The sequence below is a fragment of the Melozone crissalis genome, unplaced genomic scaffold, assembly GCF_028551555.1.
Source record: "Melozone crissalis strain CALT ecotype California unplaced genomic scaffold, PUWL_Pcris_2 ptg000016l_1, whole genome shotgun sequence".
NCBI classification, from domain to species: Eukaryota; Metazoa; Chordata; class Aves; order Passeriformes; family Passerellidae; genus Melozone; species Melozone crissalis.
This window is the reverse complement of record NW_026535794.1, coordinates 58277379-58415810: the sequence shown is the minus strand read 5'-3', so window position 1 is coordinate 58415810 and position 138432 is coordinate 58277379.

Sequence of the window (138432 nt, the reverse complement as noted above, 5' to 3'; positions counted from 1 at the left end):
ACCGTACCTTCGTCTTTAGCCTCTCTTCTCGTCTACATCTTAGCAAAAAGCTTTTCCACTCTGTCTGGCAAGGAGAAACTGTGCCAGCACAGAAAACATCTCCCATCGTGTTCTAGAGGCTGCACGGAGGTCTGCCGAGTGTTTTGCAAGAAGAGAAAGAAAGTTGTCCAAAACAGCTTGCAATCGATTGTTCATGTGATTAGAAAAGGCAGGAGAGTGGTCAGGTACTGTTTTCTCTCACTTGGCAAGCTGCGCACACAATCGCAGTGTTGTACAGCTTGTTTCATCACCTTTGCGAACTTGCCGCTCTCTGCGGCTCCCGGAGACGAAGAAGCTGCTTCTTCGCGCAAAGACGATTCTGCCGCTCACAGTACTCTGCAGTGTGTGTCTTCTGCCGAAAGTGGCCCGGGAGCTGTGCTTAGCTCTGCAGAGCACCGTACCTTCGTCTTTAGCGTCTCTTCTCGTCTACATCTTAGCAAAAAGCTTTTCCACTGTGTCTGGCAAGGAGAAACTGTGCCAGCACAAAAATCATCTCCCATCGTGTTCTAGAGGCTGCACGGAGGTCTGCCGAGTGTTTTGCAAGAAGAGAAAGAAAGTTGTCCAAAACAGCTTGCAATCGAATGTTCATGTGAATAGAAAAGGCAGGAGAGTGGTCAGGTACTGTTTTCTCTCAGTTGGCAAGCTGCGCACACAATCGCAGTGTTGTACAGCTTGTTTCATCACCTTTGCGAACTTGCCGCTCTCTGCGGCTCCCGGAGACGAAGAAGCTGCTTCTTCGCGCAAAGACCATTCTGCCGCTCACAGTGCTTTGCAGTGTGTGTCTTCTGCCGAAAGTGGCCCGGGAGCTGTGCTTAGCTCTGCAGAGCACCGTACCTTCGTTTTTAGCGTCTCTTCTCGTCTACATCTTAGCAAAAAGCTTTTCCACTCTGTCTGGCAAGGAGAAACTGTGCCAGCACAGAAAACATCTCCCATCGTGTTCTAGAGGCTGCACGGAGGTCTGCCGAGTGTTTTGCAAGAAGAGAAAGAAAGTTGTCCAAAACAGCCTGCAATCGAATGTTCATGTGAATAGAAAAGGCAGGAGAGTGGTCAGGTACTGTTTTCTCTCAGTTGGCAAGCTGCGCACACAATCGCAGTGTTGTACAGCTTGTTTCATCACCTTTGCGAACTTGCCGCTCTCTCCGGCTCCCGGAGACGAAGAAGCTGCTTCTTCGCGCAAAGACGATTCTGCCGTTCACAGTGCTCTGCAGTGTGTGTCTTCTGCCGAAAGTGGCCCGGGAGCGGTGCTTAGCTCTGCAGAGCACCGTACCTTCGTCTTTAGCCTCTCTTCTCGTCTACATCTTAGCAAAAAGCTTTTCCACTCTGTCTGGCAAGGAGAAACTGTGCCAGCACAGAAAACATCTCCCATCGTGTTCTAGAGGCTGCACGGAGGTCTGCCGAGTGTTTTGCAAGAAGAGAAAGAAAGTTGTCCAAAACAGCTTGCAATCGAATGTTCATGTGAATAGAAAAGGCAGGAGAGTGGTCAGGTACTGTTTTCTCTCAGTTGGCAAGCTGCGCACACAATCACAGTGTTGTACAGCTTGTTTCATCACCTTTGCGAACTTGCCGCTCTCTGCGGCTCCCGGAGACGAAGAAGCTGCTTCTTCGCGCAAAGACGATTCTGCCGCTCACAGTGCTCTGCGGTGTGCGCCTTCTGCCGAAAGAGGCCGGGGAGCTGTGCTTAGCTCTGCAGAGCACCGTACCTTCGTCTTTAGCGTCTCTTCTCGTCTACATCTTAGCAAAAAGCTTTTCCACTCTGTCTGGCAAGGAGAAACTGTGCCAGCACAGAAAACATCTCCCATCGTGTTCTAGAGGCTGCACGGAGGTCTGCCGAGTGTTTTGCAAGAAGAGAAAGAAAGTTGTCCAAAACAGCTTGCAATCGAATGTTCATGTGATTAGAAAAGGCAGGAGAGTGGTCAGGTACTGTTTTCTCTCACTTGGCAAGCTGCGCACACAATCGCAGTGTTGTACAGCTTGTTTCATCACCTTTGCGAACTTGCCGCTCTCTGCGGCTCCCGGAGACGAAGAAGCTGCTTCTTCGCGCAAAGACGATTCTGCGGCTCACAGTGCTCTGCAGTGTGTGTCTTCTGCCGAAAGTGGCCCGGGAGCTGTGCTTAGCTCTGCCGAGCACCGTACCTTCGTCTTTAGCGTCTCTTCTCGTCTACATCTTAGCAAAAAGCTTTTCCACTCTGTCTGGCAAGGAGAAACTCTGCCAGCACAAAAATCATCTCCCATCGTGTTCTAGAGGCTGCACGGAGGTCTGCCGAGTGTTTTGCAAGAAGAGAAAGAAAGTTGTCCAAAACAGCTTGCAATCGAATTTTCATGTGAATAGAAAAGGCAGGAGAGTGGTCAGGTACTGTTTTCTCTCACTTGGCAAGCTGCGCACACAATCGCAGTGTTGTACAGCTTGTTTCATCACCTTTGCGAACTTGCCGCTCTCTGCGGCTCCCGGAGACGAAGAAGCTGCTTCTTCGCGCAAAGACCATTCTGCCGCTCACAGTGCTCTGCGGTGTGCGCCTTCTGCCGAAAGAGGCCCGGGAGCTGTGCTTAGCTCTGCAGAGCACCGTACCTTCGTCTTTAGCCTCTCTTCTCGTCTACATCTTAGCAAAAAGCTTTTCCACTCTGTCTGGCAAGGAGAAACTGTGCCAGCACAGAAAACATCTCCCATCGTGTTCTAGAGGCTGCACGGAGGTCTGCCGAGTGTTTTGCAAGAAGAGAAAGAAAGTTGTCCAAAACAGCTTGCAATCGAATGTTCATGTGATTAGAAAAGGCAGGAGAGTGGTCAGGTACTGTTTTCTCTCACTTGGCAAGCTGCGCACACAATCGCAGTGTTGTACAGCTTGTTTCATCACCTTTGCGAACTTGCCGCTCTCTGCGGCTCCCGGAGACGAAGAAGCTGCTTCTTCGCGCAAAGACGATTCTGCCGCTCACAGTGCTCTGCGGTGTGCGCCTTCTGCCGAAAGAGGCCGGGGAGCTGTGCTTAGCTCTGCAGAGCACCGTACCTTCGTCTTTAGCGTCTCTTCTCGTCTACATCTTAGCAAAAAGCTTTTCCACTCTGTCTGGCAAGGAGAAACTGTGCCAGCACAAGAATGATCTCCCATCGTGTTCTAGAGGCTGCACGGAGGTCTGCCGAGTGTTTTGCAAGAAGAGAAAGAAAGTTGTCCAAAACAGCTTGCAATCGAATGTTCATGTGAATAGAAAAGGCAGGAGAGTGGTCAGGTACTGTTTTCTCTCACTTGGCAAGCTGCGCACACAATCGCAGTGTTGTACAGCTTGTTTCATCACCTTTGCGAACTTGCCGCTCTCTCCGGCTCCCGGAGACGAAGAAGCTGCTTCTTCGCGCAAAGACGATTCTGCCGCTCACAGTGCTCTGCAGTGTGTGTCTTCTGCCGAAAGTGGCCCGGGAGCGGTGCTTAGCTCTGCAGAGCACCGTACCTTCGTCTTTAGCCTCTCTTCTCGTCTACATCTTAGCAAAAAGCTTTTCCACTCTGTCTGGCAAGGAGAAACTGTGCCAGCACAGAAAACATCTCCCATCGTGTTCTAGAGGCTGCACGGAGGTCTGCCGAGTGTTTTGCAAGAAGAGAAAGAAAGTTGTCCAAAACAGCTTGCAATCGAATGTTCATGTGAATAGAAAAGGCAGGAGAGTGGTCAGGTACTGTTTTCTCTCACTTGGCAAGCTGCGCACACAATCGCAGTGTTGTACAGCTTGTTTCATCACCTTTGCGAACTTGCCGCTCTCTGCGGCTCCCGGAGACGAAGAAGCTGCTTCTTCGCGCAAAGACGATTCTGCCGCTCACAGTGCTCTGCGGTGTGCGCCTTCTGCCGAAAGAGGCCGGGGAGCTGTGCTTAGCTCTGCAGAGCACCGTACCTTCATCTTTAGCGTCTCTTCTCGTCTACATCTTAGCAAAAAGCTTTTCCACTCTGTCTGGCAAGGAGAAACTGTGCCAGCACAGAAAACATCTCCCATCGTGTTCTAGAGGCTGCACGGAGGTCTGCCGAGTGTTTTGCAAGAAGAGAAAGAAAGTTGTCCAAAACAGCTTGCAATCGAATGTTCATGTGATTAGAAAAGGCAGGAGAGTGGTCAGGTACTGTTTTCTCTCAGTTGGCAAGCTGCGCACACAATCGCAGTGTTGTACAGCTTGTTTCATCACCTTTGCGAACTTGCCGCTCTCTCCGGCTCCCGGAGACGAAGAAGCTGCTTCTTCGCGCAAAGACCATTCTGCCGCTCACAGTGCTTTGCAGTGTGTGTCTTCTGCCGAAAGTGGCCCGGGAGCTGTGCTTAGCTCTGCAGAGCACCGTACCTTCGTTTTTAGCGTCTCTTCTCGTCTACATCTTAGCAAAAAGCTTTTCCACTCTGTCTGGCAAGGAGAAACTGTGCCAGCACAGAAAACATCTCCCATCGTGTTCTAGAGGCTGCACGGAGGTCTGCCGAGTGTTTTGCAAGAAGAGAAAGAAAGTTGTCCAAAACAGCTTGCAATCGAATGTTCATGTGAATAGAAAAGGCAGGAGAGTGGTCAGGTACTGTTTTCTCTCAGTTGGCAAGCTGCGCACACAATCGCAGTGTTGTACAGCTTGTTTCATCACCTTTGCGAACTTGCCGCTCTCTCCGGCTCCCGGAGACGAAGAAGCTGCTTCTTCGCGCAAAGACCATTCTGCCGCTCACAGTGCTCTGCAGTGTGTGTCTTCTGCCGCAAGTGGCCCGGGAGCTGTGCTTAGCTCTGCAGAGCACCGTACCTTCGTCTTTAGCCTCTCTTCTCGTCTACATCTTAGCAAAAAGCTTTTCCACTCTGTCTGGCAAGGAGAAACTGTGCCAGCACAGAAAACATCTCCCATCGTGTTCTAGAGGCTGCACGGAGGTCTGCCGAGTGTTTTGCAAGAAGAGAAAGAAAGTTGTCCAAAACAGCTTGCAATCGAATGTTCATGTGAATAGAAAAGGCAGGAGAGTGGTCAGGTACTGTTTTCTCTCACTTGGCAAGCTGCGCACACAATCGCAGTGTTGTACAGCTTGTTTCATCACCTTTGCGATGCTGCCGCTCTCTCCGGCTCCCGGAGACGAAGTAGCTGCTTCTTCGCGCAAAGACGATTCTGCCGCTCACAGTGCTCTGCAGTGTGTGTCTTCTGCCGAAAGTGGCCCGGGAGCTGGGCTTAGCTCTGCAGAGCACCGTACCTTCGTCTTTAGCGTCTCTTCTCGTCTACATTTTAGCAAAAAGCTTTTCCACTCTGTCTGGCAAGGAGAAACTGTGCCAGCACAAGAATGCTCTCCCATCGTGTTCTAGAGGCTGCACGGAGGTCTGCCGAGTGTTTTGCAAGAAGAGAAAGAAAGTTGTCCAAACCAGCTTGCAATCGAATGTTCATGTGAATAGAAAAGGCAGGAGAGTGGTCAGGTACTGTTTTCTCTCACTTGGCAAGGTGCGCACACAATCGCAGTGTTGTACAGCTTGTGTCATCACCTTTGCGAACTTGCCGCTCTCTGCGGCTCCCGGAGACGAAGAAGCTGCTTCTTCGCGCAAAGACGATTCTGCCGCTCACAGTGCTCTGCGGTGTGCGCCTTCTGCCGAAAGAGGCCGGGGAGCTGTGCTTAGCTCTGCAGAGCACCGTACCTTCGTCTTTAGCGTCTCTTCTCGTCTACATCTTAGCAAAAAGCTTTTCCACTCTGTCTGGCAAGGAGAAACTGTGCCAGCACAGAAAACATCTCCCATCGTGTTCTAGAGTCTGCACGGAGGTCTGCCGAGTGTTTTGCAAGAAGAGAAAGAAAGTTGTCCAAAACAGCTTGCAATCGAATGTTCATGTGAATAGAAAAGGCAGGAGAGTGGTCAGGTACTGTTTTCTCTCACTTGGCAAGCTGCGCACACAATCGCAGTGTTGTACAGCTTGTTTCATCACCTTTGCGAACTTGCCGCTCTCTCCGGCTCCCGGAGACGAAGTAGCTGCTTCTTCGCGCAAAGACGATTCTGCCGTTCACAGTGCTCTGCAGTGTGTGTCTTCTGCCGAAAGTGGCCCGGGAGCGGTGCTTAGCTCTGCAGAGCACCGTACCTTCGTCTTTAGCCTCTCTTCTCGTCTACATCTTAGCAAAAAGCTTTTCCACTCTGTCTGGCAAGGAGAAACTGTGCCAGCACAAGAATGCTCTCCCATCGTGTTCTAGAGGCTGCACGGAGGTCTGCCGAGTGTTTTGCAAGAAGAGAAAGAAAGTTGTCCAAAACAGCTTGCAATCGAATGTTCATGTGAATAGAAAAGGCAGGAGAGTGGTCAGGTACTGTTTTCTCTCAGTTGGCAAGCTGCGCACACAATCGCAGTGTTGTACAGCTTGTTTCATCACCTTTGCGAACTTGCCGCTCTCTGCGGCTCCCGGAGACGAAGAAGCTGCTTCTTCGCGCAAAGACCATTCTGCCGCTCACAGTGCTCTGCGGTGTGCGCCTTCTGCCGAAAGAGGCCCGGGAGCTGTGCTTAGCTCTGCAGAGCACCGTACCTTCGTCTTTAGCCTCTCTTCTCGTCTACATCTTAGCAAAAAGCTTTTCCACTCTGTCTGGCAAGGAGAAACTGTGCCAGCACAAAAATCATCTCCCATCGTGTTCTAGAGGCTGCACGGAGGTCTGCCGAGTGTTTTGCAAGAAGAGAAAGAAAGTTGTCCAAAACAGCTTGCAATCGAATGTTCATGTGATTAGAAAAGGCAGGAGAGTGGTCAGGTACTGTTTTCTCTCACTTGGCAACCTGCGCACACAATCGCATTGTTGTACAGCTTGTTTCATCACCTTTGCGAACTTGCCGCTCTCTCCGGCTCCCGGAGACGAAGTAGCTGCTTCTTCGCGCAAAGACGATTCTGCCGCTCACAGTGCTCTGCAGTGTGTGTCTTCTGCCGAAAGTGGCCCGGGAGCTGTGCTTAGCTCTGCAGAGCACCGTACCTTCGTCTTTAGCCTCTCTTCTCGTCTACATCTTAGCAAAAAGCTTTTCCACTCTGTCTGGCAAGGAGAAACTGTGCCAGCACAAGAATGATCTCCCATCGTGTTCTAGAGGCTGCACGGAGGTCTGCCGAGTGTTTTGCAAGAAGAGAAAGAAAGTTGTCCAAAACAGCTTCCAATCGAATGTTCATGTGAATAGAAAAGGCAGGAGAGTGGTCAGGTACTGTTTTCTCTCAGTTGGCAAGCTGCGCACACAATCGCAGTGTTGTACAGCTTGTTTCATCACCTTTGCGAACTTGCCGCTCTCTCCGGCTCCCGGAGACGAAGAAGCTGCTTCTTCGCGCAAAGACCATTCTGCCGCTCACAGTGCTTTGCAGTGTGTTTCTTCTGCCGAAAGTGGCCCGGGAGCTGTGCTTAGCTCTGCAGAGCACCGTACCTTCGTCTTTAGCGTCTCTTCTCGTCTACATCTTAGCAAAAAGCTTTTCCACTCTGTCTGGCAAGGAGAAACTGTGCCAGCACAGAAAACATCTCCCATCGTGTTCTAGAGTCTGCACGGAGGTCTGCCGAGTGTTTTGCAAGAAGAGAAAGAAAGTTGTCCAAAACAGCTTGCAATCGAATGTTCATGTGAATAGAAAAGGCAGGAGAGTGGTCAGGTACTGTTTTCTCTCACTTGGCAAGCTGCGCACACAATCGCAGTGTTGTACAGCTTGTTTCATCACCTTTGCGAAGTTGCCGCTCTCTCCGGCTCCCGGAGACGAAGAAGCTGCTTCTTCGCGCAAAGACCATTCTGCCGTTCACAGTGCTCTGCAGTGTGTGTCTTCTGCCGAAAGTGGCCCGGGAGCGGTGCTTAGCTCTGCAGAGCACCGTACCTTCGTCTTTAGCCTCTCTTCTCGTCTACATCTTAGCAAAAAGCTTTTCCACTCTGTCTGGCAAGGAGAAACTGTGCCAGCACAAAAATCATCTCCCATCGTGTTCTAGAGGCTGCACGGAGGTCTGCCGAGTGTTTTGCAAGAAGAGAAAGAAAGTTGTCCAAAACAGCTTGCAATCGAATGTTCATGTGATTAGAAAAGGCAGGAGAGTGGTCAGGTACTGTTTTCTCTCAGTTGGCAAGCTGCGCACACAATCGCAGTGTTGTACAGCTTGTTTCATCACCTTTGCGAACTTGCCGCTCTCTCCGGCTCCCGGAGACGAAGAAGCTGCTTCTTCGCGCAAAGACCATTCTGCCGCTCACAGTGCTCTACAGTGTGTGTCTTCTGCCGAAAGTGGCCCGGGAGCGGTGCTTAGCTCTGCAGAGCACCGTACCTTCGTCTTTAGCGTCTCTTCTCGTCTACATCTTAGCAAAAAGCTTTTCCACTCTGTCTGGCAAGGAGAAACTGTGCCAGCACAAGAATGCTCTCCCATCGTGTTCTAGAGGCTGCACGGAGGTCTGCCGAGTGTTTTGCAAGAAGAGAAAGAAAGTTGTCCAAAACAGCTTGCAATCGATTGTTCATGTGAATAGAAAAGGCAGGAGAGTGGTCAGGTACTGTTTTCTCTCACTTGGCAAGCTGCGCACACAATCGCAGTGTTGTACAGCTTGTTTCATCACCTTTGCGAACTTGCCGCTCTCTCCGGCTCCCGGAGACGAAGAAGCTGCTTCTTCGCGCAAAGACCATTCTGCCGCTCACAGTGCTCTGCGGTGTGCGCCTTCTGCCGAAAGAGGCCCGGGAGCTGTGCTTAGCTCTGCAGAGCACCGTACCTTCGTCTTTAGCGTCTCTTCTCGTCTACATCTTAGCAAAAAGCTTTTCCACTCTGTCTGGCAAGGAGAAACTGTGCCAGCACAGAAAACATCTCCCATCGTGTTCTAGAGGCTGCACGGAGGTCTGCCGAGTGTTTTGCAAGAAGAGAAAGAAAGTTGTCCAAAACAGCTTGCAATCGAATGTTCATGTGAATAGAAAAGGCAGGAGAGTGGTCAGGTACTGTTTTCTCTCACTTGGCAAGCTGCGCACACAATCGCAGTGTTGTACAGCTTGTTTCATCACCTTTGCGAACTTGCCGCTCTCTCCGGCTCCCGGAGACGAAGAAGCTGCTTCTTCGCGCAAAGACCATTCTGCCGTTCACAGTGCTCTGCAGTGTGTGTCTTCTGCCGAAAGTGGCCCGGGAGCGGTTCTTAGCTCTGCAGAGCACCTTACCTTCGTCTTTAGCCTCTCTTCTCGTCTACATCTTAGCAAAAAGCTTTTCCACTCTGTCTGGCAAGGAGAAACTGTGCCAGCACAAGAATGCTCTCCCATCGTGTTCTAGAGGCTGCACGGAGGTCTGCCGAGTGTTTTGCAAGAAGAGAAAGAAAGTTGTCCAAAACAGCTTGCAATCGAATGTTCATGTGAATAGAAAAGGCAGGAGAGTGGTCAGGTACTGTTTTCTCTCACTTGGCAAGGTGCGCACACAATCGCAGTGTTGTACAGCTTGTTTCATCACCTTTGCGAACTTGCCGCTCTCTCCGGCTCCCGGAGACGAAGAAGCTGCTTCTTCGCGCAAAGACCATTCTGCCGCTCACAGTGCTCTGCAGTGTGTGTCTTCTGCCGCAAGTGGCCCGGGAGCTGTGCTTAGCTCTGCAGAGCACCGTACCTTCGTCTTTAGCGTCTCTTCTCGTCTACATCTTAGCAAAAAGCTTTTCCACTCTGTCTGGCAAGGAGAAACTGTGCCAGCACAGAAAACATCTCCCATCGTGTTCTAGAGGCTGCACGGAGGTCTGCCGAGTGTTTTGCAAGAAGAGAAAGAAAGTTGTCCAAAACAGCTTGCAATCGAATGTTCATGTGAATAGAAAAGGCAGGAGAGTGGTCAGGTACTGTTTTCTCTCAGTTGGCAAGCTGCGCACACAATCGCAGTGTTGTACAGCTTGTTTCATCACCTTTGCGATGCTGCCGCTCTCTCCGGCTCCCGGAGACGAAGTAGCTGCTTCTTCGCGCAAAGACGATTCTGCCGCTCACAGTGCTCTGCAGTGTGTGTCTTCTGCCGAAAGTGGCCCGGGAGCTGTGCTTAGCTCTGCAGAGCACCGTACCTTCGTCTTTAGCGTCTCTTCTCGTCTACATTTTAGCAAAAAGCTTTTCCACTCTGTCTGGCAAGGAGAAACTGTGCCAGCACAAGAATGCTCTCCCATCGTGTTCTAGAGGCTGCACGGAGGTCTGCCGAGTGTTTTGCAAGAAGAGAAAGAAAGTTGTCCAAACCAGCTTGCAATCGAATGTTCATGTGAATAGAAAAGGCAGGAGAGTGGTCAGGTACTGTTTTCTCTCACTTGGCAAGGTGCGCACACAATCGCAGTGTTGTACAGCTTGTGTCATCACCTTTGCGAACTTGCCGCTCTCTGCGGCTCCCGGAGACGAAGAAGCTGCTTCTTCGCGCAAAGACCATTCTGCCGCTCACAGTGCTCTGCAGTGTGTGTCTTCTGCCGAAAGTGGCCCGGGAGCGGTGCTTAGCTCTGCAGAGCACCGTACCTTCGTCTTTAGCCTCTCTTCTCGTCTACATCTTAGCAAAAAGCTTTTCCACTCTGTCTGGCAAGGAGAAACTGTGCCAGCACAGAAAACATCTCCCATCGTGTTCTAGAGGCTGCACGGAGGTCTGCCGAGTGTTTTGCAAGAAGAGAAAGAAAGTTGTCCAAAACAGCTTGCAATCGAATGTTCATGTGAATAGAAAAGGCAGGAGAGTGGTCAGGTACTGTTTTCTCTCAGTTGGCAAGCTGCGCACACAATCGCAGTGTTGTACAGCTTGTTTCATCACCTTTGCGAACTTGCCGCTCTCTGCGGCTCCCGGAGACGAAGAAGCTGCTTCTTCGCGCAAAGACGATTCTGCCGCTCACAGTGCTCTGCGGTGTGCGCCTTCTGCCGAAAGAGGCCGGGGAGCTGTGCTTAGCTCTGCAGAGCACCGTACCTTCGTCTTTAGCCTCTCTTCTCGTCTACATCTTAGCAAAAAGCTTTTCCACTCTGTCTGGCAAGGAGAAACTGTGCCAGCACAGAAAACATCTCCCATCGTGTTCTAGAGTCTGCACGGAGGTCTGCCGAGTGTTTTGCAAGAAGAGAAAGAAAGTTGTCCAAAACAGCTTGCAATCGAATGTTCATGTGAATAGAAAAGGCAGGAGAGTGGTCAGGTACTGTTTTCTCTCAGTTGGCAAGCTGCGCACACAATCGCAGTGTTGTACAGCTTGTTTCATCACCTTTGCGAACTTGCCGCTCTCTCCGGCTCCCGGAGACGAAGAAGCTGCTTCTTCGCGCAAAGACCATTCTGCCGCTCACAGTGCTCTGCAGTGTGTGTCTTCTGCCGAAAGTGGCCCGGGAGCGGTGCTTAGCTCTGCAGAGCACCGTACCTTCGTCTTTAGCGTCTCTTCTCGTCTACATCTTAGCAAAAAGCTTTTCCACTCTGTCTGGCAAGGAGAAACTGTGCCAGCACAAGAATGATCTCCCATCGTGTTCTAGAGGCTGCACGGAGGTCTGCCGAGTGTTTTGCAAGAAGAGAAAGAAAGTTGTCCAAAACAGCTTGCAATCGAATGTTCATGTGAATAGAAAAGGCAGGAGAGTGGTCAGGTACTGTTTTCTCTCAGTTGGCAAGCTGCGCACACAATCGCAGTGTTGTACAGCTTGTTTCATCACCTTTGCGAACTTGCCGCTCTCTGCGGCTGCCGGAGACGAAGAAGCTGCTTCTTCGCGCAAAGACGATTCTGCGGCTCACAGTGCTCTGCGGTGTGTGTCTTCTGCCGAAAGTGGCCCGGGAGCTGTGCTTAGCTCTGCAGAGCACCGTACCTTCGTCTTTAGCCTCTCTTCTCGTCTACATCTTAGCAAAAAGCTTTTCCACTCTGTCTGGCAAGGAGAAACTGTGCCAGCACAAAAATCATCTCCCATCGTGTTCTAGAGGCTGCACGGAGGTCTGCCGAGTGTTTTGCAAGAAGAGAAAGAAAGTTGTCCAAAACAGCTTGCAATCGAATGTTCATGTGATTAGAAAAGGCAGGAGAGTGGTCAGGTACTGTTTTCTCTCAGTTGGCAAGCTGCGCACACAATCGCAGTGTTGTACAGCTTGTTTCATCACCTTTGCGAACTTGCCGCTCTCTCCGGCTCCCGGAGACGAAGAAGCTGCTTCTTCGCGCAAAGACCATTCTGCCGCTCACAGTGCTCTGCGGTGTGCGCCTTCTGCCGAAAGAGGCCCGGGAGCTGTGCTTAGCTCTGCAGAGCACCGTACCTTCGTCTTTAGCCTCTCTTCTCGTCTACATCTTAGCAAAAAGCTTTTCCACTCTGTCTGGCAAGGAGAAACTGTGCCAGCACAAAAATCATCTCCCATCGTGTTCTAGAGGCTGCACGGAGGTCTGCCGAGTGTTTTGCAAGAAGAGAAAGAAAGTTGTCCAAAACAGCTTGCAATCGAATGTTCATGTGATTAGAAAAGGCAGGAGAGTGGTCAGGTACTGTTTTCTCTCAGTTGGCAAGCTGCGCACACAATCGCAGTGTTGTACAGCTTGTTTCATCACCTTTGCGAACTTGCCGCTCTCTCCGGCTCCCGGAGACGAAGAAGCTGCTTCTTCGCGCAAAGACCATTCTGCCGCTCACAGTGCTCTGCGGTGTGCGCCTTCTGCCGAAAGAGGCCCGGGAGCTGTGCTTAGCTCTGCAGAGCACCGTACCTTCGTCTTTAGCGTCTCTTCTCGTCTACATCTTAGCAAAAAGCTTTTCCACTCTGTCTGGCAAGGAGAAACTGTGCCAGCACAAAAATCATCTCCCATCGTGTTCTAGAGGCTGCACGGAGGTCTGCCGAGTGTTTTGCAAGAAGAGAAAGAAAGTTGTCCAAAACAGCTTGCAATCGAATGTTCATGTGATTAGAAAAGGCAGGAGAGTGGTCAGGTACTGTTTTCTCTCACTTGGCAAGCTGCGCACACAATCGCAGTGTTGTACAGCTTGTTTCATCACCTTTGCGAACTTGCCGCTCTCTCCGGCTCCCGGAGACGAAGTAGCTGCTTCTTCGCGCAAAGACGATTCTGCCGCTCACAGTGCTCTGCAGTGTGTGTCTTCTGCCGAAAGTGGCCCGGGAGCTGTGCTTAGCTCTGCAGAGCACCGTACCTTCGTCTTTAGCCTCTCTTCTCGTCTACATCTTAGCAAAAAGCTTTTCCACTCTGTCTGGCAAGGAGAAACTGTGCCAGCACAAGAATGCTCTCCCATCGTGTTCTAGAGGCTGCACGGAGGTCTGCCGAGTGTTTTGCAAGAAGAGAAAGAAAGTTGTCCAAAACAGCTTGCAATCGAATGTTCATGTGAATAGAAAAGGCAGGAGAGTGGTCAGGTACTGTTTTCTCTCACTTGGCAAGCTGCGCACACAATCGCAGTGTTGTACAGCTTGTTTCATCACCTTTGCGAACTTGCCGCTCTCTGCGGCTCCCGGAGACGAAGAAGCTGCTTCTTCGCGCAAAGACGATTCTGCCGCTCACAGTGCTCTGCGGTGTGCGCCTTCTGCCGAAAGAGGCCGGGGAGCTGTGCTTAGCTCTGCAGAGCACCGTACCTTCGTCTTTAGCGTCTCTTCTCGTCTACATCTTAGCAAAAAGCTTTTCCACTCTGTCTGGCAAGGAGAAACTGTGCCAGCACAGAAAACATCTCCCATCGTGTTCTAGAGTCTGCACGGAGGTCTGCCGAGTGTTTTGCAAGAAGAGAAAGAAAGTTGTCCAAAACAGCTTGCAATCGAATGTTCATGTGAATAGAAAAGGCAGGAGAGTGGTCAGGTACTGTTTTCTCTCACTTGGCAAGCTGCGCACACAATCGCAGTGTTGTACAGCTTGTTTCATCACCTTTGCGAACTTGCCGCTCTCTCCGGCTCCCGGAGACGAAGAAGCTGCTTCTTCGCGCAAAGACGATTCTGCCGCTCACAGTGCTCTGCAGTGTGTGTCTTCTGCCGAAAGTGGCCCGGGAGCGGTGCTTAGCTCTGCAGAGCACCGTACCTTCGTCTTTAGCGTCTCTTCTCGTCTACATCTTAGCAAAAAGCTTTTCCACTCTGTCTGGCAAGGAGAAACTGTGCCAGCACAAGAATGATCTCCCATCGTGTTCTAGAGGCTGCACGGAGGTCTGCCGAGTGTTTTGCAAGAAGAGAAAGAAAGTTGTCCAAAACAGCTTGCAATCGAATGTTCATGTGAATAGAAAAGGCAGGAGAGTGGTCAGGTACTGTTTTCTCTCAGTTGGCAAGCTGCGCACACAATCGCAGTGTTGTACAGCTTGTTTCATCACCTTTGCGAACTTGCCGCTCTCTGCGGCTGCCGGAGACGAAGAAGCTGCTTCTTCGCGCAAAGACCATTCTGCCGCTCACAGTGCTCTGCGGTGTGCGCCTTCTGCCGAAAGAGGCCCGGGAGCTGTGCTTAGCTCTGCAGAGCACCGTACCTTCGTCTTTAGCCTCTCTTCTCGTCTACATCTTAGCAAAAAGCTTTTCCACTGTGTCTGGCAAGAAGAAACTGTGCCAGCACAAAAATCATCTCCCATCGTGTTCTAGAGGCTGCACGGAGGTCTGCCGAGTGTTTTGCAAGAAGAGAAAGAAAGTTGTCCAAAACAGCTTGCAATCGAATGTTCATGTGATTAGAAAAGGCAGGAGAGTGGTCAGGTACTGTTTTCTCTCACTTGGCAAGCTGCGCACACAATCGCAGTGTTGTACAGCTTGTTTCATCACCTTTGCGAACTTGCCGCTCTCTCCGGCTCCCGGAGACGAAGAAGCTGCTTCTTCGCGCAAAGACCATTCTGCCGCTCACAGTGCTCTGCGGTGTGCGCCTTCTGCCGAAAGAGGCCCGGGAGCTGTGCTTAGCTCTGCAGAGCACCGTACCTTCGTCTTTAGCCTCTCTTCTCGTCTACATCTTAGCAAAAAGCTTTTCCACTCTGTCTGGCAAGGAGAAACTGTGCCAGCACAAAAATCATCTCCCATCGTGTTCTAGAGGCTGCACGGAGGTCTGCCGAGTGTTTTGCAAGAAGAGAAAGAAAGTTGTCCAAAACAGCTTGCAATCGAATGTTCATGTGATTAGAAAAGGCAGGAGAGTGGTCAGGTACTGTTTTCTCTCACTTGGCAAGCTGCGCACACAATCGCATTGTTGTACAGCTTGTTTCATCACCTTTGCGAACTTGCCGCTCTCTCCGGCTCCCGGAGACGAAGTAGCTGCTTCTTCGCGCAAAGACGATTCTGCCGCTCACAGTGCTCTGCAGTGTGTGTCTTCTGCCGAAAGTGGCCCGGGAGCTGTGCTTAGCTCTGCAGAGCACCGTACCTTCGTCTTTAGCCTCTCTTCTCGTCTACATCTTAGCAAAAAGCTTTTCCACTCTGTCTGGCAAGGAGAAACTGTGCCAGCACAAGAATGATCTCCCATCGTGTTCTAGAGGCTGCACGGAGGTCTGCCGAGTGTTTTGCAAGAAGAGAAAGAAAGTTGTCCAAAACAGCTTGCAATCGAATGTTCATGTGAATAGAAAAGGCAGGAGAGTGGTCAGGTACTGTTTTCTCTCAGTTGGCAAGCTGCGCACACAATCGCAGTGTTGTACAGCTTGTTTCATCACCTTTGCGAACTTGCCGCTCTCTGCGGCTCCCGGAGACGAAGAAGCTGCTTCTTCGCGCAAAGACCATTCTGCCGCTCACAGTGCTCTGCGGTGTGCGCCTTCTGCCGAAAGAGGCCGGGGAGCTGTGCTTAGCTCTGCAGAGCACCGTACCTTCGTCTTTAGCGTCTCTTCTCGTCTACATCTTAGCAAAAAGCTTTTCCACTGTGTCTGGCAAGGAGAAACTGTGCCAGCACAGAAAACATCTCCCATCGTGTTCTAGAGTCTGCACGGAGGTCTGCCGAGTGTTTTGCAAGAAGAGAAAGAAAGTTGTCCAAAACAGCTTCCAATCGAATGTTCATGTGAATAGAAAAGGCAGGAGAGTGGTCAGGTACTGTTTTCTATCACTTGGCAAGCTGCGCACACAATCGCAGTGTTGTACAGCTTGTTTCATCACCTTTGCGAACTTGCCGCTCTCTGCGGCTCCCGGAGACGAAGAAGCTGCTTCTTCGCGCAAAGACCATTCTGCCGCTCACAGTGCTCTGCAGTGTGTGTCTTCTGCCGAAAGTGGCCCGGGAGCTGTGCTTAGCTCTGCAGAGCACCGTACCTTCGTCTTTAGCGTCTCTTCTCGTCTACATCTTAGCAAAAAGCTTTTCCACTGTGTCTGGCAAGGAGAAACTGTGCCAGCACAAAAATCATCTCCCATCGTGTTCTAGAGGCTGCACGGAGGTCTGCCGAGTGTTTTGCAAGAAGAGAAAGAAAGTTGTCCAAAACAGCTTGCAATCGAATGTTCATGTGAATAGAAAAGGCAGGAGAGTGGTCAGGTACTGTTTTCTCTCAGTTGGCAAGCTGCGCACACAATCGCAGTGTTGTACAGCTTGTTTCATCACCTTTGCGAACTTGCCGCTCTCTGCGGCTCCCGGAGACGAAGAAGCTGCTTCTTCGCGCAAAGACCATTCTGCCGCTCACAGTGCTCTGCGGTGTGCGCCTTCTGCCGAAAGAGGCCCGGGAGCTGTGCTTAGCTCTGCAGAGCACCGTACCTTCGTCTTTAGCCTCTCTTCTCGTCTACATCTTAGCAAAAAGCTTTTCCACTCTGTCTGGCAAGGAGAAACTGTGCCAGCACAGAAAACATCTCCCATCGTGTTCTAGAGTCTGCACGGAGGTCTGCCGAGTGTTTTGCAAGAAGAGAAAGAAAGTTGTCCAAAACAGCTTGCAATCGAATGTTCATGTGATTAGAAAAGGCAGGAGAGTGGTCAGGTACTGTTTTCTCTCACTTGGCAAGCTGCGCACACAATCGCAGTGTTGTACAGCTTGTTTCATCACCTTTGCGAACTTGCCGCTCTCTGCGGCTCCCGGAGACGAAGAAGCTGCTTCTTCGCGCAAAGACGATTCTGCCGCTCACAGTACTCTGCAGTGTGTGTCTTCTGCCGAAAGTGGCCCGGGAGCTGTGCTTAGCTCTGCAGAGCACCGTACCTTCGTCTTTAGCGTCTCTTCTCGTCTACATCTTAGCAAAAAGCTTTTCCACTGTGTCTGGCAAGGAGAAACTGTGCCAGCACAAAAATCATCTCCCATCGTGTTCTAGAGGCTGCACGGAGGTCTGCCGAGTGTTTTGCAAGAAGAGAAAGAAAGTTGTCCAAAACAGCTTGCAATCGAATGTTCATGTGAATAGAAAAGGCAGGAGAGTGGTCAGGTACTGTTTTCTCTCAGTTGGCAAGCTGCGCACACAATCGCAGTGTTGTACAGCTTGTTTCATCACCTTTGCGAACTTGCCGCTCTCTGCGGCTCCCGGAGACGAAGAAGCTGCTTCTTCGCGCAAAGACCATTCTGCCGCTCACAGTGCTTTGCAGTGTGTGTCTTCTGCCGAAAGTGGCCCGGGAGCTGTGCTTAGCTCTGCAGAGCACCGTACCTTCGTTTTTAGCGTCTCTTCTCGTCTACATCTTAGCAAAAAGCTTTTCCACTCTGTCTGGCAAGGAGAAACTGTGCCAGCACAGAAAACATCTCCCATCGTGTTCTAGAGGCTGCACGGAGGTCTGCCGAGTGTTTTGCAAGAAGAGAAAGAAAGTTGTCCAAAACAGCCTGCAATCGAATGTTCATGTGAATAGAAAAGGCAGGAGAGTGGTCAGGTACTGTTTTCTCTCAGTTGGCAAGCTGCGCACACAATCGCAGTGTTGTACAGCTTGTTTCATCACCTTTGCGAACTTGCCGCTCTCTCCGGCTCCCGGAGACGAAGAAGCTGCTTCTTCGCGCAAAGACGATTCTGCCGTTCACAGTGCTCTGCAGTGTGTGTCTTCTGCCGAAAGTGGCCCGGGAGCGGTGCTTAGCTCTGCAGAGCACCGTACCTTCGTCTTTAGCCTCTCTTCTCGTCTACATCTTAGCAAAAAGCTTTTCCACTCTGTCTGGCAAGGAGAAACTGTGCCAGCACAGAAAACATCTCCCATCGTGTTCTAGAGGCTGCACGGAGGTCTGCCGAGTGTTTTGCAAGAAGAGAAAGAAAGTTGTCCAAAACAGCTTGCAATCGAATGTTCATGTGAATAGAAAAGGCAGGAGAGTGGTCAGGTACTGTTTTCTCTCAGTTGGCAAGCTGCGCACACAATCACAGTGTTGTACAGCTTGTTTCATCACCTTTGCGAACTTGCCGCTCTCTGCGGCTCCCGGAGACGAAGAAGCTGCTTCTTCGCGCAAAGACGATTCTGCCGCTCACAGTGCTCTGCGGGTGTGCGCCTTCTGCCGAAAGAGGCCGGGGAGCTGTGCTTAGCTCTGCAGAGCACCGTACCTTCGTCTTTAGCGTCTCTTCTCGTCTACATCTTAGCAAAAAGCTTTTCCACTCTGTCTGGCAAGGAGAAACTGTGCCAGCACAGAAAACATCTCCCATCGTGTTCTAGAGGCTGCACGGAGGTCTGCCGAGTGTTTTGCAAGAAGAGAAAGAAAGTTGTCCAAAACAGCTTGCAATCGAATGTTCATGTGATTAGAAAAGGCAGGAGAGTGTCAGGTACTGTTTTCTCTCACTTGGCAAGCTGCGCACACAATCGCAGTGTTGTACAGCTTGTTTCATCACCTTTGCGAACTTGCCGCTCTCTGCGGCTCCCGGAGACGAAGAAGCTGCTTCTTCGCGCAAAGACGATTCTGCGGCTCACAGTGCTCTGCAGTGTGTGTCTTCTGCCGAAAGTGGCCCGGGAGCTGTGCTTAGCTCTGCCGAGCACCGTACCTTCGTCTTTAGCGTCTCTTCTCGTCTACATCTTAGCAAAAAGCTTTTCCACTCTGTCTGGCAAGGAGAAACTCTGCCAGCACAAAAATCATCTCCCATCGTGTTCTAGAGGCTGCACGGAGGTCTGCCGAGTGTTTTGCAAGAAGAGAAAGAAAGTTGTCCAAAACAGCTTGCAATCGAATTTTCATGTGAATAGAAAAGGCAGGAGAGTGGTCAGGTACTGTTTTCTCTCAGTTGGCAAGCTGCGCACACAATCGCAGTGTTGTACAGCTTGTTTCATCACCTTTGCGAACTTGCCGCTCTCTGCGGCTCCCGGAGACGAAGAAGCTGCTTCTTCGCGCAAAGACCATTCTGCCGCTCACAGTGCTCTGCGGTGTGCGCCTTCTGCCGAAAGAGGCCCGGGAGCTGTGCTTAGCTCTGCAGAGCACCGTACCTTCGTCTTTAGCCTCTCTTCTCGTCTACATCTTAGCAAAAAGCTTTTCCACTCTGTCTGGCAAGGAGAAACTGTGCCAGCACAGAAAACATCTCCCATCGTGTTCTAGAGGCTGCACGGAGGTCTGCCGAGTGTTTTGCAAGAAGAGAAAGAAAGTTGTCCAAAACAGCTTGCAATCGAATGTTCATGTGATTAGAAAAGGCAGGAGAGTGGTCAGGTACTGTTTTCTCTCACTTGGCAAGCTGCGCACACAATCGCAGTGTTGTACAGCTTGTTTCATCACCTTTGCGAAGTTGCCGCTCTCTGCGGCTCCCGGAGACGAAGAAGCTGCTTCTTCGCGCAAAGACGATTCTGCCGCTCACAGTGCTCTGCGGTGTGCGCCTTCTGCCGAAAGAGGCCGGGGAGCTGTGCTTAGCTCTGCAGAGCACCGTACCTTCGTCTTTAGCGTCTCTTCTCGTCTACATCTTAGCAAAAAGCTTTTCCACTCTGTCTGGCAAGGAGAAACTGTGCCAGCACAAGAATGATCTCCCATCGTGTTCTAGAGGCTGCACGGAGGTCTGCCGAGTGTTTTGCAAGAAGAGAAAGAAAGTTGTCCAAAACAGCTTGCAATCGAATGTTCATGTGAATAGAAAAGGCAGGAGAGTGGTCAGGTACTGTTTTCTCTCACTTGGCAAGCTGCGCACACAATCGCAGTGTTGTACAGCTTGTTTCATCACCTTTGCGAACTTGCCGCTCTCTCCGGCTCCCGGAGACGAAGAAGCTGCTTCTTCGCGCAAAGACGATTCTGCCGCTCACAGTGCTCTGCAGTGTGTGTCTTCTGCCGAAAGTGGCCCGGGAGCGGTGCTTAGCTCTGCAGAGCACCGTACCTTCGTCTTTAGCCTCTCTTCTCGTCTACATCTTAGCAAAAAGCTTTTCCACTCTGTCTGGCAAGGAGAAACTGTGCCAGCACAGAAAACATCTCCCATCGTGTTCTAGAGGCTGCACGGAGGTCTGCCGAGTGTTTTGCAAGAAGAGAAAGAAAGTTGTCCAAAACAGCTTGCAATCGAATGTTCATGTGAATAGAAAAGGCAGGAGAGTGGTCAGGTACTGTTTTCTCTCACTTGGCAAGCTGCGCACACAATCGCAGTGTTGTACAGCTTGTTTCATCACCTTTGCGAACTTGCCGCTCTCTGCGGCTCCCGGAGACGAAGAAGCTGCTTCTTCGCGCAAAGACGATTCTGCCGCTCACAGTGCTCTGCGGTGTGCGCCTTCTGCCGAAAGAGGCCGGGGAGCTGTGCTTAGCTCTGCAGAGCACCGTACCTTCATCTTTAGCGTCTCTTCTCGTCTACATCTTAGCAAAAAGCTTTTCCACTCTGTCTGGCAAGGAGAAACTGTGCCAGCACAGAAAACATCTCCCATCGTGTTCTAGAGGCTGCACGGAGGTCTGCCGAGTGTTTTGCAAGAAGAGAAAGAAAGTTGTCCAAAACAGCTTGCAATCGAATGTTCATGTGATTAGAAAAGGCAGGAGAGTGGTCAGGTACTGTTTTCTCTCAGTTGGCAAGCTGCGCACACAATCGCAGTGTTGTACAGCTTGTTTCATCACCTTTGCGAACTTGCCGCTCTCTCCGGCTCCCGGAGACGAAGAAGCTGCTTCTTCGCGCAAAGACCATTCTGCCGCTCACAGTGCTTTGCAGTGTGTGTCTTCTGCCGAAAGTGGCCCGGGAGCTGTGCTTAGCTCTGCAGAGCACCGTACCTTCGTTTTTAGCGTCTCTTCTCGTCTACATCTTAGCAAAAAGCTTTTCCACTCTGTCTGGCAAGGAGAAACTGTGCCAGCACAGAAAACATCTCCCATCGTGTTCTAGAGGCTGCACGGAGGTCTGCCGAGTGTTTTGCAAGAAGAGAAAGAAAGTTGTCCAAAACAGCTTGCAATCGAATGTTCATGTGAATAGAAAAGGCAGGAGAGTGGTCAGGTACTGTTTTCTCTCAGTTGGCAAGCTGCGCACACAATCGCAGTGTTGTACAGCTTGTTTCATCACCTTTGCGAACTTGCCGCTCTCTCCGGCTCCCGGAGACGAAGAAGCTGCTTCTTCGCGCAAAGACCATTCTGCCGCTCACAGTGCTCTGCAGTGTGTGTCTTCTGCCGCAAGTGGCCCGGGAGCTGTGCTTAGCTCTGCAGAGCACCGTACCTTCGTCTTTAGCCTCTCTTCTCGTCTACATCTTAGCAAAAAGCTTTTCCACTCTGTCTGGCAAGGAGAAACTGTGCCAGCACAGAAAACATCTCCCATCGTGTTCTAGAGGCTGCACGGAGGTCTGCCGAGTGTTTTGCAAGAAGAGAAAGAAAGTTGTCCAAAACAGCTTGCAATCGAATGTTCATGTGAATAGAAAAGGCAGGAGAGTGGTCAGGTACTGTTTTCTCTCACTTGGCAAGCTGCGCACACAATCGCAGTGTTGTACAGCTTGTTTCATCACCTTTGCGATGCTGCCGCTCTCTCCGGCTCCCGGAGACGAAGTAGCTGCTTCTTCGCGCAAAGACGATTCTGCCGCTCACAGTGCTCTGCAGTGTGTGTCTTCTGCCGAAAGTGGCCCGGGAGCTGGGCTTAGCTCTGCAGAGCACCGTACCTTCGTCTTTAGCGTCTCTTCTCGTCTACATTTTAGCAAAAAGCTTTTCCACTCTGTCTGGCAAGGAGAAACTGTGCCAGCACAAGAATGCTCTCCCATCGTGTTCTAGAGGCTGCACGGAGGTCTGCCGAGTGTTTTGCAAGAAGAGAAAGAAAGTTGTCCAAACCAGCTTGCAATCGAATGTTCATGTGAATAGAAAAGGCAGGAGAGTGGTCAGGTACTGTTTTCTCTCACTTGGCAAGGTGCGCACACAATCGCAGTGTTGTACAGCTTGTGTCATCACCTTTGCGAACTTGCCGCTCTCTGCGGCTCCCGGAGACGAAGAAGCTGCTTCTTCGCGCAAAGACGATTCTGCCGCTCACAGTGCTCTGCGGTGTGCGCCTTCTGCCGAAAGAGGCCGGGGAGCTGTGCTTAGCTCTGCAGAGCACCGTACCTTCGTCTTTAGCGTCTCTTCTCGTCTACATCTTAGCAAAAAGCTTTTCCACTCTGTCTGGCAAGGAGAAACTGTGCCAGCACAGAAAACATCTCCCATCGTGTTCTAGAGTCTGCACGGAGGTCTGCCGAGTGTTTTGCAAGAAGAGAAAGAAAGTTGTCCAAAACAGCTTGCAATCGAATGTTCATGTGAATAGAAAAGGCAGGAGAGTGGTCAGGTACTGTTTTCTCTCACTTGGCAAGCTGCGCACACAATCGCAGTGTTGTACAGCTTGTTTCATCACCTTTGCGAACTTGCCGCTCTCTCCGGCTCCCGGAGACGAAGTAGCTGCTTCTTCGCGCAAAGACGATTCTGCCGTTCACAGTGCTCTGCAGTGTGTGTCTTCTGCCGAAAGTGGCCCGGGAGCGGTGCTTAGCTCTGCAGAGCACCGTACCTTCGTCTTTAGCCTCTCTTCTCGTCTACATCTTAGCAAAAAGCTTTTCCACTCTGTCTGGCAAGGAGAAACTGTGCCAGCACAAGAATGCTCTCCCATCGTGTTCTAGAGGCTGCACGGAGGTCTGCCGAGTGTTTTGCAAGAAGAGAAAGAAAGTTGTCCAAAACAGCTTGCAATCGAATGTTCATGTGAATAGAAAAGGCAGGAGAGTGGTCAGGTACTGTTTTCTCTCAGTTGGCAAGCTGCGCACACAATCGCAGTGTTGTACAGCTTGTTTCATCACCTTTGCGAACTTGCCGCTCTCTGCGGCTCCCGGAGACGAAGAAGCTGCTTCTTCGCGCAAAGACCATTCTGCCGCTCACAGTGCTCTGCGGTGTGCGCCTTCTGCCGAAAGAGGCCCGGGAGCTGTGCTTAGCTCTGCAGAGCACCGTACCTTCGTCTTTAGCCTCTCTTCTCGTCTACATCTTAGCAAAAAGCTTTTCCACTCTGTCTGGCAAGGAGAAACTGTGCCAGCACAAAAATCATCTCCCATCGTGTTCTAGAGGCTGCACGGAGGTCTGCCGAGTGTTTTGCAAGAAGAGAAAGAAAGTTGTCCAAAACAGCTTGCAATCGAATGTTCATGTGATTAGAAAAGGCAGGAGAGTGGTCAGGTACTGTTTTCTCTCACTTGGCAACCTGCGCACACAATCGCATTGTTGTACAGCTTGTTTCATCACCTTTGCGAACTTGCCGCTCTCTCCGGCTCCCGGAGACGAAGTAGCTGCTTCTTCGCGCAAAGACGATTCTGCCGCTCACAGTGCTCTGCAGTGTGTGTCTTCTGCCGAAAGTGGCCCGGGAGCTGTGCTTAGCTCTGCAGAGCACCGTACCTTCGTCTTTAGCCTCTCTTCTCGTCTACATCTTAGCAAAAAGCTTTTCCACTCTGTCTGGCAAGGAGAAACTGTGCCAGCACAAGAATGATCTCCCATCGTGTTCTAGAGGCTGCACGGAGGTCTGCCGAGTGTTTTGCAAGAAGAGAAAGAAAGTTGTCCAAAACAGCTTCCAATCGAATGTTCATGTGAATAGAAAAGGCAGGAGAGTGGTCAGGTACTGTTTTCTCTCAGTTGGCAAGCTGCGCACACAATCGCAGTGTTGTACAGCTTGTTTCATCACCTTTGCGAACTTGCCGCTCTCTCCGGCTCCCGGAGACGAAGAAGCTGCTTCTTCGCGCAAAGACCATTCTGCCGCTCACAGTGCTTTGCAGTGTGTTTCTTCTGCCGAAAGTGGCCCGGGAGCTGTGCTTAGCTCTGCAGAGCACCGTACCTTCGTCTTTAGCGTCTCTTCTCGTCTACATCTTAGCAAAAAGCTTTTCCACTCTGTCTGGCAAGGAGAAACTGTGCCAGCACAGAAAACATCTCCCATCGTGTTCTAGAGTCTGCACGGAGGTCTGCCGAGTGTTTTGCAAGAAGAGAAAGAAAGTTGTCCAAAACAGCTTGCAATCGAATGTTCATGTGAATAGAAAAGGCAGGAGAGTGGTCAGGTACTGTTTTCTCTCACTTGGCAAGCTGCGCACACAATCGCAGTGTTGTACAGCTTGTTTCATCACCTTTGCGAAGTTGCCGCTCTCTCCGGCTCCCGGAGACGAAGAAGCTGCTTCTTCGCGCAAAGACCATTCTGCCGTTCACAGTGCTCTGCAGTGTGTGTCTTCTGCCGAAAGTGGCCCGGGAGCGGTGCTTAGCTCTGCAGAGCACCGTACCTTCGTCTTTAGCCTCTCTTCTCGTCTACATCTTAGCAAAAAGCTTTTCCACTCTGTCTGGCAAGGAGAAACTGTGCCAGCACAAAAATCATCTCCCATCGTGTTCTAGAGGCTGCACGGAGGTCTGCCGAGTGTTTTGCAAGAAGAGAAAGAAAGTTGTCCAAAACAGCTTGCAATCGAATGTTCATGTGAATAGAAAAGGCAGGAGAGTGGTCAGGTACTGTTTTCTCTCAGTTGGCAAGCTGCGCACACAATCGCAGTGTTGTACAGCTTGTTTCATCACCTTTGCGAACTTGCCGCTCTCTCCGGCTCCCGGAGACGAAGAAGCTGCCTCTTCGCGCAAAGACCATTCTGCCGCTCACAATGCTCTACAGTGTGTGTCTTCTGCCGAAAGTGGCCCGGGAGCGGTGCTTAGCTCTGCAGAGCACCGTACCTTCGTCTTTAGCGTCTCTTCTCGTCTACATCTTAGCAAAAAGCTTTTCCACTCTGTCTGGCAAGGAGAAACTGTGCCAGCACAGAAAACATCTCCCATCGTGTTCTAGAGGCTGCACGGAGGTCTGCCGAGTGTTTTGCAAGAAGAGAAAGAAAGTTGTCCAAAACAGCTTGCAATCGAATGTTCATGTGATTAGAAAAGGCAGGAGAGTGGTCAGGTACTGTTTTCTCTCAGTTGGCAAGCTGCGCACACAATCGCAGTGTTGTACAGCTTGTTTCATCACCTTTGCGAACTTGCCGCTCTCTCCGGCTCCCGGAGACGAAGAAGCTGCTTCTTCGCGCAAAGACCATTCTGCCGCTCACAGTGCTTTGCAGTGTGTGTCTTCTGCCGAAAGTGGCCCGGGAGCTGTGCTTAGCTCTGCAGAGCACCGTACCTTCGTTTTTAGCGTCTCTTCTCGTCTACATCTTAGCAAAAAGCTTTTCCACTCTGTCTGGCAAGGAGAAACTGTGCCAGCACAGAAAACATCTCCCATCGTGTTCTAGAGGCTGCACGGAGGTCTGCCGAGTGTTTTGCAAGAAGAGAAAGAAAGTTGTCCAAAACAGCTTGCAATCGAATGTTCATGTGAATAGAAAAGGCAGGAGAGTGGTCAGGTACTGTTTTCTCTCAGTTGGCAAGCTGCGCACACAATCGCAGTGTTGTACAGCTTGTTTCATCACCTTTGCGAACTTGCCGCTCTCTCCGGCTCCCGGAGACGAAGAAGCTGCTTCTTCGCGCAAAGACCATTCTGCCGCTCACAGTGCTCTGCAGTGTGTGTCTTCTGCCGCAAGTGGCCCGGGAGCTGTGCTTAGCTCTGCAGAGCACCGTACCTTCGTCTTTAGCCTCTCTTCTCGTCTACATCTTAGCAAAAAGCTTTTCCACTCTGTCTGGCAAGGAGAAACTGTGCCAGCACAGAAAACATCTCCCATCGTGTTCTAGAGGCTGCACGGAGGTCTGCCGAGTGTTTTGCAAGAAGAGAAAGAAAGTTGTCCAAAACAGCTTGCAATCGAATGTTCATGTGAATAGAAAAGGCAGGAGAGTGGTCAGGTACTGTTTTCTCTCACTTGGCAAGCTGCGCACACAATCGCAGTGTTGTACAGCTTGTTTCATCACCTTTGCGATGCTGCCGCTCTCTCCGGCTCCCGGAGACGAAGTAGCTGCTTCTTCGCGCAAAGACGATTCTGCCGCTCACAGTGCTCTGCAGTGTGTGTCTTCTGCCGAAAGTGGCCCGGGAGCTGGGCTTAGCTCTGCAGAGCACCGTACCTTCGTCTTTAGCGTCTCTTCTCGTCTACATCTTAGCAAAAAGCTTTTCCACTCTGTCTGGCAAGGAGAAACTGTGCCAGCACAAGAATGCTCTCCCATCGTGTTCTAGAGGCTGCACGGAGGTCTGCCGAGTGTTTTGCAAGAAGAGAAAGAAAGTTGTCCAAACCAGCTTGCAATCGAATGTTCATGTGAATAGAAAAGGCAGGAGAGTGGTCAGGTACTGTTTTCTCTCACTTGGCAAGGTGCGCACACAATCGCAGTGTTGTACAGCTTGTGTCATCACCTTTGCGAACTTGCCGCTCTCTGCGGCTCCCGGAGACGAAGAAGCTGCTTCTTCGCGCAAAGACGATTCTGCCGCTCACAGTGCTCTGCGGTGTGCGCCTTCTGCCGAAAGAGGCCGGGGAGCTGTGCTTAGCTCTGCAGAGCACCGTACCTTCGTCTTTAGCGTCTCTTCTCGTCTACATCTTAGCAAAAAGCTTTTCCACTCTGTCTGGCAAGGAGAAACTGTGCCAGCACAGAAAACATCTCCCATCGTGTTCTAGAGTCTGCACGGAGGTCTGCCGAGTGTTTTGCAAGAAGAGAAAGAAAGTTGTCCAAAACAGCTTGCAATCGAATGTTCATGTGAATAGAAAAGGCAGGAGAGTGGTCAGGTACTGTTTTCTCTCACTTGGCAAGCTGCGCACACAATCGCAGTGTTGTACAGCTTGTTTCATCACCTTTGCGAACTTGCCGCTCTCTCCGGCTCCCGGAGACGAAGTAGCTGCTTCTTCGCGCAAAGACGATTCTGCCGTTCACAGTGCTCTGCAGTGTGTGTCTTCTGCCGAAAGTGGCCCGGGAGCGGTGCTTAGCTCTGCAGAGCACCGTACCTTCGTCTTTAGCCTCTCTTCTCGTCTACATCTTAGCAAAAAGCTTTTCCACTCTGTCTGGCAAGGAGAAACTGTGCCAGCACAAGAATGCTCTCCCATCGTGTTCTAGAGGCTGCACGGAGGTCTGCCGAGTGTTTTGCAAGAAGAGAAAGAAAGTTGTCCAAAACAGCTTGCAATCGAATGTTCATGTGAATAGAAAAGGCAGGAGAGTGGTCAGGTACTGTTTTCTCTCAGTTGGCAAGCTGCGCACACAATCGCAGTGTTGTACAGCTTGTTTCATCACCTTTGCGAACTTGCCGCTCTCTGCGGCTCCCGGAGACGAAGAAGCTGCTTCTTCGCGCAAAGACCATTCTGCCGCTCACAGTGCTCTGCGGTGTGCGCCTTCTGCCGAAAGAGGCCCGGGAGCTGTGCTTAGCTCTGCAGAGCACCGTACCTTCGTCTTTAGCCTCTCTTCTCGTCTACATCTTAGCAAAAAGCTTTTCCACTCTGTCTGGCAAGGAGAAACTGTGCCAGCACAAAAATCATCTCCCATCGTGTTCTAGAGGCTGCACGGAGGTCTGCCGAGTGTTTTGCAAGAAGAGAAAGAAAGTTGTCCAAAACAGCTTGCAATCGAATGTTCATGTGATTAGAAAAGGCAGGAGAGTGGTCAGGTACTGTTTTCTCTCACTTGGCAACCTGCGCACACAATCGCATTGTTGTACAGCTTGTTTCATCACCTTTGCGAACTTGCCGCTCTCTCCGGCTCCCGGAGACGAAGTAGCTGCTTCTTCGCGCAAAGACGATTCTGCCGCTCACAGTGCTCTGCAGTGTGTGTCTTCTGCCGAAAGTGGCCCGGGAGCTGTGCTTAGCTCTGCAGAGCACCGTACCTTCGTCTTTAGCCTCTCTTCTCGTCTACATCTTAGCAAAAAGCTTTTCCACTCTGTCTGGCAAGGAGAAACTGTGCCAGCACAAGAATGATCTCCCATCGTGTTCTAGAGGCTGCACGGAGGTCTGCCGAGTGTTTTGCAAGAAGAGAAAGAAAGTTGTCCAAAACAGCTTCCAATCGAATGTTCATGTGAATAGAAAAGGCAGGAGAGTGGTCAGGTACTGTTTTCTCTCAGTTGGCAAGCTGCGCACACAATCGCAGTGTTGTACAGCTTGTTTCATCACCTTTGCGAACTTGCCGCTCTCTCCGGCTCCCGGAGACGAAGAAGCTGCTTCTTCGCGCAAAGACCATTCTGCCGCTCACAGTGCTTTGCAGTGTGTTTCTTCTGCCGAAAGTGGCCCGGGAGCTGTGCTTAGCTCTGCAGAGCACCGTACCTTCGTCTTTAGCGTCTCTTCTCGTCTACATCTTAGCAAAAAGCTTTTCCACTCTGTCTGGCAAGGAGAAACTGTGCCAGCACAGAAAACATCTCCCATCGTGTTCTAGAGGCTGCACGGAGGTCTGCCGAGTGTTTTGCAAGAAGAGAAAGAAAGTTGTCCAAAACAGCTTGCAATCGAATGTTCATGTGAATAGAAAAGGCAGGAGAGTGGTCAGGTACTGTTTTCTCTCACTTGGCAAGCTGCGCACACAATCGCAGTGTTGTACAGCTTGTTTCATCACCTTTGCGAAGTTGCCGCTCTCTCCGGCTCCCGGAGACGAAGAAGCTGCTTCTTCGCGCAAAGACCATTCTGCCGTTCACAGTGCTCTGCAGTGTGTGTCTTCTGCCGAAAGTGGCCCGGGAGCGGTGCTTAGCTCTGCAGAGCACCGTACCTTCGTCTTTAGCCTCTCTTCTCGTCTACATCTTAGCAAAAAGCTTTTCCACTCTGTCTGGCAAGGAGAAACTGTGCCAGCACAAAAATCATCTCCCATCGTGTTCTAGAGGCTGCACGGAGGTCTGCCGAGTGTTTTGCAAGAAGAGAAAGAAAGTTGTCCAAAACAGCTTGCAATCGAATGTTCATGTGAATAGAAAAGGCAGGAGAGTGGTCAGGTACTGTTTTCTCTCAGTTGGCAAGCTGCGCACACAATCGCAGTGTTGTACAGCTTGTTTCATCACCTTTGCGAACTTGCCGCTCTCTCCGGCTCCCGGAGACGAAGAAGCTGCTTCTTCGCGCAAAGACCATTCTGCCGCTCACAGTGCTCTACAGTGTGTGTCTTCTGCCGAAAGTGGCCCGGGAGCGGTGCTTAGCTCTGCAGAGCACCGTACCTTCGTCTTTAGCGTCTCTTCTCGTCTACATCTTAGCAAAAAGCTTTTCCACTCTGTCTGGCAAGGAGAAACTGTGCCAGCACAAGAATGCTCTCCCATCGTGTTCTAGAGGCTGCACGGAGGTCTGCCGAGTGTTTTGCAAGAAGAGAAAGAAAGTTGTCCAAAACAGCTTGCAATCGATTGTTCATGTGAATAGAAAAGGCAGGAGAGTGGTCAGGTACTGTTTTCTCTCACTTGGCAAGCTGCGCACACAATCGCAGTGTTGTACAGCTTGTTTCATCACCTTTGCGAACTTGCCGCTCTCTCCGGCTCCCGGAGACGAAGAAGCTGCTTCTTCGCGCAAAGACCATTCTGCCGCTCACAGTGCTCTGCGGTGTGCGCCTTCTGCCGAAAGAGGCCCGGGAGCTGTGCTTAGCTCTGCAGAGCACCGTACCTTCGTCTTTAGCGTCTCTTCTCGTCTACATCTTAGCAAAAAGCTTTTCCACTCTGTCTGGCAAGGAGAAACTGTGCCAGCACAGAAAACATCTCCCATCGTGTTCTAGAGGCTGCACGGAGGTCTGCCGAGTGTTTTGCAAGAAGAGAAAGAAAGTTGTCCAAAACAGCTTGCAATCGAATGTTCATGTGAATAGAAAAGGCAGGAGAGTGGTCAGGTACTGTTTTCTCTCACTTGGCAAGCTGCGCACACAATCGCAGTGTTGTACAGCTTGTTTCATCACCTTTGCGAACTTGCCGCTCTCTCCGGCTCCCGGAGACGAAGAAGCTGCTTCTTCGCGCAAAGACCATTCTGCCGTTCACAGTGCTCTGCAGTGTGTGTCTTCTGCCGAAAGTGGCCCGGGAGCGGTTCTTAGCTCTGCAGAGCACCTTACCTTCGTCTTTAGCCTCTCTTCTCGTCTACATCTTAGCAAAAAGCTTTTCCACTCTGTCTGGCAAGGAGAAACTGTGCCAGCACAAGAATGCTCTCCCATCGTGTTCTAGAGGCTGCACGGAGGTCTGCCGAGTGTTTTGCAAGAAGAGAAAGAAAGTTGTCCAAAACAGCTTGCAATCGAATGTTCATGTGAATAGAAAAGGCAGGAGAGTGGTCAGGTACTGTTTTCTCTCAGTTGGCAAGCTGCGCACACAATCGCAGTGTTGTACAGCTTGTTTCATCACCTTTGCGAACTTGCCGCTCTCTCCGGCTCCCGGAGACGAAGAAGCTGCTTCTTCGCGCAAAGACCATTCTGCCGCTCACAGTGCTCTGCAGTGTGTGTCTTCTGCCGAAAGTGGCCCGGGAGCGGTGCTTAGCTCTGCAGAGCACCGTACCTTCGTCTTTAGCGTCTCTTCTCGTCTACATCTTAGCAAAAAGCTTTTCCACTCTGTCTGGCAAGGAGAAACTGTGCCAGCACAGAAAACATCTCCCATCGTGTTCTAGAGGCTGCACGGAGGTCTGCCGAGTGTTTTGCAAGAAGAGAAAGAAAGTTGTCCAAAACAGCTTGCAATCGAATGTTCATGTGAATAGAAAAGGCAGGAGAGTGGTCAGGTACTGTTTTCTCTCACTTGGCAAGCTGCGCACACAATCGCAGTGTTGTAAAGCTTGTTTCATCACCTTTGCGAACTTGCCGCTCTCTGCGGCTCCCGGAGACGAAGAAGCTGCTTCTTCGCGCAAAGACGATTCTGCCGCTCACAGTGCTCTGCAGTGTGTGTCTTCTGCCGAAAGTGGCCCGGGAGCGGTGCTTAGCTCTGCAGAGCACCGTACCTTCGTCTTTAGCGTCTCTTCTCGTCTACATCTTAGCAAAAAGCTTTTCCACTCTGTCTGGCAAGGAGAAACTGTGCCAGCACAAAAATCATCTCCCATCGTGTTCTAGAGGCTGCACGGAGGTCTGCCGAGTGTTTTGCAAGAAGAGAAAGAAAGTTGTCCAAAACAGCTTGCAATCGAATGTTCATGTGAATAGAAAAGGCAGGAGAGTGGTCAGGTACTGTTTTCTCTCAGTTGGCAAGCTGCGCACACAATCGCAGTGTTGTACAGCTTGTTTCATCACCTTTGCGAACTTGCCGCTCTCTGCGGCTCCCGGAGACGAAGAAGCTGCTTCTTCGCGCAAAGACCATTCTGCCGCTCACAGTGCTCTACAGTGTGTGTCTTCTGCCGAAAGTGGCCCGGGAGCTGTGCTTAGCTCTGCAGAGCACCGTACCTTCGTCTTTAGCCTCTCTTCTCGTCTACATCTTAGCAAAAAGCTTTTCCACTCTGTCTGGCAAGGAGAAACTGTGCCAGCACAAGAATGCTCTCCCATCGTGTTCTAGAGGCTGCACGGAGGTCTGCCGAGTGTTTTGCAAGAAGAGAAAGAAAGTTGTCCAAAACAGCTTGCAATCGATTGTTCATGTGAATAGAAAAGGCAGGAGAGTGGTCAGGTACTGTTTTCTCTCACTTGGCAAGCTGCGCACACAATCGCAGTGTTGTACAGCTTGTTTCATCACCTTTGCGAACTTGCCGCTCTCTCCGGCTCCCGGAGACGAAGAAGCTGCTTCTTCGCGCAAAGACCATTCTGCCGCTCACAGTGCTCTGCGGTGTGCGCCTTCTGCCGAAAGAGGCCCGGGAGCTGTGCTTAGCTCTGCAGAGCACCGTACCTTCGTCTTTAGCGTCTCTTCTCGTCTACATCTTAGCAAAAAGCTTTTCCACTGTGTCTGGCAAGGAGAAACTGTGCCAGCACAAAAATCATCTCCCATCGTGTTCTAGAGGCTGCACGGAGGTCTGCCGAGTGTTTTGCAAGAAGAGAAAGAAAGTTGTCCAAAACAGCTTGCAATCGATTGTTCATGTGAATAGAAAAGGCAGGAGAGTGGTCAGGTACTGTTTTCTCTCACTTGGCAAGCTGCGCACACAATCGCAGTGTTGTACAGCTTGTTTCATCACCTTTGCGAACTTGCCGCTCTCTCCGGCTCCCGGAGATGAAGAAGCTGCTTCTTCGCGCAAAGACCATTCTGCCGCTCACAGTGCTTTGCGGTGTGCGCCTTCTGCCGAAAGAGGCCCGGGAGCTGTGCTTAGCTCTGCAGAGCACCGTACCTTCGTCTTTAGCGTCTCTTCTCGTCTACATCTTAGCAAAAAGCTTTTCCACTCTGTCTGGCAAGGAGAAACTGTGCCAGCACAAAAATCATCTCCCATCGTGTTCTAGAGGCTGCACGGAGGTCTGCCGAGTGTTTTGCAAGAAGAGAAAGAAAGTTGTCCGAAACAGCTTGCAATCGAATGTTCATGTGAATAGAAAAGGCAGGAGAGTGGTCAGGTACTGTTTTCTCTCACTTGGCAAGCTGCGCACACAATCGCAGTGTTGTACAGCTTGTTTAATCACCTTTGCGAACTTGCCGCTCTCTGCGGCTCCCGGAGACGAAGAAGCTGCTTCTTCGCGCAAAGACGATTCTGCCGCTCACAGTGCTTTGCAGTGTGTGTCTTCTGCCGAAAGTGGCCCGGGAGCGGTGCTTAGCTCTGCAGAGCACCGTACCTTCGTTTTTAGCGTCTCTTCTCGTCTACATCTTAGCAAAAAGCTTTTCCACTCTGTCTGGCAAGGAGAAACTGTGCCAGCACAGAAAACATCTCCCATCGTGTTCTAGAGGCTGCACGGAGGTCTGCCGAGTGTTTTGCAAGAAGAGAAAGAAAGTTGTCCAAAACAGCTTGCAATCGAATGTTCATGTGAATAGAAAAGGCAGGAGAGTGGTCAGGTACTGTTTTCTCTCACTTGGCAAGCTGCGCACACAATCGCAGTGTTGTACAGCTTGTTTCATCACCTTTGCGATGCTGCCGCTCTCTCCGGCTCCCGGAGACGAAGAAGCTGCTTCTTCGCGCAAAGACCATTCTGCCGTTCACAGTGCTCTGCAGTGTGTGTCTTCTGCCGAAAGTGGCCCGGGAGCGGTGCTTAGCTCTGCCGAGCACCGTACCTTCGTCTTTAGCCTCTCTTCTCGTCTACATCTTAGCAAAAAGCTTTTCCACTCTGTCTGGCAAGGAGAAACTGTGCCAGCACAAAAATCATCTCCCATCGTGTTCTAGAGGCTGCACGGAGGTCTGCCGAGTGTTTTGCAAGAAGAGAAAGAAAGTTGTCCAAAACAGCTTGCAATCGAATGTTCATGTGATTAGAAAAGGCAGGAGAGTGGTCAGGTACTGTTTTCTCTCACTTGGCAAGCTGCGCACACAATCGCATTGTTGTACAGCTTGTTTCATCACCTTTGCGAAGCTGCCGCTCTCTCCGGCTCCCCGAGACGAAGTAGCTGCTTCTTCGCGCAAAGACGATTCTGCCGCTCACAGTGCTCTGCAGTGTGTGTCTTCTGCCGAAAGTGGCCCGGGAGCTGTGCTTAGCTCTGCAGAGCACCGTACCTTCGTCTTTAGCGTCTCTTCTCGTCTACATCTTAGCAAAAAGCTTTTCCACTCTGTCTGGCAAGGAGAAACTGTGCCAGCACAGAAAACATCTCCCATCGTGTTCTAGAGGCTGCACGGAGGTCTGCCGAGTGTTTTGCAAGAAGAGAAAGAAAGTTGTCCAAAACAGCTTGCAATCGAATGTTCATGTGAATAGAAAAGGCAGGAGAGTGGTCAGGTACTGTTTTCTCTCAGTTGGCAAGCTGCGCACACAATCGCAGTGTTGTACAGCTTGTTTCATCACCTTTGCGAACTTGCCGCTCTCTGCGGCTCCCGGAGACGAAGAAGCTGCTTCTTCGCGCAAAGACGATTCTGCCGCTCACAGTGCTCTGCGGTGTGCGCCTTCTGCCGAAAGAGGCCGGGGAGCTGTGCTTAGCTCTGCAGAGCACCGTACCTTCGTCTTTAGCGTCTCTTCTCGTCTACATCTTAGCAAAAAGCTTTTCCACTCTGTCTGGCAAGGAGAAACTGTGCCAGCACAGAAAACATCTCCCATCGTGTTCTAGAGTCTGCACGGAGGTCTGCCGAGTGTTTTGCAAGAAGAGAAAGAAAGTTGTCCAAAACAGCTTCCAATCAAATGTTCATGTGAATAGAAAAGGCAGGAGAGTGGTCAGGTACTGTTTTCTCTCACTTGGCAAGCTGCGCACACAATCGCAGTGTTGTACAGCTTGTTTCATCACCTTTGCGAACTTGCCGCTCTCTCCGGCTCCCGGAGACGAAGAAGCTGCTTCTTCGCGCAAAGACGATTCTGCCGCTCACAGTGCTCTGCAGTGTGTGTCTTCTGCCGAAAGTGGCCCGGGAGCGGTGCTTAGCTCTGCAGAGCACCTTACCTTCGTCTTTAGCCTCTCTTCTCGTCTACATCTTAGCAAAAAGCTTTTCCACTCTGTCTGGCAAGGAGAAACTGTGCCAGCACAAAAATCATCTCCCATCGTGTTCTAGAGGCTGCACGGAGGTCTGCCGAGTGTTTTGCAAGAAGAGAAAGAAAGTTGTCCAAAACAGCTTGCAATCGAATGTTCATGTGAATAGAAAAGGCAGGAGAGTGGTCAGGTACTGTTTTCTCTCACTTGGCAAGCTGCGCACACAATCGCAGTGTTGTACAGCTTGTTTCATCACCTTTGCGAACTTGCCGCTCTCTGCGGCTCCCGGAGACGAAGAAGCTGCTTCTTCGCGCAAAGACCATTCTGCCGCTCACAGTGCTCTGCGGTGTGCGCCTTCTGCCGAAAGAGGCCCGGGAGCTGTGCTTAACTCTGCAGAGCACCGTACCTTCGTCTTTAGCCTCTCTTCTCGTCTACATCTTAGCAAAAAGCTTTTCCACTCTGTCTGGCAAGGAGAAACTGTGCCAGCACAAAAATCATCTCCCATCGTGTTCTAGAGGCTGCACGGAGGTCTGCCGAGTGTTTTGCAAGAAGAGAAAGAAAGTTGTCCAAAACAGCTTGCAATCGAATGTTCATGTGATTAGAAAAGGCAGGAGAGTGGTCAGGTACTGTTTTCTCTCACTTGGCAAGCTGCGCACACAATCGCATTGTTGTACAGCTTGTTTCATCACCTTTGCGAACTTGCCGCTCTCTCCGGCTCCCGGAGACGAAGTAGCTGCTTCTTCGCGCAAAGACGATTCTGCCGCTCACAGTGCTCTGCAGTGTGTGTCTTCTGCCGAAAGTGGCCCGGGAGCTGTGCTTAGCTCTGCAGAGCACCGTACCTTCGTCTTTAGCGTCTCTTCTCGTCTACATCTTAGCAAAAAGCTTTTCCACTCTGTCTGGCAAGGAGAAACTGTGCCAGCACAGAAAACATCTCCCATCGTGTTCTAGAGGCTGCACGGAGGTCTGCCGAGTGTTTTGCAAGAAGAGAAAGAAAGTTGTCCAAAACAGCTTGCAATCGAATGTTCATGTGAATAGAAAAGGCAGGAGAGTGGTCAGGTACTGTTTTCTCTCACTTGGCAAGCTGCGCACACAATCGCAGTGTTGTACAGCTTGTTTCATCACCTTTGCGAACTTGCCGCTCTCTGCGGCTCCCGGAGACGAAGAAGCTGCTTCTTCGCGCAAAGACGATTCTGCCGCTCACAGTGCTCTGCGGTGTGCGCCTTCTGCCGAAAGAGGCCGGGGAGCTGTGCTTAGTTCTGCAGAGCACCGTACCTTCGTCTTTAGCGTCTCTTCTCGTCTACATCTTAGCAAAAAGCTTTTCCACTGTGTCTGGCAAGGAGAAACTGTGCCAGAACAGAAAACATCTCCCATCGTGTTCTAGAGGCTGCACGGAGGTCTGCCGAGTGTTTTGAAAGAAGAGAAAGAAAGTTGTCCAAAACAGCTTGCAATCGAATGTTCATGTGATTAGAAAAGGCAGGAGAGTGGTCAGGTACTGTTTTCTCTCACTTGGCAAGCTGCGCACACAATCGCAGTGTTGTACAGCTTGTTTCATCACCTTTGCGAACTTGCCGCCCTCTCCGGCTCCCGGAGACGAAGAAGCTGCTTCTTCGCGCAAAGACGATTCTGCGGCTCACAGTGCTCTGCAGTGTGTGTCTTCTGCCGAAAGTGGCCCGGGAGCTGTGCTTAGCTCTGCAGAGCACCGTACCTTCGTCTTTAGCGTCTCTTCTCGTCTACATCTTAGCAAAAAGCTTTTCCACTCTGTCTGGCAAGGAGAAACTGTGCCAGCACAAAAATCATCTCCCATCGTGTTCTAGAGGCTGCACGGAGGTCTGCCGAGTGTTTTGCAAGAAGAGAAAGAAAGTTGTCCAAAACAGCTTGCAATCGAATGTTCATGTGAATAGAAAAGGCAGGAGAGTGGTCAGGTACTGTTTTCTCTCACTTGGCAAGCTGCGCACACAATCGCAGTGTTGTACAGCTTGTTTCATCACCTTTGCGAACTTGCCGCTCTCTGCGGCTCCCGGAGACGAAGAAGCTGCTTCTTCGCGCAAAGACGATTCTGCCGCTCACAGTGCTTTGCAGTGTGTGTCTTCTGCCGAAAGTGGCCCGGGAGCTGTGCTTAGCTCTGCAGAGCACCGTACCTTCGTTTTTAGCGTCTCTTCTCGTCTACATCTTAGCAAAAAGCTTTTCCACTCTGTCTGGCAAGGAGAAACTGTGCCAGCACAGAAAACATCTCCCATCGTGTTCTAGAGGCTGCACGGAGGTCTGCCGAGTGTTTTGCAAGAAGAGAAAGAAAGTTGTCCAAAACAGCTTGCAATCGAATGTTCATGTGAATAGAAAAGGCAGGAGAGTGGTCAGGTACTGTTTTCTCTCAGTTGGCAAGCTGCGCACACAATCGCATTGTTGTACAGCTTGTTTCATCACCTTTGCGAACTTGCCGCTCTCTCCGGCTCCCGGAGACGAAGAAGCTGCTTCTTCGCGCAAAGACGATTCTGCCGTTCACAGTGCTCTGCAGTGTGTGTCTTCTGCCGAAAGTGGCCCGGGAGCGGTGCTTAGCTCTGCAGAGCACCGTACCTTCGTCTTTAGCCTCTCTTCTCGTCTACATCTTAGCAAAAAGCTTTTCCACTCTGTCTGGCAAGGAGAAACTGTGCCAGCACAAGAATGCTCTCCCATCGTGTTCTAGAGGCTGCACGGAGGTCTGCCGAGTGTTTTGCAAGAAGAGAAAGAAAGTTGTCCAAAACAGCTTGCAATCGAATGTTCATGTGAATAGAAAAGGCAGGAGAGTGGTCAGGTACTGTTTTCTCTCAGTTGGCAAGCTGCGCACACAATCGCAGTGTTGTACAGCTTGTGTCATCACCTTTGCGAACTTGCCGCTCTCTGCGGCTCCCGGAGACGAAGAAGCTGCTTCTTCGCGCAAAGACCATTCTGCCGCTCACAGTGCTCTGCAGTGTGTGTCTTCTGCCGAAAGTGGCCCGGGAGCCGTGCTTAGCTCTGCAGAGCACCGTACCTTCGTCTTTAGCCTCTCTTCTCGTCTACATCTTAGCAAAAAGCTTTTCCACTCTGTCTGGCAAGGAGAAACTGTGCCAGCACAGAAAACATCTCCCATCGTCTTCTAGAGGCTGCACGGAGGTCTGCCGAGTGTTTTGCAAGAAGAGAAAGAAAGTTGTCCAAAACAGCATGCAATCGAATGTTCATGTGAATAGAAAAGGCAGGAGAGTGGTCAGGTACTGTTTTCTTTCACTTGGCAAGCTGCGCACACAATCGCAGTGTTGTACAGCTTGTTTCATCACCTTTGCGAACTTGCCGCTCTCTCCGGCTCCCGGAGACGAAGAAGCTGCTTCTTCGCGCAAAGACGATTCTGCCGCTCACAGTGCTCTGCGGTGTGTGTCTTCTGCCGAAAGAGGCCCGGGAGCGGTTCTTAGCACTGCCGAGCACCGTACCTTCGTCTTTAGCCTCTCTTCTCGTCTACATCTTATCAAAAAGCTTTTCCACTGTGTCTGGCACGGAGAAACTGTGCCAGCACAAAAATCATCTCCCATCGTGTTCTAGAGGTTGCACGGAGGTCTGCCGAGTGTTTTGCAAGAAGAGAAAGAAAGTTGTCCTAAACAGCTTGCAATCGAATGTTCATGTGATTAGAAAAGGCAGGAGAGTGGTCAGGTACTGTTTTCTCTCAGTTGGCAAGCTGCGCACACAATCGCAGTGTTGTACAGCTTGTTTCATCACCTTTGCGAACTTGCCGCTCTCTGCGGCTCCCGGAGACGAAGAAGCTGCTTCTTCGCGCAAAGACGATTCTGCCGCTCACAGTGCTCTGCGGTGTGTGTCTTCTGCCGAAAGAGGCCGGGGAGCTGTGCTTAGACCTGCAGAGCACCGTACCTTCGTCTTTAGCGTCTCTTCTCGTCTACATCTTAGCAAAAAGCTTTTCCACTCTGTCTGGCAAGGAGAAACTGTGCCAGCACAGAAAACATCTCCCATCGTGTTCTAGAGGCTGCACGGAGGTCTGCCGAGTGTTTTGCAAGAAGAGAAAGAAAGTTGTCCAAAACAGCTTGCAATCGAATGTTCATGTGAATAGAAAAGGCAGGAGAGTGGTCAGGTACTGTTTTCTCTCAGTTGGCAAGCTGCGCACACAATCGCAGTGTTGTACAGCTTGTTTCATCACCTTTGCCAAGTTGCCGCTCTCTCCGGCTCCCGGAGACGAAGAAGCTGCTTCTTCGCGCAAAGACGATTCTGCCGCTCACAGTGCTCTGCGGTGTGCGCCTTCTGCCGAAAGAGGCCCGGGAGCTGTGCTTAGCTCTGCAGAGCACCGTACCTTCGTCTTTAGCGTCTCTTCTCGTCTACATCTTAGCAAAAAGCTTTTCCACTGTGTCTGGCAAGGAGAAACTGTGCCAGCACAGAAAACATCTCCCATCGTGTTCTAGAGGCTGCACGGAGGTCTGCCGAGTGTTTTGCAAGAAGAGAAAGAAAGTTGTCCAAAACAGCTTGCAATCGAATGTTCATGTGAATTGAAAAGGCAGGAGAGTGGTCAGGTACTGTTTTCTCTCAGTTGGTAAGGTGCGCACACAATCGCAGTGTTGTACAGCTTGTTTCATCACCTTTGCGAACTTGCCGCTCTCTCCGGCTCCCGGAGACGAAGAAGCTGCTTCTTCGCGCAAAGACCATTCTGCCGCTCACAGTGCTCTGCAGTGTGTGTCTTCTGCCGAAAGTGGCCCGGGAGCGGTTCTTAGCTCTGCAGAGCACCGTACCTTCGTTTTTAGCGTCTCTTCTCGTCTACATTTTAGCAAAAAGCTTTTCCACTCTGTCTGGCAAGGAGAAACTGTGCCAGCACAGAAAACATCTCCCATCGTGTTCTAGAGGCTGCACGGAGGTCTGCCGAGTGTTTTGCAAGAAGAGAAAGAAAGTTGTCCAAAACAGCTTGCAATCGAATGTTCATGTGAATAGAAAAGGCAGGAGAGTGGTCAGGTACTGTTTTCTCTCAGTTGGCAAGCTGCGCACACAATCGCAGTGTTGTACAGCTTGTTTCATCACCTTTGCGAAGCTGCCGCTCTCTGCGGCTCCCGGAGACGAAGAAGCTGCTTCTTCGCGCAAAGACGATTCTGCCGCTCACAGTGCTCTGCAGTGTCTGTCTTCTGCCGAAAGTGGCCCGGGAGCCGTGCTTAGCTCTGCAGAGCACCGTACCTTCGTCTTTAGCGTCTCTTCTCGTCTACATCTTAGCAAAAAGCTTTTCCACTCTATCTGGCAAGGAGAAACTGTGCCAGCAAAGGAAAAATCATCTCCCATCGTGTTCTAGAGGCTGCACGGAGGTCTGCCGAGTGTTTTGCAAGAAGAGAAAGAAAGTTGTCCAAAACAGCTTGCAATCGAATGTTCATGTGATTAGAAAAGGCAGGAGATTGGTCAGGTACTGTTTTCTCTCAGTTGGCAAGCTGCGCATACAATCGCAGTGTTGTACAGCTTGTTTCATCACCTTTGCGAACTTGCCGCTCTCTCCGGCTCCCGGAGACGAAGAAGCTGCTTCTTCGCGCAAAGACGATTCTGCCGCTCACAGTGCTCTGCAGTGTGTGTCTTCTGCCGAAAGTGGCCCGGGAGCTGTGCTTAGCTCTGCAGAGCACCGTACCTTCGTCTTTAGCCTCTCTTCTCGTCTACATCTTAGCAAAAAGCTTTTCCACTGTGTCTGGCAAGGAGAAACTGTGCCAGCACAGAAAACATCTCCCATCGTGTTCTAGAGGCTGCACGGAGGTCTGCCGAGTGTTTTGCAAGAAGAGAAAGAAAGTTGTCCAAAACAGCTTGCAATCGAATGTTCATGTGAATAGAAAAGGCAGGAGAGTGGTCAGGTACTGTTTTCTCTCAGTTGGCAAGCTGCGCACACAACCGCAGTGTTGTACAGCTTGTTTCATCACCTTTGCGAAGCTGCCGCTCTCTGCGGCTCCCGGAGACGAAGAAGCTGCTTCTTCGCGCAAAGACGATTCTGCCGCTCACAGTGCTCTGCAGTGTGTGTCTTCTGCCGAAAGTGGCCCGGGAGCCGTGCTTAGCTCTGCAGAGCACCGTACCTTCGTCTTTAGCGTCTCTTCTCGTCTACATCTTAGCAAAAAGCTTTTCCACTCTATCTGGCAAGGAGAAACTGTGCCAGCAAAGGAAAAATCATCTCCCATCGTGTTCTAGAGGCTGCACGGAGGTCTGCCGAGTGTTTTGCAAGAAGAGAAAGAAAGTTGTCCAAAACAGCTTGCAATCGAATGTTCATGTGATTAGAAAAGGCAGGAGATTGGTCAGGTACTGTTTTCTCTCAGTTGGCAAGCTGCGCATACAATCGCAGTGTTGTACAGCTTGTTTCATCACCTTTGCGAACTTGCCGCTCTCTGCGGCTCCCGGAGACGAAGAAGCTGCTTCTTCGCGCAAAGACGATTCTGCGGCTCACAGTGCTCTGCAGTGTGTGTCTTCTGCCGAAAGTGGCCCGGGAGCTGTGCTTAGCTCTGCAGAGCACCGTACCTTCGTCTTTAGCCTCTCTTCTCGTCTACATCTTAGCAAAAAGCTTTTCCACTGTGTCTGGCAAGGAGAAACTGTGCCAGCACAGAAAACATCTCCCATCGTGTTCTAGAGGCTGCACGGAGGTCTGCCGAGTGTTTTGCAAGAAGAGAAAGAAAGTTGTCCAAAACAGCTTGCAATCGAATGTTCATGTGAATAGAAAAGGCAGGAGAGTGGTCAGGTACTGTTTTCTCTCAGTTGGCAAGCTGCGCACACAACCGCAGTGTTGTACAGCTTGTTTCATCACCTTTGCGAACTTGCCGCTCTCTCCGGCTCCCGGAGACGAAGAAGCTGCTTCTTCGCGCAAAGACCATTCTGCCGCTCACAGTGCTCTGCAGTGTGTGTCTTCTGCCGAAAGTGGCCCGGGAGCTGTGCTTAGCTCTGCAGAGCACCGTACCTTCGTCTTTAGCGTCTCTTCTCGTCTACATCTTAGCAAAAAGCTTTTCCACACTGTCTGGCAAGGAGAAACTGTGCCAGCACAAAAATCATCTCCCTGCGTGTTCTAGAGGCTGCACGGAGGTCTGCCGAGTGTTTTGCAAGAAGAGAAAGAAAGTTGTCCTAAACAGCTTGCAATCGAATGTTCATGTGATTAGAAAAGGCAGGAGAGTGGTCAGGTACTGTTTTCTCTCAGTTGGCAAGCTGCGCACACAATCGCATTGTTGTACAGCTTGTTTCATCACCTTTGCGAACTTGCCGCTCTCTGCGGCTCCCGGAGACGAAGAAGCTGCTTCTTCGTGCAAAGACGATTCTGCCGCTCACAGTGCTCTGCGGTGTGTATCTTCTGCCGAAAGAGGCCGGGGAGCTGTGCTTAGCTCTGCAGAGTACCGTACCTTCGTCTTTAGCGTCTCTTCTCGTCTACATCTTAGCAAAAAGCTTTTCCACTCTGTCTGGCAAGGAGAAACTGTGCCAGCACAGAAAACATCTCCCATCGTGTTCTAGAGGCTGCACGGAGGTCTGCCGAGTGTTTTGCAAGAAGAGAAAGAAAGTTGTCCAAAACAGCTTGCAATCGAATGTTCATGTGATTAGAAAAGGCAGGAGAGTGGTCAGGTACTGTTTTCTCTCACTTGGCAAGCTGCGCACACAATCGCATTGTTGTACAGCTTGTTTCATCACCTTTGCGAAACTGCCGCTCTCTCCGGCTCCCGGAGACGAAGTTGCTGCTTCTTCGCGCAAAGACCATTCTGCCGCTCACAGTGCTCTGCAGTGTGTGTCTTCTGCCGAAAGTGGCCCGGGAGCTGTGCTTAGCTCTGCAGAGCACCGTACCTTCGTCTTTAGCGTCTCTTCTCGTCTACATCTTAGCAAAATCTTTTCCACTCTGTCTGGCAAGGAGAAACTGTGCCAGCACAAGAATGATCTCCCATCGTGTTCTAGAGGCTGCACGGAGGTCTGCCGAGTGTTTTGCAAGAAGAGAAAGAAAGTTGTCCAAAACAGCTTGCAATCGAATATTCATGTGAATAGAAAAGGCAGGAGAGTGGTCAGGTACTGTTTTCTCTCAGTTGGCAAGCTGCGCACACAATCGCAGTGTTGTACAGCTTGTTTCATCACCTTTGCGAACTTGCCGCTCTCTGCGGCTCCCGGAGACGAAGAAGCTGCTTCTTCGCGCAAAGACGATTCTGCCGCTCACAGTGCTCTGCAGTGTGTGTCTTCTGCCGAAAGTGGCCCGGGAGCCGTGCTTAGCTCTGCAGAGCACCGTACCTTCGTTTTTAGCGTCTCTTCTCGTCTACATCTTAGCAAAATGCTTTTCCACTCTGTCTGGCAAGGAGAAACTGTGCCAGCACAAAAATCATCTCCCATCGTGTTCTAGAGGCTGCACGGAGGTCTGCCGAGTGTTTTGCAAGAAGAGAAAGAAAGTTGTCCAAAACAGCTTGCAATCGAATGTTCATGTGAATAGAAAAGGCAGGAGAGTGGTCAGGTACTGTTTTCTCTCAGTTGGCAAGCTGCGCACACAATCGCAGTGTTGTACAGCTTGTTTCATCACCTTTGCGAACTTGCCGCTCTCTTCGGCTCCCGGAGACGAAGAAGCTGCTTCTTCGCGCAAAGACGATTCTGCCGCTCACAGTGCTCTGCGGTGTGCGCCTTCTGCCGAAAGAGGCCGGGGATCTGTTCTTAGACCTGCAGAGCACCGTACCTTCGTCTTTAGCGTCTCTTCTCGTCTACATCTTAGCAAAAAGCTTTTCCACTCTGTCTGGCAAGGAGAAACTGTGCCAGCACAGAAAACATCTCCCATCGTGTTCTAGAGGCTGCACGGAGGTCTGCCGAGTGTTTTGCAAGAAGAGAAAGAAAGTTGTCCAAAACAGCTTGCAATCGAATGTTCATGTGAATAGAGAAGGCAGGAGAGTGGTCAGGTACTGTTTTCTCTCAGTTGGCAAGCTGCGCACACAATCGCAGTGTTGTACAGCTTGTTTCATCACCTTTGCGAACTTGCCGCTCTCTCCGGCTCCCGGAGACGAAGAAGCTGCTTCTTCGCGCAAAGACCATTCTGCCGCTCACAGTGCTCTGCAGTGTGTGTCTTCTGCCGAAAGTGGCCCGGGAGCTGTGCTTAGCTCTGCAGAGCACCGTACCTTCGTCTTTAGCCTCTCTTCTCGTCTACATCTTAGCAAAAAGCTTTTCCACTCTGTCTGGCAAGGAGAAACTGTGCCAGCACAAAAATCATCTCCCATCGTGTTCTAGAGGCTGCACGGAGGTCTGCCGAGTGTTTTGCAAGAAGAGAAAGAAAGTTGTCCAAAACAGCTTGCAATCGAATGTTCATGTGAATAGAAAAGGCAGGAGAGTCGTCACGTACTGTTTTCTCTCAGTTGGCAAGCTGCGCACACAATCGCAGTGTTGTACAGCTTGTTTCATCACCTTTGCGAACTTGCCGCTCTCTCCGGCTCCCGGAGACGAAGAAGCTGCTTCTTCGCGCAAAGACGATTCTGCCGCTCACAGTGCTCTGCAGTGTGTGTCTTCTGCCAAAAGTGGCCCGGGAGCGGTTCTTAGCTCTGCAGAGCACCGTACCTTCGTCTTTAGCCTCTCTTCTCGTCTACATCTTAGCAAAAAGCTTTTCCACTGTGTCTGGCAAGGAGAAACTGTGCCAGCACAGAAAACATCTCCCATCGTGTTCTAGAGGCTGCACGGATGTCTGCCGAGTGTTTTGCAAGAAGAGAAAGAAAGTTGTCCAAAACAGCTTGCAATCGAATGTTCATGTGAATAGAAAAGGCAGGAGAGTGGTCAGGTACTGTTTTCTCTCAGTTGGCAAGCTGCGCACACAATCGCAGTGTTGTACAGCTTGTTTCATCACCTTTGCGAACTTGCCGCTCTCTCCGGCTCCCGGAGACAAAGAAGCTGCTTCTTCGCGCAAAGACGATTCTGCCGCTCACAGTGCTCTGCGGTGTGCGCCTTCTGCCGAAAGAGGCCGGGGAGCTGTGCTTAGACCTGCAGAGTACCATACCTTCGTCTTTAGCGTCTCTTCTCGTCTACATCTTAGCAAAAAGCTTTTCCACTCTGTCTGGCAAGGAGAAACTGTGCCAGCACAGAAAACATCTCCCATCGTGTTCTAGAGGCTGCACGGAGTTCTGCCGAGTGTTTTGCAAGAAGAGAAAGAAAGTTGTCCAAAACAGCTTGCAATCGAATGTTCATGTGAATAGAAAAGGCAGGAGAGTGGTCAGGTACTGTTTTCTCTCAGTTGGCAAGCTGCGCACACAATCGCAGTGTTGTACAGCTTGTTTCATCACCTTTGCGAACTTGCCGCTCTCTCCGGCTCCCGGAGACGAAGAAGCTGCTTCTTCGCGCAAAGACGATTCTGCCGCTCACAGTGCTCTGCGGTGTGCGCCTTCTGCCGAAAGAGGCCCGGGAGCTGTGCTTAGCTCTGCAGAGCACCGTACCTTCGTCTTTAGCCTCTCTTCTCGTCTACATCTTAGCAAAAAGCTTTTCCACTCTGTCTGGCAAGGAGAAACTGTGCCAGCACAGAAAACATCTCCCATCGTGTTCTAGAGGCTGCACGGAGGTCTGCCGAGTGTTTTGCAAGAAGAGAAAGAAAGTTGTCCAAAACAGCTTGCAATCCAATGTTCATGTGAATAGAAAAGGCAGGAGAGTGGTCACGTACTGTTTTCTCTCACTTGGCAAGCTGCGCACACAATCGCAGTGTTGTACAGCTTGTTTCATCACCTTTGCGAACTTGCCGCTCTCTCCGGCTCCCGGAGACGAAGAAGCTGCTTCTTCGCGCAAAGACCATTCTGCCGCTCACAGTGCTCTGCAGTGTGTGTCTTCTGCCGAAAGAGGCCCGGGATCTGTGCTTAGCTCTTCAGAGCACCGTACCTTCGTCTTTAGCGTCTCTTCTCGTCTACATCTTAGCAAAAAGCTTTTCCACTCTGTCTGGCAAGGAGAAACTGTGCCAGTACAAAAATCCTCTCCCATCGTGTTCTAGAGGCTGCACGGAGGTCTGCCGAGTGTTTTGCAAGAAGAGAAAGAAAGTTGTCCAAAACAGCTTGCAATCGAATGTTCATGTGATTAGAAAAAGCAGGAGAGTGGTCAGGTACTGTTTTCTCACAGTTGGCAAGCTGCGCACACAATCGCAGTGTTGTACAGCTTGTTTCATCACCTTTGCGAAGCTGCCGCTCTCTCCGGCTCCCGGAGACGAAGAAGCTGCTTCTTCACGCAAAGACGATTCTGCCACTCACAGTGCTCTGCAGTGTGTGTCTTCTGCCGAAAGTGGCCCGGGAGCTGTGCTTAGCTCTGCAGAGCACCGTACCTTCGTCTTTAGCCTCTCTTCTCGTCTACATCTTAGCAAAAAGCTTTTCCACTGTGTCTGGCAAGGAGAAACTGTGCCAGCACAAGAATGATCTCCCATCGTGTTCTAGAGGCTGTACGGAGGTCTGCCGAGTGTTTTGCAAGAAGAGAAAGAAAGTTGTCCAAAACAGCTTGCAATCGAATGTTCATGTGAATAGAAAAGGCAGGAGAGTGGTCAGGTACTGTTTTCTCTCACTTGGCAAGCTGCGCACACAATCGCAGTGTTGTACAGCTTGTTTCATCCTTTTTGCGAAGTTGCCGCTCTCTGCGGCTCCCGGAGACGAAGAAGCTGCTTCTTCGCGCAAAGACGATTCTGCCGCTCACAGTGCTCTGCAGTGTGTGTTTTCTGCCAAAAGTGGCCCGGGAGCGGTTCTTAGCTCTGCAGAGCACCGTACCTTCGTCTTTAGCCTCTCTTCTCGTCTACATCTTAGCAAAAAGCTTTTCCACTCTGTCTGGCAAGGAGAAACTGTGCCAGCAGAGAAAACATCTCCCATCATGTTCTAGAGGCTGCACGGAGGTCTGCCGAGTGTTTTGCAAGAAGAGAAAGAGTGTTGTCCAAAACAGCTTGCAATCGAATGTTCATGTGAATAGAAAAGGCAGGAGAGTGGTCAGGTACTGTTTTCTCACAGTTGGCAAGCTGCGCACACAATCGCAGTGTTGTACAGCTTGTTTCATCACCTTTGCGAACTTGCCGCTCTCTCCGGCTCCCGGAGACGAAGAAGCTGCTTCTTCGCGCAAAGACCATTCTGCCCCTCACAGTGCTCTGCGGTGTGCGCCTACTGCCGAAAGAGGCCCGGGAGCGGTGCTTAGCTCTGCAGAGCACCGTACCTTCGTCTTTAGCCTCTCTTCTCGTCTACATCTTAGCAAAAAGCTTTTCCACTCTGTCTGGCAAGGAGAAACTGTGCCAGCACAAAAATCATCTCCCATCGTGTTCTAGAGGCTGCACGGAGGTCTGCCGAGTGTTTTGCAAGAAGAGAAAGAAAGTTGTCCAAAACAGCTTGCAATCGAATGTTCATGTGAATAGAAAAGGCAGGAGAGTGGTCAGGTACTGTTTTCTCTCAGTTGGCAAGCTGCGCACACAATCGCAGTGTTGTACAGCTTGTTTCATCACCTTTGCGAACTTGCCGCTCTCTCCGGCTCCCGGAGACGAAGTAGCTGCTTCTTCGCGCAAAGACGATTCTGCCGCTCACAGTGCCCTGCGGTGTGTGTCTTCTGCCGAAAGTGGCCCGGGAGCGGTTCTTAGCACTGCCGAGCACCGTACCTTCGTCTTTAGCGTCTCTTCTCGTCTACATCTTAGCAAAAAGCTTTTCCACTCTGTCTGGCAAGGAGAAACTGTGCCAGCACAGAAAACATCTCCCATCGTGTTCTAGAGGTTGCACGGAGGTCTGCCGAGTGTTTTGCAAGAAGAGAAAGAAAGTTGTCCAAAACAGCTTGCAATCGAATGTTCATGTGAATAGAAAGGCAGGAGAGTGGTCAGGTACTGTTTTCTCTCACTTGGAAAGCTGCGCACACAATCGCAGTGTTGTACAGCTTGTTTCATCACCTTTGCGAACTTGCCGCTCTCTCCGGCTCCCGGAGACGAAGAAGCTGCTTCTTCGCGCAAAGACGATTCTGCCGCTCACAGTGCTCTGCGCTGTGTGTCTTCTGCCGAAAGTGGCCCGGGAGCTGTGCTTAGCTCTGCAGAGCACCGTACCTTCGTCTTTAGCGTCTCTTCTAGTCTACATCTTAGCAAAAAGCTTTTCCACTCTGTCTGGCAAGGAGAAACTGTGCCAGCACAAAAATCATCTCCCATCGTGTTCTAGAAGCTGTACGGATGTCTGCCGAGTGTTTTGCAAGAAGAGAAAGAAAGTTGTCCAAAACAGCTTGCAATCGAATGTTCATGTGAATAGAAAAGGCAGGAGAGTGGTCAGGTACTGTTTTCCCTCACTTGGCAAGCTGCGCACACAATCGCAGTGTTGTACAGCTTGTGTCATCCTTTTTGCGAAGTTGCCGCTCTCTGCGGCTCCCGGAGACGAAGAAGCTGCTTCTTCGCGCAAAGACGATTCTGCCGCTCACAGTGCTCTGCAGTGTGTGTCTTCTGCCGAAAGAGGCCCGGGAGCGGTGCTTAGCTCTGCAGAGCACCGTACCTTCGTCTTTAGCCTCTCTTCTCGTCTACATCTTAGCAAAAAGCATTTCCACTCTGTCTGGCAAGGAGAAACTGTGCCAGCACAAAAATCATCTCCCATCGTGTTCTAGAGGTTGCACGGAGGTCTGCCGAGTGTTTTGCAAGAAGAGAAAGAAAGTTGTCCAAAACAGCTTGCAATCGAATGTTCATGTGAATAGAAAAGGCAGGAGAGTGGTCAGGTACTGTTTTCTCACAGTTGGCAAGCTGCGCACACAATCGCAGTGTTGTACAGCTTGTTTCATCACCTTTGCGAACTTGCCGCTCTCTCCGGCTCCCGGAGACGAAGAAGCTGCTTCTTCGCGCAAAGACCATTCTGCCCCTCACAGTGCTCTGCGGTGTGCGCCTTCTGCCGAAAGTGGCCCGGGAGCGGTGCTTAGCTCTGCAGAGCACCGTACCTTCGTCTTTAGCCTCTCTTCTCGTCTACATCTTAGCAAAAAGCTTTTCCACTGTGTCTGGCAAGGAGAAACTGTGCCAGCACAAAAATCATCTCCCATCGTGTTCTAGAGGCTGCACGGAGGTCTGCCGAGTGTTTTGCAAGAAGAGAAAGAAAGTTGTCCAAAACAGCTTGCAATCGAATGTTCATGTGAATAGAAAAGGCAGGAGAGTGGTCAGGTACTGTTTTCTCTCAGTTGGCAAGCTGCGCACACAATCGCAGTGTTGTACAGCTTGTTTCATCACCTTTGCGAACTTGCCGCTCTCTGCGGCTCCCGGAGACGAAGAAGCTGCTTCTTCGCGCAAAGACGATTCTGCCGCTCACAGTGCTCTGCGGTGTGTGTCTTCTGCCGAAAGTGGCCCGGGAGCGGTTCTTAGCACTGCCGAGCACCGTACCTTCGTCTTTAGCGTCTCTTCTCGTCTACATCTTAGCAAAAAGCTTTTCCACTCTGTCTGGCAAGGAGAAACTGTGCCAGCACAGAAAACATCTCCCATCGTGTTCTAGAGGTTGCACGGAGGTCTGCCGAGTGTTTTGCAAGAAGAGAAAGAAAGTTGTCCAAAACAGCTTGCAATCGAATGTTCATGTGAATAGAAAAGGCAGGAGAGTGGTCAGGTACTGTTTTCTCTCAGTTGGCAAGCTGCGCACACAATCGCAGTGTTGTACAGCTTGTTTCATCACCTTTGCGAACTTGCCGCTCTCTCCGGCTCCCGGAGACGAAGAAGCTGCTTCTTCGCGCAAAGACGATTCTGCCGCTCACAGTGCTCTGCAGTGTGTGTCTTCTGCCGAAAGTGGCCCGGGACCTGTGCTTAGCTCTGCAGAGCACCGTACCTTCGTCTTTAGCGTCTCTTCTCGTCTACATCTTAGCAAAAAGCTTTTCCACTCTGTCTGGCAAGGAGAAACTGTGCCAGCACAAAAATCATCTCCCATCGTGTTCTAGAGGCTGCACGGAGGTCTGCCGAGTGTTTTGCAAGAAGAGAAAGAAAGTTGTCCTAAACAGCTTGCAATCGAATATTCATGTGATTAGAAAAGGCAGGAGAGTGGTCAGGTACTTTTTTCTCTCAGTTGGCAAGCTGCGCACACAATCGCAGTGTTGTACAGCTTGTTTCATCACCTTTGCGAAGTTGCCGCTCTCTCCGGCTCCCGGAGACGAAGAAGCTGCTTCTTCGCGCAAAGACCATTCTGCCGCTCACAGTGCTCTGCAGTGTGTGTCTTCTGCCGAAAGAGGCCCGGGAGCTGTGCTTAGCTCTGCAGAGCACCGTACTTTCGTCTTTAGCGTCTCTTCTCGTCTACATCTTAGCAAAAAGCTTTCCCACTCTGTCTGGCAAGGAGAAACTGTGCCAGAACAAAAATCATCTCCCATCGTGTTCTAGAGGCTGCACGGAGGTCTGCCGAGTGTTTTGCAAGAAGAGAAAGAAAGTTGTCCAAAACAGCTTGCAATCGAATGTTCATGTGAATAGAAAAGGCAGGAGAGTGGTCAGGTACTGTTTTCTCTCAGTTGGCAAGCTGCGCACACAATCGCAATGTTGTACAGCTTGTTTCATCACCTTTGCGAACTTGCCGCTCTCTGCGGCTCCCGGAGACGAAGAAGCTGCTTCTTCGCGCAAAGACGATTCTGCCGCTCACAGTGCTCTGCAGTGTGTGTCATCTGCCGAAAGTGGCCCGGGAGCCGTGCTTAGCTCTGCAGAGCACCGTACCTTCGTCTTTAGCGTCTCTTCTCGTCTACATCTTAGCAAAAAGCTTTTCCACTCTGTCTGGCAAGGAGAAACTGTGCCAGCACAAAAATCATCTCCCATCGTGTTCTAGAGGCTGCACGGAGGTCTGCCGAGTGTTTTGCAAGAAGAGAAAGAAAGTTGTCCAAAACAGCTTGCAATCGAATGTTCATGTGAATAGAAAAGGCAGGAGAATGGTCAGGTACTCTTTTCTCTCACTTGGCAAGCTGCGCACACAATCGCAGTGTTGTACAGCTTGTTTCATCACCTTTGCGAACTTGCCGCTCTCTGCGGCTCCCGGAGACGAAGAAGCTGCTTCTTCGCGCAAAGTCGATTCTGCCGCGCACAGTGCTCTGCAGTGTGTGTCTTCTGCCGAAAGTGGCCCGGGAGCGGTGCTTAGCTCTGCAGAGCACCGTACCTTCGTCTTTAGCCTCTCTTCTCGTCTACATCTTAGCAAAAAGCTTTTCCACTCTGTCTGGCAAGGAGAAACTGTGCCAGCACAAAAATCATCTCCCATCGTGTTCTAGAGGCTGCACGGAGGTCTGCCGAGTGTTTTGCAAGAAGAGAAAGAAAGTTGTCCAAAACAGCTTGCAATCGAATGTTCATGTGAATAGAAAAGGCAGGAGAGTGGTCAGGTACTGTTTTCTCTCAGTTGGCAAGCTGCGCACACAATCGCAGTGTTGTACAGCTTGTTTCATCACCTTTGCGAACTTGCCGCTCTCTCCGGCTCCCGGAGACGAAGAAGCTGCTTCTTCGCGCAAAGACGATTCTGCCGCTCACAGTGCTCTGCAGTGTGTGTCTTCTGCCGAAAGTGGCCCGGGAGCTGTGCTTAGCTCTGCAGAGCACCGTACCTTCGTCTTTAGCCTCTCTTCTCGTCTACATCTTAGCAAAAAGCTTTTCCACTCTGTCTGGCAAGGAGAAACTGTGCCAGCACAAAAATCATCTCCCATCGTGTTCTAGAGGCTGCACGGAGGTCTGCCGAGTGTTTTGCAAGAAGAGAAAGAAAGTTGTCCAAAACAGCTTGCAATCGAATGTTCATGTGAATAGAAAAGGCAGGAGAGTGGTCAGGTACTGTTTTCTCTCAGTTGGCAAGCTGCGCACACAATCGCAGTGTTGTACAGCTTGTTTCATCACCTTTGCGAACTTGCCGCTCTCTCCGGCTCCCGGAGACGAAGAAGCTGCTTCTTCGCGCAAAGACGATTCTGCCGCTCACAGTGCTCTGCAGTGTGTGTCTTCTGCCGAAAGTGGCCCGGGAGCCGTGCTTAGCTCTGCAGAGCACCGTACCTTCGTCTTTAGCGTCTCTTCTCGTCTACATCTTAGCAAAAAGCTTTTCCACTGTGTCTGGCAAGGAGAAACTGTGCCAGCACAAAAATCATCTCCCATCGTGTTCTAGAGGCTGCACGGAGGTCTGCCGAGTGTTTTGCAAGAAGAGAAAGAAAGTTGTCCAAAACAGCTTGCAATCGAATGTTCATGTGAATAGAAAAGGCAGGAGAGTGGTCAGGTACTGTTTTCTCTCAGTTGGCAAGCTGCGCACACAATCGCAGTGTTGTACAGCTTGTTTCATCACCTTTGCGAACTTGCCGCTCTCTGCGGCTCCCGGAGACGAAGAAGCTGCTTCTTCGCGCAAAGACCATTCTGCCGCTCACAGTGCTCTGCAGTGTGTGTCTTCTGCCGAAAGTGGCCCGGGAGCGGTGCTTAGCTCTGCAGAGCACCGTACCTTCGTCTTTAGCGTCTCTTCTCGTCTACATCTTAGCAAAAAGCTTTTCCACTCTGTCTGGCAAGGAGAAACTGTGCCAGCACAAAAATCATCTCCCATCGTGTTCTAGAGGCTGCACGGAGGTCTGCCGAGTGTTTTGCAAGAAGAGAAAGAAAGTTGTCCAAAACAGCTTGCAATCGAATGTTCATGTGAATAGAAAAGGCAGGAGAGTGGTCAGGTACTGTTTTCTCTCAGTTGGCAAGCTGCGCACACAATCGCAGTGTTGTACAGCTTGTTTCATCACCTTTGCGAAGCTGCCGCTCTCTCCGGCTCCCGGAGACGAAGAAGCTGCTTCTTCGCGCAAAGACCATTCTGCCGCTCACAGTGCTCTGCAGTGTGTGTCTTCTGCCGAAAGAGGCCCGGGAGCTGTGCTTAGCTCTGCAGAGCACCGTACCTTCGTCTTTAGCGTCTCTTCTCGTCTACATCTTAGCAAAAAGCTTTCCCACTCTGTCTGGCAAGGAGAAACTGTGCCAGCACACAAATCATCTCCCATCGTGTTCTAGAGGCTGCACGGAGGTCTGCCGAGTGTTTTGCAAGAAGAGAAAGAAAGTTGTCCAAAACAGCTTGCAATCCAATGTTCATGTGAATAGAAAAGGCAGGAGAGTGGTCAGGTACTGTTTTCTCTCAGTTGGCAAGCTGCGCACACAATCGCAGTGTTGTACAGCTTGTTTCATCACCTTTGCGAACTTGCCGCTCTCTCCGGCTCCCGGAGACGAAGAAGCTGCTTCTTCGCGCAAAGACGATTCTGCCGCTCACAGTGCTCTGCGGTGTGCGCCTTCTGCCGAAAGAGGCCGGGGAGCTGTGCTTAGACCTGCAGAGTACCGTACCTTCGTCTTTAGCGTCTCTTCTCGTCTACATCTTAGCAAAAAGCTTTTCCACTCTGTCTGGCAAGGAGAAACTGTGCCAGCACAGAAAACATCTCCCATCGTGTTCTAGAGGCTGCACGGAGGTCTGCCGAGTGTTTTGCAAGAAGAGAAAGAAAGTTGTCCAAAACAGCTTGCAATCGAATGTTCATGTGAATAGAAAAGGCAGGAGAGTGGTCAGGTACTGTTTTCTCTCACTTGGCAAGCTGCGCACACAATCGCAGTGTTGTACAGCTTGTTTCATCACCTTTGCGAACTTGCCGCTCTCTCCGGCTCCCGGAGACGAAGAAGCTGCTTCTTCGCGCAAAGACCATTCTGCCGCTCACAGTGCTCTGCAGTGTGTGTCTTCTGCCGAAAGAGGCCCGGGAGCTGTGCTTAGCTCTGCAGAGCACCGTACGTTCGTCTTTAGCGTCTCTTCTCGTCTACATCTTAGCAAAAAGCTTTTCCACTCTGTCTGGCAAGGAGAAACTGTGCCAGCACAAAAATCATCTCCCATCGTGTTCTAGAGGCTGCACGGAGGTCTGCCGAGTGTTTTGCAAGAAGAGAAAGAAAGTTGTCCAAAACAGCTTGCAATCGAATGTTCATGTGAATAGAAAAGGCAGGAGAGTGGTCAGGTACTGTTTTCTCTCACTTGGCAAGCTGCGCACACAATCGCAGTGTTGTACAGCTTGTTTCATCACCTTTGCGAACTTGCCGCTCTCTCCGGCTCCCGGAGACGAAGAAGCTGCTTCTTCGCGCAAAGACCATTCTGCCGCTCACAGTGCTCTGCAGTGTGTGTCTTCTGCCGAAAGAGGCCCGGGAGCTGTGCTTAGCTCTGCAGAGCACCGTACCTTCGTCTTTAGCCTCTCTTCTCGTCTACATCTTAGCAAAAAGCTTTTCCACTCTGTCTGGCAAGGAGAAACTGTGCCAGCACAAAAATCATCTCCCATCGTGTTCTAGAGGCTGCACGGAGGTCTGCCGAGTGTTTTGCAAGAAGAGAAAGAAAGTTGTCCAAAACAGCTTGCAATCGAATGTTCATGTGATTAGAAAAGGCAGGAGAGTGGTCAGGTACTGTTTTCTCTCAGTTGGCAAGCTGCGCACACAATCGCATTGTTGTACAGCTTGTTTCATCACCTTTGCGAAGCTGCCGCTCTCTCCGGCTCCCGGAGACGAAGTAGCTGCTTCTTCGCGCAAAGACGATTCTGCCGCTCACAGTGCTCTGCAGTGTGTGTCTTCTGCCGAAAGAGGCCCGGGAGCTGTGCTTAGCTCTGCAGAGCACCGTACCTTCGTCTTTAGCGTCTCTTCTCGTCTACATCTTAGCAAAAAGCTTTTCCACTCTGTCTGCCAAGGAGAAACTGTGCCAGCACAAAAATCATCTCCCATCGTGTTCTAGAGGCTGCACGGAGGTCTGCCGAGTGTTTTGCAAGAAGAGAAAGAAAGTTGTCCAAAACAGCTTGCAATCGAATGTTCATGTGATTAGAAAAGGCAGGAGAGTGGTCAGGTACTGTTTTCTCTCACTTGGCAAGCTGCGCACACAATCGCAGTGTTGTACAGCTTGTTTCATCACCTTTGCGAACTTGCCGCTCTCTGCGGCGCCCGGAGACGAAGAAGCTGCTTCTTCGCGCAAAGACGATTCTGCCGCTCACAGTGCTCTGCAGTGTGTGCCTTCTGCCGAAAGTGGCCCGGGAGCGGTGCTTAGCTCTGCAGAGCACCGTACCTTCGTCTTTAGCCTCTCTTCTCGTCTACATCTTAGCAAAAAGCTTTTCCACTGTGTCTGGCAAGGAGAAACTGTGCCAGCACAAAAATCATCTCCCATGGTGTTCTAGAGGCTGCACGGAGGTCTGCCGAGTGTTTTGCAAGAAGAGAAAGAAAGTTGTCCAAAACAGCTTGCAATCGAATGTTCATGTGAATAGAAAAGGCAGGAGAGTGATCAGGTACTGTTTTCTCTCAGTTGGCAAGCTGCGCACACAATCGCAGTGTTGTACAGCTTGTTTCATCACCTTTGCGAACTTGCCGCTCTCTCCGGCTCCCGGAGACGAAGAAGCTGCTTCTTCGCGCAAAGACGATTCTGCCGCTCACAGTGCTCTGCGGTGTGTGTCTTCTGCCGAAAGTGGCCCGGGAGCGGTTCTTAGCTCTGCCGAGCACCGTACCTTCGTCTTTAGCGTCTCTTCTCGTCTACATCTTAGCAAAAAGCTTTTCCACTCTGTCTGGCAAGGAGAAACTGTGCCAGCACAGAAAACATCTCCCATCGTGTTCTAGAGGCTGCACGGAGGTCTGCCGAGTGTTTTGCAAGAAGAGAAAGAAAGTTGTCCTAAACAGCTTGCAATCGAATGTTCATGTGATTAGAAAATGCAGGAGAGTGGTCAGGTACTGTTTTCTCTCACTTGGCAAGCTGCGCACACAATCGCAGTGTTGTACAGCTTGTTTCATCACCTTTGCGAACTTGCCGCTCTCTCTGGCTGCCGGAGACGAAGAAGCTGCTTCTTCGCGCAAAGACGATTCTGCCGCTCACAGTGCTCTGCGGTGTGTGTCTTCTGCCGAAAGAGGCCGGGGAACTGTGCTTAGCTCTGCAGAGTACCATACCTTCGTCTTTAGCGTCTCTTCTCGTCTACATCTTAGCAAAAAGCTTTTCCACTCTGTCTGGCAAGGAGAAACTGTGCCAGCACAGAAAACATCTCCCATCGTGTTCTAGAGGCTGCACGGAGGTCTGCCGAGTGTTTTGCAAGAAGAGAAAGAAAGTTGTCCAAAACAGCTTGCAATCGAATGTTCATGTGAATAGAAAAGGCAGGAGAGTGGTCAGGTACTGTTTTCTCTCAGTTGGCAAGCTGCGCACACAATCGCAGTGTTGTACAGCTTGTTTCATCACCTTTGCGAACTTGCCGCTCTCTCCGGCTCCCGGAGACGAAGAAGCTGCTTCTTCGCGCAAAGACGATTCTGCCGCTCACAGTGCTCTGCAGTGTGTGTCTTCTGCCGAAAGAGGCCCGGGAGCTGTGCTTAGCTCTGCAGAGCACCGTACCTTCGTCTTTAGCGTCTCTTCTCGTCTACATCTTAGCAAAAAGCTTTTCCACTCTCTCTCTGGCAAGGAGAAACTGTGCCAGCACAGAAAACATCTCCCATCGTGTTCTAGAGGCTGCACGGAGGTCTGCCGAGTGTTTTGCAAGAAGAGAAAGAAAGTTGTCCAAAACAGCTTGCAATCGAATGTTCATGTGAATAGAAAAGGCAGGAGAGTGGTCAGGTACTGTTTTCTCTCAGTTGGCAAGCTGCGCACACAATCGCAGTGTTGTACAGCTTGTTTCATCACCTTTGCGAACTTGCCGCTCTCTCCGGCTCCCGGAGACGAAGAAGCTGCTTCTTCGCGCAAAGACGATTCTGCCGCTCACAGTGCTCTGCGGTGTGTGTCTTCTGCCGAAAGTGGCCCGGGAGCGGTGCTTAGCTCTGCAGAGCACCGTACCTTCGTCTTTAGCCTCTCTTCTCATCTACATCTTAGCAAAAAGCTTTTCCACTCTGTCTGGCAAGGAGAAACTGTGCCAGCACAGAAAACATCTCCCATCGTGTTCTAGAGGCTGCACGGAGGTCTGCCGAGTGTTTTGCAAGAAGAGAAAGAAAGTTGTCCAAAACAGCTTGCAATCGAATGTTCATGTGAATAGAAAAGGCAGGAGAGTGGTCAGGTACTGTTTTCTCTCAGTTGGCAAGCTGCGCACACAATCGCATTGTTGTACTGCTTGTTTCATCACCTTTGCGAAGCTGCCGCTCTCTCCGGCTCCCGGAGACGAAGCAGCTGCTTCTTCGCGCAAAGACGATTCTGCCGCTCACAGTGCTCTGCAGTGTGTGTCTTCTGCCGAAAGTGGCCCGGGAGCTGTGCTTAGCTCTGCAGAGCACCGTACCTTCGTCTTTAGCGTCTCTTCTCGTCTACATCTTAGCAAAAAGCTTTTCCACTGTGTCTGGCAAGGAGAAACTGTGCCAGCACAAAAATCATCTCCCATCGTGTTCTAGAGGCTGCACGGAGGTCTGCCGAGTGTTTTGCAAGAAGAGAAAGAATGTTGTCCAAAACAGCTTGCAATCGAATGTTCATGTGAATAGAAAAGGCAGGAGAGTGGTCAGGTACTGTTTTCTCTCACTTGGCAAGCTGCGCACACAATCGCAGTGTTGTACAGCTTGTTTCATCACCTTTGCGAACTTGCCGCTCTCTGCGGCTCCCGGAGACGAAGAAGCTGCTTCTTCGCGCAGAGACGATTCTGCCGCTCACAGTGCTCTGCGGTGTGTGTCTTCTGCCGAAAGTGGCCCGGGAGCGGTTCTTATCTCTGCAGAGCACCGTACCTTCGTTTTTAGCGTCTCTTCTCGTCTACATCTTAGCAAAAAGCTTTTCCACTGTGTCTGGCAAGGAGAAATTGTGCCAGCACAGAAAACATCTCCCATCGTGTTCTAGAGGTTGCACGGAGGTCTGCCGAGTGTTTTGCAAGAAGAGAAAGAAAGTTGTCCTAAACAGCTTGCAATCGAATGTTCATGTGAATAGAAAAGGCAGGAGAGTGGTCAGGTACTGTTTTCTCTCAGTTGGCAAGCTGCGCACACAATCGCAGTGTTGTACAGCTTGTTTCATCACCTTTGCGAACTTGCCGCTCTCTCCGGCTCCCGGAGACGAAGAAGCTGCTTCTTCGCGCAAAGACCATTCTGCCGCTCACAGTGCTCTGCAGTGTGTGTCTTCTGCCGAAAGTGGCCCGGGAGCGGTACTTAGCTCTGCAGAGCACCGTACCTTCGTCTTTAGCCTCTCTTCTCGTCTACATCTTAGCAAAAAGCTTTTCCAATATGTCTGGAAAGGAGAAACTGTGCCAGCACAAAAATCATCTCCCATCGTGTTCTAGAGGCTGCACGGAGGTCTGCCGAGTGTTTTGCAAGAAGAGAAAGAAAGTTGTCCAAAACAGCTTGCAATCGAATGTTCATGTGAATAGAAAAGGCAGGAGAGTGGTCAGGTACTGTTTTCTCTCAGTTGGCAAGCTGCGCACACAATCGCAGTGTTGTACAGCTTGTTTCATCACCTTTGCGAACTTGCCGCTCTCTCCGGCTCCCGGAGACGAAGAAGCTGCTTCTTCGCGCAAAGACCATTCTGCCCCTCACAGTGCTCTGCGGTGTGCGCCTTCTGCCGAAAGAGGCCCGGGAGCTGTGCTTAGCTCTGCAGAGCACCGTACCTTCGTCTTTAGCCTCTCTTCTCGTCTACATCTTAGCAAAAAGCTTTTCCACTGTGTCTGGCAAGGAGAAACTGTGCCAGCACAGAAAACATCTCCCATCGTGTTCTAGAGGCTGCACGGAGGTCTGCCGAGTGTTTTGCAAGAAGAGAAAGAAAGTTGTCCAAAACAGCTTGCAATCGAATGTTCATGTGAATAGAAAAGGCAGGAGAGTTGTCAGGTACTGTTTTCTCTCACTTTGCAAGCTGCGCACACAATCGCAGTGTTGTACAGCTTGTTTCATCACGTTTGCGAAGTTGCCGCTCTCTCCGGCTCCCGGAGACGAAGAAGCTGCTTCTTCGCGCAAAGACGATTCTGCCGCTCACAGTGCTCTGCGGTGTGTGTCTTCTGCCGAAAGTGGCCCGGGAGCGGTTCTTAGCACTGCCGAGCACCGTACCTTCGTCTTTAGCGTCTCTTCTCGTCTACATCTTAGCAAAAAGCTTTTCCACTCTGTCTGGCAAGGAGAAACTGTGCCAGCACAGAAAACATCTCCCATCGTGTTCTAGAGGCTGCACGGAGGTCTGCCGAGTGTTTTGCAAGAAGAGAAAGAAAGTTGTCCAAAACAGCTTGCAATCGAATGTTCATGTGATTAGAAAAGGCAGGAGAGTGGTCAGGTACTGTTTTCTCTCACTTGGCAAGCTGCGCACACAATCGCATTGTTGTACAGCTTGTTTCATCACCTTTGCGAAGCTGCCGCTCTCTCCGGCTCCAGGAGACGAAGTAGCTGCTTCTTCGCGCAAAGACGATTCTGCCGCTCACAGTGCTCTGCAGTGTGTGTCTTCTGCCGAAAGTGGCCCGGGAGCTGTGCTTAGCTCTGCAGAGCACCGTACCTTCGTCTTTAGCGTCTCTTCTCGTCTACATCTTAGCAAAACGCTTTTCCACTCTGTCTGGCAAGGAGAAACTGTGCCAGCACAAGAATGATCTCCCATCGTGTTCTAGAGGCTGCACGGAGGTCTGCCGAGTGTTTTGCAAGAAGAGAAAGAAAGTTGTCCAAAACAGCTTGCAATCGAATGTTCATGTGAATAGAAAAGGCAGGAGAGTGGTCAGGTACTGTTTTCTCTCACTTGGCAAGCTGCGCACACAATCGCAGTGTTGTACAGCTTGTTTCATCACCTTTGCGAAGCTGCCGCTCTCTGCGGCTCCCGGAGACGAAGAAGCTGCTTCTTCGCGCAAAGACGATTCTGCCGCTCACAGTGCTCTGCAGTGTGTGTCTTCTGCCGAAAGTGGCCCGGGAGCCGTGCTTAGCTCTGCAGAGCACCGTACCTTCGTCTTTAGCCTCTCTTCTCGTCTACATCTTAGCAAAAAGCTTTTCCACTGTGTCTGGCAAGGAGAAACTGTGCCAGCACAGAAATCATCTCCCATCGTGTTCTAGAGGCTGCACGGAGGTCTGCCGAGTGTTTTGCAAGAAGAGAAAGAAAGTTGTCCAAAACAGCTTGCAATCCAATGTTCATGTGAATAGAAAAGGCAGGAGAGTGGTCAGGTACTTTTTTCTCTCAGTTGGCAAGCTGCGCACACAATCGCAGTGTTGTACAGCTTGTTTCATCACCTTTGCGAACTTGCCGCTCTCTCCGGCTCCCGGAGACAAAGAAGCTGCTTCTTCGCGCAAAGACGATTCTGCCGCTCACAGTGCTCTGCAGTGTGTGTCTTCTGCCGAAAGTGGCCCGGGAGCCGTGCTTAGCTCTGCAGAGCACCGTACCTTTGTCTTTAGCCTCTCTTCTCGTCTACATCTTAGCAAAAAGCTTTTCCACTCTGTCTGGCAAGGAGAAACTGTGCCAGCACAGAAATCATCTCCCATCGTGTTCTAGAGGCTGCACGGAGGTCTGCCGAGTGTTTTGCAAGAAGAGAAAGAAAGTTGTCCAAAACAGCTTCCAATCGAAAGTTCATGTGAATAGAAAAGGCAGGAGAGTGGTCAGGTACTGTTTTCTCTCACTTGGCAAGCTGCGCACGCAATCGCAGTGTTGTACAGCTTGTTTCATCACCTTTGCGAACTTGCCGCTCTCTCCGGCTCCCGGAGACGAAGAAGCTGCTTCTTCGCGCAAAGACCTTTCTGCCGCTCACAGTGCTCTGCAGTGTGTGTCTTCTGCCGAAAGTGGCCCGGGAGCCGTGCTTAGCTCTGCAGAGCACCGTACCTTCGTCTTTAGCGTCTCTTCTCATCTACATCTTAGCAAAAAGCTTTTCCACTCTGTCTGGCAAGGAGATACTGTGCCAGCACAAAAATCATCTCCCATCGTGTTCTAGAGGCTGCACGGAGGTCTGCCGAGTGTTTTGCAAGAAGAGAAAGAAAGTTGTCCAAAACAGCTTGCAATCGAATGTTCATGTGATTAGAAAAGGCAGGAGAGTGGTCAGGTACTGTTTTCTCTCAGTTGGCAAGCTGCGCACACAATCGCAGTGTTGTACAGCTTGTTTCATCACCTTTGCGAACTTGCCGCTCTCTGCGGCTCCCGGAGACGAAGAAGCTGCTTCTTCGCGCAAAGACAATTCTGCCGCTCACAGTGCTCTGCAGTGTGTGTCTTCTGCCAAAAGTGGCCCGGGAGCGGTGCTTAGCTCTGCAGAGCACCGTACCTTCGTCTTTAGCCTCTCTTCTTGTCTACATCTTAGCAAAAAGCTTTTCCACTGTGTCGGGGAAGGAGAAACTGTGCCAGCACAAAAATCATCTCCCATCGTGTTCTAGAGGCTGCACGGAGGTCTGCCGAGTGTTTTGCAAGAAGAGAAAGAAAGTTGTCCAAAACAGCTTGCAATCGAATGTTCATGTGAATAGAAAAGGCAGGAGAGTGGTCAGGTACTGTTTTCTCTCACTTGGCAAGCTGCGCACACAATCGCAGTGTTGTATAGCTTGTTTCATCACCTTTGCGAACTTGCCGCTCTCTCCGGCTCCCGGAGACGAAGAAGCTGCTTCTTCGCGCAAAGACGATTCTGCCGCTCACAGTGCTCTGCGGTGTGCGCCTTCTGCCGAAAGAGGCCCGGGAGCTGTGCTTAGCTCTGCAGAGCACCGTACGTTCGTCTTTAGCGTCTCTTCTCGTCTACATCTTATCAAAAAGCTTTTCCACTCTGTCTGCCAAGGAGAAACTGTGCCAGCACAGAAAACATCTCCCATCGTGTTCTAGAGGCTGCACGGAGGTCTGCCGAGTGTTTTGCAAGAAGAGAAAGAAAGTTGTCCAAAACAGCTTGCAATCGAATGTTCATGTGAATAGAAAAGGCAGGAGAGTTGTCAGGTACTGTTTTCTCTCACTTGGCAAGCTGCGCACACAATCGCAGTGTTGTACAGCTTGTTTCATCACCTTTGCGAACTTGCCGCTCTCTCCGGCTCCCGGCGACGAAGAAGCTGCTTCTTCGCGCAAAGACCATTCTGCCGCTCACAGTGCTCTGCAGTGTGTGTCTTCTGCCGAAAGAGGCCCGGGAGCTGTGCTTAGCTCTGCAGAGCACCGTACCTTCGTCTTTAGCGTCTCTTCTCGTCTACATCTTAGCAAAAAGCTTTTCCACTCTGTCTGGCAAGGAGAAACTGTGCCAGCACAAAAATCATCTCCCATCGTGTTCTAGAGGCTGCACGGAGGTCTGCCGAGTGTTTTGCAAGAAGAGAAAGAAAGTTGTCCAAAACAGCTTGCAATCGAATGTTCATGTGAATAGAAAAGGCAGGAGAGTGGTCAGGTACTGTTTTCTCTCACTTGGCAAGCTGCGCACACAATCGCATTGTTGTACAGCTTGTTTCATCACCTTTGCGAAGCTGCCGCTAACTCCGGCTCCAGGAGACGAAGTAGCTGCTTCTTCGCGCAAAGACGATTCTGCCGCTCACAGTGCTCTGCAGTGTGTGTCTTCTGCCGAAAGTGGCCCGGGAGCTGTGCTTAGCTCTGCAGAGCACCGTACCTTCGTCTTTAGAGTCTCTTCTCGTCTACATCTTAGCAAAAAGCTTTTCCACTGTGTCTGGCAAGGAGAAACTGTGCCAGCACAAAAATCATCTCCCATCGTGTTCTAGAGGCTGCACGGAGGTCTGCCGAGTGTTTTGCAAGAAGAGAAAGAAAGTTGTCCAAAACAGCTTGCAATCGAATGTTCATGTGAATAGAAAAGGCAGGAGAGTGGTCAGGTACTGTTTTCTCTCAGTTGGCAAGCTGCGCACACAATCGCAGTGTTGTACAGCTTGTTTCATCACCTTTGCGAACTTGCCGCTCTCTCCGGCTCCCGGAGACGAAGAAGCTGCTTCTTCGCGCAAAGACCATTCTGCCGCTCACAGTGCTCTGCAGTGTGTGTCTTCTGCCGAAAGTGGCCCGGGAGCGGTGCTTAGCTCTGCAGAGCACCGTACCTTCGTCTTTAGCGTCTCTTCTCGTCTACATCTTAGCAAAAAGCTTTTCCACTCTGTCTGGCAAGGAGAAACTGTGCCAGCACAAAAATCATCTCCCATCGTGTTCTAGAGGCTGCACGGAGGTCTGCCGAGTGTTTTGCAAGAAGAGAAACAAAGTTGTCCAAAACAGCTTGCAATCGAATGTTCATGTGAATAGAAAAGGCAGGAGAGTGGTCAGGTACTGTTTTCTCTCACTTGGCAAGCTGCGCACACAATCGCATTGTTGTACAGCTTGTTTCATCACCTTTGCGAAGCTGCCGCTCTCTCCGGCTCCAGGAGACGAAGTAGCTGCTTCTTCGCGCAAAGACGATTCTGCCGCTCACAGTGCTCTGCAGTGTGTGTCTTCTGCCGAAAGTGGCCCGGGAGCTGTGCTTAGCTCTGCAGAGCACCGTACCTTCGTCTTTAGCGTCTCTTCTCGTCTACATCTTAGCAAAAAGCTTTTCCACTGTGTCTGGCAAGGAGAAACTGTGCCAGCACAAAAATCATCTCCCATCGTGTTCTAGAGGCTGCACGGAGGTCTGCCGAGTGTTTTGCAAGAAGAGAAAGAAAGTTGTCCAAAACAGCTTGCAATCGAATGTTCATGTGAATAGAAAAGGCAGGAGAGTGGTCAGGTACTGTTTTCTCTCAGTTGGCAAGCTGCGCACACAATCGCAGTGTTGTACAGCTTGTTTCATCACCTTTGCGCACTTGCCGCTCTCTGCGGCTCCCGGAGACGAAGAAGCTGCTTCTTCGCGCAAAGACGATTCTGCCGCTCACAGTGCTCTGCAGTGTGTGTCTTCTGCCGAAAGGGGCCCGGGAGCGGTGCTTAGCTCTGCAGAGCACCGTACCTTCGTTTTTAGCGTCTCTTCTCGTCTACATCATAGCAAAAAGCTTTTCCACTCTGTCTGGCAAGGAGAAACTGTGCCAGCACAGAAATCATCTCCCATCGTGTTCTAGAGGTTGCACGGAGGTCTGCCGAGTGTTTTGCAAGAAGAGAAAGAAAGTTGTCCAAAACAGCTTGCAATCGAAAGTTCATGTGAATAGAAAAGGCAGGAGAGTGGTCAGGTACTGTTTTCTCTCAGTTGGCAAGCTGCGCACACAATCGCAGTGTTGTACAGCTTGTTTCATCACCTTTGCGAACTTGCCGCTCTCTCCGGCTCCCGGAGACGAAGAAGCTGCTTCTTCGCGCAAAGACCATTCTGCCGCTCACAGTGCTCTGCAGTGTGCGCCTTCTGCCGAAAGAGGCCGGGGAGCTGTGCTTAGCTCTGCAGAGCACCGTACCTTCGTCTTTAGCGTCTCTTCTCGTCTACATCTTAGCAAAAAGCTTTTCCACTGTGTCTGGCAAGGAGAAACTGTGCCAGCACAAAAATCATCTCCCATCGTGTTCTAGAGGCTGCACGGAGGTCTGCCGAGTGTTTTGCAAGAAGAGAAAGAAAGTTGTCCAAAACAGCTTGCAATCGAATGTTCATGTGAATAGAAAAGGCAGGAGAGTGGTCAGGTACTGTTTTCTCTCACTTGGCAAGCTGCGCACACAATCGCAGTGTTGTACAGCTTGTTTCATCACCTTTCCGAAGCTGCCGCTCTCTCCGGCTCCCGGAGACGAAGAAGCTGCTTCTTCGCGCAAAGACCATTCTGCCGCTCACAGTGCTCTGCAGTGTGTGTCTTCTGCCGAAAGAGGCCCGGGAGCTGTGCTTAGCTCTGCAGAGCACCGTACCTTCGTCTTTAGCGTCTCTTCTCGTCTACATCTTAGCAAAAAGCTTTTCCACTCTGTCTGGCAAGGAGAAACTGTGCCCGCACAAAAATCATCTCCCATCGTGTTCTAGAGGCTGCACGGAGGTCTGCCGAGTGTTTTGCAAGAAGAGAAAGAAAGTTGTCCAAAACAGCTTGCAATCGAATGTTCATGTGATTAGAAAAGGCAGGAGAGTGGTCAGGTACTGTTTTCTCTCAGTTGGCAAGCTGCGCACACAATCGCAGTGTTGTACAGCTTGTTCCATCACCTTTGCGAACTTGCCGCTCTCTCCGGCTCCCGGAGACGAAGAAGCTGCTTCTTTGCGCAAAGACGATTCTGCCGCTCACAGTGCTCTGCAGTGTGTGTCTTCTGCCGAAAGTGGCCCGGGAGCGGTGCTTAGCTCTGCAGAGCACCGTACCTTCGTCTTTAGCCTCTCTTCTCGTCTACATCTTAGCAAAAAGCTTTTCCACTGTGTCTGGCAAGGAGAAACTGTGCCAGCACAAAAATCATCTCCCATCGTGTTCTAGAGGCTGCATGGAGGTCTGCCGAGTGTTTTGCAAGAAGAGAAAGAAAGTTGTCCAAAACAGCTTGCAATCGAATGTTCATGTGAATAGAAAAGGCAGGAGAGTGGTCAGGTACTGTTTTCTCTCACTTGGCAAGCTGCGCACACAATCGCAGTGTTGTATAGCTTGTTTCATCACCTTTGCGAAGTTGCCGCTCTCTCCGGCTCCCGGAGACGAAGAAGCTGCTTCTTCGCGCAAAGACGATTCTGCCGCTCACAGTGCTCTGCGGTGTGCGCCTTCTGCCGAAAGAGGCCCGGGAGCTGTGCTTAGCTCTGCAGAGCACCGTACGTTCGTCTTTAGCGTCTCTTCTCGTCTACATCTTAGCAAAAAGCTTTTCCACTGTGTCTGGCAAGGAGAAACTGTGCCAGCACAGAAAACATCTCCCATCGTGTTCTAGAGGCTGCACGGAGGTCTGCCCAGTGTTTTGCAAGAAGAGAAAGAAAGTTGTCCAAAACAGCTTGCAATCGAATGTTCATGTGAATAGAAAAGGCAGGAGAGTTGTCAGGTACTGTTTTCTCTCACTTGGCAAGCTGCGCACACAATCGCAGTGTTGTACAGCTTGTTTCATCACCTTTGCGAACTTGCCGCTCTCTCCGGCTCCCGGAGACGAAGAAGCTGCTTCTTCGCGCAAAGACGATTCTGCCGCTCACAGTGCTCTGCGGTGAGTGTCTTCTGCCGAAAGTGGCCCAGGAGCGGTTCTTAGCTCTGCCGAGCACCGTATCTTCGTCTTTAGCGTCTCTTCTCGTCTACATCTTAGCAAAAAGCTTTTCCACTGTGTCTGGCAAGGAGAAACTGTGCCAGCACAGAAAACATCTCCCATCGTGTTCTAGAGGTTGCACGGAGGTCTGCCGAGTGTTTTGCAAGAAGAGAAAGAAAGTTGTCCAAAACAGCTTGCAATCGAATGTTCATGTGAATAGAAAAGGCAGGAGAGTGGTCAGGTACTGTTTTCTCTCAGTTGGCAAGCTGCGCACACAATCGCAGTGTTGTACAGCTTGTTTCATCACCTTTGCGAACTTGCCGCTCTCTCCGGCTCCCGGAGACGAAGAAGCTGCTTCTTCGCGCAAAGACCATTCTGCCGCTCACAGTGCTCTGCAGTGTGTGTCTTCTGCCGAAAGTGGCCCGGGAGCTGTGCTTAGCTCTGCAGAGCACCGTACCTTCGTCTTTAGCCTCTCTTCTCGTCTACATCTTAGCAAAAAGCTTTTCCACTGTGTCTGGCAAGGAGAAACTGTGCCAGCACAAAAATCATCTCCCATCGTGTTCTAGAGGCTGCACGGAGGTCTGCCGAGTGTTTTGCAAGAAGAGAAAGAAAGTTGTCCAAAACAGCTTGCAATCGAATGTTCATGTGATTAGAAAAGGCAGGAGAGTGGTCAGGTACTGTTTTCTCTCAGTTGGCAAGCTGCGCACACAATCGCAGTGTTGTACAGTTGTTTCATCACCTTTGCGAACTTGCCGCTCTCTCCGGCTCCCGGAGACGAAGAAGCTGCTTCTTCGCGCAAAGACGATTCTGCCGCTCACAGTGCTCTGCGGTGTGTGTCTTCTGCCGAAAGTGGCCCGGGAGCCGTGCTTAGCTCTGCAGAGCACCGTACCTTCGTCTTTAGCGTCTCTTCTCGTCTACATCTTAGCAAAAAGCTTTTCCACTGTGTCTGGCAAGGAGAAACTGTGCCAGCACAGAAAACATCTCCCATCGTGTTCTAGAGGCTGCACGGAGGTCTGCCGAGTGTTTTGCAAGAAGAGAAAGAAAGTTGTCCAAAACAGCTTGCAATCGAATGTTCATGTGAATAGAAAAGGCAGGAGAGTGGTCAGGTACTGTTTTCTCTCACTTGGCAAGCTGCGCACACAATCGCAGTGTTGTACAGCTTGTTTCATCACCTTTGCGAACTTGCCGCTCTCTCCGGCTCCCGGAGACGAAGAAGCTGCTTCTTCGCGCAAAGACCATTCTGCCGCTCACAGTGCTCTGCAGTGTGTGTCTTCTGCCGAAAGTGGCCCGGGAGCTGTGCTTAGCTCTGCAGAGCACCGTACCTTCGTCTTTAGCGTCTCTTCTCGTCTACATCTTAGCAAAAAGCTTTTCCACTGTGTCTGGCAAGGAGAAACTGTGCCAGCACAAAAATCATCTCCCATCGTGTTCTAGAGGCTGCACGGAGGTCTGCCGAGTGTTTTGCAAGAAGAGAAAGAAAGTTGTCCAAAACAGCTTGCAATCGAATGTTCATGTGAATAGAAAAGGCAGGAGAGTGGTCAGGTACTGTTTTCTCTCACTTGGCAAGCTGCGCACACAATCGCAGTGTTGTGCAGCTTGTTTCATTACCTTTGCGAACTTGCCGCTCTCTGCGGCTCCCGGAGACGAAGAAGCTGCTTCTTCGCGCAAAGACGATTCTGCCGCTCACAGTGCTCTGCGGTGTGTGTCTTCTGCCGAAAGTGGCCCGGGAGCGGTGCTTAGCTCTGCAGAGCACCGTACCTTCGTCTTTAGCCTCTCTTCTCTTCTACATCTTAGCAAAAAGCTTTTCCACTGTGTCTGGCAAGGAGAAACTGTGCCAGCACAAAAATCATCTCCCATCGTGTTCTAGAGGCTGCACGGAGGTCTGCCGAGTGTTTTGCAAGAAGAGAAAGAAAGTTGTCCAAAACAGCTTGCAATCGAATGTTCATGTGAATAGAAAAGGCAGGAGAGTGGTCAGGTACTGTTTTCTCTCACTTGGCAAGCTGCGCACACAATCGCAGTGTTGTACAGCTTGTTTCATCACCTTTGCGAACTTGCCGCTCTCTCCGGCTCCCGGAGACGAAGAAGCTGCTTCTTCGCGCAAAGACGATTCTGCCGCTCACAGTGCTCTGCGGTGTGCGCCTTCTGCCGAAAGAGGCCGGGGAGCTGTGCTTAGACCTGCAGAGCACCGTACCTTCGTCTTTAGCGTCTCTTCTCGTCTACATCTTAGCAAGAAGCTTTTCCACTCTGTCTGGCAAGGAGAAACTGTGCTAGCACAAAAATCATCTCCCATCGTGTTCTAGAGGCTGCACGGAGGTCTGCCGAGTGTTTTGCAAGAAGAGAAAAAAAGTTGTCCAAAACAGCTTGCAATCGAATGTTCATGTGAATAGAAAAGGCAGGAGAGTGGTCAGGTACTGTTTTCTCTCACTTGGCAAGCTGCGCACACAATCGCAGTGTTGTATAGCTTGTTTCATCACCTTTGCGAAGTTGCCGCTCTCTCCGGCTCCCGGAGACGAAGAAGCTGCTTCTTCGCGCAAAGACGATTCTGCCGCTCACAGTGCTCTGCGGTGTGCGCCTTCTGCCAAAAGAGGCCCGGGAGCTGTGCTTAGCTCTGCAGAGCACCGTACGTTCGTCTTTAGCGTCTCTTCTCGTCTACATCTTAGCAAAAAGCTTTTCCACTGTGTCTGGCAAGGAGAAACTGTGCCAGCACAGAAAACATCTCCCATCGTGTTCTAGAGGCTGCACGGAGGTCTGCCGAGTGTTTTGCAAGAAGAGAAAGAAAGTTGTCCAAAACAGCTTGCAATCGAATGTTCATGTGAATAGAAAAGGCAGGAGAGTGGTCAGGTACTGTTTTCTCTCACTTGGCAAGCTGCGCACACAATCGCAGTGTTGTACAGCTTGTTTCATCACCTTTGCGAACTTGCCGCTCTCTCCGGCTCCCGGAGACGAAGAAGCTGCTTCTTCGCGCAAAGACGATTCTGCCGCTCACAGTGCTCTGCGGTGAGTGTCTTCTGCCGAAAGTGGCCCGGGAGCGGTTCTTAGCTCTGCCGAGCACCGTATCTTCGTCTTTAGCGTCTCTTCTCGTCTACATCTTAGCAAAAAGCTTTTCCACTGTGTCTGGCAAGGAGAAACTGTGCCAGCACAGAAAACATCTCCCATCGTGTTCTAGAGGTTGCACGGAGGTCTGCCGAGTGCTTTGCAAGAAGAGAAAGAAAGTTGTCCAAAACAGCTTGCAATCGAATGTTCATGTGAATAGAAAAGGCAGGAGAGTGGTCAGGTACTGTTTTCTCTCACTTGGCAAGCTGCGCACACAATCGCAGTGTTGTACAGCTTGTTTCATCACCTTTGCGAACTTGCCGCTCTCTCCGGCTCCCGGAGACGAAGAAGCTGCTTCTTCGCGCAAAGACGATTCTGCCGCTCACAGTGCTCTGCAGTGTGTGTCTTCTGCCGAAAGTGGCCCGGGAGCTGTGCTTAGCTCTGCAGAGCACCGTACCTTCGTCTTTAGCCTCTCTTCTCGTCTACATCTTAGCAAAAAGCTTTTCCACTGTGTCTGGCAAGGAGAAACTGTGCCAGCACAAAAATCATCTCCCATCGTGTTCTAGAGGCTGCACGGAGGTCTGCCGAGTGTTTTGCAAGAAGAGAAAGAAAGTTGTCCAAAACAGCTTGCAATCGAATGTTCATGTGATTAGAAAAGGCAGGAGAGTGGTCAGGTACTGTTTTCTCTCACTTGGCAAGCTGCGCACACAATCGCAGTGTTGTACAGCTTGTTTCATCACCTTTGCGAACTTGCCGCTCTCTCCGGCTCCCGGAGACGAAGAAGCTGCTTCTTCGCGCAAAGACGATTCTGCCGCTCACAGTGCTCTGCGGTGTGTGTCTTCTGCCGAAAGTGGCCCGGGAGCCGTGCTTAGCTCTGCAGAGCACCGTACCTTCGTCTTTAGCGTCTCTTCTCGTCTACATCTTAGCAAAAAGCTTTTCCACTGTGTCTGGCAAGGAGAAACTGTGCCAGCACAGAAAACATCTCCCATCGTGTTCTAGAGGCTGCACGGAGGTCTGCCGAGTGTTTTGCAAGAAGAGAAAGAAAGTTGTCCAAAACAGCTTGCAATCGAATGTTCATGTGAATAGAAAAGGCAGGAGAGTGGTCAGGTACTGTTTTCTCTCACTTGGCAAGCTGCGCACACAATCGCAGTGTTGTACAGCTTGTTTCATCACCTTTGCGAACTTGCCGCTCTCTCCGGCTCCCGGAGACGAAGAAGCTGCTTCTTCGCGCAAAGACGATTCTGCCGCTCACAGTGCTCTGCGGTGTGCGCCTTCTGCCGAAAGAGGCCCGGGAGCTGTGCTTAGCTCTGCAGAGCACCGTACCTTCGTCTTTAGCGTCTCTTCTCGTCTACATCTTAGCAAAAAGCTTTTCCACTCTGTCTGGCAAGGAGAAACTGTGCCCGCACAAAAATCATCTCCCATCGTGTTCTAGAGGCTGCACGGAGGTCTGCCGAGTGTTTTGCAAGAAGAGAAAGAAAGTTGTCCAAAACAGCTTGCAATCGAATGTTCATGTGATTAGAAAAGGCAGGAGAGTGGTCAGGTACTGTTTTCTCTCAGTTGGCAAGCTGCGCACACAATCGCAGTGTTGTACAGCTTGTTCCATCACCTTTGCGAACTTGCCGCTCTCTCCGGCTCCCGGAGACGAAGAAGCTGCTTCTTTGCGCAAAGACGATTCTGCCGCTCACAGTGCTCTGCAGTGTGTGTCTTCTGCCGAAAGTGGCCCGGGAGCGGTGCTTAGCTCTGCAGAGCACCGTACCTTCGTCTTTAGCCTCTCTTCTCGTCTACATCTTAGCAAAAAGCTTTTCCACTGTGTCTGGCAAGGAGAAACTGTGCCAGCACAAAAATCATCTCCCATCGTGTTCTAGAGGCTGCATGGAGGTCTGCCGAGTGTTTTGCAAGAAGAGAAAGAAAGTTGTCCAAAACAGCTTGCAATCGAATGTTCATGTGAATAGAAAAGGCAGGAGAGTGGTCAGGTACTGTTTTCTCTCACTTGGCAAGCTGCGCACACAATCGCAGTGTTGTATAGCTTGTTTCATCACCTTTGCGAAGTTGCCGCTCTCTCCGGCTCCCGGAGACGAAGAAGCTGCTTCTTCGCGCAAAGACGATTCTGCCGCTCACAGTGCTCTGCGGTGTGCGCCTTCTGCCGAAAGAGGCCCGGGAGCTGTGCTTAGCTCTGCAGAGCACCGTACGTTCGTCTTTAGCGTCTCTTCTCGTCTACATCTTAGCAAAAAGCTTTTCCACTGTGTCTGGCAAGGAGAAACTGTGCCAGCACAGAAAACATCTCCCATCGTGTTCTAGAGGCTGCACGGAGGTCTGCCCAGTGTTTTGCAAGAAGAGAAAGAAAGTTGTCCAAAACAGCTTGCAATCGAATGTTCATGTGAATAGAAAAGGCAGGAGAGTTGTCAGGTACTGTTTTCTCTCACTTGGCAAGCTGCGCACACAATCGCAGTGTTGTACAGCTTGTTTCATCACCTTTGCGAACTTGCCGCTCTCTCCGGCTCCCGGAGACGAAGAAGCTGCTTCTTCGCGCAAAGACGATTCTGCCGCTCACAGTGCTCTGCGGTGAGTGTCTTCTGCCGAAAGTGGCCCAGGAGCGGTTCTTAGCTCTGCCGAGCACCGTATCTTCGTCTTTAGCGTCTCTTCTCGTCTACATCTTAGCAAAAAGCTTTTCCACTGTGTCTGGCAAGGAGAAACTGTGCCAGCACAGAAAACATCTCCCATCGTGTTCTAGAGGTTGCACGGAGGTCTGCCGAGTGTTTTGCAAGAAGAGAAAGAAAGTTGTCCAAAACAGCTTGCAATCGAATGTTCATGTGAATAGAAAAGGCAGGAGAGTGGTCAGGTACTGTTTTCTCTCACTTGGCAAGCTGCGCACACAATCGCAGTGTTGTACAGCTTGTTTCATCACCTTTGCGAACTTGCCGCTCTCTCCGGCTCCCGGAGACGAAGAAGCTGCTTCTTCGCGCAAAGACCATTCTGCCGCTCACAGTGCTCTGCAGTGTGTGTCTTCTGCCGAAAGTGGCCCGGGAGCTGTGCTTAGCTCTGCAGAGCACCGTACCTTCGTCTTTAGCCTCTCTTCTCGTCTACATCTTAGCAAAAAGCTTTTCCACTGTGTCTGGCAAGGAGAAACTGTGCCAGCACAAAAATCATCTCCCATCGTGTTCTAGAGGCTGCACGGAGGTCTGCCGAGTGTTTTGCAAGAAGAGAAAGAAAGTTGTCCAAAACAGCTTGCAATCGAATGTTCATGTGATTAGAAAAGGCAGGAGAGTGGTCAGGTACTGTTTTCTCTCAGTTGGCAAGCTGCGCACACAATCGCAGTGTTGTACAGTTGTTTCATCACCTTTGCGAACTTGCCGCTCTCTCCGGCTCCCGGAGACGAAGAAGCTGCTTCTTCGCGCAAAGACGATTCTGCCGCTCACAGTGCTCTGCGGTGTGTGTCTTCTGCCGAAAGTGGCCCGGGAGCCGTGCTTAGCTCTGCAGAGCACCGTACCTTCGTCTTTAGCGTCTCTTCTCGTCTACATCTTAGCAAAAAGCTTTTCCACTGTGTCTGGCAAGGAGAAACTGTGCCAGCACAGAAAACATCTCCCATCGTGTTCTAGAGGCTGCACGGAGGTCTGCCGAGTGTTTTGCAAGAAGAGAAAGAAAGTTGTCCAAAACAGCTTGCAATCGAATGTTCATGTGAATAGAAAAGGCAGGAGAGTGGTCAGGTACTGTTTTCTCTCACTTGGCAAGCTGCGCACACAATCGCAGTGTTGTACAGCTTGTTTCATCACCTTTGCGAACTTGCCGCTCTCTCCGGCTCCCGGAGACGAAGAAGCTGCTTCTTCGCGCAAAGACCATTCTGCCGCTCACAGTGCTCTGCAGTGTGTGTCTTCTGCCGAAAGTGGCCCGGGAGCTGTGCTTAGCTCTGCAGAGCACCGTACCTTCGTCTTTAGCGTCTCTTCTCGTCTACATCTTAGCAAAAAGCTTTTCCACTGTGTCTGGCAAGGAGAAACTGTGCCAGCACAAAAATCATCTCCCATCGTGTTCTAGAGGCTGCACGGAGGTCTGCCGAGTGTTTTGCAAGAAGAGAAAGAAAGTTGTCCAAAACAGCTTGCAATCGAATGTTCATGTGAATAGAAAAGGCAGGAGAGTGGTCAGGTACTGTTTTCTCTCACTTGGCAAGCTGCGCACACAATCGCAGTGTTGTGCAGCTTGTTTCATTACCTTTGCGAACTTGCCGCTCTCTGCGGCTCCCGGAGACGAAGAAGCTGCTTCTTCGCGCAAAGACGATTCTGCCGCTCACAGTGCTCTGCGGTGTGTGTCTTCTGCCGAAAGTGGCCCGGGAGCGGTGCTTAGCTCTGCAGAGCACCGTACCTTCGTCTTTAGCCTCTCTTCTCGTCTACATCTTAGCAAAAAGCTTTTCCACTGTGTCTGGCAAGGAGAAACTGTGCCAGCACAAAAATCATCTCCCATCGTGTTCTAGAGGCTGCACGGAGGTCTGCCGAGTGTTTTGCAAGAAGAGAAAGAAAGTTGTCCAAAACAGCTTGCAATCGAATGTTCATGTGAATAGAAAAGGCAGGAGAGTGGTCAGGTACTGTTTTCTCTCACTTGGCAAGCTGCGCACACAATCGCAGTGTTGTACAGCTTGTTTCATCACCTTTGCGAACTTGCCGCTCTCTCCGGCTCCCGGAGACGAAGAAGCTGCTTCTTCGCGCAAAGACGATTCTGCCGCTCACAGTGCTCTGCGGTGTGCGCCTTCTGCCGAAAGAGGCCGGGGAGCTGTGCTTAGACCTGCAGAGCACCGTACCTTCGTCTTTAGCGTCTCTTCTCGTCTACATCTTAGCAAGAAGCTTTTCCACTCTGTCTGGCAAGGAGAAACTGTGCTAGCACAAAAATCATCTCCCATCGTGTTCTAGAGGCTGCACGGAGGTCTGCCGAGTGTTTTGCAAGAAGAGAAAAAAAGTTGTCCAAAACAGCTTGCAATCGAATGTTCATGTGAATAGAAAAGGCAGGAGAGTGGTCAGGTACTGTTTTCTCTCACTTGGCAAGCTGCGCACACAATCGCAGTGTTGTATAGCTTGTTTCATCACCTTTGCGAAGTTGCCGCTCTCTCCGGCTCCCGGAGACGAAGAAGCTGCTTCTTCGCGCAAAGACGATTCTGCCGCTCACAGTGCTCTGCGGTGTGCGCCTTCTGCCAAAAGAGGCCCGGGAGCTGTGCTTAGCTCTGCAGAGCACCGTACGTTCGTCTTTAGCGTCTCTTCTCGTCTACATCTTAGCAAAAAGCTTTTCCACTGTGTCTGGCAAGGAGAAACTGTGCCAGCACAGAAAACATCTCCCATCGTGTTCTAGAGGCTGCACGGAGGTCTGCCGAGTGTTTTGCAAGAAGAGAAAGAAAGTTGTCCAAAACAGCTTGCAATCGAATGTTCATGTGAATAGAAAAGGCAGGAGAGTGGTCAGGTACTGTTTTCTCTCACTTGGCAAGCTGCGCACACAATCGCAGTGTTGTACAGCTTGTTTCATCACCTTTGCGAACTTGCCGCTCTCTCCGGCTCCCGGAGACGAAGAAGCTGCTTCTTCGCGCAAAGACGATTCTGCCGCTCACAGTGCTCTGCGGTGAGTGTCTTCTGCCGAAAGTGGCCCGGGAGCGGTTCTTAGCTCTGCCGAGCACCGTATCTTCGTCTTTAGCGTCTCTTCTCGTCTACATCTTAGCAAAAAGCTTTTCCACTGTGTCTGGCAAGGAGAAACTGTGCCAGCACAGAAAACATCTCCCATCGTGTTCTAGAGGTTGCACGGAGGTCTGCCGAGTGCTTTGCAAGAAGAGAAAGAAAGTTGTCCAAAACAGCTTGCAATCGAATGTTCATGTGAATAGAAAAGGCAGGAGAGTGGTCAGGTACTGTTTTCTCTCACTTGGCAAGCTGCGCACACAATCGCAGTGTTGTACAGCTTGTTTCATCACCTTTGCGAACTTGCCGCTCTCTCCGGCTCCCGGAGACGAAGAAGCTGCTTCTTCGCGCAAAGACGATTCTGCCGCTCACAGTGCTCTGCAGTGTGTGTCTTCTGCCGAAAGTGGCCCGGGAGCTGTGCTTAGCTCTGCAGAGCACCGTACCTTCGTCTTTAGCCTCTCTTCTCGTCTACATCTTAGCAAAAAGCTTTTCCACTGTGTCTGGCAAGGAGAAACTGTGCCAGCACAAAAATCATCTCCCATCGTGTTCTAGAGGCTGCACGGAGGTCTGCCGAGTGTTTTGCAAGAAGAGAAAGAAAGTTGTCCAAAACAGCTTGCAATCGAATGTTCATGTGATTAGAAAAGGCAGGAGAGTGGTCAGGTACTGTTTTCTCTCACTTGGCAAGCTGCGCACACAATCGCAGTGTTGTACAGCTTGTTTCATCACCTTTGCGAACTTGCCGCTCTCTCCGGCTCCCGGAGACGAAGAAGCTGCTTCTTCGCGCAAAGACGATTCTGCCGCTCACAGTGCTCTGCGGTGTGTGTCTTCTGCCGAAAGTGGCCCGGGAGCCGTGCTTAGCTCTGCAGAGCACCGTACCTTCGTCTTTAGCGTCTCTTCTCGTCTACATCTTAGCAAAAAGCTTTTCCACTGTGTCTGGCAAGGAGAAACTGTGCCAGCACAGAAAACATCTCCCATCGTGTTCTAGAGGCTGCACGGAGGTCTGCCGAGTGTTTTGCAAGAAGAGAAAGAAAGTTGTCCAAAACAGCTTGCAATCGAATGTTCATGTGAATAGAAAAGGCAGGAGAGTGGTCAGGTACTGTTTTCTCTCACTTGGCAAGCTGCGCACACAATCGCAGTGTTGTACAGCTTGTTTCATCACCTTTGCGAACTTGCCGCTCTCTCCGGCTCCCGGAGACGAAGAAGCTGCTTCTTCGCGCAAAGACCATTCTGCCGCTCACAGTGCTCTGCAGTGTGTGTCTTCTGCCGAAAGTGGCCCGGGAGCTGTGCTTAGCTCTGCAGAGCACCGTACCTTCGTCTTTAGCGTCTCTTCTCGTCTACATCTTAGCAAAAAGCTTTTCCACTGTGTCTGGCAAGGAGAAACTGTGCCAGCACAAAAATCATCTCCCATCGTGTTCTAGAGGCTGCACGGAGGTCTGCCGAGTGTTTTGCAAGAAGAGAAAGAAAGTTGTCCAAAACAGCTTGCAATCGAATGTTCATGTGATTAGAAAAGGCAGGAGAGTGGCCAGGTACTGTTTTCTCTCACTTGGCAAGCTGCGCACACAATCGCATTGTTGTACAGCTTGTTTCATCACCTTTGCGAACTTGCCGCTCTCTCCGGCTCCCGGAGACGAAGTAGCTGCTTCTTCGCGCAAAGACGATTCTGCCGCTCACAGTGCTCTGCGGTGTGTGTCTTCTGCCGAAAGTGGCCCGGGAGCTGTGCTTAGCTCTGCAGAGCACCGTACCTTCGTCTTTAGCGTCTGTTCTCGTCTACATCTTAGCAAAAACTTTTCCACTCTGTCTGGCAAGGAGAAACTGTGCCAGCACAAAAATCATCTCCCATCGTGTTCTAGAGGCTGCACGGAGGTCTGCCGAGTGTTTTGCAAGAAGAGAAAGAAAGTTGTCCAAAACAGCTTGCAATCGAATGTTCATGTGAATAGAAAAGGCAGGAGAGTGGTCAGGTACTGTTTTCTCTCAGTTGGCAAGCTGCGCACACAATCGCAGTGTTGTACAGCTTGTTTCATCACCTTTGCGAACTTGCCGCTCTCTCCGGCTCCCGGAGACGAAGAAGCTGCTTCTTCGCGCAAAGACGATTCTGCCGCTCACAGTGCTCTGCAGTGTGTGTCTTCTGCCGAAAGTGGCCCGGGAGCCGTGCTTAGCTCTGCAGAGCACCGTACCTTCGTTTTTAGCGTCTCTTCTAGTCTACATCTTAGCAAAAAGCTTTTCCACTGTGTCTGGCAAGGAGAAACTGTGCCAGCACAAAAATCATCTCCCATCGTGTTCTAGAGGCTGCACGGAGGTCTGCCGAGTGTTTTGCAAGAAGAGAAAGAAAGTTGTCCAAAACAGCTTGCAATCGAATGTTCATGTGAATAGAAAAGGCAGGAGAGTGGTCAGGTACTGTTTTCTCTCACTTGGCAAGCTGCGCACACAATCGCAGTGTTGTGCAGCTTGTTTCATTACCTTTGCGAACTTGCCGCTCTCTGCGGCTCCCGGAGACGAAGAAGCTGCTTCTTCGCGCAAAGACGATTCTGCCGCTCACAGTGCTCTGCGGTGTGTGTCTTCTGCCGAAAGTGGCCCGGGAGCGGTGCTTAGCTCTGCAGAGCACCGTACCTTCGTCTTTAGCCTCTCTTCTCGTCTACATCTTAGCAAAAAGCTTTTCCACTCTGTCTGGCAAGGAGAAACTGTGCCAGCACAAAAATCATCTCCCATCGTGTTCTAGAGGCTGCACGGAGGTCTGCCGAGTGTTTTGCAAGAAGAGAAAGAAAGTTGTCCCAAACAGCTTGCAATCGAATGTTCATGTGAATAGAAAAGGCAGGAGAGTGGTCAGGTACTGTTTTCTCTCACTTGGCAAGCTGCGCACACAATCGCAGTGTTGTACAGCTTGTTTCATCACCTTTGCGAAGCTGCCGCTCTCTCCGGCTCCCGGAGACGAAGTAGCTGCTTCTTCGCGCAAAGACGATTCTGCCGCTCACAGTGCTCTGCAGTGTGTGTCTTCTGCCGAAAATGGCCCGGGAGCTGTGCTTAGCTCTACAGAGCACCGTACCTTCGTCTTTAGCGTCTCTTCTCGTCTACATCTTAGCAAAAAGCTTTTCCACTCTGTCTGGCAAGGAGAAACTGTGCCAGCACAAGAATGCTCTCCCATCGTGTTCTAGAGGCTGCACGGAGGTCTGCCGAGTGTTTTGCAAGAAGAGAAAGAAAGTTGTCCAAAACAGCTTGCAATCGAATGTTCATGTGAATAGAAAAGGCAGGAGAGTGGTCAGGTACTGTTTTCTCTCAGTTGGCAAGCTGCGCACACAATCGCAGTGTTGTACAGCTTGTTTCATCACCTTTGCGAACTTGCCGCTCTCTCCGGCTCCCGGAGACGAAGAAGCTGCTTCTTCGCGCAAAGACCATTCTGCCGCTCACAGTGCTCTGCAGTGTGTGTCTTCTGCCGAAAGAGGCCCGGGAGCTGTGCTTAGCTCTGCAGAGCACCGTACCTTCGTCTTTAGCGTCTCTTCTCGTCTACATCTTAGCAAGAAGCTTTTCCACTCTGTCTGGCAAGGAGAAACTGTGCTAGCACAAAAATCATCTCCCATCGTGTTCTAGAGGCTGCACGGAGGTCTGCCGAGTGTTTTGCAAGAAGAGAAAGAAAGTTGTCCAAAACAGCTTGCAATCGAATGTTCATGTGAATAGAAAAGGCAGGAGAGTGGTCAGGTACTGTTTTCTCTCAGTTGGTAAGCTGCGCACACAATCGCAGTGTTGTACAGCTTGTTTCATCACCTTTGCGAACTTGCCGCTCTCTCCGGCTCCCGGAGACGAAGAAACTGCTTCTTCACGCAAAGACGATTCTGCCGCTCACAGTGCTCTGCAGTGTGTGTCTTCTGCCGAAAGAGGCCCGGGAGCTGTGCTTAGCTCTGCAGAGCACCGTACCTTCGTCTTTAGCCTCTCTTCTCGTCTACATCTTAGCAAAAAGCTTTTCCACTCTGTCTGGCAAGGAGAAACTGTGCCAGCACAAAAATCATCTCCCATCGTGTTCTAGAGGCTGCACGGAGGTCTGCCGAGTGTTTTGCAAGAAGAGAAAAAAGTTGTCCAAAACAGCTTGCAATCGAATGTTCATGTGATTAGAAAAGGCAGGAGAGTGGTCAGGTACTGTTTTCTCTCACTTGGCAAGCTGCGCACACAATCGCAGTGTTGTACAGCTTGTTTCATCACCTTTGCGAACTTGCCGCTCTCTGCGGCTCCCGGAGACGAAGAAGCTGCTTCTTCGCGCAAAGACGATTCTGCCGCTCACAGTGCTCTGCAGTGTGTGTCTTCTGCCGAAAGTGGCCCGGGAGCGGTGCTTAGCTCTGCAGAGCACCGTACCTTCGTCTTTAGCCTCTCTTCTCGTCTACATCTTAGCAAAAAGCTTTTCCACTGTGTCTGGCAAGGAGAAACTGTGCCAGCACAGAAAACATCTCCCATCGTGTTCTAGAGGTTGCACGGAGGTCTGCCGAGTGTTTTGCAAGAAGAGAAAGAAAGTTGTCCAAAACAGCTTGCAATCGAATGTTCATGTGAATAGAAAAGGCAGGAGAGGGGTCAGGTACTGTTTTCTCTCAGTTGGCAAGCTGCGCACACAATCGCAGTGTTGTACAGCTTGTTTCATCACCTTTGCGAACTTGCCGCTCTCTCCGGCTCCCGGAGACGAAGAAGCTGCTTCTTCGCGCAAAGACGATTCTGCCGCTCACAGTGCTCTGCAGTGTGTGTCTTCTGCCGAAAGTGGCCCGGGAGCGGTGCTTAGCTCTGCAGAGCACCGTACCTTCGTCTTTAGCGTCTCTTCTCGTCTACATCTTAGCAAAAAGCTTTTCCACTGTGTCTGGCAAGGAGAAACTGTGCCAGCACAAAAATCATCTCCCATCGTGTTCTAGAGGCTGCACGGAGGTCTGCCGAGTGTTTTGCAAGAAGAGAAAGAAAGTTGTCCAAAACAGCTTGCAATCGAATGTTCATGTGAATAGAAAAGGCAGGAGAGTGGTCAGGTACTGTTTTCTCTCAGTTGGTAAGCTGCGCACACAATCGCAGTGTTGTACAGCTTGTTTCATCACCTTTGCGAACTTGCCGCTCTCTCCGGCTCCCGGAGACGAAGAAACTGCTTCTTCGCGCAAAGACGATTCTGCCGCTCACAGTGCTCTGCAGTGTGTGTCTTCTGCCGAAAGAGGCCCGGGAGCTGTGCTTAGCTCTGCAGAGCACCGTACCTTCGTCTTTAGCGTCTCTTCTCGTCTACATCTTAGCAAAAAGCTTTTCCACTCTGTCTGGCAAGGAGAAACTGTGCCAGCACAAAAATCATCTCCCATCGTGTTCTAGAGGCTGCACGGAGGTCTGCCGAGTGTTTTGCAAGAAGAGAAAAAAGTTGTCCAAAACAGTTTGCAATCGAATGTTCATGTGATTAGAAAAGGCAGGAGAGTGGTCAGGTACTGTTTTCTCTCAGTTGGCAAGCTGCGCACACAATCGCAGTGTTGTACAGCTTGTTTCATCACCTTTGCGAACTTGCCGCTCTCTGCGGCTCCCGGAGACGAAGAAGCTGCTTCTTCGCGCAAAGACGATTCTGCCGCTCACAGTGCTCTGCAGTGTGTGTCTTCTGCCGAAAGTGGCCCGGGAGCGGTGCTTAGCTCTGCAGAGCACCGTACCTTCGTCTTTAGCCTCTCTTCTCGTCTACATCTTAGCAAAAAGCTTTTCCACTGTGTCTGGCAAGGAGAAACTGTGCCAGCACAGAAAACATCTCCCATCGTGTTCTAGAGGTTGCACGGAGGTCTGCCGAGTGTTTTGCAAGAAGAGAAAGAAAGTTGTCCAAAACAGCTTGCAATCGAATGTTCATGTGAATAGAAAAGGCAGGAGAGGGGTCAGGTACTGTTTTCTCTCACTTGGCAAGATGCGCACACAATCGCAGTGTTGTACAGCTTGTTTCATCACCTTTGCGAACTTGCCGCTCTCTGCGGCTCCCAGAGACGAAGAAGCTGCTTCTTCGCGCAAAGACGATTCTGCCGCTCACAGTGCTCTGCAGTGTGTGTCTTCTGCCGAAAGTGGCCCGGGAGCTGTGCTTAGCTCTGCAGAGCACCGTACCTTCGTCTTTAGCGTCTCTTCTCATCTACATCTTAGCAAAAAGCTTTTCCACTGTGTCTGGCAAGGAGAAACTGTGCCAGCACAAAAATCATCTCCCATCGTGTTCTAGAGGCTGCACGGAGGTCTGCCGAGTGTTTTGCAAGAAGAGAAAGAAAGTTGTCCTAAACAGCTTGCAATCGAATGTTCATGTGATTAGAAAAGGCAGGAGAGTGGTCAGGTACTGTTTTCTCTCACTTGGCAAGCTGCGCACACAATCGCATTGTTGTACAGCTTTTTTCATCACCTTTGCGAAGCTGCCGCTCTCTCCGGCTCCCGGAGACGAAGTAGCTGCTTCTTCGCGCAAAGACGATTCTGCCGCTCACAGTGCTCTGCAGTGTGTGTCTTCTGCCGAAAGTGGCCCGGGAGCGGTTCTTAGCTCTGCAGAGCACCGTACCTTCGTCTTTAGCGTCTCTTCTCGTCTACATCTTAGCAAAAAGCTTTTCCACTCTGTCTGGCAAGGAGAAACTGTGCCAGCACAAAAATCATCTCCCATCGTGTTCTAGAGGCTGCACGGAGGTCTGCCGAGTGTTTTGCAAGAAGAGAAAGAAAGTTGTCCAAAACAGCTTGCAATCGAATGTTCATGTGAATAGAAAAGGCAGGAGAGTGGTCAGGTACTGTTTTCTCTCAGTTGGCAAGCTGCGCACACAATCGCAGTGTTGTACAGCTTGTTTCATCACCTTTGCGAACTTGCCGCTCTCTGCGGCTCCCGGAGACGAAGACGCTGCTTCTTCGCGCAAAGACGATTCTGCCGCTCACAGTGCTCTGCAGTGTGTGTCTTCTGCCGAAAGTGGCCCGGGAGCGGTGCTTAGCTCTGCAGAGCACCGTACCTTCGTCTTTAGCCTCTCTTCTCATCTACATCTTAGCAAAAAGCTTTTCCACTCTGTCAGGCAAGGAGAAACTGTGCCAGCACAAAAATCATCTCCCATCGTGTTCTAGAGGCTGCACGGAGGTCTGCCGAGTGTTTTGCAAGAAGAGAAAGAAAGTTGTCCAAAACAGCTTGCAATCGAATGTTCATGTGAATAGAAAAGGCAGGAGAGTGGTCAGGTACTGTTTTCTCTCAGTTGGCAAGCTGCGCACACAATCGCAGTGTTGTACAGCTTGTTTCATCACATTTGCGAAGCTGCCGCTCTCTGCGGCTCCCGGAGACGAAGAAGCTGCTTATTCGCGCAAAGACGATTCCGACGCTCACAGTGCTCTGCGGTGTGCGGCTTCTGCCGAAAGAGGCCCGGGAGCGGTGCTTCGCTCTGCAGAGCACCGTACCTTCGTCTTTAGCGTCTCTTCTCGTCTACATCTTAGCAAAAAGCTTTTCCACTGTGTCTGGCAAGGAGAAACTGTGCCAGCACAAAAATCATCTCCCATCGTGTTCTAGAGGCTGCACGGAGGTCTGCCGAGTGTTTTGCAAGAAGAGAAAGAAAGTTGTCCAAAACAGCTTGCAATCGAATGTTCATGTGAATAGAAAAGGCAGGAGAGTGGTCAGGTACTGTTTTCTCTCAGTTGGCAAGCTGAGCACACAATCGCAGTGTTGTACAGCTTGTTTCATCACCTTTGCGAAGCTGCCGCTCTCTCCGGCTCCCGGAGACGAAGAAGCTGCTTCTTCGCGCAAAGACGATTCTGCCGCTCACAGTGCTCTGCGGTGTGCGGCTTCTGCCGAATGAGGCCCGGGAGCGGTGCTTACCTCTTCAGAGCAGCGTACCTTCGTCTTTAGCGTCTCTTCTCGTGTACATCTTAGCAAAAAGCTTTTCCACTCTGTCTGGCAAGGAGAAATTGTGTCAGCACAGAAAACATCTCCCATCATGTTCTAGAGGCTGCACGGAGGTCTGCCGAGTGTTTTGCAAGAAGAGAAAGAAAGTTGTCCAAAACAGCTTGCAATCGAATGTTCATGTGATTAGAAAAGGCAGGAGAGTGGTCAGGTACTGTTTTCTCTCAGTTGGCAAGCTGCGCACACAATCGTAGTGTTGTACAGCTTGTTTCATCACCTTTGCGAACTTGCCGCTCTCTGCGGCTCCCGGAGACGAAGAAGCTGCTTCTTCGCGCAAAGACGTTTCTGCCGCTCACAGTGCTCTGCGGTGTGTGTCTTCTGCCGAAAGAGGCCGGGGAGCGGTGCTTAGCTCTGCAGAGCACCGTACCATCGTCTTTAGCCTCTCTTCTCGTCTACATCTTAGCAAAAAGCTTTTCCACTGTGTCTGGCAAGGAGAAACTGTGCCAGCACAAAAATCATCTCCCATCGTGTTCTAGAGTCTGCACGGAGGTCTGCCGAGTGTTTTGCAAGAAGAGAAAGAAAGTTGTCCAAAACAGCTTGCAATCGAATGTTCATGTGAATAGAAAAGGCAGGAGAGTGGTCAGGTACTGTTTTCTCTCACTTGGCAAGCTGCGCACACAATCGCAGTGTTGTACAGCTTGTTTCATCACCTTTGCGAAGCTGCCGCTCTCTGCGGCTCCCGGATACGAAGAAGCTGCTTCTTCGCGCAAAGACGATTCTGCCGCTCACAGTGCTCTGCGGTGTGTGTCTTCTGCCCAAAGAGGCCCGGGAGCCGTGCTTAGCTCTGCAGAGCACCGTACCTTCGTCTTTAGCCTCTCTTCTCGTCTACATCTTAGCAAAAAGCTTTTCCACTCTGTCTGGCAAGGAGAAACTGTGCCAGCACAAAAATCATCTCCCAGCGTGTTCTAGAGGCTGCACGGAGGTCTGCCGAGTGTTTTGCAAGAAGAGAAAGAAAGTTGTCCAAAACAGCTTGCAATCGAATGTTCATGTGAATAGAAAAGGCAGGAGAGTGGTCAGGTACTGTTTTCTCTCAGTTGACAAGCTGCGCACACAATCGCAGTGTTGTACAGCTTGTTTCATCACCTTTGCGAACTTGCCGCTCTCTGCGGCTCCCGGAGACGAAGAAGCTGCTTCTTCGCGCAAAGACCATTCTGCCGCTCACAGTGCTCTGCAGTGTGTGTCTTCTGCCGAAAGAGGCCCGGGAGCTGTGCTTAGCTCTGCAGAGCACCGTACCTTCGTCTTTAGCCTCTCTTCTCGTCTACATCTTAGCAAAAAGCTTTTCCACTGTGTCTGGCAAGGAGAAACTGTGCCAGCACAAAAATCATCTCCCATCGTGTTCTAGAGGCTGCACGGAGGTCTGCCGAGTGTTTTGCAAGAAGAGAAAGAAAGTTGTCCAAAACAGCTTGCAATCGAATGTTCATGTGAATAGAAAAGGCAGGAGAGTGGTCAGGTACTGTTTTCTCTCAGTTGACAAGCTGCGCACACAATCGCAGTGTTGTACAGCTTGTTTCATCACCTTTGCGAAGTTGCCGCCCTCTGCGGCTCCCGGAGACGAAGAAGCTGCTTCTTCGCGCAAAGACGATTCTGCCGCTCACAGTGCTCTGCGGTGTGTGTCTTTTGCCGAAAGAGGCCCGGGACCCGTGCTTAGCTCTGCAGAGCACCGTACCTTCGTCTTTAGCGTCTCTTCTCGTCTAAATCTTAGCAAAAAGCTTTTCCACTCTGTCTGGCAAAGAGAAACTGTGCCAGCACAAAAATCATCTCCCATCGTGTTCTGGAGTCTGCACGGAGGTCTGCCGAGTGTTTTGCAAGAAGAGAAAGAAAGTTGTCCAAAACAGCTTGCAATCGAATGTTCATGTGAATAGAAAAGGCAGGAGAGTGGTCAGGTACTGTTTTCTCTCAGTTGGCAAGCTGCGCACACAATCGCAGTGTTGTACAGCTTGTTTCATCACCTTTGCGAACTTTCCGCTCTCTCCGGCTCCCGGAGACGAAGAAGCTGCTTCTTCGCGCATAGACCATTCTGCCGCTCACAGTGCTCTGCGGTGTGCGGCTTCTGGCGAAAGAGGCCCGGGAGCGGTGCTTCGCTCTGCAGAGCACCGTACCTTCGTCTTTAGCGTCTCTTCTCGTCTTCATCTTAGCAGAAAGCTTTTCCACTCTGTCTGGCAAGGAGAAACTGTGCCAGCACAAAAATCATCTCCCATCGTGTTCTAGAGGCTGCACGGAGGTCTGCCGAGTGTTTTGCAAGAAGAGAAAGAAAGTTGTCCAAAACAGCTTGCAATCGAATGTTCATGTGAATAGAAAAGGCAGGAGAGTGGTCAGGTACTGTTTTCTCTCAGTTGGCAAGCTGCGCACACAATCGCAGTGTTGTACAGCTTGTTTCATCACCTTTGCGAACTTGCCGCTCTCTCCGGCTCCCGGAGACGAAGAAGCTGCTTCTTCGCGCAAAGACGATTCTGCCGCTCACAGTGCTCTGCGGTGTGTGTCTTCTGCCGAAAGAGGCCCGGGAGCGGTGCTTAGCTCTGCAGAGCACCGTACCTTCGTCTTTAGCCTCTCTTCTCGTCTACATCTTAGCAAAAAGCTTTTCCACTCTGTCTGGCAAGGAGAAACTGTGCCAGGACAGAAAACATCTCCCATCGTGTTCTAGAGGCTGCACGGAGGTCTGCCGAGTGTTTTGCAAGAAGAGAAAGAAAGTTGTCCAAAACAGCTTGCAATCGAATGTTCATGTGAATAGAAAAGGCAGGAGAGTGGTCAGGTACTGTTTTCTCTCACTTGGCAAGCTGCGCACACAATCGCAGTGTTGTACAGCTTGTTTCATCACCTTTCCGAAGCTGCCGCTCTCTGCGGCTCCCGGAGACGAAGAAGCTGCTTCTTCGCGTAAAGACGATTCTGCAGCTCACAGTGCTCTGATGTGTGCGGCTTCTGCCGAAAGAGGCCCGGGAGCGGTGCTTAGCTCTGCAGAGCACCGTACCTTCGTCTTTAGCGTCTCTTCTCGTCTACATCTTAGCAAAAAGCCTTTCCACTCTGTCTGGCAAGGAGAAACTGTGCCAGCACAGAAAACATCTCCCATCGTGTTCTAGAGGCTGCACGGACGTCTGCCGAGTGTTTTGCAAGAAGAGAAAGAAAGTTGTCCAAAACAGCTTGCAATCGAATGTTCATGTGAATAGAAAAGGCAGGACAGAGGTCAAGTACTGTTTTCTCTCAGTTGGCAAGCTGCGCACACAATCGCAGTGTTGTACAGCTTGTTTCATCACCTTTCCGAACTTGCCGCTCTCTCCGGCTCCCGGAGACGAAGAAGCTGCTTCTTCGCGCAAAGACGATTCTACCGCTCACAGTGCTCTGCAGTGTGTGTCTTCTGCCGATAGTGGCCCGGGAGCTGTGCTTAGCTCTGCCGAGCACCGTACCTTCGTCTTTAGCCTCTCTTCTCGTCTACATCTTAGCAAAATCTTTTCCACTCTGTCTGGCAAGGAGAAACTGTGCCAGCACAGAAAACATCTCCCATCGTGTTCTAGAGGCTGCACGGAGGTCTGCCGAGTGTTTTGCAAGAAGAGAAAGAAAGTTGTCCAAAACAGCTTGCAATCGAATGTTCATGTGAATAGAAAAGGCAGGAGAGAGGTCAAGTACTGTTTTCTCTCAGTTGGCAAGCTGCGCACACAATCGCAGTGTTGTACAGCTTGTTTCATCACCTTTGCGAAGTTGCCGCTCTCTGCGGCTCCCGGAGACGAAGAAGCTGCTTCTTCGCGCAAAGACGATTCTGCCGCTCACAGTGCTCTGAGGTGTGCGGCTTCTGCCGAAAGAGGCCCGGGAGCGGTGCTTCGCTCTGCAGAGCACCGTACCTTCGTCTTTAGCGTCTCTTCTCGTCTACATCTTAGCAAAAAGCTTTTCCACTCTGTCTGGCAAGGAAAACTGTGCCAGCACAAAAAACATCTCCCATCGTGTTCTAGAGGCTGCACGGAGGTCTGCCGAGTGTTTTGCAAGAAGAGAAAGAAAGTTGTCCAAAACAGCTTGCAATCGAATGTTCATGTGAATAGAAAAGGCAGGAGAGTGGTCAGGTACTGTTTTCTCTCACTTGGCAAGCTGCGCACACAATCGCAGTGTTGTACAGCTTGTTTCATCACCTTTGCGAAGCTGCCGCTCTCTCCGGCTCCCGGAGACGAAGAAGCTGCTTCTTCACGCAAAGACGATTCTGCCGCTCACAGTGCTCTGCGGTGTGTGTCTTCTGCCGAAAGAGGCCCGGGAGCGGTGCTTAGCTCTGCAGAGCACCGTACCTTCGTCTTTAGCGTCTCTTCTCGTCTACATCTTAGCAAAAAGCTTTTCTACTGTTTCTGGCAAGGAGAAATTGTGCCAGCACAGAAAATATTTCCCATCGTGTTCTAGAGGCTGCACGGAGGTCTGCCGAGTGTTTTGCAAGAAGAGAAAGAAAGTTGTCCAAAACAGCTTGCAATCGAATGTTCATGTGAATAGAAAAGGCAGGAGAGTGGTCAGGTACTGTTTTCTCTCTCTTGGCAAGCTGCGCACACAATCGCAGTGTTGTACAGCTTTTTTCATCACCTTTGCCAAGGTGCCGCTCTCTCCGGCTCCCGGAGACGAAGAAGCTGCTTCTTCGCGCAAAGACGTTTCTGCCGCTCACAGTGCTCTGCGGTGTGTGTCTTCTGCCGCAAGCGGCCCGGGAGCGGTGCTTAGCTCTGCAGAGCACCGTACCTTCGTCTTTAGCCTCTCTTCTCGTCTACATCTTAGCAAAAAGCTTTTCCACTCTGTCTGGCAAGGAGAAACTGTGCCAGCACAGAAAACATCTCCCATCGTGTTCTAGAGGCTGCACGGAGGTCTGCCGAGTGTTTTGCAAGAAGAGAAAGAAAGTTGTCCAAAACAGCTTGCAATCGAATGTTCATGTGAATAGAAAGGCAGGAGAGTGGTCAGGTACTGTTTTCTCTCAGTTGGCAAGCTGCGCACACAATCGCAGTGTTGTACAGCTTGTTTCATCACCTTTGCGAAGCTGCCGCTCTCTCCGGCTCCCGGAGACGAAGAAGCTGCTTATTTGCGCAAAGATGATTCTGCCACTCATAGTGCTCTGTGGTGTGCGGCTACTGCCGAAAGAGGTCCGGGAGCGGTGCTTAGCTCTGCAGAACACCGTACCTTCGTCTTTAGCCTCTCTTCTCGTCTACATCTTAGCAAAAAGCTTTTCCACTCTGTCTGGCAAGGAGAAACTGTGCCAGCACAGAAAACATCTCCCATCGTGTTCTAGAGGCTGCACGGAGGTCTGCCGAGTGTTTTGCAAGAAGAGAAATAAAGTTGTCCAAAACAGCTTGCAACCGAATGTTCGTGTGAATAGAAAAGGCAGGACAGAGGTCAAGTACTGTTTTCTCTCAGTTGGCAAGCTGCGCACACAATCGCAGTGTTGTACAGCTTGTTTCATCACCTTTGCGAAGTTGCCGCTCTCTCCGGCTCCCGGAGACGAAGAAGCTGCTTCTTGTCGCAAAGACGATTCTGCCGCTCACAGTGCTCTGCAGTGTGCGTCTTCTGCCGATAGTGGCCCGGGAGCTGTGCTTAGCTCTGCAGAGCACCGTACCTTCGTCTTTAGCCTCTCTTCTAGTCTACATCTTAGCAAAAAGCTTTTCCACTCTGTCTGGCAAGGAGAAACTGTGCCAGCACAGAAAACATCTCCCATCGTGTTCTAGAGGCTGCACGGAGGTCTGCCGAGTGTTTTGCAAGAAGAGAAAGAAAGTTGTCCAAAACAGCTTGCAATCGAATGTTCATGTGATTAGAAAAGGCAGGCGAGTGGTCAGGTACTGTTTTCTCTCAGTTGGCAAGCTGCGCACACAATCGCAGTGTTGTACAGCTTGTTTCATCACCTTTGCGAAGTTGCCGCTCTCTGCGGCTCCCGGAGACGAAGAAGCTGCTTCTCCGCGCAAAGACGATTCTGCCGCTCACAGTGCTCTGCGGTGTGTGTCTTCTGCCGAAAGAGGCCCGGGAGCGGTGCTTAGGTCTGCAGAGCACCGTACCTTCGTCTTTAGCCTCTCTTCTCGTCTACATCTTAGCAGAAAGCTTTTCCGGTGTGTCTGGCAAGGAGAAATTGTGCCAGCACAAAAATCATCTCCCATCGTGTTCTAGAGGCTGCACCGAGGTCTGCCGAGTGTTTTGCAAGAAGAGAAAGAAAGTTGTCCAAAACAGCTTGCAATCGAATGTTCATGTGAATAGAAAAGTCAGGACAGAGGTCAAGTACTGTTTTCTCTCAGTTGGCAAGCTGCGCACACAATCGCAGTGTTGTACAGCTTGTTTCATCACCTTTGCGAACTTGCCGCTCTCTCTGGCTGCCGGAGACGAAGAAGCTGCTTCTTCGCGCAAAGACGATTCTGCCGCTCACAGTGCTCTGCAGTGTGTGTCTTCTGCCGATAGTGGCCCGGGAGCTGTGCTTAGCTCTGCAGAGCACCGTACCTTCGTCTTTAGCCTCTCTTCTCGTCTACATCTTAGCAAAAAGCTTTTCCACTGTGTCTGGCAAGGAGAAACTGTGCCAGCACAGAAAAAATCTCCATCGTGTTCTAGAGGCTGCACGGAGGTCTGCCGTGTGTTTTACAAGAAGAGAAAGAAAGTTGTCCTAAACAGCTTGCAATCGAATGTTCATGTGATTAGAAAAGGCAGGAGAGTGGTCAGGTACTGTTTTCTCTCAGTTGACAAGCTGCGCACACAATCGCAGTGTTGTACAGCTTGTTTCATCACCTTTGCGAAGCTGCCGCTCTCTGCGGCACCCGGAGACGAAGAAGCTGCTTCTTCACGCAAAGACGATTCTGCCGCTCACAGTGCTCTGCGGTGTGTGTCTTCTGCCGAAAGAGGCCCGGGAGCCGTGCTTAGCTCTGCAGAGCACCGTACCTTCGTCTTTAGCCTCTCTTCTCGTCTACATCTTAGCAAAAACTTTTCCACTCTGTCTGGCAAGGAGAAACTGTGCCAGCACAAAAATCATCTCCCATCGTGTTCTAGAGTCTGCACGGAGGTCTGCCGAGTGTTTTGCAAGAAGAGAAAGAAAGTTGTCCAAAACAGCTTGCAATCGAATGTTCATGTTAATAGAAAAGGCAGGAGAGTGGTCAGGTACTGTTTTCTCTCAGTTGGCAAGCTGCGCACACAATCGCAGTGTTGTACAGCTTGTTTCATCACCTTTGCGAACTTGCCGCTCTCTGCGGCTCCCGGAGACGACGAAGCTGCTTCTTCGCGCATAGACGATTCTACCACTCACCGTGCTCTGCGGTGTGCGGCTTCTGACGAAAGAGGCCCGGGAGCGGTGCTTCGCTCTGCAGAGCACCGTACCTTCGTCTTTAGCGTCTCTTCTCGTCTTCATTTTAGCAGAAAGCTTTTCCACTCTGTCTGGCAAGGAGAAACTGTGCCAGCACAAAAATCATCTCCCATCGTGTTCTAGAGGCTGCACGGAGGTCTGCCGAGTGTTTTGCAAGAAGAGAAAGAAAGTTGTCCAAAACAGCTTGCAATCGAATGTTCATGTGAATAGAAAAGGCAGGAGAGTGGTCAGGTACTGTTTTCTCTCAGTTGGCAAGCTGCGCACACAATCGCAGTGTTGTACAGCTTGTTTCATCACCTTTGCGAACTTGCCGCTCTCTGCGGCTCCCGGAGACGAAGAAGCTGCTTCTTCGCGCAAAGACGATTCTGCCGCTCACAGTGCTCTGCGGTGTGTGTCTTCTGCCGAAAGAGGCCCGGGAGCGGTGCTTAGCTCTGCAGAGCACCGTACCTTCGTCTTTAGCCTCTCTTCTCGTCTACATCTTAGCAAAAAGCTTTTCCACTCTGTCAGGCAAGGAGAAACTGTGCCAGCACAAAAATCATCTCCCATCGTTTTCTAGAGGCTGCACGGAGGTCTGCCGAGTGTTTTGCAAGAAGAGAAAGAAAGTTGTCCAAAACAGCTTGCAATCGAATGTTCATGTGAATAGAAAAGGCAGGAGAGTGGTCAGGTACTGTTTTCTCTCAGTTGGCAAGCTGCGCACACAATCGCAGTGTTGTACAGCTTGTTTCATCACCTTTGCGAACTTGCCGCTCTCTGCGGCTCCCGGAGACGAAGAAGCTGCTTCTTCGCGCAAAGACGATTGTGCCGCTCACAGTGCTCTGCAGTGTGTGTCTTCTGCCGATAGTGGCCCGGGAGCTGTGCTTAGCTCTGCAGAGCACCGTACCTTCGTCTTTAGCCTCTCTTCTCGTCTACATCTTAGCAAAAAGCTTTTCCACTCTGTCTGGCAAGGAGAAACTGTGCCAGCACAGAAAACATCTCCCATCGTGTTCTAGAGGCTGCACGGAGGTCTGCCGAGTGTTTTGCAAGAAGAGAAAGAAAGTTGTCCAAAACAGCTTGCAATCGAATGTTCATGTGAATAGAAAAGGCAGGAGAGTGGTCAGGTACTGTTTTCTCTCACTTGGCAAGCTGCGCACACAATCGCATTGTTGTACAGCTTGTTTCATCACCTTTGCCAAGGTGCCGCTCTCTCCGGCTCCCGGAGACGAAGAAGCTGCTTCTTCGCGCAAAGACGTTTCTGCCGCTCACAGTGCTCTGCAGTGTGTGTCTTCTGCCGCAAGGGGCCCGGGAGCGGTGCTTAGCTCTGCAGAGCACCGTACCTTCGTCTTTAGCGTCTCTTCTCGTCTACATCTTAGCAAAAAGCTTTTCCACTGTGTCTGGCAAGGAGAAACTGTGCCAGCACAGAAAACATCTCCCATCGTGTTCTAGAGGCTGCACGGAGGTCTGCCGAGTGTTTTGCAAGAAGAGAAAGAAAGTTGTCCAAAACAGCTTGCAATCGAATGTTCATGTGAATAGAAAGGCAGGAGAGTGGTCAGGTACTGTTTTCTCTCAGTTGGCAAGCTGCGCACACAATCGCAGTGTTGTACAGCTTGTTTCATCACCTTTGCGAAGCTGCCGCTCTCTCCGGCTCCCGGAGACGAAGAAGCTGCTTATTCGCGCAAAGATGATTCTGCCACTCATAGTGTTCTGCGGTGTGCGGCTACTGCCGAAAGAGGTCCGGGAGCGGTGCTTAGCTCTGCAGAACACCGTACCTTCGTCTTTAGCCTCTCTTCTCGTCTACATCATAGCAAAAAGCTTTTCCACTCTGTCTGGCAAGGAGAAACTGTGCCAGCACAGAAAACATCTCCCATCGTGTTCTAGAGGCTGCACGGAGGTCTGCCGAGTGTTTTGCAAGAAGAGAAAGAAAGTTGACGAAAACAGCTTCCAATCGAATGTTCATGTGAATAGAAAAAGCAGGAGAGTGGTCAGGTACTGTTTTCTCTCAGTTGGCAAGCTGCGCACACAATCGCAGTGTTGTACAGCTTGTTTCATCACCTTTGCGAACTTGCCGCTCTCTCCGGCTCCCGGAGACGAAGAAGCTGCTTCTTCGCGCAAAGACGATTCTGCCGCTCACAGTGCTCTGCGGTGTGCGGCTTCTGCCGAAAGAGGCCTGGGAGCGGTGCTTAGCTCTGCAGAGCACCGTACCTTCGTTTTTAGCGTCTCTTCTCGTCTACATCTTAGAAAAAGCTTTTCCACTCTGTCTGGCAAGGAGAAACTGTGCCAGCACAGAAAACATCTCCCATCGTGTTCTAGAGGCTGCACGGAGGTCTGCCCAGTGTTTTGCAAGAAGAGAAAGAAAGTTGTCCAAAACAGCTTGCAACCGAATGTTCGTGTGAATAGAAAAGGCAGGACAGAGGTCAAGTACTGTTTTCTCTCAGTTGGCAAGCTGCGCACACAATCGCAGTGTTGTACAGCTTGTTTCATCACCTTTGCGAAGTTGCCGCTCTCTCCGGCTCCCGGAGACGAAGAAGCTGCTTCTTGGCGCAAAGACGATTCTGCCGCTCATAGTGCTCTGCAGTGTGCGTCTTCTGCCGATAGTGGCCCGGGAGCTGTGCTTAGCTCTGCAGAGCACCGTACCTTCGTCTTTAGCCTCTCTTCTAGTCTACATCTTAGCAAAAAGCTTTTCCACTCTGTCTGGCAAGGAGAAACTGTGCCAGCACAGAAAACATCTCCCATCGTGTTCTAGAGGCTGCACGGAGGTCTGCCGAGTGTTTTGCAAGAAGAGAAAGAAAGTTGTCCAAAACAGCTTGCAATCGAATGTTCATGTGAATAGAAAAGGCAGGAGAGTGGTCAGGTACTGTTTTCTCTCACTTGGCAAGCTGCGCACACAATCGCAGTGTTGTACAGCTTGTTTCATCACCTTTGCGAAGCTGCCGCTCTTAGCGGCTCCCGGAGACGAAGAAGCTGCTTATTCGCGCAAAGACGATTCTGCCGCTCACAGTGCTCTGCGGTGTGCGGCTTCTTCCGAAAGAGGCCCGGGAGCGGTGCTTAGCTCTGCAGAGCACCGTACCTTCGTCTTTAGCGTCTCTTCTCGTCTACATCTTAGCAAAAAGCTTTTCCACTCTGTCTGGCAAGGAGAAACTGTGCCAGCACAAAAATCATCTCCCATCGTGTTCTAGAGGCTGCACGGAGGTCTGCCGAGTGTTTTGCAAGAAGAGAAAGAAAGTTGTCCAAAACAGCTTGCAATCGAATGTTCATGTGAATAGAAAAGGCAGGAGAGTGGTCAGGTACTGTTTTCTCTCACTTGGCAAGCTGCGCGCACAATCGCAGTGTTGTACAGCTTGTTTCATCACCTTTGCAAAGCTGCCGCTCTCTGCGGCTCCCGGAGACGAAGAAGCTGCTTCTTCGCGCAAAGACGATTCTGCCGCTCACAGTGCTCTGCGGTGTGCGCCTTCTGCCAAAAGAGGCCTGGGAGCGGTGCTTAGCTCTGCAGAGCACCGTACCTTCGTCTTTAGCCTCTCTTCTCGTCTACATCTTTGCAAAAAGCTTTTCCACTCTGTCTGGCAAGGAGAAACTGTGCCAGCACAAAAAACATCTCCCATCGTGTTCTAGAGGCTGCACGGAGGTCTGCCGAGTGTTTTGCAAGAAGAGAAACAAAGTTGTCCAAAACAGCTTGCAATCGAATGTTCATGTGATTAGAAAAGGCAGGAGAGTGGTCAGCTACTGTTTTCTCTCACTTGGCAAGCTGCGCACACAATCGCAGTGTTGTACAGCTTGTTTCATCACCTTCGCGAAGCTGCCGCTCTCTCCGGCTCCCGGAGACGAAGAAGCTGCTTCTTCGCGCAAAGACGATTCTGCCGCTCACAGTGCTCTGCGGTGTGCGGCTTCTGCCGAAAGAGGCCCGGGAGCGGTGCTTCGCTCTGCAGAGCATCGTACCTTCGTCTTTAGCCTCTCTTCTCGTCTACATCTTAGCAAAAAGCTTTTCCACTGTGTCTGGCAAGGAGAAACTGTGCCAGCACAAAAATCATCTCCCATCGTGTTCTAGAGGCTGCACGGAGGTCTGCCGAGTGTTTTGCAAGAAGAGAAAGAAAGTTGTCCAAAACAGCTTGCAATCGAATGTTCATGTGAATAGAAAGGCAGGAGAGTGGTCAGGTACTGTTTTCTCTCAGTTGGCAAGCTGCGCACACAATCGCAGTGTTGTACAGCTTGTTTCATCACCTTTGCGAAGCTGCCGCTCTCTCCGGCTCCCGGAGACGAAGAAGCTGCTTATTCGCGCAAAGATGATTCTGCCACTCATAGTGTTCTGCGGTGTGCGGCTACTGCCGAAAGAGGTCCGGGAGCGGTGCTTAGCTCTGCAGAACACCGTACCTTCGTCTTTAGCCTCTCTTCTCGTCTACATCTTAGCAAAAAGCTTTTCCACTCTGTCTGGCAAGGAGAAACTGTGCCAGCACAGAAAACATCTCCCATCGTGTTCTAGAGGCTGCACGGAGGTCTGCCGAGTGTTTTGCAAGAAGAGAAAGAAAGTTGACGAAAACAGCTTCCAATCGAATGTTCATGTGAATAGAAAAGGCCGGAGAGTGGTCAGGTACTGTTTTCTCTCAGTTGGCAAGCTGCGCACACAATCGCAGTGTTGTACAGCTTGTTTCATCACCTTTGCGAACTTGCTGCTCTCTGCGGCTCCCGGAGACGAAGAAGCTGCTTCTTCGCGCAAAGACGATTCTGCCGCTCACAGTGCTCTGCGGTGTGCGGCTTCTGCCGAAAGAGGCCCGGGAGCGGTGCTTAGCTCTGCAGAGCACCGTACCTTCGTTTTTAGCGTCTCTTCTCGTCTACATCTTAGAAAAAGCTTTTCCACTCTGTCTGGCAAGGAGAAACTGTGCCAGCACAGAAAACATCTCCCATCGTGTTCTAGAGGCTGCACGGAGGTCTGCCCAGTGTTTTGCAAGAAGAGAAAGAAAGTTGTCCAAAACAGCTTGCAACCGAATGTTCGTGCGAATAGAAAAGGCAGGACAGAGGTCAAGTACTGTTTTCTCTCAGTTGGCAAGCTGCGCACACAATCGCAGTGTTGTGCAGCTTGTTTCATCACCTTTGCGAAGTTGCCGCTCTCTCCGGCTCCCGGAGACGAAGAAGCTGCTTCTTGGCGCAAAGATGATTCTGCCGCTCATAGTGCTCTGCAGTGTGCGTCTTCTGCCGATAGTGGCCCGGGAGCTGTGCTTAGCTCTGCAGAGCACCGTACCTTCGTCTTTAGCCTCTCTTCTAGTCTACATCTTAGCAAAAAGCTTTTCCACTCTGTCTGGCAAGGAGAAACTGTGCCAGCACAGAAAACATCTCCCATCGTGTTCTAGAGGCTGCACCGAGGTCTGCCGAGTGTTTTGCAAGAAGAGAAAGAAAGTTGTCCAAAACAGCTTGCAATCGAATGTTCATGTGAATAGAAAAGGCAGGAGAGTGGTCAGGTACTGTTTTCTCTCAGTTGGCAAGCTGCGCACACAATCGCAGTGTTGTACAGCTTGTTTCATCACCTTTGCGAACTTGCCGCTCTCTGCGGCTCCCGGAGACGAAGAAGCTGCTTCTTCGCGCAAAGACGATTCTGCCGCTCACAGTGCTCTGCGGTGTGCGGCTTCTTCCGAAAGAGGCCCGGGAGCGGTGCTTAGCTCTGCAGAGCACCGTACCTTCGTCTTTAGCGTCTCTTCTCGTCTACATCTTAGCAAAAAGCTTTTCCACTCTGTCTGGCAAGGAGAAACTGTGCCAGCACAAAAATCATCTCCCATCGTGTTCTAGAGGCTGCACGGAGGTCTGCCGAGTGTTTTGCAAGAAGAGAAAGAAAGTTGTCCAAAACAGCTTGCAATCGAATGTTCATGTGAATAGAAAAGGCAGGACAGATGTCAAGTACTGTTTTCTCTCAGTTGGCAAGCTGCGCACACAATCGCAGTGTTGTACAGCTTGTTTCATCACCTTTGCGAACTTGCCGCTCTCTGCAGCTCCCGGAGACGAAGAAGCTGCTTCTTCGCGCAAAGACGATTCTGCCGCTCACAGTGCTCTGAGGTGTGCGGCTTCTGCCGAAAGAGGCCCGGGAGCGGTGCTTCGCTCTGCAGAGCACCGTACCTTCGTCTTTAGCGTCTCTTCTCGTCTACATCTTAGCAAAAAGCCTTTCGACTCTGTCTGGCAAGGAAAACTGTGCCAGCACAAAAAACATCTCCCATCGTGTTCTAGAGGCTGCACGGAGGTCTGCCGAGTGTTTTGCAAGAAGAGAAAGAAAGTTGTCCAAAACAGCTTGCAATCGAATGTTCATGTGAATAGAAAAGGCAGGAGAGTGGTCAGGTACTGTTTTCTCTCAGTTGGCAAGCTGCGCACACAATCGCAGTGTTGTACAGCTTGTTTCATCACCTTTGCGAAGCTGCCGCTCTCTCCGGCTCCCGGAGACGAAGAAGCTGCTTATTCGCGCAAAGATGATTCTGCCACTCATAGTGTTCTGCGGTGTCCGGCTACTGCCGAAAGAGGTCCGGGAGCGGTGCTTAGCTCTGCAGAACACCGTACCTTCCTCTTTAGCCTCTCTTCTCCTCTACATCTTAGCAAAAAGCTTTTCCACTCTGTCTGGCAAGGAGAAACTGTGCCAGCACAGAAAACATCTCCCATCGTGTTCTAGAGGCTGCACGGAGGTCTGCCGAGTGTTTTGCAAGAAGAGAAAGAAAGTTGACCTAAACAGCTTCCAATCGAATGTTCATGTGAATAGAAAAGGCCGGAGAGTGGTCAGGTACTGTTTTCTCTCAGTTGGCAAGCTGCGCACACAATCGCAGTGTTGTACAGCTTGTTTCATCACCTTTGCGAACTTGCCGCTCTCTCCGGCTCCCGGAGACGAAGAAGCTGCTTCTTCGCGCAAAGACCATTCTGCCGCTCACAGTGCTCTGCGGTGTGCGGCTTCTGCCGAAAGAGGCCCGGGAGCTGTGCTTAGCTCTGCAGAGCACCGTACCTTCGTTTTTAGCGTCTCTTCTCGTCTACATCTTAGAAAAAGCTTTTCCACTCTGTCTGGCAAGGAGAAACTGTGCCAGCACAGAAAACATCTCCCATCGTGTTCTAGAGGCTGCACGGATGTCTGCCGAGTGTTTTGCAAGAAGAGAAAGAAAGTTGTCCAAAACAGCTTGCAACCGAATGTTCGTGTGAATAGAAAAGGCAGGACAGAGGTCAAGTACTGTTTTCTCTCAGTTGGCAAGCTGCGCACACAATCGCAGTGTTGTACAGCTTGTTTCATCACCTTTGCGAAGTTGCCGCTCTCTCCGGCTCCCGGAGACGAAGAAGCTGCTTCTTGGCGCAAAGACCATTCTGCCGCTCATAGTGCTCTGCAGTGTGCGGCTTCTTCCGAAAGAGGCCCGGGAGCGGTGCTTAGCTCTGCAGAGCACCGTACCTTCGTCTTTAGCGTCTCTTCTCGTCTACATCTTAGCAAAAACTTTTCCACTCTGTCTGGCAAGGAGAAACTGTGCCAGCACAAGAATCATCTCCCATCGTGTTCTAGAGGCTGCACGGAGGTCTGCCGAGTGTTTTGCAAGAAGAGAAAGAAAGTTGTCCAAAACAGCTTGCAATCGAATGTTCATGTGAATAGAAAAGGCAGGAGAGTGGTCAGGTACTGTTTTCTCTCAGTTGGCAAGCTGCGCACACAATCGCAGTGTTGTACAGCTTGTTTCATCACCTTTGCGAAGTTGCCGCTCTCTGCGGCTCCCGGAGACGAAGAAGCTGCTTCTCCGCGCAAAGACGATTCTGCCGCTCACAGTGCTCTGCGGTGTGTGTCTTCTGCCGAAAGAGGCCCGGGAGCGGTGCTTAGGTCTGCAGAGCACCGTACCTTCGTCTTTAGCCTCTCTTCTCGTCTACAACTTAGCAAAAAGCTTTTCCGGTGTGTCTGGCAAGGAGAAACTGTGCCAGCACAAAAATCATCTCCCATCGTGTTCTAGAGGCTGCACGGAGGTCTGCCGAGTGTTTTGCAAGAAGAGAAAGAAAGTTGTCCTAAACAGCTTGCAATCGAATGTTCATGTGAATAGAAAAGGCAGGACAGAGGTCAAGTACTGTTTTCTCTCAGTTGGCAAGCTGCGCACACAATCGCAGTGTTGTACAGCTTGTTTCATCACCTTTGCGAACTTGCCGCTCTCTCTGGCTGCCGGAGACGAAGAAGCTGCTTCTTCGCGCAAAGACGATTCTGCCGCTCACAGTGCTCTGCAGTGTGTGTCTTCTGCCGATAGTGGCCCGGGAGCTGTGCTTAGCTCTGCAGAGCACCGTACCTTCGTCTTTAGCCTCTCTTCTCGTCTACATCTTAGCAAAAATCTTTTCCACTCTGTCTGGCAAGGAGAAACTGTGCCAGCACAGAAAACATCTCCCATCGTGTTCTAGAGGCTGCACGGAGGTCTGCCGAGTGTTTTGCAAGAAGAGAAAGAAAGTTGTCCAAAACAGCTTGCAATCGAATGTTCATGTGAATAGAAAAGGCCGGAGAGTGGTCAGGTACTGTTTTCTCTCAGTTGACAAGCTGCGCACACAATCGCATTGTTGTACAGCTTGTTTCATCACCTTTGCGAAGCTGCCGCTCTCTCCGGCTCCCGGAGACGAAGAAGCTGCTTCTTCACGCAAAGACGATTCTGCCGCTCACAGTGCTCTGCGGTGTGCGGCTTCTGCCGAAAGAGGCCCGGGAGCGGTGCTTAGCTCTGCAGAGCACCCTACCTTCGTCTTTAGCCTCTCTTCTCGTCTACATCTTAGCAAAAAGCTTTTCCACTGTGTCTGGCAAGGAGAAACTGTGCCAGCACAGAAAACATCTCCCATCGTGTTCTAGAGGCTGCACGGAGGTCTGCCGAGTGTTTTGCAAGAAGAGAAAGAAAGTTGTCCAAAACAGCTTGCAATCGAATGTTCATGTGAATAGAAAGGCAGGAGAGTGGTCAGGTACTGTTTTCTCTCAGTTGGCAAGCTGCGCACACAATCGCAGTGTTGTACAGCTTGTTTCATCACCTTTGCGAAGCTGCCGCTCTCTGCGGCTCCCGGAGACGAAGAAGCTGCTTATTCTCGCAAAGATGATTCTGCCACTCATAGTGCTCTGCGGTGTGCGGCTACTGCCGAAAGAGGTCCGGGAGCGGTGCTTGGCTCTGCAGAGCACCGTACCTTCGTCTTTAGCCTCTCTTCTCGTCTACATCTTAGCAAAAAGCTTTTCCACTCTGTCTGGCATGGAGAAACTGTGCCAGCACAGAAAACATCTCCCATCGTGTTCTAGAGGCTGCACGGAGGTCTGCCGAGTGTTTTGCAAGAAGAGAAAGAAAGTTGTCCAAAACAGCTTGCAATCGAATGTTCATGTGAATAGAAAAGGCAGGACAGAGGTCAAGTACTGTTTTCTCTCAGTTGGCAAGCTGCGCACACAATCGCAGTGTTGTACAGCTTGTTTCATCCTTTTTGCTAAGTTGCCGCTCTCTGCGGCTCCCGGAGACGAAGAAGCTGCTTCTTCGCGCAAAGACGATTCTGTCGCTCACAGTGCTCTGCAGTGTGTGTCTTCTGCCGATAGTGGCCCGGGAGCTCTTCTTAGCTCTGCAGAGCACCGTACCTTCGTCTTTAGCCTCTCTTCTCGTCTACATCTTAGCAAAAAGCTTTTCCACTCTGTCTGGCAAGGAGAAACTGTGCCAGTACAGAAAACATCTCCCATCGTGTTCTAGAGGCTGCACGGAGGTCTGCCGAGTGTTTTGCAAGAAGAGAAAGAAAGTTGACGAAAACAGCTTCCAATCGAATGTTCATGTGAATAGAAAAGGCAGGAGAGTGGTCAGGTACTGTTTTCTCTCAGTTGGCAAGCTGCGCACACAATCGCAGTGTTGTACAGCTTGTTTCATCACCTTTGCGAAGTTGCCGCTCTCTCCGGCTCCCGGAGACGAAGAAGCTGCTTCTTCGCGCAAAGACGATTCTGCCGCTCACAGTGCTCTGCGGTGTGCGGCTTCTGCCGAAAGAGGCCCGGGAGCGGTGCATAGCTCTGCAGAGCACCGTACCTTCGTTTTTAGCGTCTCTTCTCGTCTACATCTTAGCAAAAAGCTTTTCCACTCTGTCTGGCAAGGAGAAACTGTGCCAGCACAGAAAACATCTCCCATCGTGTTCTAGAGGCTGCACGGAGGTCTGCCGAGTGTTTTGCAAGAAGAGAAAGAAAGTTGTCCAAAACAGCTTGCAACCGAATCTTCGTGTGAATAGAAAAGCCAGGACAGAGGTCAAGTACTGTTTTCTCTCAGTTGGCAAGCTGCGCACACAATCGCAGTGTTGTACAGCTTGTTTCATCACCTTTGCGAAGTTGCCGCTCTCTCCGGCTCCCGGAGACGAAGAAGCTGCTTCTTGGCGCAAATACGATTCTGCCGCTCACAGTGCTCTGCAGTGTGCGTCTTCTGCCCATAGTGGCCCGGGAGCTGTGCTTAGCTCTGCAGAGCACCGTACCTTCGTCTTTAGCCTCTCTTCTAGTCTACATCTTAGCAAAAAGCTTTTCCACTCTGTCTGGCAAGGAGAAACTGTGCCAGCACAGAAAACATCTCCCATGGTGTTCTAGAGGCTGCACGGAGGTCTGCCGAGTGTTTTGCAAGAAGAGAAAGAAAGTTGTCCAAAACAGCTTGCAATCGAATGTTCATGTGAATAGAAAAGGCAGGAGAGTGGTCAGGTACTGTTTTCTCTCACTTGGCAAGCTGCGCACACAATCGCAGTGTTGTACAGCTTGTTTCATCACCTTTGCGAAGCTGCCGCTCTTAGCGGCTCCCGGAGACGAAGAAGCTGCTTATTCGCGCAAAGACGATTCTGCCGCTCACAGTGCTCTGCGGTGTGCGGCTTCTTCCGAAAGAGGCCCGGGAGCGGTGCTTAGCTCTGCAGAGCACCGTACCTTCGTCTTTAGCGTCTCTTCTCGTCTACATCTTAGCAAAAACCTTTTCCACTCTGTCTGGGAAGGAGAAACTGTGCCAGCACAAAAATCATCTCCCATCGTGTTCTAGAGGCTGCACGGAGGTCTGCCGAGTGTTTTGCAAGAAGAGAAAGAAAGTTGTCCAAAACAGCTTGCAATCGAATGTTCATGTGAATAGAAAAGGCAGGAGAGTGGTCAGGTACTGTTTTCTCTCACTTGGCAAGCTGCGCACACAATCGCAGTGTTGTACAGCTTGTTTCATCACCTTTGCGAAGTTGCCGCTCTCTCCGGCTCCCGGAGAGGAAGAAGCTGCTTCTCCGCGCAAAGACGATTCTGCCGCTCACAGTGCTCTGCGGTGTGTGTCTTCTGCCGAAAGAGGCCCGGGAGCGGTGCTTAGCTCTGCAGAGCACCGTACCTTCGTCTTTAGCCTCTCTTCTCGTCTACAACTTAGCAAAAAGCTTTTCCGGTGTGTCTGGCAAGGAGAAACTGTGCCAGCACAAAAATCATTTCCCATCGTGTTCTAGAGGCTGCACGGAGGTCTGCCGAGTGTTTTGCAAGAAGAGAAAGAAAGTTGTCCAAAACAGCTTGCAATCGAATGTTCATGTGAATAGAAAAGGCAGGACAGAGGTCAAGTACTGTTTTCTCTCAGTTGGCAAGCTGCGCACACAATCGCAGTGTTGTACAGCTTGTTTCATCACCTTTGCGAACTTGCCGCTCTCTCTGGCTGCCGGAGACGAAGAAGCTGCTTCTTCGCGCAAAGACGATTCTGCCGCTCAGAGTGCTCTGCAGTGTGTGTCTTCTGCCGATAGTGGCCCGGGAGCTGTGCTTAGCTCTGCAGAGCACCGTACCTTCGTCTTTAGCCTCTCTTCTCGTCTACATCTTAGCAAAAAGCTTTTCCACTCTGTCTGGCAAGGAGAAACTGTGCCAGCACAGAAAACATCTCCATCGTGTTCTAGAGGCTGCACGGAGGTCTGCCGTGTGTTTTGCAAGAAGAGAAAGAAAGTTGTCCAAAACAGCTTGCAATCGAATGTTCATGTGATTAGAAAAGGCAGGAGAGTGGTCAGGTACTGTTTTCTCTCAGTTGGCAAGCTGCGCACACAATCGCAGTGTTGTACAGCTTGTTTCATCACCTTTGCGAAGCTGCCGCTCTCTCCGGCTCCTGGAGACGAAGAAGCTGCTTCTTCGCGCAAAGACGATTCTGCCGCTCACAGTGCTCTGCGGTGTGCGGCTTCTGCCGAAAGAGGCCCGGGAGCGGTGCTTAGCTCTGCAGAGCACCGTACCTTCGTCTTTAGCCTCTCTTCTCGTCTACATCTTAGCAAAAAGCTTTTCCACTGTGTCTGGCAAGGAGAAACTGTGCCAGCACAGAAAACATCTCCCATCGTGTTCTAGAGGCTGCACGGAGGTCTGCCGAGTGTTTTGCAAGAAGAGAAAGAAAGTTGTCCAAAACAGCTTGCAATCGAATGTTCATGTGAATAGAAAAGGCAGGAGAGTGGTCAGGTACTGTTTTCTCTCAGTTGACAAGCTGCGCACACAATCGCAGTGTTGTACAGCTTGTTTCATCACCTTTGCGAAGCTGCCGCTCTCTCCGGCTCCCGGAGACGAAGAAGCTGCTTCTTCACGCAAAGACGATTCTGCCGCTCACAGTGCTCTGCGGTGTGCGGCTTCTGCCGAAAGAGGCCCGGGAGCGGTGCTTAGCTCTGCAGAGCACCCTACCTTCGTCTTTAGCCTCTCTTCTCGTCTACATCTTAGCAAAAAGCTTTTCTACTGTTTCTGGCAAGGAGAAATTGTGCCAGCACAGAAAACATCTCCCATCGTGTTCTAGAGGCTGCACGGAGGTCTGCCGAGTGTTTTGCAAGAAGAGAAAGAAAGTTGTCCAAAACAGCTTGCAATCGAATGTTCATGTGAATAGAAAAGGCAGGAGAGTGGTCAGGTACTGTTTTCTCTCACTTGGCAAGCTGCGCACACAATCGCAGTGTTGTACAGCTTTTTTCATCACCTTTGCCAAGGTGCCGCTCTCTCCGGCTCCCGGAGACGAAGAAGCTGCTTCTTCGCGCAAAGACGTTTCTGCTGCTCACAGTGCTCTGCGGTGTGTGTCTTCTGCCGCAAGAGGCCCGGGAGCGGTGCTTAGCTCTGCAGAGCACCGTACCTTCGTCTTTAGCCTCTCTTCTCGTCTACATCTTAGCAAAAAGCTTTTCCACTCTGTCTGGCAAGGAGAAACTGTGCCAGCACAGAAAACATCTCCCATCGTGTTCTAGAGGCTGCACGGAGGTCTGCCGAGTGTTTTGCAAGAAGAGAAAGAAAGTTGTCCAAAACAGCTTGCAATCGAATGTTCATGTGAATAGAAAAGGCAGGAGAGTGGTCAGGTACTGTTTTCTCTCACTTGGCAAGCTGCGCACACAATCGCAGTGTTGTACAGCTTGTTTCATCACCTTTGCGAAGTTGCCGCTCTCTGCGGCTCCCGGAGACGAAGAAGCTGCTTCTCCGCGCAAAGACGATTCTGCCGCTCACAGTGCTCTGCGGTGTGTGTCTTCTGCCGAAAGAGGCCCGGGAGCGGTGCTTAGCTCTGCAGAGCACCGTACCTTCGTCTTTAGCCTCTCTTCTCGTCTACAACTTAGCAAAAAGCTTTTCCGGTGTGTCTGGCAAGGAGAAACTGTGCCAGCACAAAAATCATTTCCCATCGTGTTCTAGAGGCTGCACGGAGGTCTGCCGAGTGTTTTGCAAGAAGAGAAAGAAAGTTGTCCAAAACAGCTTGCAATCGAATGTTCATGTGAATAGAAAAGGCAGGACAGAGGTCAAGTACTGTTTTCTCTCAGTTGGCAAGCTGCGCACACAATCGCAGTGTTGTACAGCTTGTTTCATCACCTTTGCGAACTTGCCGCTCTCTCTGGCTGCCGGAGACGAAGAAGCTGCTTCTTCGCGCAAAGACGATTCTGCCGCTCAGAGTGCTCTGCAGTGTGTGTCTTCTGCCGATAGTGGCCCGGGAGCTGTGCTTAGCTCTGCAGAGCACCGTACCTTCGTCTTTAGCCTCTCTTCTCGTCTACATCTTAGCAAAAAGCTTTTCCACTCTGTCTGGCAAGGAGAAACTGTGCCAGCACAGAAAACATCTCCATCGTGTTCTAGAGGCTGCACGGAGGTCTGCCGAGTGTTTTGCAAGAAGAGAAACAAAGTTGTCCAAAACAGCTTGCAATCGAATGTTCATGTGATTAGAAAAGGCAGGAGAGTGGTCAGCTACTGTTTTCTCTCACTTGGCAAGCTGCGCACACAATCGCAGTGTTGTACAGCTTGTTTCATCACCTTCGCGAAGCTGCCGCTCTCTCCGGCTCCCGGAGACGAAGAAGCTGCTTCTTCGCGCAAAGACGATTCTGCCGCTCACAGTGCTCTGCGGTGTGCGGCTTCTGCCGAAAGAGGCCCGGGAGCGGTGCTTCGCTCTGCAGAGCATCGTACCTTCGTCTTTAGCCTCTCTTCTCGTCTACATCTTAGCAAAAAGCTTTTCCACTGTGTCTGGCAAGGAGAAACTGTGCCAGCACAAAAATCATCTCCCATCGTGTTCTAGAGGCTGCACGGAGGTCTGCCGAGTGTTTTGCAAGAAGAGAAAGAAAGTTGTCCAAAACAGCTTGCAATCGAATGTTCATGTGAATAGAAAGGCAGGAGAGTGGTCAGGTACTGTTTTCTCTCAGTTGGCAAGCTGCGCACACAATCGCAGTGTTGTACAGCTTGTTTCATCACCTTTGCGAAGCTGCCGCTCTCTCCGGCTCCCGGAGACGAAGAAGCTGCTTATTCGCGCAAAGATGATTCTGCCACTCATAGTGTTCTGCGGTGTGCGGCTACTGCCGAAAGAGGTCCGGGAGCGGTGCTTAGCTCTGCAGAACACCGTACCTTCGTCTTTAGCCTCTCTTCTCGTCTACATCTTAGCAAAAAGCTTTTCCACTCTGTCTGGCAAGGAGAAACTGTGCCAGCACAGAAAACATCTCCCATCGTGTTCTAGAGGCTGCACGGAGGTCTGCCGAGTGTTTTGCAAAAAGAGAAAGAAAGTTGACGAAAACAGCTTCCAATCGAATGTTCATGTGAACAGAAAAGGCCGGAGAGTGGTCAGGTACTGTTTTCTCTCAGTTGGCAAGCTGCGCACACAATCGCAGTGTTGTACAGCTTGTTTCATCACCTTTGCGAACTTGCTGCTCTCTGCGGCTCCCGGAGACGAAGAAGCTGCTTCTTCGCGCAAAGACGATTCTGCCGCTCACAGTGCTCTGCGGTGTGCGGCTTCTGCCGAAAGAGGCCCGGGAGCGGTGCTTAGCTCTGCAGAGCACCGTACCTTCGTTTTTAGCGTCTCTTCTCGTCTACATCTTAGAAAAAGCTTTTCCACTCTGTCTGGCAAGGAGAAACTGTGCCAGCACAGAAAACATCTCCCATCGTGTTCTAGAGGCTGCACGGAGGTCTGCCCAGTGTTTTGCAAGAAGAGAAAGAAAGTTGTCCAAAACAGCTTGCAACCGAATGTTCGTGTGAATAGAAAAGGCAGGACAGAGGTCAAGTACTGTTTTCTCTCAGTTGGCAAGCTGCGCACACAATCGCAGTGTTGTGCAGCTTGTTTCATCACCTTTGCGAAGTTGCCGCTCTCTCCGGCTCCCGGAGACGAAGAAGCTGCTTCTTGGCGCAAAGATGATTCTGCCGCTCATAGTGCTCTGCAGTGTGCGTCTTCTGCCGATAGTGGCCCGGGAGCTGTGCTTAGCTCTGCAGAGCACCGTACCTTCGTCTTTAGCCTCTCTTCTAGTCTACATCTTAGCAAAAAGCTTTTCCACTCTGTCTGGCAAGGAGAAACTGTGCCAGCACAGAAAACATCTCCCATCGTGTTCTAGAGGCTGCACCGAGGTCTGCCGAGTGTTTTGCAAGAAGAGAAAGAAAGTTGTCCAAAACAGCTTGCAATCGAATGTTCATGTGAATAGAAAAGGCAGGAGAGTGGTCAGGTACTGTTTTCTCTCAGTTGGCAAGCTGCGCACACAATCGCAGTGTTGTACAGCTTGTTTCATCACCTTTGCGAAGCTGCCGCTCTCTGCGGCTCCCGGAGACGAAGAAGCTGCTTATTCGCGCAAAGATGATTCTGCCACTCATAGTGCTCTGCGGTGTGCGGCTACTGCCGAAAGAGGTCCGGGAGCGGTGCTTGGCTCTGCAGAGCACCGTACCTTCGTCTTTAGCCTCTCTTCTCGTCTACATCTTAGCAAAAAGCTTTTCCACTCTGTCTGGCATGGAGAAACTGTGCCAGCACAGAAAACATCTCCCATCGTGTTCTAGAGGCTGCACGGAGGTCTGCCGAGTGTTTTGCAAGAAGAGAAAGAAAGTTGTCCATAACAGCTTGCAATCGAATGTTCATGTGAATAGAAAAGGCAGGACAGAGGTCAAGTACTGTTTTCTCTCAGTTGGCAAGCTGCGCACACAATCGCAGTGTTGTACAGCTTGTTTCATCCTTTTTGCTAAGTTGCCGCTCTCTGCGGCTCCCGGAGACGAAGAAGCTGCCTCTTCGCGCAAAGACGATTCTGTCGCTCACAGTGCTCTGCAGTGTGTGTCTTCTGCCGATAGTGGCCCGGGAGCTCTTCTTAGCTCTGCAGAGCACCGTACCTTCGTCTTTAGCCTCTCTTCTCGTCTACATCTTAGCAAAAAGCTTTTCCACTCTGTCTGGCAAGGAGAAACTGTGCCAGTACAGAAAACATCTCCCATCGTGTTCTAGAGGCTGCACGGAGGTCTGCCGAGTGTTTTGCAAGAAGAGAAAGAAAGTTGACGAAAACAGCTTCCAATCGAATGTTCATGTGAATAGAAAAGGCAGGAGAGTGGTCAGGTACTGTTTTCTCTCAGTTGGCAAGCTGCGCACACAATCGCAGTGTTGTACAGCTTGTTTCATCACCTTTGCGAAGTTGCCGCTCTCTCCGGCTCCCGGAGACGAAGAAGCTGCTTCTTCGCGCAAAGACGATTCTGCCGCTCACAGTGCTCTGCGGTGTGCGGCTTCTGCCGAAAGAGGCCCGGGAGCGGTGCATAGCTCTGCAGAGCACCGTACCTTCGTTTTTAGCGTCTCTTCTCGTCTACATCTTAGCAAAAAGCTTTTCCACTCTGTCTGGCAAGGAGAAACTGTGCCAGCACAGAAAACATCTCCCATCGTGTTCTAGAGGCTGCACGGAGGTCTGCCGAGTGTTTTGCAAGAAGAGAAAGAAAGTTGTCCAAAACAGCTTGCAACCGAATCTTCGTGTGAATAGAAAAGCCAGGACAGAGGTCAAGTACTGTTTTCTCTCAGTTGGCAAGCTGCGCACACAATCGCAGTGTTGTACAGCTTGTTTCATCACCTTTGCGAAGTTGCCGCTCTCTCCGGCTCCCGGAGACGAAGAAGCTGCTTCTTGGCGCAAATACGATTCTGCCGCTCACAGTGCTCTGCAGTGTGCGTCTTCTGCCCATAGTGGCCCGGGAGCTGTGCTTAGCTCTGCAGAGCACCGTACCTTCGTCTTTAGCCTCTCTTCTAGTCTACATATTAGCAAAAAGCTTTTCCACTCTGTCTGGCAAGGAGAAACTGTGCCAGCACAGAAAACATCTCCCATGGTGTTCTAGAGGCTGCACGGAGGTCTGCCGAGTGTTTTGCAAGAAGAGAAAGAAAGTTGTCCAAAACAGCTTGCAATCGAATGTTCATGTGAATAGAAAAGGCAGGAGAGTGGTCAGGTACTGTTTTCTCTCAGTTGGCAAGCTGCGCACACAATCGCAGTGTTGTACAGCTTGTTTCATCACCTTTGCGAAGCTGCCGCTCTTAGCGGCTCCCGGAGACGAAGAAGCTGCTTATTCGCGCAAAGACGATTCTGCCGCTCACAGTGCTCTGCGGTGTGCGGCTTCTTCCGAAAGAGGCCCGGGAGCGGTGCTTAGCTCTGCAGAGCACCGTACCTTCGTCTTTAGCGTCTCTTCTCGTCTACATCTTAGCAAAAACCTTTTCCACTCTGTCTGGGAAGGAGAAACTGTGCCAGCACAAAAATCATCTCCCATCGTGTTCTAGAGGCTGCACGGAGGTCTGCCGAGTGTTTTGCAAGAAGAGAAAGAAAGTTGTCCAAAACAGCTTGCAATCGAATGTTCATGTGAATAGAAAAGGCAGGAGAGTGGTCAGGTACTGTTTTCTCTCACTTGGCAAGCTGCGCACACAATCGCAGTGTTGTACAGCTTGTTTCATCACCTTTGCGAAGTTGCCGCTCTCTCCGGCTCCCGGAGAGGAAGAAGCTGCTTCTCCGCGCAAAGACGATTCTGCCGCTCACAGTGCTCTGCGGTGTGTGTCTTCTGCCGAAAGAGGCCCGGGAGCGGTGCTTAGCTCTGCAGAGCACCGTACCTTCGTCTTTAGCCTCTCTTCTCGTCTACAACTTAGCAAAAAGCTTTTCCGGTGTGTCTGGCAAGGAGAAACTGTGCCAGCACAAAAATCATTTCCCATCGTGTTCTAGAGGCTGCACGGAGGTCTGCCGAGTGTTTTGCAAGAAGAGAAAGAAAGTTGTCCAAAACAGCTTGCAATCGAATGTTCATGTGAATAGAAAAGGCAGGACAGAGGTCAAGTACTGTTTTCTCTCAGTTGGCAAGCTGCGCACACAATCGCAGTGTTGTACAGCTTGTTTCATCACCTTTGCGAACTTGCCGCTCTCTCTGGCTGCCGGAGACGAAGAAGCTGCTTCTTCGCGCAAAGACGATTCTGCCGCTCAGAGTGCTCTGCAGTGTGTGTCTTCTGCCGATAGTGGCCCGGGAGCTGTGCTTAGCTCTGCAGAGCACCGTACCTTCGTCTTTAGCCTCTCTTCTCGTCTACATCTTAGCAAAAAGCTTTTCCACTCTGTCTGGCAAGGAGAAACTGTGCCAGCACAGAAAACATCTCCATCGTGTTCTAGAGGCTGCACGGAGGTCTGCCGTGTGTTTTGCAAGAAGAGAAAGAAAGTTGTCCAAAACAGCTTGCAATCGAATGTTCATGTGATTAGAAAAGGCAGGAGAGTGGTCAGGTACTGTTTTCTCTCAGTTGGCAAGCTGCGCACACAATCGCAGTGTTGTACAGCTTGTTTCATCACCTTTGCGAAGCTGCCGATCTCTCCGGCTCCTGGAGACGAAGAAGCTGCTTCTTCGCGCAAAGACGATTCTGCCGCTCACAGTGCTCTGCGGTGTGCGGCTTCTGCCGAAAGAGGCCCGGGAGCGGTGCTTAGCTCTGCAGAGCACCGTACCTTCGTCTTTAGCCTCTCTTCTCGTCTACATCTTAGCAAAAAGCTTTTCCACTGTGTCTGGCAAGGAGAAACTGTGCCAGCACAGAAAACATCTCCCATCGTGTTCTAGAGGCTGCACGGAGGTCTGCCGAGTGTTTTGCAAGAAGAGAAAGAAAGTTGTCCAAAACAGCTTGCAATCGAATGTTCATGTGAATAGAAAAGGCAGGAGAGTGGTCAGGTACTGTTTTCTCTCAGTTGACAAGCTGCGCACACAATCGCAGTGTTGTACAGCTTGTTTCATCACCTTTGCGAAGCTGCCGCTCTCTCCGGCTCCCGGAGACGAAGAAGCTGCTTCTTCACGCAAAGACGATTCTGCCGCTCACAGTGCTCTGCGGTGTGCGGCTTCTGCCGAAAGAGGCCCGGGAGCGGTGCTTAGCTCTGCAGAGCACCCTACCTTCGTCTTTAGCCTCTCTTCTCGTCTACATCTTAGCAAAAAGCTTTTCTACTGTTTCTGGCAAGGAGAAATTGTGCCAGCACAGAAAACATCTCCCATCGTGTTCTAGAGGCTGCACGGAGGTCTGCCGAGTGTTTTGCAAGAAGAGAAAGAAAGTTGTCCAAAACAGCTTGCAATCGAATGTTCATGTGAATAGAAAAGGCAGGAGAGTGGTCAGGTACTGTTTTCTCTCACTTGGCAAGCTGCGCACACAATCGCAGTGTTGTACAGCTTTTTTCATCACCTTTGCCAAGGTGCCGCTCTCTCCGGCTCCCGGAGACGAAGAAGCTGCTTCTTCGCGCAAAGACGTTTCTGCTGCTCACAGTGCTCTGCGGTGTGTGTCTTCTGCCGCAAGAGGCCCGGGAGCGGTGCTTAGCTCTGCAGAGCACCGTACCTTCGTCTTTAGCGTCTCTTCTCGTCTACATCTTAGCAAAAAGCTTTTCCACTCTGTCTGGCAAGGAGAAACTGTGCCAGCACAGAAAACATCTCCCATCGTGTTCTAGAGGCTGCACGGAGGTCTGCCGAGTGTTTTGCAAGAAGAGAAAGAAAGTTGTCCAAAACAGCTTGCAATCGAATGTTCATGTGAATAGAAAAGGCAGGAGAGTGGTCAGGTACTGTTTTCTCTCACTTGGCAAGCTGCGCACACAATCGCAGTGTTGTACAGCTTGTTTCATCACCTTTGCGAAGTTGCCGCTCTCTGCGGCTCCCGGAGACGAAGAAGCTGCTTCTCCGCGCAAAGACGATTCTGCCGCTCACAGTGCTCTGCGGTGTGTGTCTTCTGCCGAAAGAGGCCCGGGAGCGGTGCTTAGCTCTGCAGAGCACCGTACCTTCGTCTTTAGCCTCTCTTCTCGTCTACAACTTAGCAAAAAGCTTTTCCGGTGTGTCTGGCAAGGAGAAACTGTGCCAGCACAAAAATCATTTCCCATCGTGTTCTAGAGGCTGCACGGAGGTCTGCCGAGTGTTTTGCAAGAAGAGAAAGAAAGTTGTCCAAAACAGCTTGCAATCGAATGTTCATGTGAATAGAAAAGGCAGGACAGAGGTCAAGTACTGTTTTCTCTCAGTTGGCAAGCTGCGCACACAATCGCAGTGTTGTACAGCTTGTTTCATCACCTTTGCGAACTTGCCGCTCTCTCTGGCTGCCGGAGACGAAGAAGCTGCTTCTTCGCGCAAAGACGATTCTGCCGCTCAGAGTGCTCTGCAGTGTGTGTCTTCTGCCGATAGTGGCCCGGGAGCTGTGCTTAGCTCTGCAGAGCACCGTACCTTCGTCTTTAGCCTCTCTTCTCGTCTACATCTTAGCAAAAAGCTTTTCCACTCTGTCTGGCAAGGAGAAACTGTGCCAGCACAGAAAACATCTCCATCGTGTTCTAGAGGCTGCACGGAGGTCTGCCGAGTGTTTTGCAAGAAGAGAAACAAAGTTGTCCAAAACAGCTTGCAATCGAATGTTCATGTCAATAGAAAAGGCAGGAGAGTGGTCAGCTACTGTTTTCTCTCACTTGGCAAGCTGCGCACACAATCGCAGTGTTGTACAGCTTGTTTCATCACCTTCGCGAAGCTGCCGCTCTCTCCGGCTCCCGGAGACGAAGAAGCTGCTTCTTCGCGCAAAGACGATTCTGCCGCTCACAGTGCTCTGCGGTGTGCGGCTTCTGCCGAAAGAGGCCCGGGAGCGGTGCTTCGCTCTGCAGAGCATCGTACCTTCGTCTTTAGCCTCTCTTCTCGTCTACATCTTAGCAAAAAGCTTTTCCACTGTGTCTGGCAAGGAGAAACTGTGCCAGCACAAAAATCATCTCCCATCGTGTTCTAGAGGCTGCACGGAGGTCTGCCGAGTGTTTTGCAAGAAGAGAAAGAAAGTTGTCCAAAACAGCTTGCAATCGAATGTTCATGTGAATAGAAAGGCAGGAGAGTGGTCAGGTACTGTTTTCTCTCAGTTGGCAAGCTGCGCACACAATCGCAGTGTTGTACAGCTTGTTTCATCACCTTTGCGAAGCTGCCGCTCTCTCCGGCTCCCGGAGACGAAGAAGCTGCTTATTCGCGCAAAGATGATTCTGCCACTCATAGTGTTCTGCGGTGTGCGGCTACTGCCGAAAGAGGTCCGGGAGCGGTGCTTAGCTCTGCAGAACACCGTACCTTCGTCTTTAGCCTCTCTTCTCGTCTACATCTTAGCAAAAAGCTTTTCCACTCTGTCTGGCAAGGAGAAACTGTGCCAGCACAGAAAACATCTCCCATCGTGTTCTAGAGGCTGCACGGAGGTCTGCCGAGTGTTTTGCAAAAAGAGAAAGAAAGTTGACGAAAACAGCTTCCAATCGAATGTTCATGTGAATAGAAAAGGCCGGAGAGTGGTCAGGTACTGTTTTCTCTCAGTTGGCAAGCTGCGCACACAATCGCAGTGTTGTACAGCTTGTTTCATCACCTTTGCGAACTTGCTGCTCTCTGCGGCTCCCGGAGACGAAGAAGCTGCTTCTTCGCGCAAAGACGATTCTGCCGCTCACAGTGCTCTGCGGTGTGCGGCTTCTGCCGAAAGAGGCCCGGGAGCGGTGCTTAGCTCTGCAGAGCACCGTACCTTCGTTTTTAGCGTCTCTTCTCGTCTACATCTTAGAAAAAGCTTTTCCACTCTGTCTGGCAAGGAGAAACTGTGCCAGCACAGAAAACATCTCCCATCGTGTTCTAGAGCCTGCACGGAGGTCTGCCCAGTGTTTTGCAAGAAGAGAAAGAAAGTTGTCCAAAACAGCTTGCAACCGAATGTTCGTGTGAATAGAAAAGGCAGGACAGAGGTCAAGTACTGTTTTCTCTCAGTTGGCAAGCTGCGCACACAATCGCAGTGTTGTGCAGCTTGTTTCATCACCTTTGCGAAGTTGCCGCTCTCTCCGGCTCCCGGAGACGAAGAAGCTGCTTCTTGGCGCAAAGATGATTCTGCCGCTCATAGTGCTCTGCAGTGTGCGTCTTCTGCCGATAGTGGCCCGGGAGCTGTGCTTAGCTCTGCAGAGCACCGTACCTTCGTCTTTAGCCTCTCTTCTAGTCTACATCTTAGCAAAAAGCTTTTCCACTCTGTCTGGCAAGGAGAAACTGTGCCAGCACAGAAAACATCTCCCATCGTGTTCTAGAGGCTGCACCGAGGTCTGCCGAGTGTTTTGCAAGAAGAGAAAGAAAGTTGTCCAAAACAGCTTGCAATCGAATGTTCATGTGAATAGAAAAGGCAGGAGAGTGGTCAGGTACTGTTTTCTCTCAGTTGGCAAGCTGCGCACACAATCGCAGTGTTGTACAGCTTGTTTCATCACCTTTGCGAACTTGCCGCTCTCTGCGGCTCCCGGAGACGAAGAAGCTGCTTCTTCGCGCAAAGACGATTCTGCCGCTCACAGTGCTCTGCGGTGTGCGGCTTCTTCCGAAAGAGGCCCGGGAGCGGTGCTTAGCTCTGCAGAGCACCGTACCTTCGTCTTTAGCGTCTCTTCTCGTCTACATCTTAGCAAAAAGCTTTTCCACTCTGTCTGGCAAGGAGAAACTGTGCCAGCACAAAAATCATCTCCCATCGTGTTCTAGAGGCTGCACGGAGGTCTGCCGAGTGTTTTGCAAGAAGAGAAAGAAAGTTGTCCAAAACAGCTTGCAATCGAATGTTCATGTGAATAGAAAAGGCAGGACAGATGTCAAGTACTGTTTTCTCTCAGTTGGCAAGCTGCGCACACAATCGCAGTGTTGTACAGCTTGTTTCATCACCTTTGCGAACTTGCCGCTCTCTGCAGCTCCCGGAGACGAAGAAGCTGCTTCTTCGCGCAAAGACGATTCTGCCGCTCACAGTGCTCTGAGGTGTGCGGCTTCTGCCGAAAGAGGCCCGGGAGCGGTGCTTCGCTCTGCAGAGCACCGTACCTTCGTCTTTAGCGTCTCTTCTCGTCTACATCTTAGCAAAAAGCCTTTCGACTCTGTCTGGCAAGGAAAACTGTGCCAGCACAAAAAACATCTCCCATCGTGTTCTAGAGGCTGCACGGAGGTCTGCCGAGTGTTTTGCAAGAAGAGAAAGAAAGTTGTCCAAAACAGCTTGCAATCGAATGTTCATGTGAATAGAAAAGGCAGGAGAGTGGTCAGGTACTGTTTTCTCTCAGTTGGCAAGCTGCGCACACAATCGCAGTGTTGTACAGCTTGTTTCATCACCTTTGCGAAGCTGCCGCTCTCTCCGGCTCCCGGAGACGAAGAAGCTGCTTATTCGCGCAAAGATGATTCTGCCACTCATAGTGTTCTGCGGTGTCCGGCTACTGCCGAAAGAGGTCCGGGAGCGGTGCTTAGCTCTGCAGAACACCGTACCTTCCTCTTTAGCCTCTCTTCTCCTCTACATCTTAGCAAAAAGCTTTTCCACTCTGTCTGGCAAGGAGAAACTGTGCCAGCACAGAAAACATCTCCCATCGTGTTCTAGAGGCTGCACGGAGGTCTGCCGAGTGTTTTGCAAGAAGAGAAAGAAAGTTGACCTAAACAGCTTCCAATCGAATGTTCATGTGAATAGAAAAGGCCGGAGAGTGGTCAGGTACTGTTTTCTCTCAGTTGGCAAGCTGCGCACACAATCGCAGTGTTGTACAGCTTGTTTCATCACCTTTGCGAACTTGCCGCTCTCTCCGGCTCCCGGAGACGAAGAAGCTGCTTCTTCGCGCAAAGACCATTCTGCCGCTCACAGTGCTCTGCGGTGTGCGGCTTCTGCCGAAAGAGGCCCGGGAGCTGTGCTTAGCTCTGCAGAGCACCGTACCTTCGTTTTTAGCGTCTCTTCTCGTCTACATCTTAGAAAAAGCTTTTCCACTCTGTCTGGCAAGGAGAAACTGTGCCAGCACAGAAAACATCTCCCATCGTGTTCTAGAGGCTGCACGGATGTCTGCCGAGTGTTTTGCAAGAAGAGAAAGAAAGTTGTCCAAAACAGCTTGCAACCGAATGTTCGTGTGAATAGAAAAGGCAGGACAGAGGTCAAGTACTGTTTTCTCTCAGTTGGCAAGCTGCGCACACAATCGCAGTGTTGTACAGCTTGTTTCATCACCTTTGCGAAGTTGCCGCTCTCTCCGGCTCCCGGAGACGAAGAAGCTGCTTCTTGGCGCAAAGACGATTCTGCCGCTCATAGTGCTCTGCAGTGTGCGGCTTCTTCCGAAAGAGGCCCGGGAGCGGTGCTTAGCTCTGCCGAGCACCGTACCTTCGTCTTTAGCGTCTCTTCTCGTCTACATCTTAGCAAAAACCTTTTCCACTCTGTCTGGCAAGGAGAAACTGTGCCAGCACAAGAATCATCTCCCATCGTGTTCTAGAGGCTGCACGGAGGTCTGCCGAGTGTTTTGCAAGAAGAGAAACAAAGTTGTCCAAAACAGCTTGCAATCGAATGTTCATGTGAATAGAAAAGGCAGGAGAGTGGTCAGGTACTGTTTTCTCTCAGTTGGCAAGCTGCGCACACAATCGCAGTGTTGTACAGCTTGTTTCATCACCTTTGCGAAGTTGCCGCTCTCTGCGGCTCCCGGAGACGAAGAAGCTGCTTCTCCGCGCAAAGACGATTCTGCCGCTCACAGTGCTCTGCGGTGTGTGTCTTCTGCCGAAAGAGGCCCGGGAGCGGTGCTTAGGTCTGCAGAGCACCGTACCTTCGTCTTTAGCCTCTCTTCTCGTCTACAACTTAGCAAAAAGCTTTTCCGGTGTGTCTGGCAAGGAGAAACTGTGCCAGCACAAAAATCATCTCCCATCGTGTTCTAGAGGCTGCACGGAGGTCTGCCGAGTGTTTTGCAAGAAGAGAAAGAAAGTTGTCCTAAACAGCTTGCAATCGAATGTTCATGTGAATAGAAAAGGCAGGACAGAGGTCAAGTACTGTTTTCTCTCAGTTGGCAAGCTGCGCACACAATCGCAGTGTTGTACAGCTTGTTTCATCACCTTTGCGAACTTGCCGCTCTCTCTGGCTGCCGGAGACGAAGAAGCTGCTTCTTCGCGCAAAGACGATTCTGCCGCTCACAGTGCTCTGCAGTGTGTGTCTTCTGCCGATAGTGGCCCGGGAGCTGTGCTTAGCTCTGCAGAGCACCGTACCTTCGTCTTTAGCCTCTCTTCTCGTCTACATCTTAGCAAAAATCTTTTCCACTCTGTCTGGCAAGGAGAAACTGTGCCAGCACAGAAAACATCTCCCATCGTGTTCTAGAGGCTGCACGGAGGTCTGCCGAGTGTTTTGCAAGAAGAGAAAGAAAGTTGTCCAAAACAGCTTGCAATCGAATGTTCATGTGAATAGAAAAGGCCGGAGAGTGGTCAGGTACTGTTTTCTCTCAGTTGACAAGCTGCGCACACAATCGCATTGTTGTACAGCTTGTTTCATCACCTTTGCGAAGCTGCCGCTCTCTCCGGCTCCCGGAGACGAAGAAGCTGCTTCTTCACGCAAAGACGATTCTGCCGCTCACAGTGCTCTGCGGTGTGCGGCTTCTGCCGAAAGAGGCCCGGGAGCGGTGCTTAGCTCTGCAGAGCACCCTACCTTCGTCTTTAGCCTCTCTTCTCGTCTACATCTTAGCAAAAAGCTTTTCCACTGTGTCTGGCAAGGAGAAACTGTGCCAGCACAGAAAACATCTCCCATCGTGTTCTAGAGGCTGCACGGAGGTCTGCCGAGTGTTTTGCAAGAAGAGAAAGAAAGTTGTCCAAAACAGCTTGCAATCGAATGTTCATGTGAATAGAAAGGCAGGAGAGTGGTCAGGTACTGTTTTCTCTCAGTTGGCAAGCTGCGCACACAATCGCAGTGTTGTACAGCTTGTTTCATCACCTTTGCGAAGCTGCCGCTCTTAGCGGCTCCCGGAGACGAAGAAGCTGCTTATTCGCGCAAAGATGATTCTGCCACTCATAGTGCTCTGCGGTGTGCGGCTACTGCCGAAAGAGGTCCGGGAGCGGTGCTTGGCTCTGCAGAGCACCGTACCTTCGTCTTTAGCCTCTCTTCTCGTCTACATCTTAGCAAAAAGCTTTTCCACTCTGTCTGGCAAGGAGAAACTGTGCCAGCACAGAAAACATCTCCCATCGTGTTCTAGAGGCTGCACGGAGGTCTGCCGAGTGTTTTGCAAGAAGAGAAAGAAAGTTGTCCAAAACAGCTTGCAATCGAATGTTCATGTGAATAGAAAAGGCAGGACAGAGGTCAAGTACTGTTTTCTCTCAGTTGGCAAGCTGCGCACACAATCGCAGTGTTGTACAGCTTGTTTCATCCTTTTTGCGAAGTTGCCGCTCTCTGCGGCTCCCGGAGACGAAGAAGCTGCTTCTTCGCGCAAAGACGATTCTGTCGCTCACAGTGCTCTGCAGTGTGTGTCTTCTGCCGATAGTGGCCCGGGAGCTCTTCTTAGCTCTGCAGAGCACCGTACCTTCGTCTTTAGCCTCTCTTCTCGTCTACATCTTAGCAAAAAGCTTTTCCACTCTGTCTGGCAAGGAGAAACTGTGCCAGTACAGAAAACATCTCCCATCGTGTTCTAGAGGCTGCACGGAGGTCTGCCGAGTGTTTTGCAAGAAGAGAAAGAAAGTTGACGAAAACAGCTTCCAATCGAATGTTCATGTGAATAGAAAAGGCCGGAGAGTGGTCAGGTACTGTTTTCTCTCAGTTGGCAAGCTGCGCACACAATCGCAGTGTTGTACAGCTTGTTTCATCACCTTTGCGAAGTTGCCGCTCTCTCCGGCTCCCGGAGACGAAGAAGCTGCTTCTTCGCGCAAAGACGATTCTGCCGCTCACAGTGCTCTGCGGTGTGCGGCTTCTGCCGAAAGAGGCCCGGGAGCGGTGCATAGCTCTGCAGAGCACCGTACCTTCGTTTTTAGCGTCTCTTCTCGTCTACATCTTAGAAAAAGCTTTTCCACTCTGTCTGGCAAGGAGAAACTGTGCCAGCACAGAAAACATCTCCCATCGTGTTCTAGAGGCTGCACGGAGGTCTGCCGAGTGTTTTGCAAGAAGAGAAAGAAAGTTGTCCAAAACAGCTTGCAACCGAATCTTCGTGTGAATAGAAAAGCCAGGACAGAGGTCAAGTACTGTTTTCTCTCAGTTGGCAAGCTGCGCACACAATCGCAGTGTTGTACAGCTTGTTTCATCACCTTTGCGAAGTTGCCGCTCTCTCCGGCTCCCGGAGACGAAGAAGCTGCTTCTTGGCGCAAATACGATTCTGCCGCTCACAGTGCTCTGCAGTGTGCGTCTTCTGCCCATAGTGGCCCGGGAGCTGTGCTTAGCTCTGCAGAGCACCGTACCTTCGTCTTTAGCCTCTCTTCTAGTCTACATCTTAGCAAAAAGCTTTTCCACTCTGTCTGGCAAGGAGAAACTGTGCCAGCACAGAAAACATCTCCCATGGTGTTCTAGAGGCTGCACGGAGGTCTGCCGAGTGTTTTGCAAGAAGAGAAAGAAAGTTGTCCAAAACAGCTTGCAATCGAATGTTCATGTGAATAGAAAAGGCAGGAGAGTGGTCAGGTACTGTTTTCTCTCAGTTGGCAAGCTGCGCACACAATCGCAGTGTTGTACAGCTTGTTTCATCACCTTTGCGAAGCTGCCGCTCTTAGCGGCTCCCGGAGACGAAGAAGCTGCTTATTCGCGCAAAGACGATTCTGCCGCTCACAGTGCTCTGCGGTGTGCGGCTTCTTCCGAAAGAGGCCCGGGAGCGGTGCTTAGCTCTGCAGAGCACCGTACCTTCGTCTTTAGCGTCTCTTCTCGTCTACATCTTAGCAAAAACCTTTTCCACTCTGTCTGGGAAGGAGAAACTGTGCCAGCACAAAAATCATCTCCCATCGTGTTCTAGAGGCTGCACGGAGGTCTGCCGAGTGTTTTGCAAGAAGAGAAAGAAAGTTGTCCAAAACAGCTTGCAATCGAATGTTCATGTGAATAGAAAAGGCAGGAGAGTGGTCAGGTACTGTTTTCTCTCACTTGGCAAGCTGCGCACACAATCGCAGTGTTGTACAGCTTGTTTCATCACCTTTGCGAAGTTGCCGCTCTCTCCGGCTCCCGGAGACGAAGAAGCTGCTTCTCCGCGCAAAGACGATTCTGCCGCTCACAGTGCTCTGCGGTGTGTGTCTTCTGCCGAAAGAGGCCCGGGAGCGGTGCTTAGCTCTGCAGAGCACCGTACCTTCGTCTTTAGCCTCTCTTCTCGTCTACAACTTAGCAAAAAGCTTTTCCGGTGTGTCTGGCAAGGAGAAACTGTGCCAGCACAAAAATCATTTCCCATCGTGTTCTAGAGGCTGCACGGAGGTCTGCCGAGTGTTTTGCAAGAAGAGAAAGAAAGTTGTCCAAAACAGCTTGCAATCGAATGTTCATGTGAATAGAAAAGGCAGGACAGAGGTCAAGTACTGTTTTCTCTCAGTTGGCAAGCTGCGCACACAATCGCAGTGTTGTACAGCTTGTTTCATCACCTTTGCGAACTTGCCGCTCTCTCTGGCTGCCGGAGACGAAGAAGCTGCTTCTTCGCGCAAAGACGATTCTGCCGCTCAGAGTGCTCTGCAGTGTGTGTCTTCTGCCGATAGTGGCCCGGGAGCTGTGCTTAGCTCTGCAGAGCACCGTACCTTCGTCTTTAGCCTCTCTTCTCGTCTACATCTTAGCAAAAAGCTTTTCCACTCTGTCTGGCAAGGAGAAACTGTGCCAGCACAGAAAACATCTCCATCGTGTTCTAGAGGCTGCACGGAGGTCTGCCGTGTGTTTTGCAAGAAGAGAAAGAAAGTTGTCCAAAACAGCTTGCAATCGAATGTTCATGTGATTAGAAAAGGCAGGAGAGTGGTCAGGTACTGTTTTCTCTCAGTTGGCAAGCTGCGCACACAATCGCAGTGTTGTACAGCTTGTTTCATCACCTTTGCGAAGCTGCCGCTCTCTCCGGCTCCTGGAGACGAAGAAGCTGCTTCTTCGCGCAAAGACGATTCTGCCGCTCACAGTGCTCTGCGGTGTGCGGCTTCTGCCGAAAGAGGCCCGGGAGCGGTGCTTAGCTCTGCAGAGCACCGTACCTTCGTCTTTAGCCTCTCTTCTCGTCTACATCTTAGCAAAAAGCTTTTCCACTCTGTCTGGCAAGGAGAAACTGTGCCAGCACAGAAAACATCTCCCATCGTGTTCTAGAGGCTGCACGGAGGTCTGCCGAGTGTTTTGCAAGAAGAGAAAGAAAGTTGTCCAAAACAGCTTGCAATCGAATGTTCATGTGAATAGAAAAGGCAGGAGAGTGGTCAGGTACTGTTTTCTCTCAGTTGACAAGCTGCGCACACAATCGCAGTGTTGTACAGCTTGTTTCATCACCTTTGCGAAGCTGCCCCTCTCTCCGGCTCCCGGAGACGAAGAAGCTGCTTCTTCACGCAAAGACGATTCTGCCGCTCACAGTGCTCTGCGGTGTGCGGCTTCTGCCGAAAGAGGCCCGGGAGCGGTGCTTAGCTCTGCAGAGCACCCTACCTTCGTCTTTAGCCTCTCTTCTCGTCTACATCTTAGCAAAAAGCTTTTCTACTGTTTCTGGCAAGGAGAAATTGTGCCAGCACAGAAAACATCTCCCATCGTGTTCTAGAGGCTGCACGGAGGTCTGCCGAGTGTTTTGCAAGAAGAGAAAGAAAGTTGTCCAAAACAGCTTGCAATCGAATGTTCATGTGAATAGAAAAGGCAGGAGAGTGGTCAGGTACTGTTTTCTCTCACTTGGCAAGCTGCGCACACAATCGCAGTGTTGTACAGCTTTTTTCATCACCTTTGCCAAGGTGCCGCTCTCTCCGGCTCCCGGAGACGAAGAAGCTGCTTCTTCGCGCAAAGACGATTCTGCTGCTCACAGTGCTCTGCGGTGTGTGTCTTCTGCCGCAAGAGGCCCGGGAGCGGTGCTTAGCTCTGCAGAGCACCGTACCTTCGTCTTTAGCCTCTCTTCTCGTCTACATCTTAGCAAAAAGCTTTTCCACTCTGTCTGGCAAGGAGAAACTGTGCCAGCACAGAAAACATCTCCCATCGTGTTCTAGAGGCTGCACGGAGGTCTGCCGAGTGTTTTGCAAGAAGAGAAAGAAAGTTGTCCAAAACAGCTTGCAATCGAATGTTCATGTGAATAGAAAAGGCAGGAGAGTGGTCAGGTACTGTTTTCTCTCACTTGGCAAGCTGCGCACACAATCGCAGTGTTGTACAGCTTGTTTCATCACCTTTGCGAAGTTGCCGCTCTCTCCGGCTCCCGGAGACGAAGAAGCTGCTTCTCCGCGCAAAGACGATTCTGCCGCTCACAGTGCTCTGCGGTGTGTGTCTTCTGCCGAAAGAGGCCCGGGAGCGGTGCTTAGCTCTGCAGAGCACCGTACCTTCGTCTTTAGCCTCTCTTCTCGTCTACAACTTAGCAAAAAGCTTTTCCGGTGTGTCTGGCAAGGAGAAACTGTGCCAGCACAAAAATCATTTCCCATCGTGTTCTAGAGGCTGCACGGAGGTCTGCCGAGTGTTTTGCAAGAAGAGAAAGAAAGTTGTCCAAAACAGCTTGCAATCGAATGTTCATGTGAATAGAAAAGGCAGGACAGAGGTCAAGTACTGTTTTCTCTCAGTTGGCAAGCTGCGCACACAATCGCAGTGTTGTACAGCTTGTTTCATCACCTTTGCGAACTTGCCGCTCTCTCTGGCTGCCGGAGACGAAGAAGCTGCTTCTTCGCGCAAAGACGATTCTGCCGCTCAGAGTGCTCTGCAGTGTGTGTCTTCTGCCGATAGTGGCCCGGGAGCTGTGCTTAGCTCTGCAGAGCACCGTACCTTCGTCTTTAGCCTCTCTTCTCGTCTACATCTTAGCAAAAAGCTTTTCCACTCTGTCTGGCAAGGAGAAACTGTGCCAGCACAGAAAACATCTCCATCGTGTTCTAGAGGCTGCACGGAGGTCTGCCGTGTGTTTTGCAAGAAGAGAAAGAAAGTTGTCCAAAACAGCTTGCAATCGAATGTTCATGTGATTAGAAAAGGCAGGAGAGTGGTCAGGTACTGTTTTCTCTCAGTTGGCAAGCTGCGCACACAATCGCAGTGTTGTACAGCTTGTTTCATCACCTTTGCGAAGCTGCCGCTCTCTCCGGCTCCTGGAGACGAAGAAGCTGCTTCTTCGCGCAAAGACGATTCTGCCGCTCACAGTGCTCTGCGGTGTGCGGCTTCTGCCGAAAGAGGCCCGGGAGCGGTGCTTAGCTCTGCAGAGCACCGTACCTTCGTCTTTAGCCTCTCTTCTCGTCTACATCTTAGCAAAAAGCTTTTCCACTGTGTCTGGCAAGGAGAAACTGTGCCAGCACAGAAAACATCTCCCATCGTGTTCTAGAGGCTGCACGGAGGTCTGCCGAGTGTTTTGCAAGAAGAGAAAGAAAGTTGTCCAAAACAGCTTGCAATCGAATGTTCATGTGAATAGAAAAGGCAGGAGAGTGGTCAGGTACTGTTTTCTCTCAGTTGACAAGCTGCGCACACAATCGCAGTGTTGTACAGCTTGTTTCATCACCTTTGCGAAGCTGCCGCTCTCTCCGGCTCCCGGAGACGAAGAAGCTGCTTCTTCACGCAAAGACGATTCTGCCGCTCACAGTGCTCTGCGGTGTGCGGCTTCTGCCGAAAGAGGCCCGGGAGCGGTGCTTAGCTCTGCAGAGCACCCTACCTTCGTCTTTAGCCTCTCTTCTCGTCTACATCTTAGCAAAAAGCTTTTCTACTGTTTCTGGCAAGGAGAAATTGTGCCAGCACAGAAAACATCTCCCATCGTGTTCTAGAGGCTGCACGGAGGTCTGCCGAGTGTTTTGCAAGAAGAGAAAGAAAGTTGTCCAAAACAGCTTGCAATCGAATGTTCATGTGAATAGAAAAGGCAGGAGAGTGGTCAGGTACTGTTTTCTCTCACTTGGCAAGCTGCGCACACAATCGCAGTGTTGTACAGCTTTTTTCATCACCTTTGCCAAGGTGCCGCTCTCTCCGGCTCCCGGAGACGAAGAAGCTGCTTCTTCGCGCAAAGACGTTTCTGCTGCTCACAGTGCTCTGCGGTGTGTGTCTTCTGCCGCAAGAGGCCCGGGAGCGGTGCTTAGCTCTGCAGAGCACCGTACCTTCGTCTTTAGCCTCTCTTCTCGTCTACATCTTAGCAAAAAGCTTTTCCACTCTGTCTGGCAAGGAGAAACTGTGCCAGCACAGAAAACATCTCCCATCGTGTTCTAGAGGCTGCACGGAGGTCTGCCGAGTGTTTTGCAAGAAGAGAAAGAAAGTTGTCCAAAACAGCTTGCAATCGAATGTTCATGTGAATAGAAAGGCAGGAGAGTGGTCAGGTACTCTTTTCTCTCAGTTGGCAAGCTGCGCACACAATCGCAGTGTTGTACAGCTTGTTTCATCACCTTTGCGAAGCTGCCGCTCTCTCCGGCTCCCGGAGACGAAGAAGCTGCTTATTCGCGCAAAGATGATTCTGCCACTCATAGTGCTCTGCGGTGTGCGGCTACTGCTGAAAGAGGTCCGGGAGCGGTGCTTAGCTCTGCAGAACACCGTACCTTCGTCTTTAGCCTCTCTTCTCGTCTACATCTTAGCAAAAAGCTTTTCCACTCTGTCTGGCAAGGAGAAACTGTGCCAGCACAGAAAACATCTCCCATCGTGTTCTAGAGGCTGCACGGAGGTCTGCCGAGTGTTTTGCAAGAAGAGAAAGAAAGTTGTCCAAAACAGCTTGCAATCGAATGTTCATGTGAATAGAAAAGGCAGGACAGAGGTCAAGCACTGTTTTCTCTCAGTTGGCAAGCTGCGCACACAATCGCAGTGTTGTACAGCTTGTTTCATCCTTTTTGCGAAGTTGCCGCTCTCTGCGGCTCCCGGAGACGAAGAAGCTGCTTCTTCGCGCAAAGACGATTCTGTCGCTCACAGTGCTCTGCAGTGTGTGTCTTCTGCCGAAAGTGGCCCGGGAGCTCTTCTTAGCTCTGCAGAGCACCGTACCTTCGTCTTTAGCCTCTCTTCTCGTCTACATCTTAGCAAAAAGCTTTTCCACTCTGTCTGGCAAGGAGAAACTGTGCCAGCACAGAAAACATCTCCCATCGTGTTCTAGAGGCTGCACCGAGGTCTGCCGAGTGTTTTGCAAGAAGAGAAAGAAAGTTGACGAAAACAGCTTCCAATCGAATGTTCATGTGAATAGAAAAGGCCGGAGAGTGGTCAGGTACTGTTTTCTCTCAGTTGGCAAGCTGCGCACACAATCGCAGTGTTGTACAGCTTGTTTCATCACCTTTGCGAACTTGCCGCTCTCTCCGGCTCCCGGAGACGAAGAAGCTGCTTCTTCGCGCAAAGACGATTCTGCCGCTCACAGTGCTCTGCGGTGTGCGGCTTCTGCCGAAAGAGGCCCGGGAGCGGTGCTTAGCTCTGCAGAGCACCGTACCTTCGTTTTTATCGTCTCTTCTCGTCTACATCTTAGAAAAAGCTTTTCCACTCTGTCTGGCAAGGAGAAACTGTGCCAGCACAGAAAACATCTCCCATCGTGTTCTAGAGGCTGCACGGAGGTCTGCCGAGTGTTTTGCAAGAAGAGAAAGAAAGTTGTCCAAAACAGCTTGCAACCGAATATTCGTGTGAATAGAAAAGGCAGGACAGAGGTCAAGTACTGTTTTCTCTCAGTTGGCAAGCTGCGCACACAATCGCAGTGTTGTACAGCTTGTTTCATCACCTTTGCGAAGTTGCCGCTCTCTCCGGCTCCCGGAGATGAAGAAGCTGCTTCTTGGCGCAAAGACGATTCTGCCGCTCACAGTGCTCTGCAGTGTGCGTCTTCTGCCGATAGTGGCCCGGGAGCTGTGCTTAGCTCTGCAGAGCACCGTACCTTCGTCTTTAGCCTCTCTTCTAGTCTACATCTTAGCAAAAAGCTTTTCCACTCTGTCTGGCAAGGAGAAACTGTGCCAGCACAGAAAACATCTCCCATGGTGTTCTAGAGGCTGCACGGAGGTCTGCCGAGTGTTTTGCAAGAAGAGAAAGAAAGTTGTCCAAAACAGCTTCCAATCGAATGTTCATGTGAATAGAAAAGGCAGGAGAGTGGTCAGGTACTGTTTTCTCTCAGTTGGCAAGCTGCGCACACAATCGCAGTGTTGTACAGCTTGTTTCATCACCTTTGCGAAGCTGCCGCTCTTAGCGGCTCCCGGAGACGAAGAAGCTGCTTATTCGCGCAAAGACGATTCTGCCGCTCACAGTGCTCTGCGGTGTGCGGCTTCTTCCGAAAGAGGCCCGGGAGCGGTGCTTAGCTCTGCAGAGCACCGTACCTTCGTCTTTAGCGTCTCTTCTCGTCTACATCTTAGCAAAAACCTTTTCCACTCTGTCTGGCAAGGAGAAACTGTGCCAGCACAAAAATCATCTCCCATCGTGTTCTAGAGGCTGCACGGAGGTCTGCCGAGTGTTTTGCAAGAAGAGAAAGAAAGTTGTCCAAAACAGCTTGCAATCGAATGTTCATGTGATTAGAAAAGGCAGGAGAGTGGTCAGGTACTGTTTTCTCTCACTTGGCAAGCTGCGCACACAATCGCAGTGTTGTACAGCTTGTTTCATCACCTTTGCGAAGTTGCCGCTCTCTCCGGCTCCCGGAGACGAAGAAGCTGCTTCTCCGCGCAAAGACGATTCTGCCGCTCACAGTGCTCTGCGGTGTGTGTCTTCTGCCGAAAGAGGCCCGGGAGCGGTGCTTAGGTCTGCAGAGCACCGTACCTTCGTCTTTAGCCTCTCTTCTCGTCTACATCTTAGCAAAAATCTTTTCCGGTGTGTCTGGCAAGGAGAAACTGTGCCAGCAGAAAAATCATCTCCCATCGTGTTCTAGAGGCTGCACGGAGGTCTGCCGAGTGTTTTGCAAGAAGAGAAAGAAAGTTGTCCAAAACAGCTTGCAATCGAATGTTCATGTGAATAGAAAAGGCAGGACAGAGGTCAAGTACTGTTTTCTCTCAGTTGGCAAGCTGCGCACACAATCGCAGTGTTGTACAGCTTGTTTCATCACCTTTGCGAAGCTGCCGCTCTCTCCGGCTCCCGGAGACGAAGAAGCTGCTTCTTCGCGCAAAGACGATTCTGCCGCTCACAGTGCTCTGCAGTGTGTGTCTTCTGCCGATAGTGGCCCGGGAGCGGTGCTTAGCTCTGCAGAGCACCGTACCTTCGTCTTTAGCCTCTCTTCTCGTCTACATCTTAGCAAAAAGCTTTTCCACTGTGTCTGGCAAGGAGAAACTGTGCCAGCACAGAAAACATCTCCCATCGTGTTCTAGAGGCTGCACGGAGGTCTGCCGAGTGTTTTGCAAGAAGAGAAAAAAAGTTGTCCAAACAGCTTGCAATCGAATGTTCATGTGAATAGAAAAGGCAGGAGAGTGGTCAGGTACTGTTTTCTCTCAGTTGGCAAGCTGCGCACACAATCGCAGTGTTGTACAGCTTGTTTCATCACCTTCGCGAAGCTGCCGCTCTCTCCGGCTCCCGGAGACGAAGAAGCTGCTTCTTCGCGCAAAGACGATTCTGCCGCTCACAGTGCTCTGAGGTGTGCGGCTTCTGCCGTAAGAGGCCCGGGAGCGGTGCTTAGCTCTGCAGAGCACCGTACCTTCGTCTTTAGCCTCTCTTCTCGTCTACATCTTAGCAAAAAGCTTTTCCACTGTGTCTGGCAAGGAGAAACTGTGCCAGCACAGAAAACATCTCCCATCGTGTTCTAGAGGCTGCACGGAGGTCTGCCGAGTGTTTTGCAAGAAGAGAAAGAAAGTTGTCCAAAACAGCTTGCAATCGAATGTTCATGTGAATAGAAAAGGCAGGAGAGTGGTCAGGTACTGTTTTCTCTCAGTTGGCAAGCTGCGCACACAATCGCATTGTTGTACAGCTTGTTTCATCACCTTTGCGAAGCTGCCGCTCTCTCCGGCTCCCGGAGACGAAGAAGCTGCTTCTTCGTGCAAAGACGATTCTGCCGCTCACAGTGCTCTGCGGTGTGCGGCTTCTGCCGAAAGAGAGCCCGGGAGCGGTGCTTAGCTCTGCAGAGCACCGTACCTTCGTCTTTAGCCTCTCTTCTCGTCTACATCTTAGCAAAAAGCTTTTCCACTCTGTCTGGCAAGGAGAAACTGTGCCAGCACAGAAAACATCTCCCATCGTGTTCTAGAGGCTGCACGGAGGTCTGCCGAGTGTTTTGCAAGAAGAGAAAGAAAGTTGTCCAAAACAGCTTGCAATCGAATGTTCATGTGAATAGAAAAGGCAGGAGAGTGGTCAGGTACTCTTTTCTCTCAGTTGGCAAGCTGCGCACACAATCGCAGTGTTGTACAGCTTGTTTCATCACCTTTGCAAAGCTGCCGCTCTCTGCGGCTCCCGGAGACGAAGAAGCTGCTTCTTCGCGCAAAGACGATTCTGCCGCTCACAGTGCTCTGCGGTGTGCGGCTTCTGCCGAAAGAGGCCCGGGAGCTGTGCTTAGCTCTGCAGAGCACCGTACCTTCGTCTTTAGCCTCTCTTCTCTTCTACATCTTTGCAAAAAGCTTTTCCACTCTGTCTGGCAAGGAGAAACTGTGCCAGCACAAAAATCATCTCCCATCGTGTTCTAGAGGCTGCACGGAGGTCTGCCGAGTGTTTTGCAAGAAGAGAAAGAAAGTTGTCCTAAACAGCTTGCAATCGTATGTTCATGTGATTAGAAAAGGCAGGAAAATGCTCAGGTACTGTTTTCTCTCAGTTGGCAAGCTGCGCACACAATCGCAGTGTTGTACAGCTTGTTTCATCCCCTTTGCGAAGTTGCCGCTCTCTGCGGCTCCCGGAGACGAAGAAGCTGCTTCTTCGCGCAAAGATGATTCTGCCGCTCACAGTGCTCTGCGGTGTGTGTCTTCTGCCGAAAGAGGCCCGGGAGCGGTGCTTAGCTCTGCAGAGCACCGTGCCTTCGTCTTTAGCCTCTCTTCTCGTCTACATCTTAGCAAAATGCTTTTCCACTGTGTCTGGCAAGGAGAAACTGTGCCAGCACAAAAATCATCTCCCATCGTGTTCTAGAGGCTGCACGGTGTGGGATCTCAGTCTCTCAGAACTGGGGTGCAGGGTGAACAAGACCCCCCCTGGGGGGCTCAGGAGTCCTGGAATGCTGCCAGAAATGTCTGGTGGCTGGACTTTGATCCCACATGGGAGATGACATCAGTATGAGGACGGGAGGATTTCACTGGGGTGATTGGTGAAGGGACAAGTTAATTGGAGTGTGAGATACAGGGTTTAAGATCCCTGTACAGGGGGGTCTAGAGAGGCAAGATGGAGGGATTGGGGCGTGCCCTTCTCCTTCTTCTTCTTCCTCTAGGCCTCCATCTTCTGTGGTGATGTTGGCACTCCGGGATTGGACCTTACTAGGGGAACACTGGTTAATAAGGGTAGAGGGTATTGGAGAAAAATGATAAATATTGTATACGTAACTCCGGGTATAAAGATAGGTGACCGCCCCAGGGGCTTTCAGTGTGTGCCCATGGCTGACTGCTGAGCAGAACTCTGTCAGGCCAAGAGAAAATCTTTTAGATAAGCAATTAATAAACACCGAGACCGAGAACAAATCTGAAGCTTCCTCTCGTCCTTTCGAACCCGGGGGCCCAAGGCCAACTTTGGGCTTTTCCCCAGACCATCTAAACAGCCCGGAAATCCAACAATTGGCGTCCGCTGTGCGGGCTATCTCCCACCAAACGTTTCGGGGGGGGGAAAGCCCTGAAGAGCTGAAGAGCCAAGAGAACAGCACTGATAACTCCAGAGGAGGGAAGCCTGAAGAAAGAAAGAAGAAAAAGAAAAAACCGGCCGGGAGAAGCTGCAAAAATCAGCAGTCACTGAGAAACTCCATCTCTCAGCTTCTGCTGAAGACAGCTCGTAGCAGAGCGGCCTGGACTGGGACCAGAAATGCGCCTCTGATCCATCCCTCGTGATCTGCTGGACGGAGAACAAGGGCCTCCAGACCACGCTGACGACAGATTCGGTAAGAAGGCCAAAATAAAATCATGGGGGCAACACTCTCCCAAGAACAACGGGAAATCTTATCCACCTTACAAAGTGTAGCAGAATTATATACAGAAGGGATCCCAAAGAAAGAATTAAAACAGCTGTTATTATGGGCAAGGCTCAATTATCCACTTGCTGAGACATATTTGCTGTTCGAAGTGGGGTTTTGGCAAGAGATTAATAGGCATTTATATATTTTTGCAACAAAAAAAGATGAGACAGCGTTAAAGCTACTCTCGCCGGCAAGAATCATGTTACAAGGTATTTCAGTGCAGTCTAAAAGACTGGAAAAGCAGCGAGAAGCTGCGGTACCCTCAGAGAAGGGGGCGGAGCGGCAGAGCTCCGGGAAAGAAGTTGCTCTGGCTTTGAAAGGCCAGGGGGAAAGGGCTCTCGAAAAAAGAGAGCGGGAAAAAATATTAAAACCCCCGATCAAAAAATGCAACAAACCCCAAGGGCGTCCTGAAACTCCAGAGAGTGTGGAGGAGTCAGGAGCAGAAGGGGGGGAGCAGGAAGATAAGGGATCGGGGGGGGGGCCTGTTCGCGGTGAAAGCGGCGACGCGGCGGCGGACGCGAGCAGCGCGGGTGAGGATGAGGAGACGCGCGCGGAGGGCGAAACTCGCAAAAACCGGGGTGTAGACTCACACGCGAACGCGGAAGGCGGGCTGAGGGAAAATTTGCAGCCTCAGAGGGCCGCCGCAGCGGGACGCAGGAGGCGCGCGGTTGTGACGTCAGAGCCAGTGCGACGGTCAGCTCGAATCGCGGGTAGAGCCGGGGTGCCGGCGGGAGAGGCGAACACAACGTCAGAGGAGGAGGGGTCGGATTCCGGGACAGACCGAGGGGCTGGGACCTCGGAGGTGAGACAGGGGGGAGACGATGATGACGTCACCTTGGGGGACACCGGAAGTAGCTCAGAGAGTACGCACGCGCAGAGAGTAAGACGCGGGCGGGCCCGAGCCCGGTCCCCTTTGACGTCGCGGGTGAGGAGGGGCCGTGCTAGGGATTCTACGTCCCAGGGCTCCACTCCGTCTCCAGATCTGGCGCCTTTGGTCCAGAGCCTTGGTGTCTCAGTTCCTTCCCTTCATGGGAGACGCCGAGCAGGAAGAGGAAGTGGGGCAGTCGAGATTGCACCGTCATCCGAGCCAGGGAGGCCGGTGACAGCGCCACCTAGTGGCAGGAGGGCAGAAGTGCACGACATGCCGGGTCGGCTCGGCGGAGCCACAGCGCCATCTCGTGGCGAGACTGCAACAATGCAGTAATTTTTTCCAACAATATATAAAAAGAAAAGCACCTCGAAGAAGACAATGTTAACACAACAAAGGGATTATCCATCTGATCCACCGATCGTGAGACATTTTCTAAACAACACGCAGGCAAAGCTAAAGGGAGATCCTTTGGTTTTGGTCAGAAACCCAGAAACAGGTCAAATAGAGGGTCCTTTCAAACTAATCTCTTGGGGAAAGGGTTTCGCTTGTATCTCCACAGATCGAGGTCTGAAGTGGGTGTCGGTGCGGCATGTGAAGCCATTCCGAACACGAGAGCACGAGAACGCTGATCCAAGAAACAAAGAGATGAGTACTCAGACAGAAGTCGAGACTCAGACTGCGAAAAACGACCCAGAAGAGAAATAAAAAAGAAACTAAGGACCTTGGGGGGTTTTCACACAAAAGCAAAGTAATGGGTTTCATGATGCTTATGTGCATCGTTCTTTCATTCATTGCAGTAAGCAGTGGGGGAGATTTACCTGTTAGTCAACCAAGGCAAAATGTATGGGAGGCTTTAGCTCGGGCAGCGAATTTAGATAGTATCTGCCTGACACATTCAAGACCAGGTAAACCGTTTTCAGCATGCATGGTTGGATTGCCAGTGGACAAATGGCCAGTTCCAGGGCACTCTGCAATTAACATTTCGCAGGTCATTAAAAATCCTATAAAAGAGTGGTGTGCTTGGACACACCTGCTTCCTGTGGCTTCTACAGAACCTCAGGAATTGGAGATTTTTGGGTCCATGACAATGAGACTCTGCATGCAGTTTGAAGCTCCGAAAGTCACAAAGGTGAAAACTATTGATTTAACTCCCACTCATGAATTTTATAAGAATGCCTCAGCTTGGTGTAAATATACAAAGAGAACTACCAAAGGATCGATCCAAGTTCCGGTGCAATTGCCGCGGGGTCTGTTCTTAATTTGCGGGGACAGAATTTGGCACGGCATTCCTGCTAATGCCACGGGAGGTCCATGCAGCATTGGGGAAATTTCAATGCTATCGCCTGATTTGAACATGTTAAGAGAGGAAAGGCACAGAGAAAAAAGATCAATACAGCAATATGCAGCAGATTGCAATGATGAAATGTTTTCTTGGGACAAGAAAACGAGTATTGCTACAGCAATCTTCTCACCTCAGACAGCATCGGGGGTGGCCTTGACTCAGATCGACCGCATGGGTTGTTGGTTGAGCAAACATGCGCGGTCTGTGTCTGTCACATTGGATGACATGTTAAAAGACGTCAGTAGTGTGAGACAGGCGACTCTTCAAAATAGAGCAGCAATCGATTATCTATTGCTCGCTCATGGACATGGGTGTGAAGAGTTCGAGGGGATGTGCTGCATGAATCTCTCAGATCATTCAAAGTCAATTCATGAAAATATCAAAAATATAAAGGACAGCATAAATAAGCTTGGCGAGATCACAGGATCATGGATCGATCAATTGGCAGAATTCTTTGACATCCCTCCCATTTGGAGAGGAATCTTAAAAATAGGGTTTTATGTTTTAATAGTTCTCCTAGTCCTCATACTTGTTGTCCCATGCATATTTGCATGTTTAAAACATGCAATGAATCGGATGGCGAAAAAGATCTTTTTGGTGCAAACAGAAGGGGGAGATGTGGGATCTCAGTCTCTCAGAACTGGGGTGCAGGGTGAACAAGACCCCCCCTGGGGGGCTCAGGAGTCCTGGAATGCTGCCAGAAATGTCTGGTGGCTGGACTTTGATCCCACATGGGAGATGACATCAGTATGAGGACGGGAGGATTTCACTGGGGTGAATGGTGAAGGGACAAGTTAATTGGAGTGTGAGATACAGGGTTTAAGATCCGTGTACAGGGGGGTCTAGAGAGGCAAGATGGAGGGATTAGGGCGTGCCCTTCTCCTTCTTCTTCTTCCTCTAGGCCTCCATCTTCTGTGGTGATGTTGGCACTCCGGGATTGGACCTTACTAGGGGAACACTGGTTAATAAGGGTAGAGGGTATTGGAGAAAAATGATAAATATTGTATACGTAACTCCGGGTATAAAGATAGGTGACCGCCCCAGAGGCTTTCAGTGTGTGCCCATGGCTGACTGCTGAGCAGAACTCTGTCAGGCCAAGAGAAAATCTTTTAGATAAGCAACTAATAAACACCGAGACCGAGAACAAATCTGAAGCTTCCTCTCGTCCTTTCGAACCCGGGGGCGCAAGGCCATCTTTGGGCTCTTCCCCAGACCATCTAAACAGCCCAGAAATCCAACAGCACGGAGGTCTGCCGAGTGTTTTGCAAGAAGAGAAAGAAAGTTGTCCAAAACAGCTTGCAATCGAATGTTCATGTGAATAGAAAAGGCAGGAGAGTGGTCAGGTACTGTTTTCTCTCACTTGGCAAGCTGCGCGCACAATCGCAGTGTTGTACAGCTTGTTTCATCACCTTTGCAAAGCTGCCGCTCTCTGCGGCTCCCGGAGACGAAGAAGCTGCTTCTTCGCGCAAAGACGATTCTGCCGCTCACAGTGCTCTGCGGTGTGCGCCTTCTGCCAAAAGAGGCCTGGGAGCGGTGCTTAGCTCTGCAGAGCACCGTACCTTCGTCTTTAGCCTCTCTTCTCGTCTACATCTTTGCAAAAAGCTTTTCCACTCTGTCTGGCAAGGAGAAACTGTGCCAGCACAAAAATCATCTCCCATCGTGTTCTAGAGGCTGCACGGAGGTCTGCCGAGTGTTTTGCAAGAAGAGAAACAAAGTTGTCCAAAACAGCTTGCAATCGAATGTTCATGTGATTAGAAAAGGCAGGAGAGTGGTCAGCTACTGTTTTCTCTCACTTGGCAAGCTGCGCACACAATCGCAGTGTTGTACAGCTTGTTTCATCACCTTCGCGAAGCTGCCGCTCTCTCCGGCTCCCGGAGACGAAGAAGCTGCTTCTTCGCGCAAAGACGATTCTGCCGCTCACAGTGCTCTGCGGTGTGCGGCTTCTGCCGAAAGAGGCCCGGGAGCGGTGCTTCGCTCTGCAGAGCACCGTACCTTCGTCTTTAGCGTCTCTTCTCGTCTACATCTTAGCAAAAAGCTTTTCCACTGTGTCTGGCAAGGAGAAACTGTGCCAGCACAAAAATCATCTCCCATCGTGTTCTAGAGGCTGCACGGAGGTCTGCCGAGTGTTTTGCAAGAAGAGAAAGAAAGTTGTCCAAAACAGCTTGCAATCGAATGTTCATGTGATTAGAAAAGGCAGGAGAGTGGTCAGGTACTGTTTTCTCTCACTTGGCAAGCTGCGCACACAATCGCAGTGTTGTACAGCTTGTTTCATCACCTTCGCGAAGCTGCCGCTCTCTGCGGCTCCCGGAGACGAAGAAGCTGCTTCTTCGCGCAAAGACGATTCTGCCGCTCACAGTGCTCTGTGGTGTGCGTCTTCTGCCGAAAGAGGCCCGGGAGCGGTGCTTCGCTCTGCAGAGCACCGTACCTTCGTCTTTAGCGTCTCTTCTCGTCTACATCTTTGCAAAAAGCTTTTCCACTCTGTCTGGCAAGGAGAAACTGTGCCAGCACAGAAAACATCTCCCATCGTGTTCTAGAGGCTGCACGGAGGTCTGCCGAGTGTTTTGCAAGAAGAGAAAGAAAGTTGTCCAAAACAGCTTGCAATCGAATGTTCATGTGAATAGAAAAGGCAGGAGAGTGGTCAGGTACTGTTTTCTCTCACTTGGCAAGCTGCGCACACAATCGCAGTGTTGTACAGCTTGTTTCATCACCTTTGCGAACTTGCCGCTCTCTCCGGCTCCCGGAGACGAAGAAGCTGCTTATTCGCGGAAAGACGATTCTGCCGCTCACAGTGCTCTGCGGAGTGCGGCTTCTGCCGAAAGACGCCCAGGAGCGGCGCTTAGCTCCGCACAGCATCGTACCTTCGTCTTTAGAGTCTCTTCTCGTCTACATCTTAGCAAAAAGCTTTTCCACTGTGTCTGGCAAGGAGAAACTGTGCCAGTACTGAAAACATCTCCCATCGTGTTCTAGAGGCTGCACGGAGGTCTGCCGAGTGTTTTGCAAGAAGACAAAGAAAGTTGTCCCAAACAGCTTCCAATCGAATGTTCATGTGATTTGAAAGGGCAGGAGAGTGGTCAGGTACTGTTTTCTCTCACTTGGCAAGCTGCGCACACAATCGCAGTGTTGTACAGCTTGCTTCCTCACCTTTGCGAAACCGCCGCTCTCTCCGGCTCCCGGAGGCGAAGAGGCAGCTTCTTCACGCAAAGACGTTTGTGCCGCTCACAGTGCTCTGCGGAGTGCGGCTTCTGCCGAAAGAGGCCCGGGAGCGGCGCTTCGCTCCGCAGATCCTCGTACCTTCGTCTGTAGGGTCTCTTCTCGTCTACATCTTAGCAAAAAGCTTTTCCACTATGTCTGGAAAGGAGAAACTGTGCCAGCACTGAAAACATCTCCCATCGTGTTCTAGAGGTTGCACGGAGGTCTGCGGAGTGGTTTGCAAGAAGAGAAAGAAAGTTTTTGAATACAGCTTCCAATCGAATGTTCATGTTATTTGAAAATGCAGGAGAGTGCTAAGGTACTGTTTTCTCTCAGTTGGCAAGCGGCGCACACAATCGCAGTGTTGTACAGCTTGCTTCTTCTTCTTTGCGAAGCTGCCGCTCTCTCCGGCTCCCGGAGGCGAAGAAGCGGCTTCTTCGCGGAAAGACGATTGTGCCTCTCACAGTGCTTTGCGGAGTGCGGCTTCTGCCGAAAGACGCCCGGGAGCGGCGCTTAGCTCCGCAGAGCATCGTACCTTCGTCTTTAGCGTCTCATCTCGTCTACATCTTAGCAAAAACCTTTTCCACTATGTCTGGCGAGCAGAAACTCTGCCAGCATTGAAAACATCTGCCATTGTGTTCTAGACGTTGCACGGAAGTCTGCCGAGTGTTTTGTAAGAAGAGAAGGAAAGTTGTGCAAAACAAATTCAAATTGAATGTTCATGTGATTGGAAAAGGCAGGAGAGTGGTCAGGAACTCTTTTCTATCAGTTGGCCAGGTGCGCACACAATCGCAGTGTTGTAGATCTTGCTTCTTCACCTTTGCGAAACCGCCGCTCTCTCCGGCTCCCGGAGACGAAGAGGCAGCTTCTTCGCGCAAAGACGATTGTGCCGCTCACAGTGCTCTGCGGAGTGCGGCTTCTGCCGAAAGACGCCCGGGAGCGACGCTTAGGTCCGCAGATCATCGTACGTTCGTCTGTAGGGTCTCTTCTCGTCTACATCTTAGCAAAAAGCTTTTCCACTATGTCTGGAAAGGAGAAACTGTGCCAGCACTGAAAATATCTCCCATCGTGTTCTCGAAGTTGCACGGAGGTCTGCCGAGTGGTTTCAAGTAGAGAAAGAAAGTTGTTGAATACAGCTTCCAATCGAATGTTCATGTTATTGGAAAAGGCAGGAGAGTGCTAAGGTATGGTTTTCTCTCAGTTGGCAAGCTGCGCACACAATCGCAGTGTTGCACGGCTTGCTTCTTCACCTTTGCGAACTTGCCGCTCTCTCCGGCTCCCGGAGGCGCAGAAGCGGCTTCTTCGCGCAAAGACGATTGTGCCGCTCACCGTGCTGTGCGCAATGCGGCTTCTGCCGAAAGACGCCCGGGAGCGGCGCTTAGCTCTGCAGAGGATCGTACCTTCGTATTTAGTGTCTCATCTCGTCTACATCTTAGCAAAAATCTTTTCCACTATGTCTGGCGAGGAGAAACTCTGCCAGCATTGAAAACCTGTCCCATCGTGTTCTAGGCGTTGCACGGAGGTCTGCCGAGTGTTTTGCAAGAAGAGGAAAAAGTTTTTGAAAACAGCTTCCAATCAAATATTCATGTGATTGGAAAAGGCAGGAGAGTGGTAAGGTACTGTTTTCTCTCAGTTGGCAAGCTGCGCACACAATCGCAGTGTTGTACAGCTTGCTTCTTTACCTTTGCCAAGCTGCCGCTCTCTCCGGCTCCCGGAGGCGAAGAGGCAGCTTCTTCGCGCAAAGACGATTGTTCCGCTCACAGTGCTCTGCGGAGTGCGGCTTCTGCCCAAAGACGCCCGGGAATGGCGCTTAGCTCCGCAGAGCATCGTACCTTCGTCTTTAGCGTCTCTTCTCGTCCACTTCATAGCAAAAAGCTTTTCCACTATGTCTGGCAAGAAGAAACTGTGCCAGCACTGAAAACATCTCCCATCGTGTTCTAGAAATTGTAGAGAGGTCTCCGAGTGTTTTTCAAGCAGAGAAAGAATGTTTTCCAAAGCAGCTTCCAATCGAATATTCGTGTGATTTGAAACGGTAGGAGAGTGGTAAGGTACTGTTTTCTGTCAGTTGGCAAGCTGCGCACACAATCGCAGTGTTGTACAGCTTGCTTCTTCACCTTTGCGAAGCTGCCGCTCTGTCCGGCTCCCGGAGGCGAAGAGGCAGCTTCTTCGCGCAAAGCCGATTGTGCCGCTCACAGTGCTCTGTGGTGTGCGTCTTCTGCCGAAAGAGGCCCGGGAGCGGTGCTTCGCTCTGCAGAGCACCGTACCTTCGTCTTTAGCGTCTCTTCTCGTCTACATCTTAGCAAAAAGCTTTTCCACTCTGTCTGGCAAGGAGAAACTGTGCCAGCACAGAAAACATCTCCCATCGTGTTCTAGAGGCTGCACGGAGGTCTGCCGAGTGTTTTGCAAGAAGAGAAAGAAAGTTGTCCAAAACAGCTTGCAATCGAATGTTCATGTGAATAGAAAAGGCAGGAGAGTGGTCAGGTACTGTTTTCTCTCACTTGGCAAGCTGCGCACACAATCGCAGTGTTGTACAGCTTGTTTCATCACCTTTGCGAACTTGCCGCTCTCTCCGGCTCCCGGAGACGAAGAAGCTGCTTATTCGCGGAAAGACGATTCTGCCGCTCACAGTGGTCTGCGGAGTGCGGCTTCTGCCGAAAGACGCCCGAGAGCGTCGCTTAGTTCCGGAGAATATCGTACCATCGTCTTTAGCCTCTCTTCTCGTCAACATCTTAGGAAAAAGCTTTTCCACTGTGTCTGGCAAGGAGAAACTGTGCCAGTACTGAAAACATCTCCCATCGTGTTCTAGAGGCTGCACGGAGGTCTGCCGAGTGTTTTGCAAGAAGAGAAAGAAAGTTGTCCAAAACAGCTTCCAATCGAATGTTCATGTGATTTGAAAGGGCAGGAGAGTGGTCAGGTACTGTTTTCTCTCACTTGGCAAGCTGCGCACACAATCGCAGTGTTGTACAGCTTGCTTCCTCACCTTTGCGAAACCGCCGCTCTCTCCGGCTCCCGGAGGCGAAGAGGCAGCTTCTTCACGCAAAGACGTTTGTGCCGCTCACAGTGCTCTGCGGAGTGCGGCTTCTGCCGAAAGAGGCCCGGGAGCGGCGCTTCGCTCCGCAGATCCTCGTACCTTCGTCTGTAGGGTCTCTTCTCGTCTACATCTTAGCAAAAAGCTTTTCCACTATGTCTGGAAAGGAGAAACTGTGCCAGCACTGAAAACATCTCCCATCGTGTTCTAGAGGTTGCACGGAGGTCTGCCGAGTGGTTTGCAAGAAGAGAAAGAAAGTTTTTGAATACAGCTTCCAATCGAATGTTCATGTTATTTGAAAATGCAGGAGAGTGCTAAGGTACTGTTTTCTCTCAGTTGGCAAGCGGCGCACACAATCGCAGTGTTGTACAGCTTGCTTCTTCTTCTTTGCGAAGCTGCCGCTCTCTCCGGCTCCCGGAGGCGAAGAAGCGGCTTCTTCGCGGAAAGACGATTGTGCCTCTCACAGTGCTTTGCGGAGTGCGGCTTCTGCCGAAAGACGCCCGGGAGCGGCGCTTAGCTCCACAGAGCATCGTACCTTCGTCTTTAGCGTCTCATCTCGTCTACATCTTAGCAAAAACCTTTTCCACTATGTCTGGCGAGCAGAAACTCTGCCAGCATTGAAAACATCTGCCATTGTGTTCTAGATGTTGCACGGAAGTCTGCCGAGTGTTTTGTAAGAAGAGAAGGAAAGTTTTGCAAAACAAATTCAAATCGAATGTTCATGTGATTGGAAAAGGCAGGAGAGTGGTCAGGTACTCTTTTCTATCAGTTGGCCAGGTGCGCACACAATCGCAGTGTTGTAGATCTTGCTTCTTCACCTTTGCGAAACCGCCGCTCTCTCCGGCTCCCGGAGACGAAGAGGCAGCTTCTTCGCGCAAAGACGATTGTGCCGCTCACAGTGCTCTGCGGAGTGCGGCTTCTGCCGAAAGACGCCCGGGAGCGGCGCTTAGGTCCGCAGATCATCGTACGTTCGTCTGTAGGGTCTCTTCTCGTCTACATCTTAGCAAAAAGCTTTTCCACTATGTCTGGAAAGGAGAAACTGTGCCAGCACTGAAAATATCTCCCATCGTGTTCTCGAAGTTGCACGGAGGTCTGCCGAGTGGTTTCAAGTAGAGAAAGAAAGTTGTTGAATACAGCTTCCAATCGAATGTTCATGTTATTGGAAAAGGCAGGAGAGTGCTAAGGTATGGTTTTCTCTCAGTTGGCAAGCTGCGCACACAATCGCAGTGTTGCACGGCTTGCTTCTTCACCTTTGCGAAGCTGCCGCTCTCTCCGGCTCCCGGAGGCGCAGAAGCGGCTTCTTCGCGCAAAGACGATTGTGCCGCTCACCGTGCTGTGCGCAGTGCAGCTTCTGCCGAAAGACGCCCGGGAGCGGCGCTTAGCTCCGCAGAGGATCGTACCTTCGTATTTAGTGTCTCATCTCGTCTACATCTTAGCAAAAATCTTTTCCACTATGTCTGGCGAGGAGAAACTCTGCCAGCATTGAAAACCTGTCCCATCGTGTTCTAGGCGTTGCACGGAGGTCTGCCGAGTGTTTTGCAAGAAGAGAAAAAAGTTTTTGAAAACAGCTTCCAATCAAATATTCATGTGATTGGAAAAGGCAGGAGAGTGGTAAGGTACTGTTTTCTCTCAGTTGGCAAGCTGCGCACACAATCGCAGTGTTGTACAGCTTGCTTCTTTACCTTTGCCAAGCTGCCGCTCTCTCCGGCTCCCGGAGGCGAAGAGGCAGCTTCTTCGCGCAAAGACGATTGTTCCGCTCACAGTGCTCTGCGGAGTGCGGCTTCTGCCCAAAGACGCCCGGGAATGGCGCTTAGCTCCGCAGAGCATCGTACCTTCGTCTTTAGCGTCTCTTCTCGTCCACTTCATAGCAAAAAGCTTTTCCACTATGTCTGGCAAGAAGAAACTGTGCCAGCACTGAAAACATCTCCCATCGTGTTCTAGAAATTGTAGAGAGGTCTCCGAGTGTTTTTCAAGCAGAGAAAGAATGTTTTCCAAAGCAGCTTCCAATCGAATATTCGTGTGATTTGAAACGGTAGGAGAGTGGTCAGGTACTGTTTTCTCTCACTTGGCAAGCTGCGCACACAATCGCAGTGTTGTACAGCTTGTTTCATCACCTTTGCGAACTTGCCGCTCTCTCCGGCTCCCGGAGACGAAGAAGCTGCTTATTCGCGGAAAGACGATTCTGCCGCTCACAGTGGTCTGCGGAGTGCGGCTTCTGCCGAAAGACGCCCGAGAGCGGCGCTTAGTTCCGGAGAATATCGTACCATCGTCTTTAGCCTCTCTTCTCGTCAACATCTTAGGAAAAAGCTTTTCCACTGTGTCTGGCAAGGAGAAACTGTGCCAGTACTGAAAACATCTCCCATCGTGTTCTAGAGGCTGCACGGAGGTCTGCCGAGTGTTTTGCAAGAAGACAAAGAAAGTTGTCCCAAACAGCTTCCAATCGAATGTTCATGTGATTTGAAAGGGCAGGAGAGTGGTCAGGTACTGTTTTCTCTCACTTGGCAAGCTGCGCACACAATCGCAGTGTTGTACAGCTTGCTTCCTCACCTTTGCGAAACCGCCGCTCTCTCCGGCTCCCGGAGGCGAAGAGGCAGCTTCTTCACGCAAAGACGTTTGTGCCGCTCACAGTGCTCTGCGGAGTGCGGCTTCTGCCGAAAGAGGCCCGGGAGCGGCGCTTCGCTCCGCAGATCCTCGTACCTTCGTCTGTAGGGTCTCTTCTCGTCTACATCTTAGCAAAAAGCTTTTCCACTATGTCTGGAAAGGAGAAACTGTGCCAGCACTGAAAACATCTCCCATCGTGTTCTAGAGGTTGCACGGAGGTCTGCGGAGTGGTTTGCAAGAAGAGAAAGAAAGTTTTTGAATACAGCTTCCAATCGAATGTTCA